General features: G+C 43.6%; 4 protein-coding genes across 6 annotated transcripts; 1 reads left to right on the plus strand and 3 right to left on the minus strand.

The window, feature by feature from the left end:
• Positions 1–14,243: 14,243 nt before the first annotated feature.
• DAPP1 (dual adaptor of phosphotyrosine and 3-phosphoinositides 1) lies at positions 14,244–35,046 on the plus strand. Its single transcript, XM_080343347.1, has 9 exons — positions 14,244–14,369; positions 22,183–22,305; positions 25,642–25,775; positions 29,339–29,469; positions 30,945–30,992; positions 31,217–31,279; positions 33,045–33,130; positions 33,699–33,786; positions 34,195–35,046. Exons 1-9 carry the CDS (start codon positions 14,308–14,310, stop codon positions 34,243–34,245), a joined length of 786 nt encoding a protein of 261 aa, XP_080199473.1. The 5' UTR covers positions 14,244–14,307; the 3' UTR covers positions 34,246–35,046.
• Positions 35,047–36,339: 1,293 nt separating this feature from the next.
• On the minus strand, positions 36,340–41,480 carry LAMTOR3 (late endosomal/lysosomal adaptor, MAPK and MTOR activator 3). The gene is made up of 6 exons (XM_080343786.1): positions 41,197–41,480; positions 41,050–41,084; positions 40,391–40,449; positions 39,374–39,507; positions 38,310–38,373; positions 36,340–37,193 (listed from the first exon to the last, which is right to left on the minus strand). Exons 1-6 carry the CDS (start codon positions 41,203–41,205, stop codon positions 37,120–37,122), a joined length of 375 nt encoding a protein of 124 aa, XP_080199912.1. The 5' UTR covers positions 41,206–41,480; the 3' UTR covers positions 36,340–37,119.
• Positions 41,481–44,192: 2,712 nt separating this feature from the next.
• DNAJB14 (DnaJ heat shock protein family (Hsp40) member B14) lies at positions 44,193–66,440 on the minus strand. Of its 2 annotated transcripts, XM_080344306.1 has the most exons (9): positions 66,176–66,297; positions 61,722–61,861; positions 60,306–60,480; positions 52,194–52,339; positions 49,620–49,805; positions 49,137–49,231; positions 48,362–48,471; positions 46,927–47,099; positions 44,193–44,749 (listed from the first exon to the last, which is right to left on the minus strand). In XM_080344306.1, exons 2-9 carry the CDS (start codon positions 61,786–61,788, stop codon positions 44,625–44,627), a joined length of 1,077 nt encoding a protein of 358 aa, XP_080200432.1. In that variant the 5' UTR covers positions 61,789–61,861; positions 66,176–66,297; the 3' UTR covers positions 44,193–44,624. The 2 variants fall into 2 exon arrangements, with proteins under 2 accessions (XP_080200432.1, XP_080200431.1); XM_080344305.1 differs by lacking the exon at positions 61,722–61,861 and having other exon boundaries at positions 66,176–66,440.
• A 1,567-nt stretch (positions 66,441–68,007) lies between these two features.
• On the minus strand, positions 68,008–70,777 carry H2AZ1 (H2A.Z variant histone 1). Of its 2 annotated transcripts, XM_080344351.1 has the most exons (5): positions 70,609–70,772; positions 70,153–70,230; positions 69,152–69,265; positions 68,581–68,710; positions 68,008–68,394 (listed from the first exon to the last, which is right to left on the minus strand). In XM_080344351.1, exons 1-5 carry the CDS (start codon positions 70,609–70,611, stop codon positions 68,333–68,335), a joined length of 387 nt encoding a protein of 128 aa, XP_080200477.1. In that variant the 5' UTR covers positions 70,612–70,772; the 3' UTR covers positions 68,008–68,332. The 2 variants fall into 2 exon arrangements, with proteins under 2 accessions (XP_080200477.1, XP_080200478.1); XM_080344352.1 differs by lacking the exon at positions 70,153–70,230 and having other exon boundaries at positions 70,609–70,777.
• Between the last annotated feature and the right edge of the window lie 73,402 nt (positions 70,778–144,179).

Genomic DNA, 144,179 nt, shown 5'->3' on the forward strand with positions numbered 1-144,179 from the left:
CTTTGGCTTCCTATCTACCCTGTAATTACTCTTTTGCCAGCTCATCTGGCTCCTGCTCATTTGCTTGCGAGTTTGACAGTGCATGCACTATGCTGGAAGAAAATACTCAAACTTTCCCTTGCCCTGACGTGCACCCCCAGCTCACAACCTGCCTCCAGCCCCCCAAGCAAACTGGTGCATTGCTTCAGCACTTGAGGCTGCTCTTATTCGTCTTTGCTCTGTTTGCCTTACAGAAACACATCTCCAGAGCATCATTTCTCCCTCTCACCTCAGACAGTTTTTTCCCAGTGGTATCTAAATGCACAAATCAATCACACATAGTTTTTTCTACCCAACAGTTTCACAATCAGATATGTTTTATCTATTCTAATGTAGCAAGGAACAAAGTACTTTTCTGATGCTTAGTTAAAAAAAGTATGCCATTGCTTGCATTGTTCTTTCAACAATTTTTCTCCTTCACTACTACTTCAAGTGGTCACGGTAAAAGCATTTAAAATACAGTGAAAGAGTTAATTAAGACATTAAAAAAGGAGTATGTTCAGAAGAGTATTTTCTGCCCTCACCTCCTGCAATTCCTCTGATGTGACTGTTTTCTTAGTGCCACGGAAATACTCAAAGGCTTTGATTTTGTTTTCTTATGCTGTGAATCCACACAAGTGGTGGAGAACACCTTAAGCTTGGTTCCAAAAGACCTGGGCTCTGCTAGGAGCTCAAAGCACGGCTGGTTTTTAAGGTAGTAGCCGTACCTGCAAGCCAGCGAGGCTGGAGATGTTTGCAGGGTTTCGGCAAGGTGTAAACCTGCAGGGAATGCAACAGAACCAGCAGGAGGACATTTGGAAGAAAATACTTCAATGCGAAAAAAAATGCCCTCTGTGTAGGGGAAATGACTGATTTTTGAAGCTAAAATCAGAAGCTAGAAGAGGTAAAAACATTTTAAAAAAAAATGTATTTTACTGTAAAACTGTGACTGAGGTGAAAAGTCTTTTGATTCCAGTTCTTTCTTCTCTTTCTCTCCAAACACATCCTCCTTCAGCCAGCCTGACCCCGCGGGGCTGCAGGAGTGAAGCCTCCTGTAGATGCCAACATGTGCAACCTTTATTGGGGAGCAAGACAAAGACAGAGGCTCCTGCAAGCCCTGCTGACCAGTGGGATTCAACGGGGAAAATCCCACTCTGGCAACCACTCGCTGCTCTGGAAGCACCTGTCAGGTAGTTTCTTCTAAGAAAACTCGTGTGCGAGAGCAAGAGAGTAATGTATTTCCCCTTCCTCGGCAGAGCTGGTGACTTAGGGTGGCTTGACCTAATAGGGACACTTTATTCTGCCTTCAGAGAGAAGGTAGAGGTGCAGCCCAGTGCAAACAGGGCTGCTCACCCTTCATTAAAAAGGCAAACCAGAAGTCCCTGGCTAATCCCCATGGATGCGACACCCTGAGCGTCTCATTCTTTCTGCTCACCTCCCGCAGGCTGAAGCAAAGGCAGCTCTGAGGTCTGGATGCAAAGTCACGAACAGCATCAGCCACACTCCCTATGTTCAATCTGCAGTATGTGTCCTTTATTTTCTGTTCCTGCTCATAAGGTGCTGGGATGAGGCGAAGATGCTACAGTATGACAACTGCACGAAGAGCACAACTGCCAGCTGAAATCCCATCTGTGTTTCTCTCCTCATTAAGAAATAAAAAACCCACCCCAGATTAGGTGATGAGAAAAACTGGGAAACTCCACAGCTGTCAGACAAAGCTGTGTCAAGAAGGATAATTCATTTTTCCACTCCTCTGGGTCGAGATATCCTGTGTTAACCACACCTGCAGAAATTTCAATCTCTTCTTTAAATTTAGGTGACAGGCCACCTTCATTATCTCATGGCTCATGGCTTCATGGCTCATCTGGGCAGCTGCAAGGCAATCCCAATTGGAAAGGAGGGAGGTCAGAGCAATCGCTTAGTAGGTGAGACTTTAGGTACTGCCTGGAAGAGCTTCAGGTCCCTTTCATACCCTTTGCAGAAATTACAAACTGTCTTTGCTGCCTCTACTCTTTATTTTATTCCATATAACTATATTAAAACTATACTCAGGATTACTCACAAAACAGTGTCTTAATTTGTGCATGCAGTATTTACCTTTCTGATTAAAGCCCCCCAAAAGAAGCTCAGAGAACAGAAGTTAAAATACCATACTCCAGCTTGCCCCCACAGATGCCCCAGTGCAAAACCAAATGGATTATTTACCCCTGCGCTTTTGCATTTGGCTTAATAATTGAAGCACCAGAAGAAATTTTAGTTTCTTCAACAAATAATTATCCTCACTAAAAATAGCCTCCCTTCCTTGCTTGTACTGTGTAATAGCTCAACTAAATTAACAGAACCAATTGGAGAAACTCAGTGATCTTGGAGGGGAGAGTGTCAGACCTTTAGTTGATGAAGGAAGAACCAACACCCTGAATTCTTCCGTTTGACAGGTCTGATGTTGAAACTTTCCTCCAAAATAAACCCAGTGTTTTATATTCACTTCCCTTGGGGATATTTCTGGAGATTTAAAGCAGAACTCTGTATTATTTTTTCTCCTCTAACTATAAGTTTTACATGTTTTCCTATGTAGAGACTCCTAAAGTAGCCCAAGCATTTTGATAAAGCTATTCCAAGTTGTATACGTATATCATAATGGAAAAAAAATGGTGGTTTTTTTTTTCCTGGAAAATGAAACCAAATAAGATGAGAAGCTCAGCACATGTGCAATGTGCACCTTAGACTTATTTAAACTTTCCTGTGCTACCAATCCCTCCATACCCTGAACCCACCAAGTGTGAAAACCAATGGCTCTGCAGCTAAAAGCAGGGTACCCTCTGCTGAACCCCCTTGTCCTGACCATGACCACCACCACCATCCCTCCAGCAGCCTGTTATCAGTAAGAAACGCGGTTTGCCACAAGTTTTTCCCAACTCCTCTCAATGTACATGCAGGCATACGGTCCTAAAGAAGTAGCTCTGTGATGGAAGAAGTCGCAACGTCAGAAAGCAGCCCCAAACCCTCCCGTCCACCACAGAAACCCATTGCAAAATCGTATTTGTGCCGCTCTCAGTGACAAGAGTGATATATAGCCGTCTAGCAGTATTTATACCACAGCGGCCACTGCAGTATCTGGGGAGCGCAGTATAAATACAGACCGAGCCACAGCCAGGGAAGCCCGAAGGGTGGGCGAGGAGGGCGAGTGGCCAAAGCAGCTGAGAGACGTGCTGATTCAGTGCATCTCCTTCAGCTGTCCTCAGCACCGGGTTGCTGCACAACGGAGGTCGGGGAGGTTAAAAGAACTGATTTTTATCCCCCTCCTCTTGCCCCTTTTACAGCCTGTTTCTCATGCTTTCCTTGAGCCCACGAGGTTCTTCATTTGAGTATCCGATCGCTGCATTTTGCATTGTTATATAGAGTGTAACAAACACATAATTATTTCTTCTAAAGTTTCTGCAGCACTCAGCAGATGAGGTTGGCGTTGTCATCCCTGTCTTACAGATGGGGAAATGCCACACACAGGGAAACTGCCCTGCCCCAGCAGGCCTGGGGCTGGGACAGAAATAGGGGAGACTTCTGTGTTCTCACCCCAAAATCCACCCACGGGGCTTTTAAGATGGCATCTCGAAACATATTCCTGTTTAAGTGCGAGAGAAATGGAAATGCTTCCTTCAGAAAAACTCCTGGATGTGCATCTCTCAGCTCTATGTTTATTATTTTTGACTGAAAAGGGACTTTCAGCAGTGAAATCATGGAGAATTTGAAATATAAGCTTTGCACGTTGACTTCTTTCTTCTCTATAGATAAATTACAATTCTCTGTTCCCAAATGAGACCTTCGAAATAAAATCCAAGCAGGGAAGAACGTCTCATGCAAACAGGGGTTTTGCAAGCACGTAGCTGGTTTAGGAGAGCTTCTTCCCATCTGCTCTGGCAACACTTAGGCACCTCTCCTTGCTAGGGGAGAAAGGCTACTTAGTTCTATATTTTTCAGCAGAAATGTGAGGACACATCAGCCTACCTACAGCTCTCAAGGGTGAGGTGGGATTTGGAAAGGTAAGGTCAGATTTGGAAGCCCCTTTTCGCCTGCAGCAGTGGAAATGGAGGAGTGCGTGCTACCGCACTTACAGTGCAAAACTTACCTGTGGTTTACAGAATTATTATCATTTGGCTAATTTGGGCTGTTTCTGCTCTTACAAAAGAAACATTCAGTTGGGGTACTGTTGGAAAGCACCATAATTACTACTCATCTCTGCACAGCCACTCATTCAGAAGGGCACATGGACACTGCTTGTGAACAGCGTTTTTCAAGCTGTGCCTCCTGGCTTGATTCACTTAAGGGCCTGGCAAAGGGCATTTGGTACTCCAAGCTCTTTAGGAGGTGACCAAGGTAGGCAAAATCAAGTCCAGCTTTACATGAGGCCCTTGTTTCTCTGCGTATGGATGATTCCCTTACAGTCAGTAAGCTGCCACAGCGCCAGCTTTGCCATGGTTTCATGGCAATGTGTGCTCAATAATACTCCACAAGTACAGGTTATCTTTCAAAAATATCTCCATTCTAGTCATCTTCTCCCCATTTTTGCAACAGGCTTCAAAGGCCGTTTTCACAGCAACTTTGCTGTGGACTATTTATTCACAAGGGAAAAAACTGCAATAAGAAAAATCTATCAGCCTGGTAATACAGGGCTTCCCGAACCCATGGGTTTTGATCCTGAATGATGTGATGCAGCCTTTACTTTCCTTGCAGTTTTCCTTGTGTACAAGGCTCAGTGTCAGTCTGAAGGACCTCACAGTACCCACTGTAACAGGAATGTGCCAGCTCCTGGATAAGATTTCCTCTTTCCTCCCCTACTGCAGTGTATGCGTTTGTGCTTGGACATCCCCGAGACAGCTCTGCTTCCACGTGTTGTATTTCTATACATTTCTAATGCTGAAGAAAAACAGAATTTAAGAGCAAAACAGAAAAATTGAATGTAAGAGCAGGGCAGAAAAATGAAGTGTTTTCTGGTGTCAGGCTGTTTAATTTGCAAAGAGGACGATTTATACTCCCTGTGCTTTAAATCCTAAAGGAGGCTGGTAGCACAGAGCAGCCAGTCGAGCCTGCTCCCCGCAGTGCAGAGCAGCACAAAAATGTGAGCAGAACCTATCGCTTTTAACCCCAAAAAGCAGTTTTCACCTTGAATCCCAAACAAGCAAAAGCTTGTTTTTCAACGTGCTCACCGGCTGCTGCTGCTACTGAGGTTATTTCTTGTAACCATGATAGCAGACAAAGAATCAAAGTGACATTTTCCTTCTTGGCATCAACAAAACTGCCCCCACCGCCATCCCCACATCTGACTCCACAGGTTTTTTTCTGGAGATGCTGAGTGTGATCCCTATTTGCGCACTGGTGAGACATCTCCAAGGTATGCTGGATGTGCAGCTCTCCCTTGACAAACGTGATTACGAACATGCATCTGTTATTAAAATGGATTTTTATCACTTGCAAAATATGCCACAGATTAAATGCTCTGCAGCTTCTCAGGGCTCTACTTTGCTGTGATTTCTTTCTCTGCAGCTTTGCCAGGAACACTCTGACATGACTTTCAACCAATACAGAAGTCAAAATAATTCTCACTACCTGAAGCAGATAAATATCTCGCTCTGTTCTGTAATGTCTACATAGATTCTGCATTTTTTTAATAGATAATTGTTTTGTTCAATGGACTTTTCACGTACAGAGCTTCAATTTATTTCTGTCTGTTAAACCTGCACTAAAACAACTATGAATTTCAGGAACATTTCCTAAACAACTGACCTTGACTCTTGCAGTTTAAAAATAGTTTCATTCTCATTAATACTTGCCATTACCACACCATTTCCTTCCAAGACGCCAGCAATTTGCTTGGCTTCACCAAACCACACAGCTCATCCAGATTTCTGACCGTGTGTCTTCAATAATTTGGTGTAATTTTGTGTGCAGTTTTGAACCCCACCACAAGCACAACCCTCTATATTTTTACACTATTTAGTAAAATGCTTTCTATGGGTACAACATATTTACTGTGGCCAGCACTGGCTGAAGTGACAATCTGTGGTTCTTTTAAAGCTGCAAAGATCTGGGTTGTTATAGACAAGACATGTCGTTTAAATAACAAAAAGTTGCTGGATATAGAGGTTTTTTGCCTTTATGCATGATTACACTTTTCAGTACATTACAGACCACAGGCTTTTGTTTTCGTTGCACCTCTGGCAAACAGACTCCTGAACTGTCAAATGCTTTCAAAGCAATTAAGTTAATTAAATTTTCACATTCATAAGAATAGTGATGTTGAGAGCGAGCACCTCAAGAACTTCTTGTCTCAAATTTAGGATCTCCTGGGAGCACCCACATAATCCACTCCCCTCTAATTCGTGTCATAGACTAAGTGCAAAAACTGGAGAAATGCCAAGAAATTGGCCAACAAGAGGTCCCAAATTCTGGTTCTAGGTGTGATGATCTTAGAGTCTGTCAGCACTGAGAAAGCTAGCAGGCTTCTTGATTGAATACATGTGCAAAGTGAATTTCTGAGTTCAAAAGAGGAGATTCTTAACTCCCTGAAATCAAACTAGGCCATAATAACAACACAACCCCCACTTTTCTAGGAGTCTCCTCCGTTTTCTGTACAATATCAGCTCCCTGTCTCAAATCTCAATTTCCTTAATTCTTTCTCTTCAACCAGAAAAATCCTCACTGGTTTATTCTCAGGTCACAGGCAAATTCTCTCTTTGTTCAATCACAGCTTCTGTTTCAGTCATCTGTCTTGTGGGATACAACTGTCTTTTAATTAGTTTTGCCTATCTGCAGTGAAATTAGATCGGGGGCTACACTTGGAGCACATCCACAGCATTGACAAGGTCTGAGCTATACCAACTTTGCAAGAGATAAACAGGAATGAGACCTATTCTGCTGTAATGTAACATAATCAAATACAACAACCACTGCTCTGCAAATATACCACATGATATTCTCTTCTTGCACAGCTAATCGTCTTCAGTTTAACCAAGGGGTTAAGTGAAAAGTGCTGCAAAGTGAAATCACTACATGAAAGTTGTATTGCCTTCAAAACAGAGCTGGACCACTACGCCAAAGTCATGCTGGCAAGGACACATCAAACCCAAACTCCTCAGCTCCCCACTACCTTACTTGTTTATGTCAATCAGTTTGGGGATTTTTAACATTTGAGTTATGTTTATCTGAACTGGTTTTCAAGGTCTAATTATAACATGTGAAGCAGGGTGAGATTGCTGCTATGAAAGTCGCAATATAAATAAGAGGACTTGACGAGCTGACTGATATGTTGGCACAGACCAGACATGTATGTCACGTGGGGGCCCAGCGCAGCTGTTGTAGCCTGTGGTACAATAAATAGCTATGGGGAAGCGACGCGGTCGTGCGGGATTTTTTAATACCACCTACTGTGCTACTTGGCCGAATGCACTTGCCTGCAATGGGCAGCATCTGCAGTTTAAACACAGCAAAAACAACACAGCAAGGCTGGTGCAATTCGAGGGCTTTGTAGAAGAACATGGCATGGTTGTCTACCTTCCCTACCCATCCTCCTTTCACACAGTCCTCCAAAGATGAGCCAAGCACAGCATCCCGCTCAGCAAAACCAACTGAGCACGTGCTCTCGGCTCTTTGAGCTGGGAGAGCGTGCTGAGCACAATAACGTTGTAGGAAAGATCCACCGTGACCATGGGCACGCAAGGATCGCGTCTGGCGGCGCTTGCGGATGGGTGTCCCAGGTACGACTCGGCTTCTGGAGAGGATCCCTATTTATAACCCAGACCTCGGCTGGTCTCGGGTGTTAATGTGACAAAGTGTTGGTTTTTAGAGTCGCTGAAATGCCTCAACACAAATGGAAGATGAAACCGCAGCTGGCTGGCAAATGGTCATTCATACCATGTGCTGGTAAGAGAAGAAGCCATCAATACCAGGCATTTAAAGTGCAGTGGAAACCGATTAAACCAACTAAGGCCCATTAAATATTAATTATAAAGCACCTGCACCGTTTCTAAGGTTTGGTTCTTATCCTTTTCAGAAAAGATCGTCCTGCCGTGGGGCATATATAGCTTTAAATTGGCAACTGACAATGAACTGACAAGGCTCTGGAAAATGCCTGGCATCCATAATTCCAGCAAGATGCCTTCTGAGTCTCTGTTACATGGATGTGAGCAGCGTATTAACCCATGTTTCCCCAGCAAGGAAAAGGCATGATGATCACAATCATTGTCCTCAGAATGTAATTTACAACCCGTTTTTGACCCAGATTCTCAGTATCCTGCTTATGCAGCAATAGCACCATAAAACACAAAATGATGCAACATTCAAAGGTTTTCGGAGCTACTGACATAACATTTTATTGGACTAAATAGTTTTTTCTCCCTAGCTCCTTTCTGCTCGGTTCTTAGTGTTACTCCTAAAATTTATCCCTGTATCCATAAATAGTTGCACAAAGTGACGGGGCTATCGAGTTTGATAGTGCACGCAGGCATTTCAGATGCTATTTGAACCTAGACTTTGAAGCTACAAAAAGCCAAGGTGGCAAATTTCCAAATGAAAAGGAAAAAAAAGAAAGGAAAATACAAAGCTTAAGTAAATGAGCTATATTAAGATCACAAGATAAACCAAGTTTCACCAAACAGCAAGTAGAACTATTCTCCTCCACCTCCCCACGCGTGCTGCTGCTAACACCCACTGAAACACATGTATTTTCATTTAAAGATAATTCCTAGATGTTTGGGTTTATTTCTTGAGGTTTGGCGGGATAGAAAAAAAGCATTTGCAACACACATCATCTATTTAGACTGAACAACACTGCTCTAAGGTGGGAAGTTTTAAAGACACTTTGTGTCTGAGGAGACCTGAAGATGATGTTGAAGGCTTTGAGCACACCCATGCACTGAACAGTGGACTGAGAAAGTTTTCCTTGTAGAACTAAACCAGGGAACGCACAATCTTTACATTGTTATTCACAATTAAATGTGTGAAAACCAAACCAGGTGAAACAACACAGATGGCCTAACTAGAAGTATTTAATCTCCCACTATCACCCCAAAATATAGGTGCTCCAGCTCTTGGTTGTGCACACAGCGAGCAAGAAGTAGAAAAAATGAACAAGCACCAAGCGAGATTTCCTGTACTAATTTCTATGTCTTTGTTTAAGCTCACAAATCAGAAAAAAAAACAATCTTCTTTTATTTGCCCCTAAAGGGGCAGCTGAATTCCCTAGGGCTGAACAAATGAGGAGAAAGCGTTACATGGCTAGAAATGCTAACTGTGTCTGGTCCCAAATGTTGCATCTTTCAGAGTCTGGGGAATATGAAGTTTCCTACTAAGAGCAGAGTTAAGAGGCTTTAAAAGCTGAATTCTTAAATACACAGAATCAACTGGGTTGGAAGAGACCTCAGAGATCATCCAGTCCAACCCTTGGTCCAACTCCAGTCCATTGACTAGATCATGGCACTAAGTGCCATGTCCAGTCTCAGTTTAGAAACCTCCAGGGATGGTGAGTCCAGCACCTCCCTGGGCAGCCATTCCAATGCCTGACCACTCTCTCTGCACAGAATTTCTTCCAAATCTCCAGCCTCAGTTTCCCCTGGCAGAGTTGAAGCCCATGGCCCCTTGTCCTATTGCTGACCGCCTGGAGAAGAGCCCAATCCCCACCTGGCTAGAACTGCCCTTCAGGTAGTTCTAGAGAGTGCTGAGCTCAGCTCTGAGCCTCCTCTTCTCCAGACTAAACAAGCCCAGCTCCCTCAGCCTCTCCCCATAGCTCTTGTGTTCAAGTCCCTTCACCAGTCTTGTTGCTTAAATACATATCTCCAGGATCCCACACATAATTGTATTTGCATGTGGCATGGCTGTGCCCATCTTGTTTGGCAGGAAACCCTACAAAGGTTTGTGAGGACACAGCTACTGCATCTCTTGCCGTACCCCGGTGAAGATGTGGTCCTAACCCAAGTCTGGGGAACGGGAGCAACACAACCACTGTGATCTCCAGGTACGGAGGCACTGCCCAGCCCGAACCAGAGGAGAAAGTGAGGGAGGAACAACCCTTCCTTTTGCCCAGCTTATCTTCAAGCTGCTTTTCCATAACAACCTGGGTAATTTCACATCCCTTTTCTCACCTCTGTTGTGTGTTTCCTGTCTGAATAGATTGCAGACAACACAGGGTTAGCTGTTGTGCTTTGAAAGCGCGTTGACAACAGAGATTTGGAGTGCACCAAATAAACATGCCTCAGACACCTCGAAATCTGCAAAGAAAACTTATATTTTTCAGCATAGTGCTGATACCCAGAGTGTCAAGTGTTTGCCAACAACAACAAATTGTTTTCAATAAACACTCCAATCTGTGACACATTCAGAAGTGATGAATAAGGCTTTAATTGCAGAAGATTATATTAGTGTGTATACCATGTGTGAACAAAGTGGAAGGATTTCTGTGGTTGTTTTAGTGGGTTTCATGGTATCCCCTTGGATCACACCTGAGTGTAACAGAGAGTAGACCTGTTTCATTTGGATGAAACCACTCCCTTTGGGTTTGGTTTGGTTGGTTCACAGCTACCTCTAATCTATTCAGACTATCAAAAGGTGAGGTGAAACAGGAAAAAGAAAGAAATTAAAGTTTAAATTATTTCCTGCCAAGTAACTGGAGTTATTTAATCACATTTTTGAGGCAATCGTGCCTCTTTACCAGCTTTACTAGCCACACAGCTATCTAAGCCAAATTCTCCCTTATTACATTAGTGTATCTCGAAACCCAAGTACCAAATTACACCTATCTGAAAAAAACCTGAATTTTTCAAATAGTTTTAAGCAGTTGCTCTGTAAAAACTTGAAAATCTATAAGAACCATTGTGATCCTGGGGTATGACCACTTGCAGGACACGCGATATAACCTGCCTAGCGATCCCACAATTTCTGCCCAAAGACAAGCGCATCACTGTCCTAAAAGAAAATACCTGCTAGTCTGAGGGACCTGGTGGCTGCAAGGTAAAGCATTTATGGGAGTTTGGCAGTCAGGGAGAGCACAATTAGAAGCTAAACCAGTCTGATGTGACATATGGAAACTCTGTGCAGCTTTTCCCATTTGGGAAGTTTGAAAAGCTCTTCCAAAATTGATTTTCAGGCTTTTTATGAGACTCTTCCAAATTACTCTTAGCTCCACATTGAGCTTGCTGGTAATTACAGCATTCTGTAATAACCTTGCATGACACACAAGACAAGGGATAATTACATATATATTGATCATTATTGGCCCTGCCTTTCTGTTTATTAATGATCTGTGAAGTTAAAACAGAAGGGTTTGGTGTTTGATTTTGTTTTTCATGAGATGGGGCAGTTATTCAAGCAAGACTTCAAGGCTTTTTTTTTTGGTCAAATCACACTTTGGTTCATAATGACTGACAGATGTGAGGACACGAGCAGAAACCCAAACTATCCACTGATCCTCAAAAAGGCGCCTTATTCTGCTGTTTCTTTCCATGCTGTGCTGTGCTCAGCAGCGCTGGGGCTGAGCGGCAAGCGCAAGAGCACTGCTGCTATCTACAGGTCTGCTCCGCACAGTGCTCAACCCAGACGTGAAACACGGTCCTGAGATGGGGATGTTCGCTCTTGGAAATGTGAAATGGAAAAAGCAACTTAGCAGCAGAGGCAATTATACTGCTAAGTGGTGTTCTTCTATTGACAGTGCTGGGAAAGATCTTCTATAAAGTGCTCCAAAGACTGGATGCTCTTGCGTTGCTTATATTCATATAATTATTACAATTTTTGAAAATTTTGACATACATCTATACTAAGATGTTAGTTGTAGTTGTTCAGTTTCTTACGATACATCTATTAATTATTAGTTAAATACAAACTAAGCATTCTGTTTCTAAACAATATATGACTTAATCTTCCGTCTCTCGCTTGTCACGTAGAAGTATCTAAAACTTGAAAAACATCCCCTTGTTTTACTGCTGGTCAGAAAGCGTTTGTCATGTTAACTGGTTAATGATGGGTATGTCTTTTGTAACTTAATCACAGCGCACATTAATTTAGCAGCTTCTCTTCAAAAGGAATCAAAACCCTGGCACTAAAGTATGTTGGGTTTGGGGAAACGTGAGCTGGAAATCTGCAGCCTTTTTGTCCTGTGGCTAATGTATGTAAAAAACAACAAAAAAACCCACACAAAATCAAGCAGAATTGGTCAAAAGGAAGGCTGAGCTGTGCTGCACGAGAGTACAATTTCTGCTTTTGTTTCTTTTTTCTGCGAACAAAGAGGAAATGTTGTGCTCTCAGGTGCAGAGTAAGAGGAACTGGGAACCCTCCCATTGCAACACACTGGTGCACAAAACACAGTGCGGTACCCAAGGGCTGGAAATCCCCTTTGAGCCTGCAATGCTGAGCATTTAAGGCAATTTGTGATGTCATTAAGATTCATTACAATTTAGTTGTGGCTATTCATCGCTTGGAATTTGCTTGATTTTTCTTTCTCTGCTTTTTCCCAGGAATGCTGATAACCGCTTTTCTGTGTCTTTCAGTAAAGCAGACAAACCTAGAATAGGTTCAGCGCTGCTGAGAACAAACAAAGCAGCTTTCAGAAGACGAGAACAATAATACATAAATCTATCCAGCAAATACAAGCAAACTGTGGAGATGTCAAAAGCACCTATTTAACCAAAGATGTGGATTTGGGGATCAGCTTACCAAAGACAATATGAGACCACACGCTTCCAGTAAGCAGCAGAGGAAGAGACAAACTCAGAAAGATGATTTTGTTTTTCCTAACCAAAAACAAGTAGTTTTTTTGAGATGAACAGTCAGGTACAGGGTCAGAGCACCTGGTGGTCAGGGAGAGCACAATTAGAAGCTAAACCAGTAGGACAGGCTGATGTGACATATGGAAACTCTATGCAGCTTTTCCCATTTGGGAGGTTAGAAAAGCTCTTCCAAAATTGATTTTCAGGCTTTTCATGAGACTCTTCCAAATTACTCTTAGCTCCACATTGAGCCTGCTGTTCATATGATTGCTTATGAGAAAATAATAGCCATTCTGGCCTCTTTAAAGATCAATTATTCTGGAAACAACTTATTTCCAATACCAGATACCTGGTGAAAACTTCAGTGTCAGTGCAGGGCCAGTGGCTTCCATGGCAAAGCCATCCCCAGCGATGGTACCACACCTGGGAGACCTGCGCTGCACACCCCATGGGTCACTTGGCTTTGGGGATGTGCAGTATTTAACACCTGACACTCACAGAATAAACACAGATTTCACATAGACAAGGTCCTTAGGGACATGGTTTAGTGCTAGAGTTAGGTTATTGTTGAACTCTATGATCTTTAGGATCTCTTCCAACCAAAATGATTCTGTGATTCACCTTAATCCAGAAACCTCCACGGATTTCCTCAGTGAGTACTCTGGCTGACACAGAAGGGTTGAGGCACATCCATTGCAAGAGAAAAAGGAATATACATGAAAAGCTGCAGAATATGAACTTCTGGGACACGCAGATTAAAGTAATAAGAAATATTAGTGCCAGGAGAGGTTTACATTGGATATTAGGAAACATGTTACGCCTTGGCTGAACACTTGCTTCTTGACATATGTCTGATGAGGAGCGGAATGAGGGAGCTGGGGCTGTTCAGCCTGAGAACAGGAGCTGAGGGGAGACCTGATCGCTGTCTGCTACTGCCTGAAAGGAGGTTGGAGCATGGAGGGGTTGGGCTCTTCTCCCAGGTAACAAGTGATGGGACAAGAGGAAATGGCCTCGGGTTGTGCCAGGAGAGGTTTAGATTGGATATTAAGAGAAAATTCTTCATGGAAAGGGTTGTCAGCATTGGAACAGGCTGCTCAGGGCAGTGGTGGAGTCACCATCCCTGGCGGGGTGTAAAAGGCGTTTAGATGAGGTTCTTAGGGACACGGGTTAGTGCTGGAGTTGGGTTGGGTTATGGTTGGACTGGATGACCCTGAGGGTCTCTTCCAACCCAAATGATTCTATCATTAAGTGTTCAGGGAATAATGGATTCCAGTACGGGAGACACACACGGCACACACCGGGCACCCCCAGCTTCCTCGGGGGGGCTCTGGCCAGCGCTGCTGAGTGGCCCCGAGGATCCCTCGGGTCAGTTCCCTTCCTCCCCCCGGCAGCGATGCGGGGCGGCCCCTCCCGGGGCGGTGCGGTCGGTCCCGCTGCCACCGCCCCGTCCGCTCCCTCACTTCCTCAGCGGCCCGCGGGGGCGGCCGCCGGCAGCCGGCGTCCCTCGGCGGGGCGAGGGCCGGGACGAGAACCGGGGGGGACCATGAGCCAGCGCCAGGAGCCGCGTCCCGCCGAGCCGCCGGGAGAGGAGCTGGAGGCGCTCGGGTAAGGGGCGGTCGGGGGTCATAACCCCGGGGGGTCCCTGCGCGAAGTAGCCGGGCTGACCGACGGGGCAGGAGATGCTAGTTCTTGATGATTCTATGAAATGAAACGAGGTGTAAGAAACTGGGGTTTGTTTTAACGAGGCCACTGAAGGGCTCTGTGAGCCCAGGACAGGGTGCAGCCCCTCGGGGAAGCCCAGCGACTCGCCCCTGGGGTGTGTTTGAGAGGCCGGCAGGCTCCTGTGCACAGAGGATGCTGCGGATGGGTTGGAGAAATATATTCTTCCCGAAAAGGGCTGTCAGGCATTGGAACAGGTTGCACAGGGCAGTGGTGGAGTCACCATCCCTGGAGGGGCTTAAAAGCCATTTAGACAAGGTCTTTAAGGACATGGCTTAGTGCTAGAGTTCGGTTATGGTTGGACTCTATGATCCCAAGTTTCTATTCCAACTGAAATGGCTCTGTGATTCTATGAAATTAGAGCTCAGGCAGGCGTTTCAAATGTAGTGGACCATGAGAGGGCTACAGCTTCCCCCAGAGAAGCTCTGCCATGTTGAAACCTCCTGAGTTGTGTGTCCCGGGTTGTGCCATGTTGTTTACCTGCCTCTCAGGGCATCACCAAACCCAGAGCTTGTCCTCAGAGCTGCACTGTCCCCTTGGCCATCTCCCTACAGAGATCTCCCACATCCCAGCTGTGATAAGGGTATCGCCCTCACTCAAAAGCAAAACCCGAGGAGCGAAAGAAGGAAGGCCGAAGGTTTCAGCAGAACTGGTTCCCCATCCAGTGTGACTTGTGTGTTGCCTGCCAGTTAGCTTTGGGTTTTACAGGAGGAAGGTTTGGGTTGTGTTCTTGCCGGCAGCATTGCCATGGATGAGGAGAAACACAGGCTGGAAGAGCAGCAGAGGTGGCACTGGGAGGCCAGGGAGGGAAGGGTCGGTGGCAGCAAAGCAAAGGGAAGACAAAGCATAAGAAGGGACAGTGAAGATACTGGAAAAGCAAAATGTCCCTGATGTAATTTCTGCATTCAAAAAGAATAAATAGAAAATTAAATGTTTATTGGTTCCTGAGTACTTACAGATAAGGACCAAATCATGGGGGGTGAAGGGGGGTTGTGATTAATTCACTTAGTGAAGAAATTGGAGTGTAACAAACAGACTTGGAATTAGTATCTCCACACTGCTGATATTTCCCCATATTGAGAAGAACCTGTTATTTAAGTGCCTGTTTCTGAAGCATATAACAAATATGAAATGGAAGTAATTTTGCAATGGCACCCAGTGGCCATTATATACTTTTATTTTACATCTGTAAGATAACACTCATCCTAAAAAACTATCTATGGGGAGGGAAAAAAAAAGAGCTGCAGCTGCTGTAGGAAGGATGATTCCTAATTGCCAGACTTTTATTCATTTAGACTATAGAGTCTGAGTTGATTTATGCCAGTAACCTGTGCTTATGAACAGCCTCCCTGGTTGGCAAGGAGTTCAGCCTCATAGATAATCTTGTAGGACTGCAGCTTGACGTGGTGCCTGGTGTGGTACCAGTATGGATGAGAAGGCTACAAACATGCATTTTTTAAAGCTGTCACTTCTTTATTTTAATTACACTTGTATTGAAAACCCAGACTTTTCACCCTGCCACAAAATACTAAGCATCTCCGTCAGTTGAGTTAAGCGCACTAAAGAAGAATAAGCAATGCCAAGCACAGATTTCCTTCAGATTATTAAACAATTATTTTTGGCTAATACTAAAGCCACTTTTTTTGTTTTTCAAATAGAAGTCCTGACACACCAAACATCCTGGTAGCAGAGTCTAAAAGATCTCTTAATGTAAATACTTCCTTGGCTGTGAGAAGTCAGTGTGTCACTCTCCTGACCATAACATTCAATTCTTAGCCACCACAATGTTGTTTTTACCCTAAACTTAGTCCCTGGTGCTATCACAGTGCTGAGTTCCCCTTAGACCTGACACAGTGTCTAGCACAACTGAGACCAATTCTGGTGAGGAATATATGTCATTGCCACAGTAAAGACCAACAGACAAGTATAATTCAAATGAGCAGCTTTGACATTCACATTCCTTTAGGGAGGAATCCGAAACAGGTTATTTTAGAGCTTCTGCTTTACTGCTCAAAAATTAAAGTAGCTAAAGGTTTGAAGAAGTGTAAAATAGGAAGTGCTGCTTTACTTTTAAGAGAAAGGAGAGTGGGTAGCAGGATATCCTTGTAGTTTACTCAGAAAACTGATCATCAAAACAAAGTTGGCTGCAATGTAGATGGGCATAGAGCATAAAAAACTCCCCTCTGGGTACCTGACCTGGTATTTGCTGGGCTGTTCTAGATTAATACTCCTATAATTAGACTGAGAATATCAGAGCTGGAGGAAGGGAGAAGAGGAAAAGAAAGTCAATGGATACAAACTGCAGCTTTATTTTACCCCGCTCTAGAGATATCCCATGTGTCACAGGAAAAACAATCAAGAAATAAGATTTGAGCATCCCACTTATCATTGGGATTACACAGTCACTGAAAGATCTAGACATATCCACAGCTGTTTCTCAGATTGGATTGTTTTTCTCCAGAGCCTCAGTATTTGTAAGGATGGACTTTTTACATCACAACAAAGGAAATCGAGAGTGATGGGTTTGGCATTGCTTAAAAAAACCCAAGCAAACAACAAAAAACCCCAACAAAACACAGAAAACAAACCAAACACAACCAAGCCAAACAAACACAACCAAGCCAAACAAACACAACCAAGCCAAACAAACACAACCAAGCCAAACAAACACAACCAAGCCAAACAAACACAACCAAGCCAAACAAACACAACCAAGCCCCAATCAACTCACCCCCCCCAAACCAAACCGCAACCAAAAAACCCAAACTATTTTTTTAAGTCTGAAGTGGCTTATATTTATTTGGAGAGTTTGGGTGGTCAATCAAGAGTTCAAAGTGGAAATTCACATTCTCTCAGCTTCCTTGTCAATGTGTTTATAGGTGGAACTAACGGCAAGCAAAAAGCTAGATTAAAATCAGAGCACGTTGTTAAAAACGTGTTACCTCATTCATTAACTTCTTCCCTAAATCTACCCCAATACTTAAAAAGGGGGCACTGAAGTTTCTCAAGGAGATACAAGCATCTTAGCCTAAAGGAAAAGGACATTGTGAATCTTCTTTGAGGGTCTCTCTGGCTATTTCTGAAGCCAATTATTTTCCCAATCACATTATTGCTGTTACCGCTCTAAGGACACCCTGCCCGCTGCAGTGGCTGGTCACACATAACCTGAGTTTGGGGAATTCCAGACTGCAATTCACTCTATTTGCACAAGAGACGAGAATGTGGAATATCCCGTCATACAAGTGGTTACGGGCTGGTCTGGTAACACAGCTTCTGTCCCAACATCGGTGACGCTGTTTGTCTTTTGGAGGTGAGAGCGATGGGGCAAGAGGAAACAAGTTTTTGTAACCTCTTTCCTTTCGCAGTTGAAGTGGGTTTTGTCATCCCTTGCAGCACAGTTTTTACCTTCCTCCAGCTCCAGGTTTGACAATACACTGACAGCTGGTATTTGGTAAGACTGGACGATACACATTATGTTTAGTTTTAGCAAGAGAAGAGAAATTAGACCACAGGCCTAGACCAGATGGTGATAAAACTGGAGAACTGAGGAAATGATGTGACTGGGATAGGGCAAATTATCCTAAGAATGTTTTTCTTTCATCTATATTTCTCATGGCAACAAGGGCAAAGTTACAACAGCTAGAAAGCGGGCAAAAGAAATGGGTGGAAATCAGAACAAAGGCAGCTGAAAGAAGGGAGTGAGAAAATGGAAGTGAAAAGCAGAAGCTGAACTAGTGAAAGCCAACAGTTAGAAGACATGAAATTTGAGACTGGATACACCGATGTTACTTCCTCATAGTTCTATTTTTAAATTATTTTTCCTGTGAAATGACACCCTTGTATTCCAACAAAGTACTTTGCATAGGTGTATGCTTAAGCGTTCAGTGTGACACATTGATAGGACGTCTGATAAACACCAATGTCGGTTGCATCTTGGCATTCTCACCCTTTTGTTGGTTCTCTCGACCTCTGTCGGGTTGTGTGCCATTAAAAATGTTGCTAAAACTTCATTTTTCCTAATGAAAAAGAGCCCTTTGTGACTTCCAGATGATAGGTAACACTTCCAGGGTTTGATATTAGGAAAAAAGTCAAAATGAAGTAAAACAAACAAACAAAACACCCACCAGAAGCCTTGACAGATCTGATCCAAGATCCAGCACGCTGAGAACAGAGAACTAGGAAGGCTATTTTGTAGAGTCAGTTTTGGAATAAAGCACATGAAAATCATTGTGTCCAGCCAAATGAAATAAGTCAGTGCTTTGTTGGTCACTCCATCAAACAGTGCAGTGTATTTCTCCTTCAAATTAAGATGTGAATACATCCTTGAGGCTCAGTGTTATTCAGAGCAGTTATTTACCCTGGGTGGTTTTCTTATGGTGGTAGATATTGGCAAGTTTTGCATCTTTTTTTTTTTAATATTAAAAAAAAAATCTACCACAATGAGTTTAATTTTCTTACACTTTGAAACTATATATCACTCAACATTCATCCTGTTGTTAACCATAGATGAGTGTTTGTGTTCCTTGTGCATTCGGATACTTTTAAAAGTTAATCCACCTGATGCCAACTGCAGGTTTATTCACCAGCTCCTATTTACATAGGCAGAAATGTTTTGCAAAATATCTGTATGGTTTCTTTGTCAACAGCATTAGCAGGAACAGTTGCCATACCTAAGGGCTGTCTGATCTGCAGACGACATGGAAATGAAGTTTCGTTACCGTTTTTCTTTGAAGGATCTTGAATTGTTAAAGAAAAGAACAAATGAACACTCCGAAAAGCAGGAAAAATAGTGTGGTCCTTCCACAACACAAACACGCTTACAAGTACGGGACAGAGAGATCTAATGTAACTCAGGACAAAGTCAAAGCACCAAGAATGGATGGCAGCAATTATAAACTCTGAAACTGAGATTGCTAGTCAAATCAGCTATAAGGAACCAAAAAAGGGGAGCGTGTGGGGTTTTTTAATAGGAGAAATGAAATAATTAGAAAAGAAAAGCCTCCCAGAAGTACGTATGTGTGCAAGACAGGAGGATGTGCAAGGCCAAGGGCAGCCAGCAGAAGTAGCTCTGAAGCAGGGAAGGACTTTCCTCTTTCTCCTTGTGATTCTTCAGAGAAATTTGAATCAGGAGCCCCAGGCAATTTCTACAGTGCTGGTGGTTTTCAGTCTGGTTTTTGTAATGAATACAAGACTCTGTAAGTTGGGTCAAATGAAGTTGAGTTTTGGAAGTACCTTCAGAAAGATATGCAAGATATCTTCTCCCAGGCAGTCAGCAATAGGACAAGGGGCCATGGGCTTCGACTCTGCCAGGGGAAATTGAGGCTGGAGATGAGAAAGCAATTCTGTGCAGAGAGAGTGGTCAGGCATTGGAAGGGCTGCCCAGGGAGGTGCTGGAATCACCGGCCCTGAAGGTTCTTAAACTGAGATTGGACATGGCACTTAGTGCCATGATCTAGTCAATGGACTGGAGCTGGACCAAGGGTTGGACTGGATATCTCTGAGGTCTTTTCCAACCCAGTCGATTCTGTGATATGCACAGTGGTTCAGAATGAAAGAGTTAAGATAATTCAGCTTTTTGAAGGACTTGCCAGGGGCTTCAAACAGATGCATGTTTGTAACACCTTTTGATTTTATAAATTTCTTGTTTTAAGAAGGCAAGAAGATATAGTACGATGTTTTCTATCAACAGCTTCCTCCACCTCCACACAGAAGATAACCAAAGCTAAAGGTGCCGGCCCTTTACAGCATCTTGCTGAATGAGCTGTATCTCTCACCTTGATTTGCCTGCAAATTTCAAAAGAACTGCCTAAAAGATCTTTTTCTAAACAAGATAAATAAATATAAACCCTCTGGCAAACACTTAAATTCAACTGAAGTGTATGGAGTAGTGTTCTAGTCGGTTTCTTTTTAGTCCTGTTCACTGCTATTTGTGCCATCGGGCAGGCTTGATTGGGAGAGCAGCCTGTTTGCGTATTGATTTACCTTCCTGGTAGTCAAACGCTATATTTTCCAAAACATTCTTAAATTTTACCTGTGTTTGTGCAATTGGAACAAAGTTTGGGGGACCATTTTCACAGCGGAATATCCAAGTAACCTGACAGTTGTTACTGATTGAACCATCTGTGACAGTCCGGAGGAGAATAAAATAGATAGATATATATATAGATATATATATATAACACAGTGACTTGGGCACCAACATCTGTATTATTGTCTCACATCCACTTCTACTTTTTAAGCTGAGCAAGAGGAACACGGTAAAATTTGAGGCATTTTTGCCTGAGACAACATATTTAGGCAAGAAGAACGAATGGTACAGCCTGGTCAGCAAAGATTTAAAACTGCACTTTGAAACGTTATTCTCCCAATTAAGTTGGAATGCGTTTTTTTTGTATAGCAGTAAAATTTTATTAGTCACTGGAATTTTATGTGTAAAGCAAGAGTTTAAACAGAACATTTTTTAAGCTTAATTGACTTCTATTTTAAAATCTCAATAAAAGGCTTTTTGGAGATAAGGTGTGTGCCGATACGATCCTCATCGCATCAGGACTCATCTGACCTTTGCCTGTTACTTACTTGGGCAGTTAATCCCAAAGCGGATTTTGGCTGACAGGTGTTTCAGAGGATGACACGTTGATCTTTAAACATTCATTATTTTATTCTAGTGTGTAGATGGTCCCTGAAGCACGTTCTGGAGCCAAAGCAGCAACATGCTGCCCGTATTGAGTTTCACGTGGGGCTTGTCTTCCACAGGGTTAACAGCCTGGAGTCTCTTATATAGCAATTTATCAGCCAGCTGGCCTTTCAAATAGGCAGCTCAGAGTTAAAACTTTGTGGGAGATGCCAAGTTTAGTGGCGATTTGCAATGAACAGATAAGGAGAAAGAGGGTACAATTGCACCTCCTCGCAGTTTGAAGATTGTCATGATACAAGGGGCAGGAAGAGCTGCGATCACACTATAGCTTTCGGTCAAACAGCATCCCCTCCTGCACCAGAGCTTCTGGAGCATGTATATAATTATCCTTAATATCTGCACGCAGCATCTCCAGCAGGATTTACCATATTAAAATAAATAAATGAAGCTAGTTTTAACAGAAGTTAAATGAAGCAGGTGTTTAGATGTTCCACTGCATAGTTCAGACCACCTATAGCCAAGTGGGAACAATGGCAAGATTTCCTAAATTTTCACTTCAAATTCCATCAGTTAAACTTACTCTATTGCTTCTTGCAAAAAGATTATTTTGCACATGAAATTTTTAAGCTTAGGCAAAAAAACCCCGTGTTTGAGTGCAGATCTTAACAGTGCACGTGAACTGAGCTCGGGAAACACAGAGTTTGGGAGGAGTTTGCCCCAAAAGAGGAAACGTAGCAAAGCGTGTAGATATGTCAGGAAGCAAAGATTCTGAAAATAGGCAAAAGATCCTGTATACCCCCCCAAATTGCTTTCACCTTATCAGCAGAGACCTGGGTAAATTGTTGCTTTTGCAAGGGTTTTTTTTAGATAAAGCAAAACGTCAGCTGTTTGCACACAACTTCATAGTTAAAACCAATATGTCAAAAGGAGTGTGCTGAACGGGGTAGAGTTCTGTGCAATGTGCCTGTAAGAAGGATGGTAACTCAAAATCACAGCAACGTTAGCAGCAGAAACCGCCGGTCAAGAGCTGAGCTAATGATGCTTTAACACCTTGTGTCTTCCCAGCTGGTACCACGGTAACCTCACTCGACACGCAGCAGAAGCGCTGCTGCTTTCCAATGGGCAGGATGGAAGCTATCTCTTGAGGAAGAGCAATGAAAGAGAAGACTTGTACTCCCTCTCTGTACGGTACGATGTGCACACAAGTCAGTTTATCTAACAGTTTTAAACTCTTCACTTACTCTCAGTTTGTCTCATGCATTGAGATGACGTGCAGATTTCTTACTAGGGCTTGAACTGTTTTAAAACATGTTCCTAATGATATAACACAGCTGAATTTTTTTTGTTAGAAGAGAAATACAATTGATTTGATTTAGAAATTGCTCTCATTTTTGCAAACTATGAGTTAATGTTATTGGCAAAAACCATAACTCAATGGGTCTCCTGTAGATGTCCAGTCTGCATGGTAAAAACCTCTAAGTCAGTTACAAGGGTTTAAGAAACAGCTGATGGGAATAGAGAAGTTTTATGATGAGTGTTGTAGTAAATATACCAGTTAATAGGCAAAAACTTCACCAGTTTCTGGATCACTGTATAGGAACCATCATCTGAGGGACAATACGATGTTTTCCTGGGTTATTTTACTTCTCAGTTTTGAGCTAAGACTCGGTTTTAGCCAGTAACACACAACTAGTTCAAACAATATCTCCCAAGATATCAGGCCCTTGAAGTAATCAGTAATTTACATCCTATCAGGATGCAGACATTTTAGAGCACACGTAGCCTATAGGCCTGGGCACTCACCACTCAATCACATTCAAGGAATCTCCCAAGAAGCCACAATATTTTAGAGAGACCATACGAAAGGTGCTTGTATTAGACACACAAGGTAGTTGCTGCACATCAGCTGGATTGAGGTGACCAGCCCTAAGTACATTTTCAGCCTTTGGTAACTGTATGAGATATTAAGCCTTTAACAATGAAAGTTAAAGCTAGTGCCTTTAAGCCCATTTTTGCCTCAAACTGAACAATTAGTGACCACAGCTCAGCTGAATCCCCGTAACTTCTTCAGCTAAAGTCACTTTGATCAATATAATGGTGGTAGTTATTCAATACCTTAATAGATGGTAACACAGCATACGCCCTTGAAATTGTGACTTTCTGCATGGTCGGTACCGGGAGCTGTTATAATTTGGAAGTTTAGTCACTTGGAAACTGAGGAAAATGCAATTTGCATGTACCCTGTTATAAAAGGCAAATATGACTCACTTCACTCATCTCTGATAGAAGACCCAGGAGCAAGTGTGCCCGTACATACACTGCTGAAATTATTGCTGCTATAGATAGCCGTTCATACAAGGAGCTTGGGGGGTGCCTGGTAGATCTGTAGGTGGTGTTACAAAATAAGTATTCAGAGTAGCAATCAATGAATTGAATGCAAGTCTTGGGAAAGAGAGTAGTCGCATTTATAAGTAATAGCATTCTGTTAAAAAAATATATGTATTTAAAATGAATCATTGTTTTTCTGGTTAATATTTTTGACTGTAAAATGTAACTGAATATTATTTAATCTACCTCTAACAATTAAAAAAAATACTGTCTTGAAGGCAGTTGCCAAAGGCACTCAGGAAACAATCTATTGTAATAAAATGTGAAGAGCTGTTCTCTTAATAGGAAACAAAAGCTAAAGTGTTAATTAATGAGAATAAATTTGCTGCTTTAACAAATTCTAGCCTTAGAAGACCTGGCAAAGACCTACAGGCCAATTCCAGTCTTTAGTTTGGCTCCCCATGTAGTAACAAGAGCCACTTTCTGCATTACCATGTGAACTGAACGTCCCAAGCTGGAGTTTGATCTTTTATTCTCTTACAGGAATTTCTGGTGAAGCTGCTCCCTTGAAATACTGAATTAGATTTTAAAATGTTGTAATAATTTGCTACTGTTCTCTTAAGTTTTCCTTTCCATTTTTTTTGTGACTAATATTGAAACTTCATTTTGGAATAAGTCACTCAGTTTTGTTCTGATACTTTTTTGTGTAAAGCCTAATTTTAGCAATTTTAGCAGTCATTTTCTTTCCTAAAATTCTACAGCTTTACTTTCTGCCTCACAAGGAACTTCAGTCATTACTATAGGGCTTTTTTAAAAGGCAACAGAGCTCAGAGACATCCCTTGAGGGTTTTATTGACAGCTGCAGAGAGATGACACATGGCCTGAAATCCCCTCCCCAGCTGCATTAGCCAACTTTAAAAAGGAACTGGGAAATGAGGTAGAAGTTGCTCTCATTGCAACATGGTGTTTCCCGTGAAATTAAATGAAGAGATGAAAACCCTGCGGCAAAGTCACATCAGCTATTTTGCACCTGGCTTACACATGCGGGAGGTTGATGTTCTATTATACAATATCATGAGTACTACATGATGTATACTTGAGTACTGTTGAAATACGTGTTTGAAATGATAATCTCTTGTGGAAGTGACAATAATCATAGAATTATTTAATTTGGAAGAGACCCTCAAGATCAGAGTCCAACCATAACCCAACCAAACTCCAGCACTAACCTGTGTCCCTAAGAACCTCATCTAAACGCCTTTTAAACCCCTCCAGGGATGGTGACTCCACCACTGCCCTGGGCAGCCTGTTCCAATGCCTGACAACCCTTTCCAGGAAGAATTTTTTCCTAATATCCAATCTAAACCTCCCCTGGAATGAAAAAGACACTATAAACACCTTTATTCACTATATTTTCTACATACACTTTCCCTGAGACAAGGTTTTCTCTGGACTGTTTTGGGTGCTAGTAACATTAACAGAAGTAACGCTTTCACAGGAGAGATACTCGCACTTCACCGACTTCCGAAATCTAAATAATTCCCCGTCCGGGAAGCGAGTCCTCACACACTTCTCTAAATACCATCAGCTCTCACAAACAGGTGCTGCTACTTCCCTGACAGAAGAAGAACCAAAAAGGACCTTGGTTCATATTGGACAGTGCCCACCATAGAGGAACCATTCGCCTGAGTACAGAGACGAGCAGACAAATCCTAAAGCCTTACGTATCTAAACTTAGGTTATTAAATCTCCATTTGTGTGCAAAAAGGAGGCAGCCTATTTTTGAACGAGAAACAGAAGACATTTTTAATGAGAAGAAAAGACACATACAGAGTAATACAGCTACACTATCAAGACTAAGGGCTAGTAAGCAAGGGGATATCATCCTGCTTAGAGGGCTGCAAACCTCATTTGTAAGCCTTTTTACTGATAGCTGCAAGAGTTAAGTTAAATTGACCTTTCTAGGCTTTCATCATCTCGTATCTGTAAAGCAACAATTAGATTTTTCTTAATAAACCCAAGTCTCAGATGTGTTGAGTATTAGTAAAGGGCAGTAATAGCAGCAGTATTTCTGCTAGGACAGAGATTTTCAGCCTGTGATCTGGGCCAGATTTGCCATAGTGGAAGCTGCTATTTAAGGACTATACATGCCAAATGCCTTGACAAATTTTCCTTTTTTGTGTGTGTGTGTTTTAGGGGAAAAGATTCCGTGAAACACTTCCACGTTGAACACATAGGAACCTCATTCAAATTTGGATTTAATGAATTTTCTAGCTTGAAGGAATTAGTCATGCATTTTGCAAATCAGCCTTTAATTGGCAGCGAAACAGGTAAGGAGAGCCATATGTTTGTATGAACATATTTGTAGTCGTGCTTCACACAGGTCTAAGGATCTTCCCATGTGTTATCAGGTAGATTTGCCACTGAAGCGTTCATCCTCAGAAATTCACATTTGTATTAAACTCAATTATCTAAGATGTTCCTCTTCAAAAACTCTTTTGAGTATTCTGAAGATGAACTACGTGTAAGCTTACTGGGTTTTTGCTAATTGGGGCATGAGCTCCTTTTGATTTCTCAGGGTGAGAGAAGGAAGCATTTCAAAATACACATGTACTGGGAGGAGTGCAACCTTCTCAACAAGGGCAAAACCAAAGCAGGGCGTTCAGTGAGGAAATACACGTTCAGCTATGAAGCTGAAATCCCCTCAATGCGATAAATGGAAAAGAGACTTGAAATGGTTTAGCTCCACTATTCTTCATCCAAGGAAGAAATCTACAGTGGTAGGGGATGTGCCCTGTATTACCTCTCCCTTTCTGTCTACAGTAGATCAAGCTACTGGTACCATCTGCCATCACAGGGATTTGTCTTGTTTTTAAGAAAAAGGAAAGCACAGGCTTCTTTAGCAGTCAATGTGCTACCTGAATTAAGAGTCAAAAGGTTAAACTTGGTTTGCACAAATATGTTGAACACCACCAGACCGGAATCCCCAAATATAACCATGACAACACCAGTTTCAGGTTTAGCTTCAAATGTTAAGAGTTGAAGATGCATCTGCACAAGTTAGCACCAAAAACTTCAGTATCCTGTGTAGAGAGTATACGCAAATAACTCACAGACTAATGGTAATTATATATGCAAGTGACCAGTTAAAGAATAGCTGGTACATGCAATAACTAATATGTCACACACTAAATACGCACCAGTGCTCTTGTAACGCAAGCATTAAATTCAAGGTTTGCTTCACGATGTTTTTCCCCCTCAAGAAAAACACAGAGACACACTCAATATGGCACTTGTATCTTTCAAATCATTCTCTTTTTAAGTTGCTTTTAAGAGCGTTTCAAACACAGAGCTGCTTACATGCTTTTTTTGCACAGTAAGCTATTTTTCCTGTGAAATCAGACATGCACCCCCAGGCCTAACACTGTGAAGATTACGGTTGACATATAAAACCCGTATTTCCCCATTCCTTCACTGCATGTGTTGCAGACATTAGTACTCAAGGCATTGGTGTTATGTGACCTCTGCGGACAGGATCAACACCGCTGAATGATGGGCTCACTTGTCGCCTTAAAGCTCCCTAATCAGATTCTGCTGGCTCTGTGAAACCTCTTCAAGTTGGACGTGGTACAGAACAAGAAAAGCCATTTGAACATCACATCAAGAAACCTCCTGCCCTCCCTTACCGTGGATAGCAGTAGAGAGGAAGACACAGAGACCCACAAGACACAATATATAATGGTTTCCACTATTTTCCATTTAAGTTCTGTCTCACTGGAGCCAGTTTTGTGTCTGAAGAGACACACCAGATTTGGATCAGCGCTTGAACACACAGGAAACTGGTCTATGGGGCACAGCGGTTCCTTCTTGCTGGGACAGCTGCAGGCTTGGGCTTCAAGCCCAACAAACCGTGTCTCACTACAGCTTCATTTAACACTCCAAATGGCTACATGGCCTTGCATCTATTTTTCTGCAGAGTAATACGCACGCTTCCTTCTGAAACACAGATAATTTAAAGGAAATTGTGGCTACTATGTTCTGCGAGATACACCAGCTTATTGAGCAGCCAAGCTGAATCTAGTCAGTAACAAGGTTGAAGCAATATACTATCATATTTCTATATTTCTATCTTTTTTCAAAGTGACACAGCCAACGTGTCATTTTTACATGTTTGCTTTGTTGGTTTTTACCTAAAATATTTTGAAAATGTATAAAAACTTTAAGTCATTACCCAGACCAAAAAAGCCAAAGTCACTTGAAGCTAACATTTCCAGCAACGGGACTGACTGTCGTTCTTCCTTAAAAATAGATATCACACACAAATGTGCAAGAATAATATTGCTACAGTGCAGCTTTTACTAGTTCTTTTTTTACAGTAATCAAGTGATTCTGTACAAGTATCTTTTGTGGAGAAAAAACACGGAGAACTTGCTAGGAAACAAATATTGTACAAAATGTTGAACTAGTCCTAGTTCTGCAACAGGGCTCTTCGTGCACGGTGTACAGATGATGCTACCCTGATTCTTTGCAACAGCTTGAGAGTAGTTTGTGTAGAGTGGTGACGGGAGTGTTCTCAGTTTCATTCTAAAGGATGAAGCATTTTTGTCTGCAAGGCCAGAGAGAATTAAACTGATTTTGACTTCTCAATGGCTGCCAGTTGAATAGATCACCTTTGCATACACCCCCAGTGCCTGCAAACAGATTTCAATTGGGTACTTCAAACACCATTTTTCCACTTCCCTTTGTCCCTCTTGCCATTACAAACTATACTTTAAACGTTATTTCGCTTTTAAATTACTCAGTCAGCTGCAGGTTTCAAATCCAAGTTCTTACCAATTCTATCATCCCTTCTCTTTGAAGAGCTGACAATATCAGCATAAAATGCAAATGGAGCCGTGTCTGGTGTGGCGTGACTTTATTTTTAAAGAGTGACATTAGATGCTGTAGCAATTACTGTTTTAAGAAGGTTCTCCACTATTGTGAATAGCGTAATAGATTCACTATTGAGAATCATGCAGAGAATGTGCAATGAACACGATCTTTTTTTGGAGAAGAAGGAAAAGCTATAATCAAAATGTTATTAACTGGAAAGAGCTACGGTAAAACAGTTAAAGGTGGTGGCAATGTGGGAAGCCTGCATCCGAAGCTCTGACAGATTAAGTGATTTACACAGCAAACAGTGGGTTGTTGGTCTGCATTTCAGCTCTAACTGTGAAACCCGTGGTTGAATTTGTTCTGCATTACCCACTTACTCCCAACTGGAAAGCAGGTTCAAGCAGGACACGACACTTGCCTTTAAGGGTTGTCTGATGGTCCTGTTCTGTTGTCGTCTTGATTTTTCACCACTTGCCATGCATTGCAGAAGGGGTTTAATTAGGCACTGCTTAGAAGCAGTGAAGAGGGTTTTCAGTCTTGTTTTCAGAGACGTAAGAACGAATTGACCCCCTCTGTACAGGGATAAGGGAATTAGGCAAGGTGCAAGTGTCCCAGACATTGAGGATGCTGAGCAACACAACAGAGCCAAGAAAGTGAGACTGGGCAAATGAATCCAACTCTGCGGTTTGTGTGATGGATTTTTGTAGAATATACCCTTCAAAAAGCGTAACCTATTAATATGATACATGTTAGAAATATTCGTCTAGTTTTATCAGGATGGCAGAGTAATTTAGAGCATCTGATTGTTTTCTGGGATGGATGTGGCCCAAGTCCTGCCCCTTTCCAAGGAAAACCCCTTACAGGGAGCGTCACAGAGATCCTGAGGAGTTTAATACCTTTCCCTAGAATTAAAAAGGTACAAGAGCTAAAGCTAATCCTTTAGAAACAGGCAACTACTCCCAGTTATTTTCTAAGACTGCCTTGCCAGATGACTCAACCCTGCTCCTTTTCTCTCCAGGAACCTTAATTGTATTGAAGCATCCCTACCCACGGAAAGTGGAAGAACCTTCTATTTACGAGTCCGTCCGAGTTCACACGGCGATGCAGACGGGAAGGACAGAAAGCGATCTTGTTCCAAACGCTCCCTCAGTAAGTTGCGTTCTGATGTGAGAGGTGCTTCTCCAGGCCCAAGTTTAGTGTGATTATTGGAATAACAGCAGTAATTCATCCCTTTATGTGTTCGTAAACACACAGAGTGTTGCACACCAAGCCCTTGTTTTGCCAAGCATCCTTTACAGCCAGTGGGAAACCTCTCCCTTGCCCCCCACAGGTAAGGGTTACACTAAATAGCAAAATCAAAGCTACGGAGTTTGCCACACTTTGTCTCACTCAGTGAATATGAGGATTAGTTGACAGGAAACGGACAGTAGTCTTGACAGACAAACTCATTATTTATTAGGGGTTTTTTTTGTAGTCTTTTTGGTTTGGTGAAATTGTTGTGCCCAGATAGCAAAATACAGCATCCTTCCTAACTGCAAGGAAAGAAGGAAAGTGCATCTGAATTTTAAGTCAGTTTAAAATCTTTTGGAAAAAAATAAAATTAAATAAAAAAATATATATACATACATACACATATATATTAAAAGATGTGCAAGACAGGCAGAGATGCATTTGGCATAAGAAACTCCAACTGAAGCATGGTACAACCAAGTTAATGACAGTACCTATATCCCAATAGATACATTACTCAAAACGGTTTTTTGGGCATTTTGACATTTGGTCTTTATTACTTCAGACTCACCTCAAAGCTGGAGGTGGCATTGCTGTATTCCGACACAGACTTACACCCACAACAGAGCAAAATGACAGAGAAGACCCTCCAACCTTTCAGCCCTAGTGGTTCTGAGCCCAGTGAAAAGCCGTGTCATGTTAAACGCTACACCGGACTGGTGCGAGAAACAAGAGAACATCTTCATATCCATTTGGGCCACCTGCTCTGACATCTGTGACTCACTCAGACAGTAATCAGAGACTTTAAATCCCCAGTAATTCATATCTAAGCGAGGCAGGTGGTTTGTCCAGAACAGAAAGTTTTAATGACATACTCTATTTTTAGAGAAAAAGAGGAAGAGTTACATTAATACGGGTTAATGAAGTTGATAAAAGAACATCCTCAATGTCTCTCTTCATGGCCAAGTTCCACTTCAATTTCCAAAGGAACTCTGCTCCCACATACAGCCAACAAAAAGGCAATAGTTTATCAAGAGCAAGTAGCAATTAACTTGGGAAGAATTTGGTTTTCAGAGGTCAGCAGCCTCACAATTAAGTCTTTACACAGAGCTTCAGCGAGCATCTGAAAAGTCATAAGGCCACTCATAGGGCAGAGAAACAGTTCAAAACCCAATTTCTCAATATTCAGGCCAGCAGCTTGCCGGGGAGGCTTGGTCTGAGAGACTGACTTCAGTGCTGGACCCATCCACGCCAAGTGACGACAAGGCACGGGGCCACAAGAAGGTTCCCCCAGAACAGGCTGCTCTTCCATCTTAGGGGTGTGGGCAAAGGGGGGGACGTGGGAAATAGAAGCAGAACTCAGTCTCTAACCCGCATCCCTTGTTACTTCACAGCTTGGGACGAAAGAAGGATATTTGATAAAACAAGGCAAAATAGTCAAGGTAAGGAAAACTCTTGCTCCTTCCACTTTTCCATCACCCACAGAAGACACAGACAGTGCAGAGCTGAAGTAGCTCCACCTGCAGAGGGGAACAGCGTGTGTTTGGGCAACAACAAAGCACAACTGTAAACCAGAACAAGTCAACAGCTTTAGAGGTTTTTCTTTCCTCAGAGACATTACACTAAATTCCAACAGGACAGTTAACATCTGTTCTTGCTTTTTCAGAACTGGAAGACGAGGTGGTTTACACTGCATAGGAATGAACTTAAGTATTTCAAAGACCAGACAGTAAGTAGCAAACATCAGTTCTACTCTTAAAACCTCTACTAAGGCAGCTGCAGCCTCCTCATATCTCTGGCTTCTTGCAGCCACGTCACAGCTTCCCAAGCTAAAGCTCCCACTCTGTCAGAGGGTTGTACCTTTCCAATAAAGTCAGGGCTTTGCTGATGACTTCAACAAGAGGAAGTTTTACAGTTGGAAAACATTTACTGTACTCTGTCAGCCTCACCTACTTGATACAGTTGTTGTTAACAGTGTGGTTTTGGTTGCTTTGTTCCACTTTCTTTGCCAGCTTTCAGCGGCAGCTTTGACACACGACCTAACAAGACAGCAGCGCTACTAAAACATTGCAAAATATACTATAGTATTTGCAGAATTACTTGATTGCATCCTTTTATTCCAAGTGATCACACAGCATACATGGAAAACCATTCAATTAAAAACAGCTGCCATCCTGGCACTCTGTCATAGATTAACCTGCTGCATTGGGGGAAAACAGCGTGTCCTTGCAGTTGCTGTTCCATTTCTCTCTTAAACTTAAACAAATAAATACCTCTAGAGTTTCTCCACCCTTGCAATACCTCCAGTTCAGGTTCCTTTATAAACACAGCCAAACTGTTTACCTCTGCCAAACCCTCTTTCAAGTCTCTAACACATTTTAATACAGCAACATACACAACTGCCCTCTTTCACCAAATATCACCGTTTATAAACAGTATTTACAGGCTCTTCCATCAGTTTTCATTTCATTTCAAGCCAACTCGCATTAAGTTTCTGGGATAACGTTTCAAAGGGCAGCTATCAAAACATTTGGGCAGCATTTGTGACTTACCAGGCAAGAAGGTGTCTTTGTTGGGAACACAGCCGCCTCCTCTGGTGTTTCCTGGCACTCCAGTTGTTGCTGTGGGGTTGCAGATACCAACAGTGGTGGCCATGAGATGGCATTTGTTAGCACACCCCAGCACAAGTGGCTTTCCTGTGGTGTGGTGGCTGTGAGTTATACACTACACCAGAGGAAAACATTAGGAGAGGGGAGAAAACACCAGGTGCCTCCAAACACCTGATGAAGGGCCATGGGAACAGCTGAGAGTGTTTGGGCAGAAAACGAGCTGTTCTGCTTCAGCTGCCTCCTGTGAGGTGCTCAAGAGTGCAACGCTGAGAGGAACAAATCAAAGGAGGACCCTCACACTTCAGGGAAAAGCAACATTTTAAGGGAGAGTTGTAGTCAAACACAGTTTACATCCCTGCACCTGAGCACTCTTGGACCTGTCCCAAGAGTGAGATGAATACACACCACTCATACAGCCAAGCTCATCACTCCTACTTCTGCCCCATTTGCCACTACCCAGCTTCATCCTTTTAAAGCACTTGGGCATTAATTAAATGTCCAACAGCTGGCTAGACCTCATAAGACCTATAACCATCCCCTTGTCTCCTCAACACAATACCAGATTTGCTGCTGGGTCAGTTACATTTGAATGTATTGACCAAACCCTCAACAGTCTGCATCCAGCTCCAACTTCCCTGCAGTGGAGATCTCCTCTGTTGTTTGTCCAGATCTGAACTGACTGTCCTTTTTCTTTTGTATATATTTAGCTCAATTCATCTCATGTCAGGACTGATGTTACGTTTGCTAGTTTGGATTTATGTCATTAACAGCTATTGTGCCTACCTATGCCTGGAAAAACCTAGTGTGCCTCTAGAAGCGTTGAACTGAACCAGCCTTATCTTCTATTTTCATTTGTTCCCGTGTTAAAACTGTTTTATTTCCAAGGCCACAGAACCGATTCGAGCACTCGACTTAACTGAATGCTCAGCCGTGCAATTCGACTATTCCCAGGAAAGAGTCAATTGTTTCTGGTGAGTCGCTGAGCTTTTTCCACCTCACTGGAAAGGTCAGAATAGCCAGGGAAGTTTGCAGTGTAATGACTGGACACTTCCGAAAGCTGCCCTGCAACCCTGATGTTCCTCTAAATCACAAGTCTCTTTCTGTCAACCAGCCTCTGTCATTTCTGCGTGGCTTTGCCAAATTACTGCTGCCAAACGAGTGTTTTCTTGGCAGGGAAGGTGTAGGTCTATATGTAGCGGGCATTTCTTTTCCTAATTCTGTAAGCACGTATAATCATCCCCTAGACCCGTGGAACTTAGGTACGGTCCAGTTCCCAGTTCAAACATGGCTACAGGTCACACAGTAACCACTTCTGTGCCCAAATGTGGGTCTTCTGTCCATATGGGACTCGGGCAGCACATCCCTGAGCTGTGAGTGACTGTAAACCATTCTTGCCCATAAACCTGGTGACTGAACAGGAGCGCAGCCTCCCTGCCCCGTCCCAACAACTGTTGGTGCAGGCCAGCTGCATTGAGCTTTAGGAAGAGCTACTGTTTTCTTCTAGCAATATAATGAATATTTTTAATGGTTTACTTACAGTTTAGTGTTCCCGCTAAGGACATACTACCTGTGCGCGAAAACTGGAATAGAAGCTGATGAGTGGATTAAAATATTGCGATGGAAACTGGTGAGTGACGTGCACCCTCGGTGCGGCCATCATCAACCCCCCAACACTGCAGCTCCCAAGCGCTACAGTTCTCCTTGTCTGCAAGAAGGGAAAAATTGTTCTGGAACATGTAGATTTGCTTAATGTATAAACCGGCAAACGCACTTGAGCATTTTTAGGATGCACTTTTAGCATATATTCATCATGAAGAAGAATTGGCTTCCATCTTTAAGGATGTCATTGTGTAGATGGTAAACAAGGTGGAACGTCAGCACAGACCACGTGTCAGGTCACGGAGGAGACAATGAGAAGACGATGTAAAGGCTTGAAAGCATTGCTTCCTTAAAAATACCGGTATTTGGGTTGGTCGTACTTGCCCACATCCACATGCCTGCAGACAAACAGTAACGGATTGTCTTTCTGTTCTAGGCACAAATACGGAAGCAAGCGGAGCAGCGTAACTCCGCCGTCAGTTCCTAGCTGTGCCCGCAGCGCCTCTGCTCCTCTTTGCCAAGGGGAGGGCATTGCTTACAAGAGGACGGTTTCCAATGTCCCCAGTACTCCTGGTGGGCACACGCGTGCGTGGATACTGCACACGGACACTTGCTTGCAGCTCTGCACACAAAGGATTCGTACAGCTGAGCGCTCTCGGGCTGTCGAGTCACACATGGAGACGGTTGCAAAATCAGCGTTGGTTTGATGTGCGTGGTCTATGTCTGCAGTGCACTCTTGATTCAAACAGCTGTTCACTCATCACAGAAGTAGTCACTGTTTAAAACTTCTGTGGTTATTCAGAGCACTGTTGATAACTTAGTGCAGGCTCCATCACAACTAACCATTAGCAGAGTAGTCTGTAACCTTGACCCTGTTGTTTAAAACCAGTCTTTTCTGGAAACATTAAATATTCCTTTTGTACTACCTGTTTAGGCTCCAAACCCAAAGAAAAATGACAGCAGTAATTACATCTTTGTAAACAGTATCTATGTTACAATCCAGAGAGTATTTCAAGGCCCTTTTCAAGGTGATGGATGAGTAACGGTTCTGGTCACGTACGTTTTTTACAGTTCAGAATTATACCGCAGTGATGGCTACAAATGAACAGTTGTTTCAAACAGCATCTATAGGTAACGGTGAGCGGCACCACATGAGCACAGTTGCTTACAAACTAGGAACAGGCGCCTGCTTCCCAGCACACGTGTGACAGAGCTGCCACGGGACTCCAAGGGTGGGTGACAGGGCTCTGCAGAAGCCTTTGCCTGTGGCAGCCACCAGCGTTGTTCACAGCTTTACAATCCCCCTTGAAAATGGGCTGAATTTTGTACTCTTTTGCCACGCAGAGAACTCAAAATGAGGTTTTGTCCAGAACTATGTTCCAGAATTAAGCGCTGCTTGCTTTATATTAAACGAGTAACAGAAAAGCACCACATAAAGACGTGGCAGGGCAGTGTCCAAGAGATGCCTTTACTGTGAGAACGCTGAAGAGGAGAAAGGGTAAAACATACTGGAAGAAAAACACAGATTTGAACATAAGAATAGCATTTTATTTCAACTTCAAAATATTTGTAAATATTTTTTTTATACAGACTGTTTTCTGAATAAAATGTCATTATAAAACTACCTAATGTGTTCGATATTCCTGTTAAAGCTTTGTCCTCCTTTCTCCCTTAAAGAAGTGGTTTAACAAACTGGCATCTCATTTAATTAAAAAGCTTTGATGAGTTTGTGTGAGAGAGAGGCAAGATAAAGGGAAGAGAGAGACTATATTCTCCAACAGCATCACTCTTCTATGAAAACGGCTTGGAAATGGAGCTCCAAGTGTAACCACAAAAGCAGCCTTCCCTTTTTCACAAGAACAGGCTGTGCTACAAAATATTAGAAGCAAGTTCAGCACATGGTGTCAGGAACTGAAGTGATCAATAGAAAGCGTGTTTGGCTGCCCTAGGAGGCAGAGTCAGACCAAGGCGTTGAACGGAGGCTCAGCAAGAGCAGGCCTTAGCTGGAACATGAACGCGTTTTACACACAGAAGCTCCTTGGGGCTCAGTTTCCAGCTGCTTCTGTAGTGACCAACAACAAAACTCAACCCAGGAGCTTATTTAAAGGAATACAGGTTGACTTTTTGATTTTAATCTCTGAGAGAGCTTTTGAGCCAAGAATTCCCAGTCCTTATTTTCAGCACCACCTTCTCCCCTCATCCTGCCCGATGCTGAAGGTGGTCAAGGTGTAAGCAAGGGAGGATGATGCCCTCTTTCCCAGCCTGAGGCAGAAACCTCTTCCTTCCACCAGCAGTGCTTGGTTTTAGCGTTGGGTGTCTACACTGGAGGCATCACGAGGGGAATGTGGAAGGGAATGAGGTGGGGCAGGCAAGGAACAGTGGATCGCAGTCAGCACTCACCTCTCTGCACCAACACGGGACTCTGTGTCCGTGTCACCCAACCGAGGGACACGCTGGTTGGTTTTCAGCCTGCGAACTCCTGGATTTTGTACATTTACAAACATTGACGCCTGTTCTCGCCACAGAAAAGCTGAAGTGCAGCAGAGTACTACAGTGCAACAGAAGACTGAACCAGGATCTGTCATTTAAAAATACTGCATTTTATTTATATTTATTTACTTAGGAAAACCTAAGGGTAAATGAGCTGAGAGTGTCACCAGTGATGAACCCACACAAGGACTATGAGACATGAGATCTTCACAACCGTATTACGCAAAAAACCCATGAAGAAGTGAGACATTTATTGGGTGCTTTTTTCTGGGCATCAGGAAAACCCCTAAAGCAACAGCTTTCATAGAAATAGTTTTCTTCTTAATGGAAGCAGGATGCAGCTAGCATCCAGAGTAGTAGCGTTCCCTTGCCAAACTATCACCCACGTAAGAAAGCTGAGATATTTATTGATTGTACCAACACATCACTGCTTGTAAACTTGCTCTCACAATACTCCTTCAACCACATCTTTCAGAACACCATACAACCCATCTGCTTTCCGACATGTAGTGGTAGCTGGGGCCTGAGGATAAAGCCCACGCGTGCCTGGTTCCCTGTAAAGCAAGAGATCTGTGGGTTGCTCGTGTGAGCATCATGCACATCTGGCTCAGCTGACTGAGCTAAACTCCATGGGAGCTATTCCGGTGGTCTCTCCAGTACTGCACAATACAAGAAGCATGGCCTAAAGTAACATCCACCTACAACACACTAGTAGATCATTTCAGATTCAGTACTATGTACAATTTACTCTTACTTAGTATACTAAGGAGCTGTGGTATTTCTTCCGAGACGTGTTATTTGACTGAGGATTATTGAATCTTTCTGTCCACTGGGCTGCAGAGGGATGCTGCACTCCGGCTAGACCATCACGTTAAGAAACTTCAACAACCTGCCTCAGCTCTTCAAACAGGGGTGTGAGCTCCTTTTCCAAACTCACAATCAGCCCTGGAAAGAGAGAAGAGACAACATCCCATGAAACGACATGACCGAGAAGCTTCTCTCCAAACCACACTGCTCCGCCTCCTTCCAAGTCATGGGCAGAGCTCTCCAAGACACAAAGTCTTTCACTTGAGCTTCTCACCCTCCACGGGAGGAGCAGCTGAGGCTGCTCAGCCTGAGAACAGGAGCTGAGGGGAGACGTGATCGCTGTCTGCTACTGCCTGAAAGGAGGTTGGAGCATGGAGGGGGTTGGGCTCTTCTCCCAAGTGACGGGACAAAAGGAAATGGCCTCAAGTTGCGGCAGGGAAGGTTTAGATTGGGTATTAGGAAAAACTCTTCATGGAAAAGGTTGTCAGGCATTGGAACAGGCTGCCCAGGGCAGCAGTGGAGTCACCATCCCTGGAGGGGTTTAAAAGGCGTTTAGAAGAGGTTCTTGGGGACATGGGTTAGTGCTGAGTTCAGTTACATTATGGTTGGACTCGCTGATCCTGAGGGTCTCTTCCAACCGAAATGATTCTGTGATTCTATGAATGGTGGGCAGCACCCTGAGGGAAGGTGCTTGCAGCCCCCAGCGCCAACACAGGCACAGCCCTGTAACGCAGTTCCCCTCCACGCTGCTGCTTGCTTCCACTATTGCTCCGCTGCTTCCTGCAGCTGCTGAGGCCCTCACAGCTGTGTGAGAATCAAATCCTTTTTGCTCCAACTCTCATTAACCAACACCCTCAACCAGCAAGCCCAGGTGCCCTGGTGAAGGATTTCCCCACCCCACAGAACTGAGAAGCTGCATGTTACTGCAGAACATAACTTGGAACTGACAGAAGAGACCAAACAACTGGTTTGTACAGTACAATAACTGCTGGTGCAGTGAACACTCACACAGCAAAGGGTAAGTTTAAACACAGGAGAAATATACTTCTAACAGAACAACTTCAGCAAGTCACCTAAAAATATGTATGAATTTTCACTCACACTTTCCCTTCTCCCCTTCACAATACACTGACAAAATTCATAGCAGGAGCAAAGTTAACATTCCTTGATGTAAATTTGGGCAATTGATTTTCAATTATTTAAACACCCGGGCATTAAAATACTGCACTATTTAAAATATGCATTAACACATACCAGTATTGGCGTTGCTGCTGGCAATGAAGCTTACTACCAAAGGTAAGCGATTGAACTGCACCACCTGCAAGGAGAGAGAACAGTGTTCAGTATTACACGTTGGATGTCAGAGCTCCAGCACACAAATTCATCCCTTCCAATCCCTAACATTCTGTGGTTCTGTGACTTCTCTGTGTTATCGACTTCATAAAGTCCACAGTTAAAAACACCAGCAAGAACTCACACCACAGTACAGGGAGCTGCATGTGGAAAGCCTGGTGTTTCCCTTTGCCCTGTGTCCTGCAGCATCATTCACCTGCAATCACTCCAGAACACCCTGTGGAGAGCATAGTAACGAGAGGGCAGGCAGGTTTTGTCGTTTTAAAATGCTATTCTATGTACAGCAGTACCTCTTCTTCCATTAACAGGAAACTGGAACCTCGAGCATGACAGTAAGCTGCTAACACCAAGAGAAGCAAAGTAATGTACTCAATGTGTGTCAAACTAACTCATTCACCCATTTGTTTCCCAAACAAAGCTAGATACTGTGGACTAAACAGTTGGCCAGTTTACTGCAGGCATAATAAAAAGATCTCAAGACCCCTAGAACTTGATAAGGAGAAGAAACTTAGTAGACGGTGGATTTCGGGACACAAATAACCAGCTTGTAAAAAATGTGAGTGGTATTTCAAAGCTTTCTTACCTCAAAGTCAGACTAACAGCAAGAGGAGCAATGAAGTAGGCTGCATGTACTTATTTAAATTTAGATGTCACTAATTATAAACAATATTGTTTGTAAGAGAACATAAACCCTTTGTAACATCCTGAAGACCACATGAGCAGTACCTGCTGCAAATTCTGATTACTACCTGTTCAGAAAAAGTTCACCCTTTTCAACCAGTACATCTCAGTTTGGAGAAATGTAAGAGATGCTTGACAAATAGTGCAAAAGTCTAGCTTGGCCATGTAAGCAATATAAGAACTAGAACAAAAATACTTCAATAGCAGTGAAGTGGAAATCCACCAGAGTTTAAGTCACCTCTCCCTTGCTCAGGAACAGCTCAGGCCACATGGAAGTTACTCACCTGGTATGTATTGTAATAGCAGATGATGCTTTTGTTTTTAGAAAGTCCTAGTTTACTGCCCTGATCTGTGGCAAGGGCAAAGGTGGACAGAAAGCCAGGTCGCAGTGCATGTTCTGGAGCGTTATCATTGGCAACTGGAATAAAACAAGAAAGTATTTTTACATGATATGCCTGGCTGTATCACAGCTCCTTATCCAGCTCAGTGCTGGTGTCGGGGAACCATAACACATCTTAAATGCTTCCACAAGTACAGGACAATCTTCATGAGCTATACATCACTTAATATTTTGTACACGACTAGTGCTCATTATCCCAGCGTTCTCCCTAGCACACGTAAGAAACAGGCTTTTCTTTTACGATATTCAGCCTGTGCTGAAGGCACTTTGGTTCTGTGGCCTTTGCTCTTCATACAAGCTCCAGCTTTTGAATTCGTTGCTGTCACCAAGTCCCCTGAATGAAAACAGGTGAGGATGTGCAAGTTCTGCTACGTGTTTAAATACTTTGGGGCATTAAAAAACAAACCCTCCAGGACTTGAACCAGTAGTCTTCAATACTCTTAAACTAGTTTACCCACAACGTTAAAACATCTTAAACAAAGAGCGCAGAGATAGGATAAAAATTACAGTACCAAAAAGGAAAAAAAAAACCCCAAAATATAAAAGTTGGATGCAATTGCTTCTGAGTACGGACCAGCCAAGTCAACACAAAACCTATAAGCTCTCTCTAGGACTTTGTATCAGGCTGCAAGTGACCTGAAGATGCAACCAGTCCAACACTATTCACCAAGGAAAACTTGTCACCTGCAATTATTGAGGACACTGCATACACACAAATACAAGGATAAATTCAAAGAGATACACAGCCAACTATTGAACTTAAAATAGAAATCTAAGTTTATTCCTCAACTTCGGATATTCAGGTATTGGGCGTGACCAGAGAAGATTCTGTTGTACTTGTCCACCCTCTGCTGTTCAATCAGGATTTCGGTCGCAGGGCACAGTAAGCAATTGAAGTTACCTTTGATAACAGGGACGCCGTCCCTATCTGAGACCACAATAGCGTGAAGACCTTCAACACTGCGAAAAAACGGGGAGAACGTTTTAAAACCAGAATAACTCGTAGCAAAGATTATTTTGAACAGGTAATTAAAGGCAGGGGGGGAATATGGAAAAACGTGATGTGTTCACTGAATTAATATTTTACTGAAATGGACTTGTACTGTTTGGTACAGGTGGTTTCTTGGAGCAGTAGAAAAATATACAATAAGAGTATAGAAAAATAGATAGAAACATAGAAGAGATATACAGAAATATAGAAGAAATATATAGAAATATAGAAGAGATATAGAAAAACACACGGAACTTTCCACTTCAGAAAGAACTGCTAATCAAATGTAATTTCTCAAGGAAGAGCCTTTGAAGGCTGTTCTCCCTCAACAAGCGCCCTGCTGGGGGTATTCACACACCAGCCCAGCCCGTGGCTGTTTGAGGGGATGATCCCGGATGTTCTGAGGGATGTTTTGCTCACTCCCCACGGCGGAACTCCAGTTCTTCCCAAAGGAGCCCCTGCCAGGCCGAGCTGCCTTCACCCCCAGCTCGTTTAATCAACAAAAAGAGCCGCCCCCCCCCCAAAAAGCCCGCCGCGCCGGGCAGGCCCCGCCGCCCCGCACCACTGACCTCGGCAGCTTCTTGTACAGAAACCTCTTCAGGTCCTGCGGGCAGAGACGGCGGCTCGTTACGCGTTCCCACAGCGGGCGGCTCCCCCTTCCCGCCGCCCCGGCCTCCCCGCAGGCCTCCGCCCGCGCCCCAAGCCCCCGCACTTACATCGGCCATGGCTGGGGCCCTGCCGGCGCTCCGCCACCTCCGCGGGCCTGCGAGACGAGAGGGCGCCCGCTCAGCGGCCCCTCGAAGGAGGGGAAAGGCGTACTGTGGGGGGGCGCCTCCCCCCGCCTAGCCGCGGTGGTACAAGCCACCCCCGCCCGGCCCGGGAAGGGAGAACGGTTGGGGCGAGACCACCGTCGTACCTGGGGGGGGGTTAGGGGGAGGGAGTCGCTACCCAGAGCCCGCAACCCTGAGCACCCACCCGCACGGCTCCGCCGCTTCCCCTTTAAGGCTCTGTCACATGACAGCGCAGCCCGGCCGGACCCGGAAGCGCTTCCCCGCCCCGCCCGCTTGGTCACTGGGCCGGTTTTAAACCCGGTTTAAAAACCTGATTCTGGAGAGCCCGTCACGGCGCTTTTTGTCTAAACACATGCCGAGCAGCTGAAAGTTTTGCTTAATAAGCAGTCTGAGGGGCAACCTTGGCCGATTTATTAAAATACTCCCTACCACGCAGACAAAAAATGTTTAAAAATGCAACTTTAAAAGCAAAAAACTTGTAGGTGTGATGCTCAGTGATGGATTTTACTTGTTTCCCTGCGACACTGGCTAAAAGACATGCAGAAGTATCTGTGAGGTGGCTCCTGTATTGCTGATATTAAAGGGAATTTTGTCTCCGGTTCCATGATGGATAAAAACATAATTAAATGTATTTTATTATTTCCTAAAAATACAGAGAAATCTGACTATTACATTTTCCTTCTCTCTTTGACAGAGCAAAGAACAACTGGTTAGGGGATCAATGACATTTCTGCAACAACCAACCTTAAGAACTCTATTCGCGCCCTCTCATTTTAAGCCTTTTACAGCGTTCATTGCAAAATTATATTTAAAATGTATATAATTTAATGTATAATGTATATAAAATGTATATAATTTAACCTTGTCGCTGCTGCCTATTTAAATGCATCTGCAACATTTTAGTGATTATGATGTTCAGCCTTTTCTTGGAAACTTGTAGAAGAATCAAGACCGTTTAATACAAATTGAATCGTGTTTAACATAAGCATAAACTTATTCTAATGATAACTTCACCTTCTGAAGAAAGGTCATCCGAGAAGATTCAAGTGCTCCAACCTCTTCAATTAGCATCTTCCTCACAAGAATATTTGCACTGGACTTCCCAGCAGATTCTTTCAACGAAACCAGGGGAAACAATGACATTTTTGAAGAAAAAAACCTTCAGACTATCCCAAGTACCAAACCCAAGGAGAGAAAAGCCCACGTGGAACATTAAAACAATGTTTTCAGGCCATATTTGGAGCAGGTTAATCTTTATACTACAGGAAATAATAACATTCTGCATCTCACTTTTAAACTCCTGGGATGTCTGTGTTGCCACAGGATGCAGCTATAACTGCGTTATTTGTTTGTAGAGATCCTGACAGCAGTTGAACCAACAGCTCCATTATACATTATACATCCATTTTCTTCTTAACTAAAAGATCGCCTGCAAGCTCAGACTCATTTCTGAATGAGAAGGTCTTGTGAAAGCCTTGCAATAATTTTCTTCTATCAAGAAGACACAGGAGTACCAATATGTACTTTGATAGTTTGCTTTCATTAGTATAATTACAATACATTCTGGACAGTTACAAAATCCAGGGAATCACGTTTTCTCCATAAATTTCTATTGCGAACTTCAAACAATTGGGTGCCTTTCCATCACTTCTTCACATTTTTCCCCGTGAGCTTTGTAAGGACATCCAGGACAGCAACCTGGTTTGGTTTGTTTTGTTTCAACAGCTTTTAGCTCTGCATCACTCACCAGGCTCTGATGTCCACCCTGAACGGTGGTTTAGCTGCTCGACTCTCAATTCAATCGAGGACAGTTCAGAAAAGGTACGAATGCAAAATGATTTCTGGGTCACTTAAAGCATTTAGTGCATTTCTAAAGTCAAACCCTGCTCTAAATCAGAAGCAATTCCAATGAAGTCAGTCAAGTATTTAAAATTGCAATTCATGAGGAGAATTTGGCTTCACATAAACCGATAGTGTTGTTCAAAGACAAAGCAAAAAACCACCGCTCGTATTACAAGCCGCCCGGCATTCTCAAACACAAGAAACATTCTCCTGTTAAAATGTAAAAACATCAGAACCTAAAAACATTTTTAACCCACTTTTGATTGAGTACATTGTACTCAGCCGCTTCAGAGCACCTTTGCACCGGCAGGCATGGCTACGTACCAGTTACGTGACTACGTACCAGTTACGTGACTACGTACCAGTTACGTGACCGTGCAGGTGCATTTGCTCCTTCCTCGGAGATCAGTGCAGCAAAGTCCTGGTCCAGAGAAGCGCACACCCCCCAGTACCGGACTGTGATACCGGAGGAGCGCACTGCAAACTAGCAAAGCATCCAAACAGTTGGCAAAAAGGCACATAGTCCTTAGCAATATCTCCCTGTTCCGCTTATGGTGCCCATTGATTGGGACTTAGCTTGAAATAAGAAGAGTATGAAAATGGAAGCCTCTCAGGAAAACAAAAAATTAGGCTGCCTTTTCTTTGTTAAGCTTTAAGATTTTACTATTGCATGTTTTCCTCTACCTTTCCAGCGAAAATTAAGGAAGCTATGGATGCATGTCAGCCATACGTATGGACTTGCTACTACTGGAATACCAAACAGTAGAGCTGCTGTAAACTGTTTCAAGTACTAAAAGCAATGCATATAATGGTCTGTACAGCGTGTGCAAATATTTACTTTGAAAAGAGATCAGTGTAGTTCTTAGTCTTCTCAGCATTGCTTAGAAACGCTAAAAACTACAACAGCAAACTGCTACTCTACACCAGATCAATATACCCAAACAAATATTTAGGAATATATGCCGTTATATTTAAAAATACCAAATTCCTCTAAGCTGGTAAACCTAGAAGATTTTACATAGAGATAAAATATTAAAAATTCTTATTCCAACTCCACACACTTGACATCTGAATAGGAGTGATGTAATCATACTATTTATTCCATCAGTGAGACAAAATGTTGTATGGAACTAAATTTCTGAGATTTTAAATAGAAAGTAATTTAACTCATATATACACAGTGTTCTTTCCACAGATATTTACATGGCAAATATGTTAGAGGAGAACCACTATGACTAAGTCTCTACAAGTATAGCATCCTTTCTGAGCTATTCTCTCTGCTGAAAGAATTCACAGAAGCTTTGAAGTAAAATCTAGACAATTAAAGTACCTATATTTCACAGTAGGTAAAGAAGCCATTAAATGATATTTCAGCATAAGGTTTCTGGAAACAGCTACACAGTAGAGTTTTACATCCACCCCTCTTCTCCAGCATTCATGGTGAAACTAAATCTCTTCTTAATTTACAAGAGATAAGGGCATATGTAAAGATATATGTCTATAATTGTAGTTCATCCTCCTCGATAGAGGCTGGTCAGCCGTTCTAGTTCTTTGCAGTTGTCCATGGTCATGGAGTCTGCTTTCTTTCGGAGACGGTCATCTCGATATACTTTTGCTGTATAAAGTAACTCTGATTCTTTAACGAACAAAAGAGAAAAGAGATTTTTCAGGTTAGAAACGCGATACTCTGCACACGATACATTCCTGCTCAGAGCTGTCCAAAACACCTCCGGCTTAATCCTCACCCTTTTTTCCTTCTGCTTATTCTAAGTACCCACAGACAGCACCTAAACAGCACTGCTACAGCTTCCCCGTGCTGGATCTTCACTCTTTTTGAAGAGTAAAAGTGGTTACAGCTTTCCAGCACCCTCCTATTTCATACAGCAGTATCGGATTAAAAAAAACCCCAATCAAACAAAAAAACTTGTGCCAGACCTCATTACCAATACAAACATAGGCCACGCTCAGTGATTGTGCGTGTTATTGACGGCTCCAGCGCCTTGTTTGCGCCCAAAAATCCACTCTGAATGTTAAGCCCATTACTTGGACTCATGCTGCTTCAGTCGGCCGCTGCTCAGAGGCATTAATAAAAGAGCTCTCTGTATTATACTGGAGCTCAACAGCTTGACATCGCCAAACGTTTTAATTCTGTGAAATATTTGTCAGCCCTTCAACTCAAAATGGATTAGCAAGGCATGCTTAAATGTCAATCAACACTAGAAAGATTGTAACTGTCGAGGAGATCAAACACACAACAGGTATTTTGAATCCTTAAACCCACAAAATCAGCTGTTTCTATAAACAGAGAAAAATCTATTAGGGGCCGCTTTCTCAAAATCAATTTGGGTAGTTTTCGCAACCTGATAAATTGCAAATAGCAAACAACACGGCAGTCACCACCTTTGGGTTGTTGTTTTGCTTTATATTGGGGTGACATGTTTCTCTAGTCATCACATTTTTCCCACTAAACATCTACATATGGAAACGTGGGCCTCTCTACGTTGTCCAGGACTCTGATCAGGCTTAAAGTAGTTCTATCAGGAATAAATGCTGAAAAATGGGAAGCATGTTCTTGCTCCTCTTTTCATCCCCGGGTAGAAATTACATATCAACTAAAAATTTTCAAAGGTATTTACACAGTAAATATGTTACAGGAGACACAAACATAACATGTTGGTAAATCCAAGTGTAACCACTCAGTCAAAAAAGGCAAAATATCCTTTCAGATCTACACTCTGCTGAAAAAAATGTATAAAGAATATGTGCTGTTTTATTGTGCTGGATTATATCTTGTCTTTCATTTTTTGTTAACAAGCACAATCATTTTTGTAAACCGTTTTATTATAAGATTACTGATGATTCATCTTGTAGCTGAAAAATTAGGTATTGATTTCATTTATAGTAAAAATAAATATTCAAACATTTCAAGAGGATCAAAGAACAACCTGGCTGGAAAAATAGAAGGTTTTGTATATTTGCTTATGAATTATACCCAAAAATTCTCTGATGCTTTTGCTCTATTTGAATAATCTGGGGAAAATTGTCCTGATAAATCTAGTACTCTTGGCAATAACCTCATAGTTGTCTCCCAATGTACCGGTGTTTCTCTTGTGTATGTGTGACCAGCAGCACACGTTTCTGCCCACAGGTCTTTCCTGACACTATTCAGCACTCTTGTGCTTTCACACTGAATTTTAGGCTTCTGAAATAAAATAGCTCCTTGTATAATATTCAATTAAACAGATGGTAAGCTAAAAAAAACCCCAACAAACCTGTTTCTGAGGTCTGATAGAGCCAAAGTACCAAGCCCAGGGAGAACAATGATTCAGCATTAGCAAAAGATTAAGCACTGATTTACAGCTTATGCAGTTTTACAGGACACGCTGTGGAAAAGCGGTATTTGTATGTACAGTGGTCCAAGGCAGATCAGTTTTTTTCCTTCTCCAGAAACACCTATGTAAGCTTTTTATTTATCTACATAAAAGCACTTAGAGAAATGAAGTATTGCCATGAGAAAATAATGTAGAAGAGATTAGAATTCATAGCTTTCATCCTTAACTTAAAGCAATTTCTTTCTCATTACCAATTCACTGTAGTGTTCAATTTTCTGAGAAGCAGGTTAAAATTGCTGATGATTTGCAGATGGTTTTTAGGTCACTGAGTAAACCACAGAAATTAAGTGACACTGGGGACACTTTTAGAAGTGAGAAACAGTAGGGAACCCTACACTTGCTGTCTTATTCGGGTATTTGAATAATACAAGCACTTTGTTCTTTCCTGAATGAATGAAATTACATGTATTACCAAACTTACTTTGTTGCCTCTCCTTCCAACAATTATTACGTATGTTGGACACATAATCCTCTTCCACACTCTTTTCCACCTTCTGTAACGAGGCTCCTTTGTATTCATTTCTAAAGTCTTTGTTGACATAATAAACGACATGCAAGTTTTCTGTCTGCATTTTTATGGTCTGCCCTGTACTTCTGCAAAAAACAAGAGAGAGGGGAAAGAGCAACTAAATATTTATTTCATTTTATTTTTACACTACAAATACACTTTTAAAAACATTGCTATTCCACAAGAATGGCATATCACTGAATTTGCCATTTCAAGGCAAGTAATACAATGAATGGCTATATAATCTGACAGAAAATAGAATTACTACATTTACCTAAACGTTCAACTACTGCTGCTTAAACCTTTGATCTTGCAAAAAACCAACGAAAACCAAAAAACCAAACCAACACTTCTGTAAAACACTTGACTTGTTTCATACCTCTTTAGTTAAATATAAGCTTTGTTAATAGAAAATTACACTCAAACTCAACAGAAAGAAAAAGAGGTCACTATTCTGTAGCAACCCAATACTGGCATCTCCATTCTGAAGTGTTTTCTACCAGCCCTGACAAATCCGTTTTCCTGCTGGCATTCTGTGGATTGAATATCAAAGATTGTGTGCAAACATTTTGGCAGAGAAGCGTTTATAAGCATCGTAACAGCTTAGTTGCAGAAGGGAAAACCATCACACTCTGGAAATAAAGAGCTCTGAAAAATAAGAGAGGAGAAAAGAAACCTTTCTGTTGTGGGGCTGAGAGCTCTGTAAGGAACTAAGGCCTTTTAAAGCAGTTGTGGTGAGTTGGTTAAGTCTACTTGCTAGTTGCATGCTTGATTAAAGTTATGTATTTCTCTCAAGAAAATAAGGTCTATACATCCTACTGTACAAACCAGGTGAGTTTCCCTAGTAGAAATCCGTGCTGAAAAATGAAGATAAACTATTTTACCATCACCTGGAAAGAAGCAAAGAACAGACAATTTCCGCAGCCCTCAGCTAGTTCAAAACTTAAATAAGGATGAGAAAGTTGCTTTCAAATGCTTCACTTCCTCCAAGCACAGATGACTCCTAAAAGAATAATGAGCCTTATCAGGTTTGAGGATTTTATTAAATATGCTGGAGATGCAAACACTTTTACATTGCATGGACCTACTCCCTTGTATTAGAAGACCTTCCGAACTCCAGGTATCGCTGACCTCTTTTCTCCACGACATTCTCACAGGATGCTCTTAGTACATAACTTTGAAGTTTTGTTATGCTTCATTTCTGCTCCATCTATACCTTTGCTCGCTTCCCTCGCTGTGGGAAATCAAGGACCAACTAATGGAAGCCTCTCTAAATGCTTCGAAGTGGGAGAGGGTGATTCCAATATCCTGCCTTGGTTTGAAGCTGATGTAATTGAGCATTACTTACGATCTTGGGTATAAGGCGTAAGGAGGGTTCGATACCATCAACTGGCTCAACAAGGAGACGAGGATCAACACAATAATAGGCATCAGCTGAATGAACATAGAGAAGCCCCCCTAAGGAACAAAACAGATTCAGGTATCTCTTAAAGAGCATCAGTAAACAGGTAAATTTAACAAGATTTAATGCTTAGCATGACTTTCTGCTTTAAGTGTCAAAAGCTGTTAGGAAAACTAAAGCCAGAAAACTGCCAACACTGTGATGTTATCTTAACTTTCCAACGCATACACAATATTCACAGAGTGCTCAGACTGCAGGAGTTGACAGGCTGGCACGTACCACAATCACATTAATAGCTGGATTCAGTTACATTGTATGCCGTGATTTGGCCTCATCTATGGAGCGATACATAATTATGCACAACTATATATAATTCATATATATGAATACTGAGCCTTAAGTACCATTTTTTCCGCAGCCCAAATGATTTTTAAAGGCAGACAAGGATTAGTGACAAGAACCAGTTGTCTATTTAGGCTAATACTACCAGTCACTGGTAAGCTAGTGATATACAACAATAGATTAACAAAACCCGGCTATTATAGTTTTGAATGTGCACGTCTATTTACCATCAGTAAGACCCGCCAAAGTTTAAAAATACGTAACTGGCAGGTACAAATCCTCCTCTACAGCACAGAGCTCCTGGACAATCACATCACTGAAAGCGACTACCAGCAAATTTCACAATCCACAGTTTAAAGACAGTGGTGCTTAAACATACATCACCCCTCTCTTCTTCCCGCTCGTGCCCGCTCTGATGGTGCTGATTAGGGTGACTGTAGCCAGCACGACCGTTAGAAAATGAATGTACACTACCTAAGGAAAGAAATATCCACATTTAAGTAATGTAAAAAAATATATTTAGAGGTCACTGTGGAAGCAATGACGTAAAGCATTTAACATTACTGCACAATGACACATAAAGTAACTCCACTTTATGATATCTTACAATTTCAAAGTTGGTTAAACAAAATATTTAAGCTCCAAGACAACTGGTTTGTTGTTTCACATACTGCAGAATCACCACTCAAAGAACTGAGTTCACATTTTTGAGGTTTAGCAACACTTGGGGCAAAATGAACTGTGATGCAGCCTGAAGAGTTGAGGCCCGAGGCAGGTTGCAGTAATTTTACTGTTTTATAATGTCACAAACTCTGATGTTGCTCTGTGCGGCCCCACCGTATCCCGATGGTTATACCAATACCTGTTGGAAAGGCCCCTCCAAAAAACATGTTGAATAGATCCTCTGGAGTGATATCTGCCTCGCAGCCTCTGTGGAAGTTGAATCTGCCGTTGCTTGGGTGGCTGCAGGTCTGCTCTTCGCTGCCCGTCAGGTCGTACTGCTTTCGCTTTTCTGGGTTACTCAACACAGCATATGCGTGTCCGATCTCTGGAGCAAGGGATAAAATACAGCTCCCATAAATGTATGAATGATATGAATTCCAGTATGAAAATTGCAATTTCAAAGTCAAGAATAGGCAGCAAATTGTGTCCTTTACTGTTACATTACAGTAGTAACACTTGCTCTAGCAGCCTAGCTTAAAGACATCGTAAGACTCAGTAGGTTTTCTCTGGTTTCATTTACTAAGTGGTGACTTCAAATACATCAGCTTTATTGTCTAAAGGAGCATGAACAATCCTCACTCAGTCAGTTCTTCATTAAACCTGTCCAGGTTTCCTCTTCTTCTCTCTCCTCCAGGCCCCTCCAACAAAAAGCTTCTTCAGCAGCCAACGCAAGGCACGGGGATCGTGTTTTTCAGTGTCGAAAAGCCATCAGTCATCAAAACGTTGGGAAAAGTGCAACAGTATAAGCTCAACACGGGCAAATTAGGCTATGACTTTGCATAATTAATGTTTTCGACATTACCCAATCTAAGAAAAAAAGGTCAAGCCTTAGCTTTGTGCCTTTTAAGATGCCCTTAGAAATAATCATTAGCGATCTGAGTGGAGAAGAAAACACAAACGAAGCCTGGTAATTTGCACTGAGAGCACGATGTACACTACTGACACCAATTATTGCTAAAAAACCCTCCGTTACTCAGCACGAGGATAAAATTAGTAGTAAAAATTGAGATTTTTCCCAACAATTAAGAATTTAGAGAGACATACATCAGGTGAATGCGCATAAAGTGAAGACATCACACTGGTATGGTACGGTCAGCAATCTTTTTTGACTATCTGCTTTGGATTATGTGATGCCAATTCAAACCAGATTTGATTCAAACATAATTTTCTTTAAAGAAAGGACATAGAGAATGAAAAAACCCACAAACTTCCCCAAAGTTTCAAATGAAAGATTTCTGATGAAGTTGGTCAAAGAGATTTCAAGAGATTAACAGTTATTATATTTGCACAAACTTTTAAATCCAAAAATATCACTTCTGGGAGACAACTTAATACAACGGAAGAGTCCAAGGTAGCTTGAGATCTATGTAAGTACCTTGCCTAACATCAAACTCAATTCTGTCTTCTAATGGGACCTTTCCTTAAAATAAAAATCATTGTTATGAAATACTATTATTATGAACCTCCTTTTCTCAGCTGGATGTTAGAAACTCAAAAGACACCGTTAAAGGCAAACTAAATCATAAAATAAATTTAAAAAATAGAAAAATTCAATCATTTCAAGGCAAGAAAAATGCTGGAGTTCATTAATTTTTAGCCAACAAGATTCCCCTCCCAAATGTTCTGTTCCTTTACCCATCTGGTCAAGAGCCAGAAAATGAAATTAAGCTGAAGAAATCAAACTTGTACAAAGTGCTTGTGCTAAATAAAACATTAAATAATAAGAAATGGACTTCTTACATGTTCAAGATTATTTAAAATGCTATTAACAAAGAAGAATTATTCATAGCGCTGGAAATAATTTTGTAAGACTATCTTTTTTAGATAAAGCCATCACATAGCTGTGTTAAAACAATCATTAGCAATCAACTTCCCTGCTGTGTTCTATCTACTTTTCATATGGAATTAGTCATATATTATTACAATTACCCCTTAACATCTCTATCAACAGACTTGCTCAGGACTTTTTTTCCCCCCCCCCCGCTTTTTCCCCTTACCCAATTTAAGAGTTTTATCTGATTCATTTATGCATGAACACTTCTTTATTTATGCATGATCATTTCTTGCAGATTCATGTCTTAATTCATCTGTATCTGAGATAAAGGGGCGGTTTTCTTTAAAAAGCTTTTCCTCAACGATTTTCCTTATGCAGGGCTAAGCTGAGCAGCCTTAGACCAGGTCAAATCAGGCTGTAAATTCTACCTAAGAAATGGTCAAAGGCAACTATTAATAAGGCCAGGTTTGAAACCAAGTGGTTTTGTATGGAAAAAGTATTAAAGCCACACACATACAAGGAATTCTAAGGAAAAGGTAACGTAGCGTGGCACGTGATTCAGTAAAAACTGCATTCTGCTATCAAGTATTACTCTGGTTTTCTCAAGCTCAAGATAGTAAGATTCAATTGGCTACATGAAGTCAACAACAGTAATAAAATGCAGTTTGGTTTCACAGATTAAGTATTTGCTCCCTGTACCCGAAAATTACAGTCGATCCTCTGAAACTGAACCCTACTGCAAAACCCCGCATTATTTATACTTCTAGGTATATGTTAAGATAATAAAGGTCAAATATTCTATTGGATAAAATGTCAGTTTAAGATTAGCTACAAAGCACCACGTTGTTGTAAAAAAACAAGTGATCAATGCGGATGAATTTCTTTTAATCTGACAAAGTTTAACTATAAAAGAAATTGTAAGTAAAACTAGTATTTTACTTTTAAAAGCCTCTGTTGCTCCAGGTGCGTGGTTTTTGTCTGGGTGGAATTTCAAAGCAAGTTTCCTATAGGCCTTCTTGAGGTCTTCTTCACCTGCATCCTTTGACACCCCAAGGACTTCGTAAAAGTTTTTACATTTCTTTATACTGCAAAAGAAAATGAAGCAAAATATTGTCAACAAGACGATGTAAAAGTAGCACATTAGAAAACAGCTGCAGATGAGGTAATACATTGTGCGGATGCAACACGTTACATCTCTTGCTTTCAATATAAAATATATTTAAATTGCACTCTAGAAACAAAGAATGCAATTTTTCATAATAAACTCGCTATTAAGCACAATAAACTATTGTACTCAAAATTAGTTACTATATACATTTATTATATTTCTTCTACAGTAGAACTACTACAGTTGCAATAAAAGGCGTCAGTTTATGATTACTGTAGCATTTCCTCAGCCCCAATTCTATGAATATTGCTGTTAATAATACATAAAATGAAGATTCCAAATTTACTTCACAAATGCATCTTAGTATGCACGATACAAACCAAACAACACCTCCCCTTCTCCATTAACACCATTTAAACATTCACTTTTTAGGGAAATAAGGCAGGTGAGAACACCTCTGCTGCTGGGAGCACACCTGGAGCTTAACAAACCTTCTGTCAGCGTTTAGATAAATCCAGAGGAACAATAACAGCTCCAGCAATTACAGATTCACCTCAAATGTTCAATGTAGCAATTTTAAAAAGTCAGAAATATTCTTCCTCTCATCAGTCTCAGACAGGAAAACCAAAATCTGGAAGTGAGGTAATAGTTGGGTAAGTTGTTCAATACTCAGAAGAGAGAAAGAGCAGTTACAGGGGTGGAAAGAACATTAATTTTATGTGTGCAGGAATGCTGACCAAACCAATAAATACACCTTAAAAAGAATTCAGAAACTTAGAAAAATAAGGCTGAATCACAACCTTGCGTTGCAGAAATGAGGCACACTGACACTGGCTGCATCCCAAAAGAAAAAGGCGGGTTTCAGCAAGAAATGGAATTACACCCATAAATACTTCAAAAGCTTTCTGTGAGTTTATTCACATGGCTGTAACTGCGTCCACATTCTCTGAAATGCACAGATTTCTATGTAAATATGAGTTTAATGTTACAAAAACTATACACAGGGCAGCCAAGTGTCAAAAATTAAAAGGGGTAAGCGAGCTTTTGGCATTTTCATGAAAGAAGAATTGGGTACCCTGTAATTAGGGCAATGCTAACATGAAAAATACAACCCCACCATCGCCTGTGGTCCTTCACAGTTCACAGATTGATCAAATCCACTTGCATTTGAGGGATCCCTTTTCCTGTGTTCAAATAACACGAGCTTTTATGGAAGTCTCGGTGTAATGCTGAAGTGAATGTATGCAGACAGCTGTCAACGCAAACATCCTGTGAAATAAATATAGCTCATTACATTGAAGCAACATTTAATAAGCTCCAGTTAGGAAACTGAGAGAGCTAATTAAAAAGAACACAGTGAATCCATCATCAAGACAGAACGGAAAGAAAATACATTAAATACACTCTGAATACTGGAAAATTTTGTTTGTTAATTTGTACAATAAGAAATATAATTTGATAGTGTAAAAACCCCTTCATCCTTACCCTCAAGCACTGGATTAGTTATGAACTATGTCAAGAACAGATAGCTGTGTTTAAAAGTGTAACAGTATCAAACTAAGCTTTTATTTCAAGAAATTGCTATCTAAGGTCATCATCAATAATTCAGCATCTGAATTATCTGTTTGTGGACCAGACTGTTCAGAACTTGAGTTGATATAAAATTAGGTAGTGAGTCATCCATGTTTAGCAAAGTTGTTATATTTTGTTAGCATTAGAACCGTAGTGTTAAATGTTTGTTCAAGTGTTTTTAAGCACTTTGCGTCCTCAACAACTTTTTTCCCCCAATAGCATATGGTCATTTCTCATGGAAGTAACAAACATGAAAAAAACGTTTACTTCTTTGCAGACCTGATATGCATTTATTTACAACCCTAAGATGCAGAATGGAAAATAAAAAAAAAGAAAGAAAAAAGAACAAGCCAAGAAATGCCAGTCTCTTCTTCTAACCCTCAAAAACTCACCCCAGAATTTGTTCCCATTGGCAATCAGTGAAAATCCCGCACTGGGAAGCCCTCATGGGAGAAGCGGGAGTGGTGGGTATCAAGCAGAAGACATCCAAGTCAGCACATGACCCACCAGCTGGTGACACTCAGAGACAGCACATCAAATTAAAGCCATGTCCTGGTGGGGACACGCAGGGAGAAACCTGCCTGGTGGGTGCACAGCTCCTGTCCTCCAAAGGGATGAACGTCACCACACATCAGCTCTCCTGGACCTGGGCCACAAACAAGCTCTTGCTGTTTCATAGAATCATTTCAGATGGAAGAGACCCTCGGTATCAGCAAGTCCAACCATATCCCAACCGAACTCCAGCACTAAACCATGTCCCTAAGAACCTCGTCTAAACGCCTTTTAAGCCCCTCCAGGGATGGTGACTCCACCACTGCCCTGGGCAGCCTGTTCCAATGCCCCATAGCCCTTTCCATTAAGAATTTTTTCCTAATATCCAATCTAAACCTCCCCTGGCGCAACTTGAGGCCATTTCCTCTTGTCCCATCACTTGTTACTTGGGAGAAGGGCCCAACCCCTCCATGCTCCAACCTCCTTTCAGGCAGTAGCAGACAGCGATCAGGTCTCCCCTCAGCTCCTGTTCTCAGGCTGAACAGCCCCAGCTCCCTCAGCCGCTCCTCATCAGACATTTGTCAAGAAACAAGCGTTCAGCCAAGGTGTAACACATTTCTACTTAAGTCTGTGCTAGCAATCGCTTTGATAAACAAAATATTGTACAAACATACATTGCTGACTCTGTACGAAGCTGGGATTCAATATTCCAACCCCCCTCATACCCTGACCTGCTGCCCTAGGCTGAACGGCCAGTCTCTAACACAGAAGCCCCTGTGAATTTATGACGGTCACCCCTGGCTTCTACTCTCCCTCGCGTGTTCTTGTCAGGATGGGCAAGCTCAGGGCTCGCTGCCTGCAGACCTGTAACCGATCCTTCAGATCATTTACACTGCCCTCCTTTCTTCTGCACAGGATCAACATCGAGACACACAACCCCTGCTCGGTGTTCAGCCTTGTTGGCGTCTTCAGATCTCAACCCAAAGCAATGACTGAGCAGCAATGTGAACGTTAGTGACAAAGAGCTGAGCAGGAGGAACCTATGCTGGCTTCTGATCCTAGAGCCGAGCAGAAAAACACACTAAAACGCGCATCAATTTCTACATAGGCTCAAGTTTCCAATGATGCCAAATGGCATCTTGCAGGTGAACTGGGAAACGTGCCAGTCACAGTTTGGATCACCTAAACGTGTTCTGCAAAAAGTGCTCTAGATTGGGAAGTTACAGTATTGTTGAAGAACTCAAGCTGGTACCAGCATACCCACAGTTTCCGAAACAAATGCACCAGAAATGTCAGGTCTCTGTTTTACGGATAGATTCAACAACACATTAGGGATCTTGGTGTGGTACCTGGCTCTTGGGTGTACCTGGTCAGTTTGTTTCTCCTGTGTGTATTGTATGAATTATTCATGGCTGTGTTTACATCAGCATACTGAAGCTTTCATTTTAGCTGTAAGAAGTGTGGATTAAAGACAGGAGCTTTCTGACTAAGTCCACTGTATCTTTTGTGCCACTTTGCCATGACAGGCGCTATGACTGTGATTTCCACCTTGACTTTCTCAAGCATTCAACTGAATATTTCAACAATTCACAGCAGTTCTATCAGCCTAATTAAAGGCACGTCCCCATTTCTTTGCCCCTTTTTTTTCCTCCGTTTTAGCACATGTGGATTGCTCTTAGTAGTCTACTTCCAGTTATTTATCTTCTTGAGACAGGGTTAAAGTAACGATATAACTTCTTCTGCTGAATTTGCAGAAGTCTCAGTAGAGTAGGAGGTCTGGAAAAATTAATGCAACTGACATTGCTTCTAGTTTGATCCATGAAATGTGTAGAGGCAAATTCTTGGTTTACTCCATCAATTCAAATCAAGGGGCTGATTATTCTTGACCACTACTGGACGACATTTAATCCTGCCTTGCAAGGTTGCTACAGACTTCATGCCTCTATTGGTTTGGTTCTAGCTCAGAGGCCTGAACACAACATTCCATTCTTGTGGTCCCTTCCTTGGGGCAGGCCCTGGAAAAGCAGTATTACACCACAGCGTTCACAAGGCAGCAATCTAAATCCAGCCTGCTACCCACGATGGTGGTTATCTTTCAGATATCCAAAAGGTTATATAGAATTTATGCTATGCTTTATTTACTAAAGAGGGACATCAGACACCACATGAATTTTAAGATCATTTAAAGGGAGTCCATGTAAAGTGTACAACCTATATCTCCAAAACGATTTTGTTTAATCATGCAGTAAATAACAGATAATACAGCCTTGACAGCATGAAAAGAAGTGGGAAAGATTAATACAAAGCAGGTAATTGATCCTTTTTTAATTTTAATTTCATGCCAGTCCACAAAACCTTTCCAAAAGGTCTGCACACTTGGTACGAGAAGGCAGATATGACAAATAGAATTTGTTGGAAATTAAGAACTCTTTAACTATGATACTGATCAGCACTTCTTCAGTTATTTTAAGTGAACTAGAATAATAAAAAAAAAAGTTTAAATTTCCTTTCTTATACAAATACTTCATTTATCTAGCAAGAAAATGCCAATAACCTACATCAAACAGTGAAGGAATTGCTTTAAAGCAAAGACCACAGAATCCCAAAAGCAAATTCACCCTTTTTGTCATGTATATGATTCTTGTGCACTTATCTTAAGCTGACATTGCTCAAACAGCATTCAATTGCCTACAGACTACGAGGGCACTTGCTCTGAAGAGACCTAAGTCTACCATGGGTCCTAACATAGATTTCTGCTGGTCTCCTGTCAATATCTGTGACACACAGGTCACCTGAAGCATTAAGGCAACTTGATCCAGCCCTTGGTGGAAAGATAAGCATCATTAAGAACAGGATGTATGCGCTACAGGTGGTATTTTCAAAGCATTTCAATTCAAAACTAACAAAGTGGTTTTTGATCTCTCAAGCTTCAAAGTGCCACACTGAAATAGCGCTGGTTCCCACAAAGCATCACCCAGCACTTATGCAATCAGTGGAAAGATATTGCATCTCCCACTTCTCCCTGTCGAGCAACCTGTTTGCAAGCTCATGTAATGCTCAACAGAAGTGTTATGGTAGCTTGCTAGTGATCACTGTCCCCTGTGTACGCAGAAAAAATAAACAGCACAGAGGTGTTGTTTGTACTCAGACCTACCCGCATTACTAGAGTAACCTCGATGAAATTAATGCGGTTAAATTAGTTGTAGTGCTCCAAGTGTGTCTTCACTACACTTCTTAAATCTGTGGTCAGAAGCAAATTCAAGACAGCTGGACAACTCCAGGAATACTCATGAGTGATCCAAGTCAGAGATCTCCGAGTCAGCCCGACCGCTCACTAGAGCTTATAAAAAAGGGTTGGAAATGGCATGTGTAGTTAGATCAGGAATGTTTTCTCTCTGTCTATATTCAATTACTAATATAGAACCAAAAACTCCTAGAGGGAAGAATACCTGAGGATAATGACCACCTTTCAAATCATAAGCATACAAAGCAACTTCTTCATTGTAAGGCTCAGAATGCATTAAAAGCTGTCACTTTTGCTGCCTTGCCATCTAGAAATTTCTTCTCTGATAGGAAAAGAAATCTATTTAAAACCACCGCTTTTCACACAGTATTTCCTTAACCAACTGAAAACCATTCCAGTGTGGTATGGCAGAAGCATATGGTGGTGACAAGCTCTACTCTCTGAAGAATTCCCTCCCCAGAGGGTGCGTTTCATTTAATTGGAAAAGCCTGAAGCAGTAACACATGCAGCCCGTCGTATTTCCAACTACAAAGCTCATTCTCGCTGTGGTTTAAACACGAACTTTCCCTCAGCTATCATCACTGAGTATGTAATATTTTTCCATTAAGTTTTAGCCCACTGTTTGTATTATATTTAATCCTGTTCTCCTTGGCAAGGCGCATGTGCTTTTAATTCCGAACTGTAGCGTGTTGCTGTCACTGACTGACATCATGACAAACTTCACAAAAGTTCCAATAAGAACTGGGGACTTGTGTTGATTACTGCACATCTAACTCAAAATTCAGTCTCTCCAAAGGTTTATAAACTGATATACCAAAGGACTGTAGCATCACTCAAGCTAAAGTCAAGATATTAACAGCTGGTTTTCTAAATGGTGTGTAAATTACAAACAAATAAGCAATTGTAATAGCCTGCATAACAATCCATATTTGCAAAAATGTGGGGACTTTTTAAAAACTCAAATTTTATACCCATAAAGCAGATCATTGAAATAGGTACTAAGAAGCACTGTCGCATTGAGATTATCCTTAATATGCAACTTCCATGAATAACCCTAATTCTGTTTCTGATCTCAACAAACTGGATTAATTTTGTAATATCTGGTATCTAGTGAATTCCTTCAAGGAAGCAACGCCTCATACCAGGAAAGCGTACCATGGAGAGAAGTTGGCTCTACAACATCGTTTTACTCATGAGAAAAGTAGGTAACACGACTTTCTGGTACAAGAAAAACAACAACAAAGAACTTGCAGGGAGCCTGATGTGAAAGCAGACTGCAGCTCGGAATGGCACGGCACGGGCGACTGAACACTGGCACTGATACAAACCTGCCTTATATAGCAACTTTCTGGGAATGCATTACATGTCTTAATTCGATCTAAGCCTCGTTTTACAGAGGACTTCTTTCTGGATATTTTGTCTCACACAAGCGTGCAGACACATTTTGCGTTCGCTTTAACAGCTAATATTTCAAGGTGGCGAAACAATGTACACGCTTATTCAGGTTTTACTTTAGATATATCACGAAGGGCAATAACATTAAGCAGAGATGATGGTAAATGAAAAGCTCTACTAAATAACAACATGGAAAGGATAACGGTGTCAGAGATGCTGCTGTCTACCTGCCTGAATGCAGAGCTGCTGTATCAACAAAGAAAAGCTGCTTTTTCCTCACTGTTAGCACAGATGAACAGATTACTCAAGTTCAGGAAAGGATCCCAAGATAATATGAACAGTAACGAATATTTCACACAAGAAAAACCCCACACAATTTTCTGTTTGGCACAACAGTTCACCCATGCTACACAACCGAGGAGACGAGGATCTCTTGAGCTCACTTCTTTGAGCTCCCTTGAAAATATTTGGGCTAGGTTTATCTGAAGATACAGGCAGATTTTGAGGTGTGCAGTTTTAAAGTGGCTGTATTCGTATTTCTTTAGCAGAAATCAGTGCACATACCAAACAATATTTTTCTCACTCCTTCAGCCCAATAGTCTGTAATGATAACATAAGAGTTACTCGCCTCAAAAGGACATTTTTATCCATCTTTGTTTCTTTTTGCACATCCTCCTTTTCCTGATATTACCCCAGCTTAATACTATCATGCTGCACGAAGTCCAGACAGAGTTTATAACGCAACTTAGACTATGTGCTTCGGTGCTTCTCAGATACCTGTATGTCTAGAATGAAATAATTTTAACGTTGGTCTAAGACCAGCCTGTACAGCAAAATTAGCTTGAAAATAACTTCAGGAGTTAAGCATGTAAACTCAGATTTCACAAATACAAAAATATTTCAGAAAAGAAACACTGTCCTGCAAGTTGTGCTGCAGAATTTTCACCACTTCTTCTATTTAAAAGAAGATCTACTTAATAATTATTTTGAGTGCTTTATTTTTAAACCATCGAGGTTACTTTATATAAAGCCGAGTATCCTTGTTCTAGCAGAAGGCAACAGTCTCATACTGTGCTTAAACACAGCAAAACTCTCCTCCTCCTTGCAGTCACAGCTCAGTACAAGTAAGCCCTCTCAGCTAACCTTGAATTTTCCGTTGCTTCTTTAGTTGCTAGAGCTGAAAGCATAAGCACATGATACACAGAACAAAAAGCAGTGATGTATTTAAGCAAGTCCATACCTGAATACTCCTTCCATTTGGTCTTTGGTGTAGCCTTTTCCACTTTCACCTGCAGCAGATGCATTGCTCTCCTTCGTGCTATTGGGCTTACTTTGATCATTGCTACTGGCTGGTTTTCGGCAGTAAGCGCCTCCCCCAGCAGTACTTCCATTCTTCATAATAGCTTCCAACAAAACTATAAAACAACAGTATATCATAGTATCATTATAGGCATTAGCGATTAAGTCGGGGCTCGCAAGTGTCTTAAGTGGGAGCACCACATTGGAAAAGACTATCTGCTACCTTCTCCTTCCCTGTTGGCCGCCGCTTTGTAACACAAATGTTTCTGAAGCCAGCCTAGAAACTCCTTCTCGTGGCAAAACAATGGAAAAACGTTTCAAAATTAGTGGCTGGACTCCCCTCCATCTCTGCCAACGTCATTTAATACTGGAGAGAATTTGTCCAGGTCTTTCATTTCTACATAATTTTTAGAGGCACTGAATCCATTCTTCGGGGTGAAAACATCAGAACACCCGAATAAGTAACTGTAAATAGAAAATAAGAACCGAACTAACACTCTAAAGAACCTACAAATTATTCCATACGGAGACTAAGCACTTTTAGGTTGCTACAGTACATCACTATTTGTAACCTGAGCCATTAGTGGACACAAACTGATGCTCTATACCCCTTGCAGGCAAAACCAGTTGAAATTCAAACTACTGTTAAACGTCACAGATAAGTCAGGACCAGCCAACTACACCCAACTCTTGAGACTTGGATATTGAAAACCAGCAGGCATTCGCTAGATCTTGAAAGCATCTTTCCTTCCACGTTCCAACAAATCTCAAAGTTAGCAGTTTTAATACATCATCAAACACTCATTTGTATTTTTCTTTGGGGATATAGGCCTGTATTTTGGGGTATGTGTCTTACTGATAAATAAGAAACAGTATCGTTCTATCTTAAGAGACTGCACACGAAGCATAATGTGGATCAAAGATTATTAAATGGTCTATCCTTCCTGAAGAGAGATCCCTCTGGAGCAAGGTGGCAAACTACACAGGCCAAATTTGCTTCATAAACAACTGAGAGTTACCATCTGCATTAAAAAAAGCCTGAATAAGGACTCCCAAAGAAAAATGTCCCACTCACTGTGAAAGCATGTTACAGTTTACTGATAAAAAAACCACATTTTATTCTAGAAGTTAGTGAGATGCAGCCTGAAAGTTCTTCTCCTAAATCTAATTTTAAAATGTCTCCTCTGACTATTGTGGTTTCCTGCAGAGCAGCAGAAAACCAGGATCCTACACATCACAGCTCCATGGGCAAGAAAAGAAAGCGGAGCTTTGTTTAAGAGGAGAAGAACCACTTCCCTAAGATGCGCTTCTTAAAAACCCTCCAGTATTTGCTTTTACTTATTAATTCACTTATTACCCGTCGACCACAGCAGTCTGAAGTGCTGCAGATGAAAAGCCACACTCAGGCTGAACAAGAAAGTCATGAGACTTCAGTGCTGGTCCTGTGCTCGCGCCTGCCTCGGCAACATTCCCCAGTTGATCAGACCAGGCTTTTTACTGCAGAAACAAAGAAAAGGCTAACGTTTAGTTACTGGGATGGACACCGAGGGGATGTTTTCACCACAAATGAAGCTCCTGAAAACAGGAGAGCTTCTAGTTGCATTATAGGTTACAGCTGAAACACATCCAAGTATTTGCAACAGTTTATTCTGATGTTCTCCACTATGGCATTTAAAGTTCTGAGGTAAATGAAGTATTAGCTCCAACAAGGGGACTGTGTGTGCAGGCTAAGAACTGAGCAAGAACAGAGATATGAACAGACAGTGCCCTCAGAATGAAGCATTTTCAGTCTGAATGTGCTCCAGACAAGTGATAACAGAAACCAAAATTACTCCTTTTCTGTTCTGTGACATTAGATATTTAACCACAGTATCATGTGGGATCCTATCAAACATATGACTCTGACTTCTCCTCTAGAAATGCTTACTTGACAGTTTTGCAAATCCTGCTCTAGAAATTCCACATCCCTGCACTAAAGCTTGTGCAAAATCAGTAGTAGCAATAATGGTAGAAACACAGGTATAGGCAACAATTCACATTTTTACCACCCAGTGTCTCGTTTACAGCAAGCTTAGCTGGGATGTCTTTTAATGAATTGGTTTGGCTGCACTATACTGTTAAATTACTACTTCCTAATCACCTTCTGAAACCTCCTGTCCCCGTAACGAAGCTGCACTGCTGAGAAGACAGGGCAGGATGCTTGTAAAAAATATATTCAAATCCGTAAGTGTTAACTTCTTAAGACAGCAAGACACAGCACATACAAACGTCCTATCGTTCTGTGTTGAAAAAGAAAACCATATAAAGGCTCAGGGGCCATTGCTTTTTTTTTTTTCAAATAAAAGATCCAGTTCAGGTATTCAGAAAGAACTCTGACTCTTCCATGAACTGCTGGTGCTAAAACCAGCTGTTAGAACTGTAGTAAAGAAAACTTTAACTGTACATCTAGGTATTTAAAATAGCACATACAGGAACCAAAGACTAATTTTGTTAGGAGGTAAGACAATGGATGTTATCTCCAAATGTGTGCGAAGGCTCTCTTGTGTGCATTGTTAACCTGCTGATGAATGAAAGATCCTTGCAGTGCATTTAATTCCATTATGCATTGAACATGACCCCGCTTTCACTAATGGAAGAACTGCTGAATTCGGAATTCACACCGACATGACACCCTAAAAACTAAGCTCATGTACTACTGAAAAGCTTGGTTTTACAGGCAGCATCAGAAATAATGCAAGAAATTCTTAAGAAACACTGAAAAATAAAGTTGTCCTTCACGTCATTTTCTGCCTTCAACGTCACAAAGAACAGCACCTAATTTTTAAACTGAGATCTTGGTCATTTGTTATCTTTAGATCCACACTTACAAATCCTTTCCAGACAAGCAATTAGCTTCCATTCAGTCGCAAGACGAATCATTAGGAGAAATCACAATCAAACGATATATTTTGAACAGCTGAATTGCAAAGCTATCTTCTAGCAAAGAATGACGTCAGCATGAACGCTGCTGCTATGAAGTCATTAGCCAAGTATCATTAAATAAGCACCGACCTCACATTTCACACTAGTAAAGCCTTAAAATAGCAATGATGCAGTCAGCGTATTTCAGGCTGAAGCTTTGTTTAGCAAAACTAAACTTCACTGATGACTGAACTAGTACTGAATGCACTTCAAATGCAAATATCACCAACACCAAACCACACATAGTATTGTGTTCGAGACAATAGTTAAAACCTGCTCGCAATCCGCTATAACATCAGGAGGAAGAAGCTCCCATCAGTAAAAGACTGAGCGCTACTGTTCTCATTGCTTTTATCACTGATGGAACATCATTTGTGAAACGGTGGGCAATTGTTCCCAAAATGATAACAAAGATACAACCTATGAAGCATCCCTGACTTCAGTGACAAATAGATACAAACTACCTTCTAATCCATGCCCTGAAGAGAAAAATAAGCAAGCACAATGACAACTAGGGCTGCACCACATTGTCCTACCGCCATATAAAACAAACACATTACGGCTGTAAAATAAGAATTTGTGTCGGAACCAAGAGAGCTCACAAAACCTTAACTGTTTCCTTCTCTTGGGTATGTGCTATGGACATATTTTTAATTATCTAATGAATTACTGTTGTGTGGGTTTGTTTTTTTTCTCAAGTGTACCCCTCACTTTCGATCTAAAAGACTACAATGACATGATGAAGCAGTCATTTCATTTGTTCTTCAGTGTAAAATTCCAGTTCTAATTTATCGCACACCTTACAGTTCCTGTCCTGGAAACAGGACATTCTGTGTCCTTGCAGCTTACTACACTTTTAATGGGGCTATTTAAGTGGCTCAAACTTAAAGAAAAAATAATCAGTAAGTTGGTGTTGTTTTGGGAGGAAATGGGAAGAATTAAAAAGAATTACCAACCTCCACAGCGATAAAACTGAAGTACGGAAACATTACGAGTTACCTGAGTCTCCTAATTTCTAAGTACCTAGTTCAAATCAGGCCTAGGGCCTGATTTTTTTCAGTGGTACTAGGGCATCTCCAATTCTCCTTAGCTTCAGATGGAGCTTTAACTGCCCACCAGTTCCACAAATCAGGCCCTTGTTTCAAGCTGAACACCTGAAAAATGAAGCACAAACTATTAGCCGCCACTGACAGAAACCAAGCGAAGTGACTTATTTAACATCACAGAGAAATTCTGTGAAGGATTTAGTTTCAGTACACAATTCCCCAGATCACAGTCCACTACCACGCCACCGTTTTTTTCGTGGTATCTGTACCTCATTTGTGACATACTTTGCTAATTTCCACAGTGAATAAAACAAGTGTCCTACAGACAATAGCCTAATTAGCCATCTATTTCTTGCACTGAGCTCTTCACAATGGTGGTTATGTAGTAGCAGTCCTACTTAAGAAGAAAAAAACAAAACAAAACCACTCAAAACATAAATCAGATGGAGACTTTTTTCCTGAGAGCTACTATAACTTATTCTCGAGATGTAAGACTAATAAGTTATGTGAAGCAGACAAAACTATTCACTGTCTTTGGTGGAAGAAGGTAAATTTAAACCCTCACCTTTCCTGCCTATTGATCGACACAGCTTCCAAAAAGCTGAAAGTATTTTCATTCATGTCATCTTCTTAAGCCAGAAAAATTTAGAGGGATATGGCAAATTTCTGCTTGTTTTTACTTCAGAAAGGTATGCAGCATGGCAAGAAAACAAACAGTGCCACATTCTTGATCCAAAGCAGTGGTTATTTTCCAGGTGATTTACCAGCAACATCCATCCTGTCTTGCAGAAGGAAAAACTAAAGCCACCCAAAAAGCTATAAAGAAAAGCACTGATGAGGCCTTTGCTTATTGTTTGCATATAAAGTCAGGAAATAAGAGAGGGCAGAAAACGTTCACCGAATCAGCTCACCTGACGTAAAGGCTTCACTATAGAATAAAATGGAGCAGAGAGCACTTCCAGTCAGGATTTCACCCCAAAGTCACGTTCCCGAAATGGTAAACAAGTCACTGATGCGTCCAAAGGTATTTTGAGATGCCTTGTGACACAGACTCCAAGACGGGTAACAGCTCTACATTCACTCAAACCTTACTATTGTTTCTTTTAAAAAAATCACTTGTAAACACCTTATGCTACAAAGATGCTAATTATTTTTCAAGTCTTAATACAGAAGTGTCCGCAGAGCTGATTAAGTCATAAGAGGAGCCACCAATCCCATTTTCTCCAGGCAACTTAAACCTGTGTGCAATTCTTACATAGCTACTGTACAACCAAATGGGGAACGAAGCTGAATAAACCCACACCATAAGAAAGTCAGAGGATCAAGGTGCTGCCCAGTTTGAAGCAGCTCTTACCACAAGCTGTGAGCGAGAGGTAATTCGGAGTGACAGAAAAGAAGCCAAAACAGCATGGCGTGTGCTGCTGTTAATCGGGTCTAAGCCTAGTCTGTTAGGCTACGCTTACAGTGATGGCTAAAGGGGGGGAATTGAGGCGAGGAGCTGGGCTGGCCTCAGGGAAACCCTCTGGTAAGGCAGGACACAATCCCCACTCCAATGCCATGGCCACGGCCACCAGTGACACTGAGCTCCCCGTACCCTCCTCGCTCCTCCCGGGCCTTCCTTCCCCGCCGAGCCCCGCACGGCGCCGGGGGCCCCGGGCCGGGGGCAGCGCGGAGGACGCGCCGCTGGGTCCCGTCAGCGCCTCGTCTCGCGGGGCCGCGCCGGGTAACGGCCGCTCCGGGGGGACACCCCGGCGAGAAGGGGAGGAGGGGCGGCCGCGGGGAGCGGGAGGGGGCCGGGCTTCACCTCGGGCTGTGTCGGTCGGGTAGAGCTTCTGGGCCTTGCCGAGGAAGCGCAGGGCACGGTCGCGGTTCCCGGCCTCCAGCGCCTCCCGCGCGATGCCGATGCACTTCTCGGCCTCGTCCCGGTTCCCCTCCATGGGCTTCTCCTTCCGCCGCCTCCGCCCGCCGCAGCGCAGGGAGAAGGGGCCCGAAGCCAGAGCGGAGCCGGGCGGAGAGCGGAGAGGAGCGGGCAGGAGGGCGGGCGGGGGCTCCGCTCACTCCGCAGGGCTCATCCCGCTCCGCTCCGCGCCGCCGGTACCGCAGCGCCGGCAGCCAGCCCGGCCCGCCGCCTGCTTCCGGGCGCCGCCGCGCATGCGCCGCCGCCCGCCCCCGGGGCTCCGGCGGCTGCCCCGGAAAGGGGCCGTGCCGGGCTGGTCCCGGCCCGCAGCCGCCGCGGGGAGCCGGTGCGGTGGAAAAGTACCGGGCGAGCGGGCGCCGCCGTGGGCGAGCGCTGCACTGCGGGCCGGGGAGCGCCGCCTGGCCTCCCTGCGGCCCGGGCACGGGGGGAGAAGCCCACGCGTTGTCACTTGCGACTGTGCTTTGAGGTATTTGTCAGCACCTTTTAACCACTCACTGTAATTAGCAACATCGGGCAAAGAAGGCGTTGCTGGGAGGAAAGCGCGCAGGTGCTGCCCCAGTGCAGTTAATACGGGTCTAACTGACACCTCTGATCTAGGTTCCCTGCATCAATCCCCCCTTTTCTAAGAAGTTAGTAAATTCTTTCACTAATATGATGATTCTTTATTTAGTGCCTTTGCAAAATACTTACTAGATTCTAACTTCTGATGCTTCTTCAAGTTGCTATAAGTATCACCACTACTCTGGCAACACCTTGTCATTATACAGACCAGTATCCCTAAAACTAATATTCCCACTAAGCTGCAAATAAACATTGCAGCCAAGCTAGGTTGGGAAGCCAGGAAGTGGGCCTTTCCCATATATTTGAGAATCGCCATGATGTAGTATCTTGAGTAACTAGATGAAGTATCTGAGATGGTTCCCGTATCTTTTGAATGCCTGTTTGTACCTGTTTCTCTGATCTAGGTCAACACCTTCCAGCCAGAGTGGTGCAGCAGAGATTATCACCTGAAAGAGGCTTTAGGAACACATCAGCCTATTCAATGCAGCAGCTTTATTGGAAGCATTTCACCGCTGGAGGGGCAGTTCTGGATGTTGCTGCTTTACCTGCTGTTATAAAGCAAAAGTTCAAACTATAACACCCCATTCTTAAATTTTACTTGCGTAGCTGGGCTCCTCATCACTAACAGAAAGCAAGTTCAGATCCCTGCAGCCAACAGAAGTAAAGCCCACCCATGAAAAACCTCACCAAGACAGAGCCATTTGTCTACAACCTTGGAAGCAGTTTTAGATTCTTCTTTAAAGTTCATAACCTACAAGTCAGCAGAGGCTGCTGCAGTTCAGCCTGTTTTTTTAATGTGTGTCTCTGATATTTCCTAAGAAAAAACAGCAAGGAATCAGGCTCTGCCACAAAGAAAATCAAAGTTTTGGCTCTTCAACATCTACTCTTTCATAACAGACACCTTCCCTCTGTGAAGGCTGACATCAAGTAAAACTGGCTTTAAATAGCATATCCGCCATTAAAGACAACTGTCACACAACTGCAGGATAAAAGCCCCATACCATTGCACTTGGTGGCAGTTACCAAGTACAATATTCTAGGACTGTGTTTCCAGACAGTCCAAGGACAGCTGGTAGGATTTTTCAAGTTGCATGTTCCTGGAACAACTCCGAGCTGCACAGTCAAGACATTTTTCAGTTAGTGGACAAGAGACCATCAGTCTTGATATAACATTTATTGAATATTTCCACTCTAGTGGATGAAAAGTCTGTACAAAACCAAACATTTCCTTTATTTAAGCCAATCCAAAAGCAGTCAGCTCAACCAAAACCCACTACAAATACAATAGCTTCTCTGAAGCCATGGTAACACTTAAATACAGTTAAGACTTCAATGCAGAAATTTGGTTTGTTAGAAAGCTCAAAGCTTCTCAAAGTTACAAAAAGGCAAAATTGTGTTTCACAGATACAGTCCACTGGAAATCACCAACACTGGACAATTAAGTACTTAGAGTCCTGAGATCACAAGGAATCCTGGTATCCTTTAGACAGTTTTCTGTTGTCCTTTCTTCCCAATGAGAGACTTGTGGATATGCGGTATTACACCTAAGAAAGAACAACAATTAAGACCATGTTAATTCTCTTTAACAATTTTTCTAAACTTTGCACTGCAAACAAATGACAGTATTAAGCGACCTGTGCCTTGTCAGAGTTCTTACTGCTCAGCTCTAACAGTTAGAGAACAATTGACATACCACCACCACCAATTGTTTTAGAGGGCAATTTACATACCACCACCAGCAATTGTTGCCTTAATGAGAGAGTCCAATTCTTCATCTCCTCTAATTGCAAGCTGCAGGTGACGGGGAGTGATGCGTTTCACCTTCAAGTCTTTGGATGCATTTCCTGCCAGCTCAAGAACCTGAGGACAAGATAATTTTTGAATTGAGTTATAAAAGTCAAGTGAGACCAACTGCATGGCCTTAAGCTATTCTATTCTCTGTGATAAATACACTATTAGCGAAACCAAGTCAGCAAACTGCCTCTTTTGAAAGGGTTCTTCCCTTTCATTTAGTCTTCCCAAAGAGTGTTTACAACAAATATGACATGCTGTAATACCACATTTCATAAAACACTTTACACCGCCCATCTCTCCTGCATGTCACAGCTACCTGATCTGCCCAAAATGCAAAGCAAAACGTCTCACGTGCTTCACAGTCTCCTGATGATGCACAACTTAAAACTAGCTCAAAGGAAGTGAATGGTTCATAGCCTAGTCCACATTGGCAAAATACAGCAGGCTCTGGTCATGATGCCATTTCAGAGTTAACCAACTTGTTTGCACCACTTGCAGGAGCGTTACCTCAGCTGTCAAATACTCCAGGATTGCAGCACTGTACACAGCAGCGGTGGCTCCTACACGCCCATGGCTGGTAGTCCTAGACTTCAGATGCCTATGGATGCGGCCAACAGGGAACTGGAAAATAACAGAAGTATGAACAGGCTGTGACAGAGAGAGAAAAAGAAAGGCACTACTCTAAACCTCACACCAGGCAAGAGAAGCCCAGTGGCAGAAGTACAACTAGAACTAGACCACATTTAAACACTTAGGAGTCCAGCTAAGAACACTGTATGCCAATTTGTGTCCAGTTCTGGGCCCCTCAGTTCAAGGACAGGGAACTGCTTGAGAGAGCCCAGGGCAGAGCAACAAAGATGCTGAAAGGAGTGGAGCATCTCCTGTATGAGGAAAGGCTGAGGAAGTTGGGTCTCTTCAGCTTGAAGAGGAGAATGAGGGTCAACCTCATTAATGTTTTTAAATATGTAAAGAGTGAGTGTCACGAGGATGGAGCCAGGCTCTTCTTGGTGACAACCAATGATAGGACGAGGGGCAATGGGACAAACTGTAGCACAGAACTTTCACTTCAATATTAGAAGAAACTTCTCAATGAGGATAACAGACACTGGAACAGGCTGCCCAGGGAGGTTGTGGAGTCTCCCTTTCTGGAGACATTCAAAACCCACCTGGACACAGCCCTGTGTAACAGCATCTGGGTGTTCCTCCTCCAGTGGGGGACTGGAGGGGATTCTGAGGTCCCTTCCAATCCCTGACATTCTGTGATACTGTGATTCACATCAGCAGCTCCACAGTTCTAACCACCAGCAACAGCCACAAGGGAATTCTCTTCCCTCCCAGCCAGAAGGTCTAAAAATACTCAAAGCAGACATTAACACACTCGAGGGTCAAACAGATCCTTACAACACTCTGCACAACAGACAAAAGGCAGACTGTGCAGGTTCCACACGGTACAACCAACGAAGAGATGGAAGGCCAACATGACTTCTCTTTACCCACACCCCGCTCACCTGCAATCCAGCCCGCTGAGAACGGGACACCGCTTTGGTCTTGGTCTTCCCAGAGTCCTTCCCAGCTTTACCCCCGGCCTGGCAGAGAGTTGTGTCAGAGCCGAGGCCCCGGGGGGCAGCGCCGCTCCCGCGCATGCGCCCGCTCCGCCCCGCCCTCCCCTTCCACCGCCCTAGCGCATGCGCGCTACCCGCTGCACCCAGCGCCACATGCGCATGCGCGCCCGCCACTCCCTCTCCCGGCTGCGCTAGTGCGCGTGCGACTCACCCCCCTCCCCCCCCACCCTTCCCTCTCCCCGCCAGCCGGCAGGTAACGTGCCTACCGGCGCGCGCTGCCCTCTCCCGCGCTCCCGCCTCACCCCAACGGCCGCCATCACCTCAGCCCCTGACACTCCCCGGCGGCGCGGCCGGCCGCCCCCCCCACCCCGAGCCGAACCCCGGGCCCCAGACGCTCCTCACCATCGCGAACCGCAGTGCAGCGCCGCACAGGTGCAGAGAGAAGAAAACGAGCGTCCCACACGCACGGCGCCCCTGCGGCAACGCCGACCTGCCCCGACCCGCCGCGATTCAAACTGCGCCCGCTCCCGCCTTCCCCCGGCGCTTTATAACCGCCGAGCGCGCCTGCATCCGGGAACTCCGGCCTCGCCTCCAGCCAATGGCTGCGGGCGGGGGCGGGCCGCTCTTCCCCAGCGACAACCAATGGCAGGGCGGGGCGGTGCCGGCCTCACGATGCGCAGTGCGGGAGAGGCCACGCCCACATTTAAAGGGACAGGCGCCTGGGCGGGGGGGGAGTCAGTGTGACGGCCCAGGAGAGGAAGGGGGGCTGGGGTCCCTGAGTCCCGGGCGGCGGCGGCCCCAGCGCGGGGAGTGTTGACCACGGGCTGCCCCAGTGCGGCGGGCAGCGCCCGCGCTCCGCTTGGCGTTCGCTGGTGGAGCCGCCCGGCCCGGAGCGCCCCCGACAGCCCTCGGCCAATACTTCGGTGTCAGAGGTGTTGGCACCAGTCACCAAGCGCCCCGACTCATTCATAAAGGGTTATCAATTGCCAGGGCCCATTCCTGCACCGAGCTGAGCTCTGCCTCGCCTTTTACTCCAGTTGCTTTAGGTCCACCATGCTGCCGGTTGAAGCTTTCTCCAATAAAGTTAATTGACTTAGCGTACAAAGCACCTCAGAACCAGCCTGAAGGAGATTATGGGATCAGGAACTATTAGACCGTATTAGCCAAGATGGGAGTCTGCCCAGTGCTGTTTGAATGAGGATGATGTGGCATCTGCTCCTCCTGGCGCTGGGTGTGGGGCCAACAACTCCACACACGTGCTCTGGCTTTTATTTTTACCTCCGTCTTACGCAAGAGATGCGTGATTACCAAGGGCAACCCTGCCTCAGACCCATTTCTCTCACTGGATGTATCACAAACCGTGGTTAAAAACTGCCCGTCATGAATTCAATTCTGCATGTAACGTTTGGTTAGTGCGGTGTAGATGTCCTCAGCTTGAGCACTTCAAATCACTGCCTATATTTCCCTGAAATGAAGCCTTATCCCCGTGGTTTTTTTAGGTGCCATTTTCAGTACAGCGTTGTTATTTCTACTTCAGAAAAAATTAAAAAAAGTCAGGCTATCTATTTAACCTCAGAGCTCAGTGAATCTACCTCTTTTATCTCCAAAAAAGTAACAATTCATTGTGCTATTCCAGAACTCCATAGATTGTGAGAGATACCCAAGCCATCTGTGAGTATGGAACAAGCTCGGGGGAAACCTTGGCCCTTCTAAGGCTGAATAGCTCTTCAGAGGGAAGACTAGCTCAATCTGTCATGTGTTTTACCAATCTAATCATAAAACCACCACTTTAGTAGGTGTTAATGTATGTGTTTATATTGAAGGGTACCCAGCATGATGACTACTCTTACAGACAGACGTTTAATGGGCGATAAAGTCGTTGTGAGGAGACTCTCCTTGCTGTAACGTTTTTACTTTCTTCAGGTCTACAACAAGCAAAACGCTCAGAGCTCTAAGATAGGAGGGTACATGCTGATCCCTAGAGCTCCTCTTCAAGGTTTTTTCAGCTGTTTACTAAAACAGTACAAATGTAAAGCTTTGTGGCTCTTCCACTCCCACGGCTGACCCCAAATCCTTGATCCCCTGGTTACAAAGGACCCTTTGCTTGAGCCCCCAGACAACCCAAGGCCATGTCCTCCAAGCCTTCAACACCCAAGTTCTAGTTCAGGCATTTCGTGGGAGACCCATTTCCAGACACAGGCACCAAATTGAGCGCACACACTCCTACATGCAGGAATCTAGCGGTTTGTTTTTATGTAACTGTCTGGTGCCTCTGTCTGTTTGAAGCATTAGCTGTTTATGCTCTCCTCAGCAAGAAAGAAGAGGGTTTATGGTTTGGGTTTTTTTTTTTACGGTTTAAAAACAAACCTCTAGATTTTACAGAACCCCACAGAAGATAAGATTACATTCAACCTGCTATTTTAAAAATTATTTCTGGCCGAAGTGTCTGCATTTGCCATTTTCCTTACAGGCAAGAGAAACCCAGTTGCAGGCCATGGAGCCCTTTGGGAACAGTATTCAAGATGTAGGAGGAGATAAAGTTATTTCCACCACCCCTTTATTTTGGCCACAGGAGTGCTAGAAGTGGAACAAAAAGGCCTCCTAACAGATGGAGTGAATCCCAGACACAGATGTTCCCTGATGCCCACGTGAGCTTCGGCTGCACGCTTCCAGCTGCTCGGGGCTCCTTAGGCCTGGGATTAGGCGGGCAAGGCAGCCTAACACCAAAGGTTGAACTAATGCAAGGGTGTGTGTTTACCAAATAGATCTGGTTAGGGACGTGGCAGGTAGAGACCACAGAACTAGTGCCAGGTCACCCTATGCTGGTGAACAACCCTCTCTAACAGCTACAACCTGGACTGGCCCCCTGATATTTAAAGAGAGACATTTCGGCTGATTTAGGTACAGCAGGAAAAACCCCAAAGCAACTTCAGCCTCAGCCGTGAGCACAAATAACCTCAATCCCACATACATTTTCACCTCTATCTTTCTAATGAAACCAGTACCCCAAGCCTACCACCTCAATGTATTAACCAGTTTTTATAACGTAACGACCTCATGGGGAAGATGGAAGATATGCTTCAGGGGGACAGAGCACAGGCTTTTATCGGTACAATTAACATTGGTATCTACCTTTAAGGAGGTGAAAAAATCCCTCTAAAAGGAAAGGTTATGGAGAACCTAGTGAGGAAAGGTGCAGTCATTCAATGCGTCTGAAAAGGGAATTGCTGATAGCTGGGCTTGTATAATGGTTTTCACACCCTGTTGTCTCAGTGGCAAAGTGTGCTAGGGTATATTTTTATTATCTCAAAGGCCACAGTGATGAAGGACTAAGCATCATTTACCCAGCCCTTGTGCCACTGCTTTATTACGCTTTTCTGATGCTTCTCATTGCAAGATGCTGTATTTGTACTAAACCATCATCTGCGTTAGGAATCTTGTGACTGACCTCCTTTCATTGTAGCACAAAACAGGCAATCCTGATGTGCTGAGAATTGGGCTGTGGTGCTGTTTTTCCTTTCTGCTCTGTCTACTACTTAATATGATTTCATTGGAGACTGACACTCATTTTTACTTGCCTCCAAAATACGGACACATTCTCCAAAGCAGAGACCACTTCTTACCCTTCACTAACTCACAAAACTGGCATTATTTGGACTCTCTTGAATTTGTTTCCTGCAGGGTTTTATTTTCTGCAGAAATGGTGGAGATCATCTCCATTAATAGACCAATGTATGAAGCGCTCCCAAAAAGCTTTTTCTAACACATTCCTCAGGGAACATTCTGGATCCTGGACAAGTTTGTATGGGGGATACACACCTAGCTGCTCAGCCCTGCCGTGGTATTCCTGGGATACAAACTTGAGTATCTGGGGACCTTCAAAGCCACACAGGGGAAGTCATTTGGGAAATTAACTTTTTTTAGGTGACAGCTAAGCAGAGACAGCTTGGTTTTTAGTATACAGGTTTTAGGATGCCTGGCTTTGGCCTAACCCCCCCTTAGGTGAATAATGTAGGTGGGTTTGTTTGTGTTTATTTATTTATTTGCTTGCTTATTTATGTATTTTAAAAAATCTGTAACCGCTGCTTGCATTCGTTTAGACTCTATTTTTATGGTGAGATCAATTACAGTACAGGCTTGTATTTGCCCCTGGGGTCCTGCCCCCCTGCTGAGGGCTTCCCTGCTGCCCTTTTGCAGAACCTCTATCAAATAACAGGGTTCTGCTCGGTTGGGTTTCCCTGCCGGCTGCTGTATTTGGGTTCAGGAAGATCACGTCCTCTCCGGTTGCGCTGTTGTGCTGCGCGTAGTGATGAATGGATGCAAGTGTTGGGTTTAACAGACACATTTGTTAATCTGGTATCTGGAAACAGCTTTGCACGTCTGTGTAATAGATCTGTGGTTAACACTTGCATACTGATCTCAGAGAGACTTGGGCTGCCCGTATATCTACGCTGGTGTCCATTGTACACTCTTGTATCCGCTATTAAGGGTGTCATAAGGACTAGTCTGAGTGGATTTTTATTTTGCTCTTGTTTAGCCAGCTGTGAAATGAATCTATAGCCAGTTAGGCAAAAAGAAACAAAGGTCTGTCAGAGGCCAGAAAGCCATACCCTCATCCTTCCCACTGTCTCATGCAGAAACTCATCTTCCCCCTCTCTCTTGTTGCTGCTTCAGGCCTCATTCCTCCCTGCTACCCATATTTGAGCTCTGTTCAGTATGGTAACTGAACTAATATTTATGTAATATTTAGTGTTGCGCTATAAAGCCATATGCAAGGATCTGCTCCAAGATGGGGAATTCTCAAGGTGGATCTAATTTGCCCTGTGATACGTATGCCCAGAGGACATTGTGATTAAATAGACTTGCACCAGTTGTAGCAATTTGGTTATGCCGATTTCTTTTCTTCATAAAGCAACCTGGAAAAACTTTTTTGGGCCAATCGCTTTCTGTTTAATCCAGCACAAGTCCCAGACTAAGCCTACATTGTAAACAGCGTGTCTGAGGTGGTGAAGTCACCACGTTTGGTTTGGATAGGCAGCGTGCTATGAGCCTGTCCTATTTTGGTTCATTCTTTCAACAATATATACTATATGGTGCTTTCAATAATTATGTTTCTTCAATCAGTCTGCTCACTAGAAGATACCAGTTAATTTGGAACAAAGAGTAGCAAAAGTGAAGAACCAAATAGGACTACGGCAGTGTTTCGCATCTGGTTTTCAGTGCAATCCTTAGAAAAGAAAATCCTTTCTTTCCTCTATGGGACTTCAGTCTAATCACCATCTCTCCCAAACAGCAGCTTTGTCCTATTAACTCTTTACATTCTTTTTCCAGCACTTGTCATCCACTTTTCCACTGAGGTGGAGTATCTGGGCGCCTCTAGCCCTGACCACACCAATGCAGGAGGGAAAGAGAAAGTGTGCGATTCGAGAAACTGAAAGAAATATGTGTTCTCCTGAAAGTGGCTTGTTCCAGGTTTTCAGTGAAAATGCCCCTTTGCAGGAGCTGGAAATGGTTCTTCACAACTTGTTCTGCAAAGCTGAAGGAAAAGCAGAAATGCCACGTGCCCCTTAGAAGAGCAGAGAGAAAATTCACTGGGGAGCTTGTCCTTGTCTTGCAGGTGGAAGGGATCGAATTCTTCTTTGTTGGTAGGAGACAGTTACTACAGCCATCATTTGTCTCTAGATTGACAACCTGGTTTACTTTTTACTTGTGGTGTAAGTTGATTTTTGTGGAGAAGCTGGAAGGGGGCCCTGTACTGCAACCCAGCTTGTAACACAGACAGCATAGCCATCACTGAATAATGCATAATTAATAATAACACTCTCATTTTTAGTCACCTGCAACAAAGAACTGCAAGCCCCAGGGTTTGTTTTATGCTGAGAAAAGTACCGATTTCACAGAGCTAGGCGAGGTGTTGGTATGAATATAACTATTACCAATATGCCTTTACAAACCATGATAAGAATAACTCAGGAGCTCACTTCTGCCAAAATTTGGGATTGCAGATATAGGGTGGTTCATTCCCCAGAAGAAGGACTCACTGAGAGGTTGGTTGTTTTGTATGAGCGTTTTTGTTTGTTTGTTTTTTCCCATTTAAATTCTAATGATTGTAGCTAAAAAAATGAAAGGTAAGTGAGTATTAGAGTCCTCACCTTCCTTCATCTCTTCTTTGGTCTTTGCTGCAGTGAAGATCCTTCTGCTTTGGACTAGTTTTAAAGATTTCTGAGTTATTTTAGTTTCCTTAATGCAGAGATTGGCACTTGGAAGCAATTGGTCCTGTAATGTAGGAGCAATTAAATATGATACACTGTGAAAACGGTTCGCACTTTGACCAGGGGCATGAAGATGGATCTCTTAAATGATAACGGGGCTGCGACTGAGAGAATGAAATAGGTCCAATGGTGGCAGCAGAACATAAGAAATAAAAACCTTATCTGAAAGATGAAAGGTTTTCTCTTCAGTGTGGCTTTTAGGCTGAGTCATCACTGCCAAAGAGATATCCTTGTTCTAGGGGGGTGGTGGTGTCTTGCCTTTAAAACCAAAGCACAGCACTTATCTTGCTGTAAAATTGGAAAGGAAACAAAAAAGGCATTTTATGTTTTACTGTCAGGCAACCAGGCAGGGTCAGACTTTTGCACAAGATAGACCCTGAGTGACAGGCATCTGGTTGAGATCCTCTGCTAGGCCTTCAGAGCAGGAAAAACAACGTGCATTAGGGATCCTGTGCTAAAAACAGATGTTTTCCCAGATGTGAAGGCAAAATAGAATTTAGTGTCTCAAAGTCACTAGATGGAGTTACTGCAGATTAATAGAGGAATAATTATAGAGCTATAAAATGACTGCCTTTAACAAGTAAGCTCTTTTCTAGCTTAAAAAAACAAATAATCCCATCCTGTAATATTTTGTGGGGGTTTTATATGTTCTGATAATTTCCTGGTTAAACATCATTGCACCTTTTCTAATTTTCTCCCCTTGCGTTTGTCCAAAATCCAACACATCAGATCCCATGTGCCTGTGGAGGCCACACAATTGAAATATCAAGATCCTGAACACTTGCAGAGGTGAGCAGAATTATCATAGCTTGCGAAGCACTTTCCTTCTTATGCGAAAAGCAGAAATGAAAAAACTTCATCAAATTTGTCAAATACAACGATTTGCTGGTGGGGCCTTGCAGCACCTGGGAGCAGCCTCAAGGAAAATAAATATTCAGCACGGAGAGAGTTAAACATTGATGGTTTGAAAGGGCTTCAGCAGGAGCATCTTTTCTGTGACCGCCAGAGGATGAGTATCCATCCCTTTTATCTCAGTGAAGCAGCTGGGCTGCTGCTACAATAAATCAGGAGCAAAACTAAGGGACGGTGATGAGAAAGACTTATGGCAGGGTGGTGGCACTGCCTGGCGAGACAGAGAGCAGACCGGGTTAAAACGAGGTGCCCAGAGCTCCTGTGGGAGGGAGAGATGGGGGACGTGAAGCTTGCAGCACGGCGGCGACGGGAGGGAAGGGGCAGCGCCGATACCTGCCGGGCAAATCCTTCTCCAGGGGGTGGGAATCCCCCCGGCTTGGCATGGAGCAGGTGGGAGGTAAGTGTGGGGCTTGGGGAGGGAGCTCTGGTGTTTGACGATGCCCTGGACCCCTCACAGCCGTCCGGGAAGCAATGCCAGCTCCTGAAACCCACGGGTACCAGGTGGGGTGAAGCCGCAGGGAGCTCCTTGCAAGCAACAGCCTCTCCAATGTGAGCCTTACGGTGTCTTTCTCAGCCCCACAGCCTTGCCCAGACCTGATGGCAACGCCACCGAAGCCTCTGCAGCTTCTCTGGGGCTTTCTGCTCACCAGCACAGAGAACACAGGGCAGGACTTGTCAATGTGGCATCTTCCAGCGCAGTCATTACAGGCAGGACTTTTAGGCATTCCTCTTGATCACTTTTAAACCCATCTCCTGGCTTTGGCACACGGGCAATGGTGCAGGTAAGACGGCCAAAGCTGCAGTAGGAACCGGGTTGCTTAAATACACCTGCACAGCCTGGCTTGGCTCCCTCACTGCCTGGCTTGCCAGCATAGTCCTGATGCATCTGAGCTTCCTCTCGCTTTAGAGCAGCCACAACCATGCAAGGTCAATGTGCAAAGTAGTTTCCAAATGAGTCACCATGGAAGAAAAGGGTGGGGATGAGCAACTGAGAGTTCTCCCCCAAGATTATGAATGTGGTTTCAGGCAAGTCATCCACTTCACACCGCTGCTTGGGGTGATACAACGAGCTCCCCACATTCTTTTGTTTGAGGTAGACTAATGCTCGTTGCCTGATTGGGGCCTCTTCTTGAGAAACATCATTATCTTTCCCCTCTCTTCTGGTCTTGCAGACATTTCAAACAGCACAACATTTACCTGAACACAGGTGTAGCCATGGGAGAGGGCAAAGGGGTATTTTTGCTAACCAATGATGAAAACGTGTGCTAATGTCTCAGCTTGCTGCGGGACTGGTTGTGTGCTTTAAGATGCCTCTTCCAATGCTGATGTGCAGCCAAGCAAGGACCACTCACGGTGCCACCTCCCAGAACTGGCATCAGTGCGCTCCAGCACTCCATGCACCTGCCTTTTGCTGTGCATAAGGGTTTGCTGTTATGTGTGATGGATGTACCAGACCACTCCTGAGACTTCAGGCAGCCCCGTGTGGATCACGAAGGAGACACCACACCCCTGAGCATCTTGCAGCCCCCTAGTCTTCACCCACAAAAGCACTGTCACCACCTCTTGCAGCGTTGTGCGCTCTGTCTCCTGCAACCCCCCGAAACATTCCCTGACGTATTCCAGCCTCAGCAAAAGTGACAAAATAGCACAGTGACAGCATTAAGCAGCACACGGTCACTGTGTAAAACCAGCCTCTTACTCAGCTCTTCAGAAACACTTCACCAGAGATCTATGCTCAGCTTTGCCTCAGCTGGACCCTTAACATCAGCCATGTCTCCAGCAAGGAGCACTTCTTACTGTATTTCCAGCCATCATAGTTTTTTTCAGAAGTAGCATTTCCTCCTCTTAAATAAAAACAAAAGTGCTCAGCAGCAGCTGGATCGATCTATGACTTACATTTCCCCTTAGACTTGAGACTGGCTTACATAGATTTACGTACCCATCAGTGCTTTCAGTCCCCACAGGTCCTTGCTGTGTTACAGGAGGGGGTTTTTCTGTGTGTCGAAAGGACTAGGAATCACCCCATCTGAATGGTGGCATCACATGGACTGAATAGGAGTTCCTCAAACAAAACATTTCCTACATCCCTAAGCTCATCAGCCAGGAAATCAAATGTTGGGGCATTTGCATGTCATTATTGGCTACCTATTTTATCTAGTTAGCCTAATTAGCTAACTAGGCTCATTGAATCCTCAGTGTTCACTAATCACAATTAGAGATGGGCCTGAATCAAGACCTGGGTCCAAATTAGGAGATAACAAGCTCTTGACAGCCCGCTATCTCCAGCATTCACTGTAGCTGATCACGGGAGTGCGGGATCCCCCAGAAAACAACAAGGAGGTGCCAGACCCACACCATTTCTGCCCTCAAAGTCTCCAGGCAGCTGAGAAGCAGATCAGGAGCTAAATGAACCATTTTCTTTGCAATGCTCTGCATATACCCCATGTGCCATACCCCCAAAAGTGAGGGGGAGGTTTTTTTTGCACCCGTCTGTATCAGTTGCATCAAACCATCCACAGTGGCCAGAGGAGCCCCTGGGTGCTAAAGCTCTTACATCTCATCATCCTTTCTTGTTCTCTTGGCACATTTTGAGCATGACATGGTGACAAAGCCATATCCGTGCTGCAGTCTCTATTCACAAGTGTCTGTAGCAATAACTTATGCACAGTTGAAAAAGTCCGCTTGTCCTGCCAGGGACCTCTGACCCCAGCAAAGTGTGGTTGCTCAAGCAGCCAGCTCCTTCTCACTGAAAACAAATAGGTACCTCACTGAACAAAGAAAATCCAATTTGGTGTCAAAAAGCAACAAGCCAAATCCTGGGCTCTCATTTTTTCTTCCTGCTGCTGCAGCACATCAGGCTTTTCGCTGATTTATACCTTGGATGCAAGAAGAGTTTCAGACCCAAGGTTATTCTCCTGTCAGGTGTGTGATGTGTCCTCACTGTAACACGGGATGAAAGGCTCTATGAACCAGGGACCGTCTGTACCGCAGCACTGAGGTTGGTGGTGGGCAGCAGTGGGCCAAGGACTAGAATGGGGCTCCTTCTGGCAAACCCCCTTGATGAATTGGTCATAAAAACCTGATGCTGCTCTATGATAATTTTTTTCTTCAAGAGGACGACTAGAAAACGAAATTAATGTAGTTTGCTGTAGCAGAGCTTAAGGGGGATATTAACTCAGAAGCCGATCCACTGCTCACCCAAGTTGGCGGTGCCTTTTCTGCCGGCTTCAGTGGGTGCTGGAGCTGGCTCTGTATCAAAGGTGACTTTGATTTTCTGTGCTTGTGTGAGCCTCTCCTCCCATTTCTCTTTGGGGAATAGCTTTGCGAGTCTTCAGAGCTCAGATGAAATATTTGCTGTGGCTGGTCCTCAGCTTTTTCTCCTTGCACCATGGTTGCTCCTCTCTTTTACAGCTGGCAGCCGTAATCACCGCTGGCCTCTTCCTGCTGTACATCCCACTGTGCTACGAGGACTTCCATTTCCATGTGGCTCACGTGTATGCTCGCCTGGGCTACCCCAGCGCCCAGCACATCCTGGGACAGAGGTATTTGCAAGGTAACGTGTCTTCCAAGCTAACTTGCTGCCGGAGTATATATGGGTATGAGCCAGAAGCACAAACGTGGCTGTGCACTATGTAGTACACCACTGCACTGCTAGATTTTGGACACCGTATTTTATATCTTAATAATTACTTTGCTACCTTGTCTCACATCCAGGAGCCGGAGTGGAAAAAAGTGAGGACATGGCCATGCACTGGTTCAGGTGAGGTGCAAAAAAGCACAAACCCCAACTTCTGCTGTGAGAAATCACCCATTTCTGGGGAAAATCTACTGCGGTGTGGGAGGAGGATAAAGGAAAAAGAGCCAGCAGTGATTTTTGGGGGGGAATCACTCTGAACCGTCCTGTGCTGGCAGGGGGGAGATGCATGGGGTGGCAGTGGGGACACCAGGAGCTCCCAACTTCTGGCTGTTGGTCGGATGCTTCTCTCCACTTTCCCCACCTGCTGTTGTTATTATTTAAATCACTGGGAGGGATGTAAGTATCTCGACAGCGAGAGCGCAGAGCGATGCTAGCACTGATGTACAGGATTTTGGGGAGGTTTGAGCTGCAGGTGGGCAGCGGGAAGAAAGCACAGGAGGAGAGGAGAGGGCCAGGAACTGCAGAGGCAAGCGAAAATCAAGTTACAGCAGTGTATTAATTTCCTGCGCTCAGCACACGCTCCCATGAGGTTTCTGCCACGTAAGCCGGGCAGCTGTGCCTGGTGTGTGGATTTGCTGTGGTACCTGCTGTGGTTACACACGCAGCTGTGTCCCCCAAAACCCTCCCACTCCTACTGAGAAACGGGAAGGATGAGGGATGGGGAAATTTACTGTGCTACCCAAAAAAAGTGTGGGGAGAGAGGGCATATGTTGGATGTTTTCTGTGTGCTTGCTCAAGGCATAGAGCAGCACCACGCTGCAGGATTTCTGGAGTTAAAATAACTTCGCGTGTGACAGCAGGGGTTGTAAACCAAGAAGGCATCTGTGAGGACATCTGTACTTGAACACTGCAGCCTTGGCACCTCTCTGAATAAGGATGTTTCCCAAATCAGAGCCTGAAAATTTTAAAGGGGTCACATTTCAGGACGCCGATTTATAAGTACTTTTGTCCTCCTTTGCTCTTACCTCACTTTAAAACATTCAAACTCAGGTTTTTCTTCTGTACTTTCTCTTACCACTTCCTTTGGTTGTCCCTCCCCCTGTAGGCAGGCTGCGGGGCAGGGCCATCCCCACTCCTCCTTCAACCTGGCGCTGGGGGCACTCAGAAACATGACGGTGGCACTTGAAGAAGGGTAACCTGAGCTATTCCTTTCCATCACAGTATCACAGAATCACAGTATGTTTGGGATTGGAAGGGGCCTCAAAAGATCATCTAGTCCAATCCTCCTGCTGGAGCAGGAACGCCCAGGTGAGGTCGCACAGGAACATGTCCAGGTGGGTTTTGAATGTCTCCAGTGAAGGAGACTCCACAACCCCCTGGGCAGCCTGTTCCAGGCTCTGCCACCCTCACTGAGAAGAAGTTTTTTCTCAAATTTAAGTGGAACCTCTTGTGTTCCAGCTTGATCCCATTACCCCTTGTCCTATCATAGTTCGCCACCGAGAAGAGCCTGGCTCCATCCTCATGGCACTCACCCTTTATATATTTATAAACATTAATAAGGTCACCCCTCAGTCTCCTCTTCTCCAAACTAAAGAGACCCAGCTCTCTCAGCCTTTCCTCATAAGGGAAATGCTCCACTCCCTTAATCATCTTTGTTGCCCTACGCTGGACCATCTCCAGCAGTTCCCTGTCCTGCTGGAACTGAGGGGCCCAGAACTGGACACAATATTCCAGATGTGGTCTCTCCAGGGCGGAGTAGAGGGGAAGGAGAACCTCTCTCGATCTACTAACCACTCCCCTTGTAATACACCCCAGGATGCCATTGGCCTTCCTGGCCACAAGGGCACAGTGCTGGCTCATGGTCATCCTGTTGTCCACCAGGACCCCCAGGTCCCTTTCCCCTACACTGCTCTCTAATATGTAATTTCCCAACCTATACTGGAACCTGGGGTTGTTCCTGCCCAGATGCAGGACTCTACACTTTCCCTTGTTAAATTTCATTAGGTTATTCCCCACCCAACTCTCCAGCCTGTCCAGGTCCCGCTGGATGGCAGCACAGCTGCATTCCTAGCTGCTCCTGGGGTGGATGGGGACCCGATGCTGTAGATACTCCATGCATGAAGCTACTCCAACTTTTCTAATACCCTCTCCTTGCATGGTCAGTAATGCAGCCCAAACTGTGGCAAAAAAACTGGAAAACTCAGCCCAACAAGATTATAAAAATTGGGTGACACAGTACCTAAAATGCCTGTGGTCTGATTACGTACGTATTTCCATCAGCGATTTCCCTATCAAGGCAAGAGACACACACTGGTACAGTAAGAGCTATTGAAGTGACATTAATTTTCTACCAGAAAGACCTGTCTTCCTCTTTTGGGGAGCCCCCTTTTCTCTTTCCTTCCCATCCAGTGACGTCAATGAGAAGGTTCCTGTTGACCACCCAGAGGTTGGGTTGAAACCATTCGGAACATGTTTCTGTCCCTGATGTTCTCGCACACACTACACACCAGTGTTCCCAGCAAGACCCACAGCCAAAGAAAACTTGCCTTGTTTACATTTGCTCCAAGTCTGAAAAATAATTGAGGCTGGGGAGATCAGTCATGAAACTAAAAAAAACAATGTTTGGGCAAATCCTGTGAGATGAAAACAGCGTGTTTCATTTTGATCTCCACTGTATAATCAACTTAACTAAGACAAGAAGGTCACCAAACCAAACTCATAGGTGCTCAGGCTACAGGGGAAAGCAAAAGAAAATCAGATCGTTTTCTGACAGAGGAGAGGTGACTTTACAGACGCTTTCAGATCCAGTATTTGTGGTCCTCTTATAAAAGTTTGGGTAAATAATGGTCAGCTAGGAACAAATCAAACCTCCTAGATTTTCTTGATGAAGACTTCATGTCCCTTTAGGGAAGTGGAAAAACTCCTTGGTGTGGCTGCAGCCCATGGGCTCCGAGAAGCTCAGCAACTTCTGGAAAACATCCTCAAGAGCAGAAACCTTCCCTGAATGACCGCTGCAACACTGATGCTTCTCCAGCTTTCCTTGCTGAGTGCTTAGTCTTTAAGCGTTTGAAATATTAATCAGAAATTATGTTTGCTTCTCACTGGATCGCCACAGATCTATGGTAGTGATGTGTTGCTGCTCCTTCTCCTCTTGCTTCCAAACAGCCCTGGAAAGGTGGAGCAGACAAAGAGCCTTCAGGGTTACACCAACAACAACCATATGGCCATTCTTAAAAAAGCCCTGGTAGTGTTGTAACAAGGGAGCAAACCAATCCTCCATCAAGAATTAATTGCCAGCTGGTGGTCACACCTTGCACCAGCTGATCTGTGAATACTAAGTTAGATCCAGATATTGATCTGGGCTTGATGTGGTGTTGCTTTTGCATTTGTGCTGTGTGTATTTTGTGCTGTGTGTATTTTATGCTGTGTGTATTTTATGCTCTGCTTAGGCATTGCAATACATGATCAAGACTGAGGCTTTGTCACTGTAAATCAGCATGACATGCATACATGAAGTCATTTGTAGTAGAAATTATAGTGATTTAATAGAAAATATAAATAATGCCCTAACTTAATAGCTATTGTTTCTTATCAACTTTACCATTGCCATGCCAGTTTCAGGGAAAAATAATTAAATTTAATGGAAACCGCCTTCACTTTCAGGGTGGTCTCGGTTTAAAACCACAGTAGGAGCAATTGCATTTCACGGGAAGTGCACTCACTAAACAATGATCCACAGCGCTTTGCTACCAATAAAACTGTCTCCCAGGGCTGCCTTTGTCGGTGTGCAGTCTTTCCTTTTTTCCTGCTGTGATTATCCATCTCACTTGTTGTGTTACACAAGGCCCGAGGCCACGCTGGCGAGCCCAAGGCATGGGTGCTGCAACCAAGGAGCAAACGGGACGCTAAGCCCGTGGTGTAGGCCAGGCTTTGGTTTCTGAGAATTACTTTTGCACTGTGGCTTGTAGGCGAAGGCGTGAAGGATTTTGCCCAGGCTCTGGTTTCCCTGTCCCCTCTCGGGTGTGAGCCTCAATATTTTCCTGGAGCGATGCTGATGGCACTTGGGGGACATCCCGCAGACACAATGTGTTGGCACCTGGCGCGGCGGGCGCTGGTGGCCACAAATTAGGCAGGGATAGCCAAGCATTGCCTCTTCTCCACCTGCCTGTCCCCAGGGGCTCCTGGGGGCCAGCTCTGGCTGTCCCTTGGCCTCCCGTTTGTCCCCACCACCCCCTTTCAGACCCAGGCTCTGCTCACAGCGCAACCGCCCGCTCCCCCCGCACGCTCTTCTCCTTTCTCTTTCCCTTCTGCGCTCCCTCCCACGCATCCCTCTATTAAATCTGGTGCCACAGCAGTGCAGAGCACCAGGCGGGTTTCTCTCTTCCCTCCCCCTCAAGTAGAAAAGCAAGACAGCGTTTACCAGCTCAAAAAGGAGCTTGTTTCCGTGGCCTCTGCAGCGGCTATGGACTGGGGCCCCAAGCCAGGACAGGGGGATATTTCCCTTGGCATGCGACTTGCACTGCGCCATGTCTCATATCCACTTCATTGTTTTATTCCTCATACAGTAAACATGCATGAGCTGTAGCTCCTGCTTTGAAATCTAGACCTATGCTATATGTCTCATATATAGAGAAGCGCACTATTTAAGCACAGCAGGCATCCTTTACAGGCCTGTGGTACCCTCCTTTTTGTGCCCACAAGAAGGAAAACCTCCTATTTCACAGGACTGAAGAAATTGCCTTTTTCTGCACCCTGCCAAAGCAAACGATTGGTTTTTTGTACGCTGATCAGTTTTCCCACCTGAACTGTGTCACTGCCCAGCACCTAAATGGGCATTAACACCAACCAGGAGGCTCTGCAGCTACCGGGTGACAAGTCAGCCTTGAGGTTCATGCTGCCTTCACTTTGGTGGCAATGTGTAAAATCAGCACCTTACTCATTTGCTGGTTATTTTGTTCGCTGTCTCAAAAAAAGCTGTTTTGGAATATGACATTTTTCCTTTATCTCAGCTGTAGTTTCCTCACTGGCACACGTGGCCTCATACAATGGGCGAGTGACTTATCATCCAACACTTTCCAGGTGGCCTCTTTCTTAACAAGGAGTAGTAAGAATGGAAAAATAAATCACGAGGAACCTCGCACATCAAACAGCAGTGGGAAAGAGCCACTGCGACTCAGCGCCATGCTGAGACTTCACCAAGAAAAGGTGTCCACCACTTTAACACAATTTGCAGAATTAGCGCTTGCATTTCTACCCTCGCACCACCTCCCCTGAGACACGAGTGTCTCCCACCCTAACTGCTGCCAGCACGATTTCCCACACATTCTCTTTCAGTCCAATCCCACAAAAAGCGGTTTAGCAGCTGATGGCCAAATGTGCACAGTCACATTCCTCCTACCTTCTTTTTCTCCGTCAACCTGCCTTTCTGGGTCTGTGCTGGTTCCCAGTGGGTACAGGCACCTTGTGTCCCCCCCCGGATTAAAAATCCCTGGTCATGGGGTGCTTGTCCCGCATGGTGCCGGCTGGACCTTCCCAGCAGCTGCCAGCCCTCTCCTCCTTGGCACTGCCTGTGCACAGGCAATTAGGAGGATTTTCTTTCCCAAAACACAGCTCTAATTATAATCTAATTCAGCTTATTTGAAGTGCATTTTGGTAGCATTTCCATTATGCAAATATCAATTTATTATCCTCACATTATGTTTTGACTACAGTTGTGTTGCTAATTAGAGGCAATTTAACCGCTTTAAAAAACCCCATCCTTTCCTCTCCGTGCACCCTTACTTCCTCGCAAACCACACAGAACAGACATTTAGCACAGAGTCAGTGATGAAAACCTGCAGTTATCAGCTCCATTTTCATCACTTTAATTGACTTTCATCGTGTTAGAAGCCACTTAGAAAGTACAGATTTTCTAATTTACTTGGGTTTGGGGACAGAGGGACGAGAGAGAAGAGGGCGACTTACTCCAGATGTGTTTCTAACACTTTCCTGCCCAAACCTTTGGGTGAGTTTGTGGCTGCCTACTCCCAGTACCTGGACACACTGTTGCCTTTGGTTTGGGGGGGAATGATAATGATGCTCATCTGGAAAAGATGATATATTTCAGGGGTAAGAAGGAGGAAAGCTGACCCTGGGGCTCTGGGTTAAAAAGCCCCTAAAAAGGGTTATGGCAAAGAGGTGAGGCACTGCGAAAATGTGGCAAAACCCCATGAAAGCAGCAATTCCAATCTGCTCTGGCTGAGCGCAACAAGAGGACTGTAGGTTTTGGTTGTGGGGGTTGCCCAGCTCAGTGTGGGACTTATAATATGGGCAATGGAGATTTTTTTGGGGAGGGGAGAGTGAGGCAGCCACAGGGAGGTGCGTGGGAATAGAGACTAAGCAGTGGGAGTTTATGAAGGGCTGAGCACTCATCTGTCACCGATGCTATTAAAAAAACCCACTGTATATTCCTCCCAACACCTTTTATGGTGACCGTGACTTCTGATTGCTTTTCTAAACAGACTTTTCTGTTGGGGACATTAGATGTCCTTGGGGCAGGAAGGGATCCTCTGTGTTACGGGGGCAGCAGGAAAGGTTCTGCCTCCCAAAGCATCTCCAGGGACACCCCTGTTTGATGCTGCTGGTGTGTTTTCTGACTGTAGAAACGCTGTTTCGCCAAACTTCCCGAGGAGCTCTCAGAGCTTCCCAGAAAGATGACTTCTGGTGGGGGGAGGAAGCGTTATTGCCCATAATAAAAGCCCATCAAAATAACCAAACCTGTAGATGGTTGAAGAAGCTGTGCAGCCCTGGCTTTGAAGTGTGTGCTTCAGCGGCAGCTGAACATTAGGGGTCCCCAGTGGACTTCGAAAAGCTTTGTAGGAGGAAGAAAAAGAAACAAGAAAAAAACTCGAAGCCTGCCTGAATTTCTCTACAATATAAATCCCAATACCCCACCCACCTACCAGGCAAACTCTATTGATACCAGGGGCGAAACAACAGCATTAATGCTCTGATGTAAAGCAAAGACAGCAGCCACCGCACTGTGCCTACAGAAACCGGGGTCTCTCAGGGAGGGCCTTTTCTTCCTGCCCAAAGTCAAGCTTCAGAGCTTTCTACCCCATTTTGTTCTTAATTGTACGTGCTACTGCAGCACCAAGGGTTCTTTTTGATTTGCTGCTTTCCACACACCCCCTCCTCCCCGCGCCTTTTAATTTCTTTTCCTCAGGAGACATTATCTGTCATTCGTGGAGCGAATTCAGTGTTCCCATAATGAAGATGTAATGGCTGTGGCGGGGGAAGCGGCACCAAACCTCCTCCGGCCGGTGAGCAGCTGGGCTTCTCCTGGTGGAGAGGAGTTGGTGGTGAGATTGGGCAGCGTGTTTGCGCTGGTTGCATCCATCAGATGCGCTAATTGCACGGGACACCCTGGCCATCCCCCTGTCCCGTTCTCCTGCCATGTGGAACACCATAGGGACTTCGCTAGCACTGCAAGGGGAGCACGGTGCAAGGAGAGGCCAAACGTTGGTGTCTGTGTCTGGATGGGAGCAAGCTAGAGGTTTGGGGAGCTAGTGAAACTCTTCCCAGCCCAGCTCAGCACTGGTGGTACTGGAGACGGTGCCCCTTGTTATCACACTGGTGAGCATCCCAGGCCAACACATTGCCAAGCTCCGCAAGGTCTGAGCACAGTTTGGTGCTGGCGCAGGCAGGGGAGCAGTGGGCTTTGGCTGCCAGGAGGGACATGCAGACCCACCAGGCAGAATCCTAGAATAATGTAGGTTGGAAAAGATCTTTGGGATCATGGAGTCCAGCCATAAACACAACGCTACCAAGTCCACCACTAAACCATGTCCCTAAGCACCACATCTACACATCTTTGAAACCCCTCCAGGGATGGTGACTCCACCACTGCCCTGGGCAGCCTGTTCCAATGCTTGATAACCCTTTTTGGTGAAGAATTTTTTCCTAATATCCAATCTAAACCTCCCCTGCCGCAATTTGAGGCCATTTCCTCCCATCCTGTCACCTGTAACTTGGGAGAAGAGACCAGCCCCCTCCATGCTCCAACCTCCTTTCAGGCAGTTTCAGTTTCAGGTCTCAGGCAAGCACCATGCAACTGCAGAGCATCACACGCACATTCCCCAAGATCGGCATTTTGTGGAGCGTGCAAGACCTGCAAAAGGCCTTAGTTTCTTGGGACCCCTGCGTAAAGCCCCTGGGTAGGGGGTTGATGTGTCCATGGCCACCGGGAGAGGAGGAAACTTTACCCACATCACAGTCAGTTTAAAGAAAGCCATTTCATTATGTATCCCACTACTGAACAGCAGTCCTTTAAATTAAGTTGCTCCCCAGAAAGGGAAGACACGACAAATTTGACTTCCTGAGGCTAAAATGAGTGTTTTGATACAAGTGTCCAACAAGAAGCTGACAGCACTTTAAAGGGCTGTCATTTCAGTGTCCCGCGGCTGACAGCTCTGTAATTCAGCTCTCAGAGATTATCACACATGATAACCCGCATCGCTTCCCCTCATAGATTATAAAGGGACAAATACTGCAGTGTTGTATCTTTAGCGCGTTAAGAAACTCTTAAGACACAGGCAAGATGAACGCTGCATTTCTGCTTGGCCAGCGTTCTGCGTGGGGCGCTTTCCGGCAGCTGCTGCCAGCAGGATTTAGGACCTTTTGCAAATACCGTCTCTGCTAGAACAAGGCTTAACAGCCCCTTGTTTCCATTCACAAACCCATTTTTTAACACGAGAAGTGGCAAAGTGGGCATCACATCCCTACAGGCTGTGCAAGATGGGCTGCTGCTGAGGCAATTTCAAACCCCTGCATTTTCCGTTCATTTCAGACCTTGCTCAGCTCCCTCAGAAGAAACAGGCTGCAGCTGAAGTACCAGACGTTATTAAAAGGCTATATGGGGCAGTATTAATTAAGGTTATTCAAAGGCTAGATGGGCCAGTATTAATTAAAGTCGGGTATCAACTCTCACGGTCTCCCTGGGAATAGCCCCTTGGCATGAGGCTGAGCAGTGCAGGGATGCTGCAGGTCACGGGGCTGATGAGAGCCCTGGTGCAGTTTGCATCCCTGGTGAGAGCCCTGGGGCAGTTTGCATCCCTGGTGGGAGCCCTGGGGCAGCACTGCATCCCTGGTGAGAGCCCTGGGGCAGCACTGCATCCCTGGTGAGAGCCCTGGGGCAGCACTGCATCCCTGGTGAGAGCCCTGGGGCAGCACTGCATCCCTGGTGGGAGCCCTGGGGCAGCACTGCATCCCTGGTGGGAGCCCTGGGGCAGCACTGCATCCCTGATGAGAGCCCTGGGGCAGCACTGCATCCCTGGTGAGAGCCCTGGGGCAGTTTGCATCCCTGGTGAGAGCCCTGGGGCAGCCATTGCATCCCTGGTGAGAGCTCTGGGGCAGCACTGCATCCCTGGTGGGAGCCCTGGGGCAGCACTGCATCCCTGGTGGGAGCCCTGGGGCAGCCATTGCATCCCTGCAACACAAGCCCAGCCTTAGAGGGGGCCAGCAATGTCTGCCCAGTCTTTGTACCCTGCCCTGCACATAGATGGAAGAAAAACAGTGCGATGCAAAAGCCAAGCTGCATGGATATCTCCATCCTAAAATAAACTCCAAGTATTCTCAGGTTGTTTCAGTTTCCCTAATGCTATCAAGATGCCTCTGGGGGAATTTTTCTTCTGCCTCCCTTTTGCAGAAGATTTCAGCTCTTCCCCAGGATATATTGCCTCATGTGCAGCATGGAGCCCACCAGCTCTGAAGGCTGAACTGTCTTTATATTGCTATTGGGCTGCAGTTCTGCCTCGCCAGAAAAAAGATGTGGACCCACACCTGGGGGGGTGAAAGAATTTGCCACTGGACAGTAAAATAAATGATGGATATTAAAGTCAAATGCAATTATCCCTGAGGAACTCCCAAAGGCAATAAAGCATCTGTGATTCCCCAGCTCTGTGAACTTTATCACTATCAAGTACGTCAATACATACTCCTGAGCATTCAAAGACAAAACCTGTTTGGGAAATGGCTTAAGTTCAGGCAGAAAAAGCATCTTCCAGTGCTACATAGCTTACCAAAAACCTGAAATATGACATCATCAAGCTTGAAGTTTTGAACATGGCAATGCCTTTTCAAACCCATTTCTGAGCAGCTGCTTCCCTCAGGGCACCCTCACTAGCTGCGAGCTTTACCTCGTCCTACTAAACAAGGATTCACTACTCCTTTTTCCATGCTTGAGGCATTGGGAAGGAAAGACAAGGCACCTTCCCACCCAAGCCTCCCTTAACACCGTAGATAATTGCAATCTATTTTCCAGTTTGCTCGTGGTTAAGCAGGGAGGTTGGATAAAAACCCACGGCATGCCACACAAACTGGCTAGAAAACACCTACCTGCAACAGGTCACTGATACTAATCACCTGTGATCTACTCCCTCCTTTCCACCTGTGGACCCCTCATCCTGTGGCTGGGGGGCAATGGCATTGGGAATAAACAAGCTGCAGCACAGAAAAAGGTTTCAAAGGGATTTTCAGGAGTTTTTGGGAAAATCTCTTGCACTTTTGGGAAGTCCAGACCCTCTCCGGGGGATTTCTGGGGCTTGCTTTGGGCACAGAGTGCCAGGGAAGATAGATGGCCATGGCTAGAGAATCTTAGGGATAGCCACAGCTTAGAAGAAATGTGGTGATGGATCCACAGCGGGTTGTACAGTCAGCAGCACCCCTTAAAAAACAGCCAATGCTAGCACCTATTTTGCTGTCATCTGCCATCCAAACATCCATAAATCCCTGCCCAGAGGTGGTTTGAGGCTGTGAAGAGGTGAGATGGGCAGGAGGGAATGAAAGGAGGTGGAGGGAGCCCTGGCAAGAGCTGTGTGGTGGGAGCAGCCCCAGCCTTGGCATGGGACCACGGCCCTTCACCCGGCTGTCTGTGTGGATGAGCTGAGGGTGACCCGATCACAAAAACCCAAGGAAAATCCTCAACAAGCCACAAAGATGGGACCCACGCAAGCTATTAGGAGTGGGAGCAAAGCAAAGATCAGATGCAGAGGAGGGGGACGGGCTGCAGATGTAGAAGTGACTTCCCAAGAGTGACACACCACTGAGGTTTTCTGTAAAATGATCTCTAGATTTGTACGATGCAAAGTTCTGAGTGCTGTAATGACCCAATCATTATAAAGGTGGTACCCTAAATTTTTGTCTGTTTTCAGCGGTGTTGATTTTCCATACTTCAGTCAATCAGAACTTACTATGGAAAACAAGATTGTGTCCCTGTAGTAGCTTCTAATTCCTGTGAAAACATCCCCAATTATCCAAAACCATAATCAGGAACATACTCCATATACATACAAGTCATTACTCAAATGCATGTGATCCTGTCCCTGGTCCTCCAATGAAATGCAGCCAAAGCTCCACCAATTTCACTGTCCAGGGAAGAACCAAGGAGATACAACATGCACCAGCTTAGGAGGTGACCTGCAACTTGCGAAGTGTCTCGTGGATTGATCCAAACATGTCTCTATCCTGCTTTTCAGGAAACTATGACAGCATTTCATGGTATATAAATGTAAATCCTTACAGAAAGCCGTGATGCTTCTTATCATTTTGCTGCCTCAAGCCCAACAAAAAAAAGAGGTGGGAGCAGTAAGAGACCCTATGAGATCCATGCAGCAGCAAGGCATGGCTGTAAAGCTGGGTCCTGCAGCCAGAGCCTCCGTTTTATGGTGTGAGACATCACAGAACAAAGGCACAACCACAAGCGTGGAAAATAAGAGGGATACAAAACACGACGGCCAGGAGAAGTGACTTGCTTTGCGCGTCAGATCAATCATTGGTTTGGCAAGAGGGCTCCAAGCAAGAGCGTGCGTTATCGGTAACGGAGCAGAAGATAAATGATCCTTTTAATACCTCATTGTGCCGAGGGTTAACAGCGTAGTAAAACATCAAGGCTATGTTATTACCTCCAAGACATAACCGTGTATGGCGTTGTGCAGCACCTGCTGAGGATTAAGTGTTTTTGCTGCAAGAAGTTTTTGTTTTCCTTGAGTTGCCCCAACAGCTCAAGACCAGAGTCCACAACACTTTGGAAACCCTCAAGACAAAATAAAAGTCCATCCTTAGGGGATGATGTTATAACATCATATTAAGCCAGACGTATGGAGTGAGGGGCCGGCAGCACCGGTCTCAAACAGCAGGGAGGCAGCTTGTGGGGAAGGACATTATGGCATTTGGGGTGCTTGAAGCCAGTCAGCCCATTGCAGATCAGCCATGGGTGCTGGTTGGACAGAAATCCCTCCAAACTCACCAAAAAACAACACCAGCTGCACAGGGGTCAATAGCAGACAAAGAGAGCGTACTTTATGGTCTTTCTGGATGTGGTATCCACCGCATAATATTATACATCAGCCGTTTTGGCCAGGAGTAATGTGGCAACATGGAGCCTCGGGCTGAGGAGATCCTATTTTATAGAAATTAATCTCCTCTGTTGAGCCTGGGTAACTTGCCAAGGGCAGATGATGCTTTAGCTCATGGGGCCTAGAAATAACAGGTCCAGTTCTTCCAGGCTTGGGCGATTTTTCTTCCCCTGACTATGGATTATTGAATGAAACAAGCCCCGTACAAGGCACATGGCTCGTCCCAGGGAGCTGAGCCTTCCTTGGCTGGGTGCCTGTTGCAATGAAGACATATTTAATTTGTTTTAAGACAGAAGCCAAACGTGAGATCCAGAATAGCTGTGAGCACTGAGTGCTCACATGTCACTGTCAACCCACCGTCCCTGCAGGTGTCCCCCCAGCTCCAGCACCAGCTGGACCTGCCATGGACCTTCTTGCAAATCTGGTTTTCCTTCCCCAAAATTGCTGTACATCACCCAGATGTCAGCGAGAGGCCTCGGTTGTGCAAAGACATGAACAACTGTATTTATCGTAAATCTGAGGTTCATATTAATCCATTTGGAAGAGATGGAGGGGCATCTGGGTTGAGAAAAAGAGAGAGCCCTGGGCATAGGGAGAAGGAAACAAGACTTTCAGCAAGGAAAAAAGTAAACTGTAGCTCTTTTTCCACATCTTAACCATGCTTGCCTTGATATGGAGTTAATAAAAGGCACTGAAATATAGCCAAGTAATAGCCTAAAATAAATCCTGGAAAGGAATTGAGTTGTCTCTGAGTTGACCCTCATCTTCTTGCCGTGGCTGCCTGGGTGGATTTTGGGAGCAGAGCCTCTCAGAGGTGGAAAATGTCTTCTCAACATTCAGGAAAAATAGGCGAATTGGGATGACATCCTCCACCTTTTGCTACTGCACAGCTGATGCTTCTCCTGCTCCCCGTAAAGCGACTGTTTAATTAAGGAGTCAGCTCAACAAAATTAGAATAAACGCTGCCAGAGCTTAATGTTGACCAGATCCCTCTTACTGCCAATTTTCCTTCAAAATGAATAGCCAGCCATCACAGCCTCTGCCGCCGCTGGCTCTCGCCCGGCTCCCCTCCTTTTGCCGCTTGCATCAGCATGGCTGACTGCCTTAAAAAACAGCAAAATCAGCTAATTTCCCTGCTTTCCCATATGGTTTATCCAGCACAATGCTGGATGATCCTCATTTGTTTCCCAAATGCCTGTGCACTGGTGTCCGAGTTATCGCCAACGGTATCTCTGTTAAACGCTTTAAGTGAAATGTCAGTGGCTCTGCCCAAGCTCTGATAAATATCTGCTTAAGATGAACTGAACCTAGCAGGTTCTGCCCCAAAGTCCCAATGTTGTTAAGTCTGTGCTTAAATTATTTTATATTATATTATTTTATAAAGCAGGATGAACAACTGAGTTGGGGTCTTGAGTCTGTCTATGTGGCACATTCAGCAGTTACTAAGCTGTTTGCCCAAAACTTGTTCACAAAACAGCAATAACAGCTGCACTGCCACTCAGTTTTTCAGAGGTGGAGAGAAAAACCCAGGCACAGACATTTTCCTTCTTATATGAGGTAGGAGCCAGCCAGTAAGTGCTTTCCCAAAACCATTTGTAAGACATGATTTAGGATTTATACATATATATATATGACGACTGAAAAGCTATAGAAGGAAAAGCCCCTTGCTCCAGCATTTAGAAAAAGCTAACTAAATTATATTCCTATCACCCAAAGGACTAAAGAAGTCTAAAGAAGAAGCGATGAGGAGGAAGGAGAAGAGAAGAACACACTGGGGTTTTCTTGCACACATGCACATATCCCACTGAAGTCACGTTAATCACTTAAATTTGAGAAGAAGCCTCTTCTCAGTGAGGGCAACAGACACTGGCCCAGGCTGCCCAGGGGGTTGTGGAGTCTCCTTCTCCGCAGACATTCCAACCCGTCTGGACACCTTCCTGTGTAACCTCATCTGGGTGTTCCTGCTCCATGGGGGGATTGCACTGGATGAGCTTTCCAGGTCCCTTCCAACCCCTGACATTCTGTGATTCTGTGATTTAGACAGTACCTAAAACCCCCTGAAGTCATGTCAAGCTTTCTGTTGTCTCACATTAGGTTCCTGACCCATGAGGTGGGGCTAAGACCTGCCTTGAGACTGCAAGAGTACGATGGCACTGAAATATCTCTGGGAGCAATATTTAGAGATTAGAGAACAAGAAAACCCTTCAGTAGCTGCTACTGGCTGAAGCTCAGCAGAGACACGGGGAGGTGGCCTCATTTCTGGGGGCAGAGACCTTGTTTGCTTCATGGGGAGAAATGTCCCCCGTGGTGTGTCTGCCTCTTTCCTACTCATCCCTCTTGCTCTCCTCCATACAAATCAGGATGCCAAGCAGTGCATGCAAATCCCTCCTTACACTCCTTTGTCTTCCTCACAAATAGCTTTTGGGGAGTTTCTTGTTCCACTTTCAAACCTAGATAATCACCCCCCAATTTGCACTGCAGGGGGGGAATGCCAAATTCCTGCTGCTCCCCTGTGGAACTGAGGGGTGGATGCCAAGGATGAAGCCACAGGTGTGCATCAAGGCCAGAGGGTTTATTTCCCCTGCTTCAGGAGCTGCCTTGCACTTAGTCCTGCACTTAGGGCATCCCTCTAACACTGTCCCATCAACACCAGGTCCCTCTGCTCCTGGAGATATCCCATATAGATACTGTTGAGATGGATGGGCAGCTGGAATGACTCCACAAGGACAAAAAATATCAGTCTGTGGCTCATTAACTTGACTGATTACTGCTCATCTGGAGCATAGGAGTCTGCTCCCCCAGGCCAGGAAGAAAAAGAAAGATCCTCATTCTAGGCACCAAAAAGCCTTTCCACAGCATCCTGCTGGAATAACTGTGGCCACCGAGCAGAAAATCCACTTCCAGGAGAGAACGCTCAGGATTCCACAGGGATTCACAGCTGTATTATGGAGAAATGAGCCTAAAACCCACACCAATGATGTTGAAAGCTGCAGGTTTTTAGGAAAATAAACAGTTGTTCTGCCTGCCTTTTGGAAAACATGGAAAAAAATAAATGTTTATGCAAATAATTCTATTATGTTTTTAAAGGCAGCCACGGTGGTTTACCTGCAAACATCCACCATGTCCCAGCGGTCTGCCAAAGGTTCCATGTGTGACTCCGGTCCTGGGAACAGAAGTGATGGGCAAAAATAGATGCCCAAGGAAGAAAAGCTGAGAGGTTCGGATGTTTAGATGTGCGTGTGTTGTGGTGGTGGGGTTTTGTTTGTTTGTTTGTTTCGTTTATCTTACACTTTCCCTTCTATAAGAACAAAAAGCGTTCCTGGTGTTTCACTGGAGTCTGTTGAAGTATTTAAGAGGTTGAAGCGATCAACCAAAATTTCTGACAGTACATTCAAGGCAGGTTAAGGTCTCTCTCTCTCTATGAAGTGTTGGCTTAGTGAATTATAACAAATGCTGATGCCTCTGGGGGCAATAAAAATAACTCCTGTATGTGACAGAAAATGAATTATAATTCAGAATAATTCTTGGTAAAAAGCATACACTTTTTTAATTAGAATCATAACCGTTTTTTGATTCTGAGATAAGAAGTGGTTACCATAGTGACCCAATCCTTAAAGAAAATTTTTGCCCAGCACTGTATAAAATACTATATGATACCTGCCTTCACAGAGAGCAATTTGAGAAGATGAGTTTTTCAAATATTAGGCTATGAGTATGAAAAAGCAACATATGCTATATCGAAAAATAATACCCTTTTGGTTACCATCTGAAGAGCTGTACACACACATTTCCCTGCAAGTACAATTATAGATGTTGTCTTAGATTTGCTGCAAGCTACAGATCTTGCTTGGCTTTCAAGCCCATGTAGATTCTGTAGGAGAATTTGAAACCCCTGTGGAAATTCAGAAAAATGAAGAGGAGAAATCAGGGATGTGTTTGTCCCACAGAACAAACCACCCACTGTTGCCTACCATCAGAGGAGTTTAAAACATGTTTTTTCTTACTTTGAACAGTCTTAATCTGTATTTCTCTAACAGCACATCTACCAGCACTTCCCTATGAAGATTTCGGGAAACATATTCTGAAGTCACAGCCATTGCTATAGTCAGACAAAGGCATGTTTTGACGTACAAAGGGACGTGCAATTCTTGGCAAGACTAATACAAATTATTATTAGGCTTCTGTTTGCAACCCTTGCCTACCTGGTGCCTGCATCCTTTGTGTCATTGCAGTTCCTCATCACCAGTGATAGCCCTGCAGCAGGCTGCTTCGGTATACAACATCCTACATTAAATTTACCCTGCTTAAATCACTTTATGACACTCGCTCTGATCCCCAGGGTACCCCTGATTTGGGACAGTACAGAGGTGACAACCCCTGGCTGGTGAACTGTGGGTTTCTCACTTTGAGGTGTCTGCTCCTGCCAACCTTAGTCACCCTGTGAAAATCCTGATGCTGTAGCTCCAGCTGAATATTACACCAAGTCAGCTCAACTGGGGCTTAGTTTAGGTTGTTGGCTTTAATTAACCTTTTATTTTTGGAAGTTAATAGATGCAAACTTCTTCCTTCCTGAAATGGCAAGGGGAGGATGGTGTTTCAGAGGTGCTACCACCACCTTGCTTCAAAGCTGGCCCACGTGGGAGGAGATAAAACAGGTATGTGGCCTTTTCAGCTTCCCTGTGGCATGCATAGAAGATGCAGGAAGGTTTCTCTCCCTCCTACCACTGGGTGATGAATATTTTCAATAGCGGCTTTTTAATTAAAAAGTGTGGAGCCTTAGAATAAATGTCTCCCCGTCCCCTGCTGCGATCATCTAGCAGCAAGGAGGAAGGTCAAGCCTGATTGCCTTGGAACGCCTGACTTCTTAAAAGCTGCCCCTCGTTTTCCTCAGTGCTCCCTCCTCTCTCATCCCCCATAAACCCTCCTGCTAAAAACCATCCAGCCCTGCCCCAAAATACAAGGGGAATCGAGTCTACCTGGCCAACCTCAGCTGTCCCTGGAGTGTATGTGGATGGGGTTCTTGCCAGGCTTTTAAACCCATGGGACAATCCAAACTCGGGTAAACCCTCCTGTGCTTCCTCTCAGCTTAAATACTTTCGCTTTCCAAAAATGTTGGGTGCAAAGGGCAGAGGTTTTGATGAGAAAAGAGATTTAACTTGTGACATAAAAATGCTAAGGTGCTAGAGCAATTCCAAATACACATTGATAATAACATATGAATAATTAAGCATCTCATACCAGACAGCTTCCAGGCACTGAATATGAGAAATGAAGGATGTAGATACAACAGCTGAAATGAGCCTTTGCTTCAGTTCCCAGACACAGGACTGGGCAAAACAGGAGAGTCCTCCCCACCCATCCTTAAGCACTCAATACTTTGCCAATTAGCTAAAAGCAATGGTAGTAATAGGGGAGAAATTTGCAAGAAACCATCCTCCTCACGTAGAGCATGAACTGAAAATATCCTTGTGGAAACTGAATTTTAGCTTCAATTTTTATTTGATTCACACCCGATTTGGTAGCAGAGCAGGGGCTCAGGAGGAAGGAAAGGTGGCAGAGCAAACCCCCTCCCAACCCCGCCCTGAAACACAGGCAGAATAACAGCCAAACAGCTGGGAACCTCGAGCCTTCAGAGGCTCAAAATAAGCGTATAAATTGTTACTTTTTCACTAGTTAGGAAAAAAAAAAAATTAAATCCTTTTATTTCCGTTTAATTGCTATTTACTAGGGTCAAAATTAAAACAGTCTCATGAAAGTTTTCAGCAACAGACTCTAATAAATATTCAGGAGGAGGGACAAGGAAGGGTTAAATTTTCGTTTTTTTTTTGGGGGGGGGATTAGTGTTTATTTTATTTTTATTTATTTTTTTTAAGCTACCAAACTTCATGTTTATAAAGCACAAGCCCTTCTAGAAGCCAAATCCTTACATTGAGACCAGCACTGTCAGCTCCTGTGAAGCTCTTCCCCTTCTAACAAGCCCATAAGCTTAAGGGCAGTCACAAGAATATAGTGCTATAAACTGGTGTGTTCAACATTTAGGCTGCAAAACAGAGGAAGTTTTAATTAGTGAAGACCTTAATCAACCCGTGGGGGAGCTCACCATCACCATGGTCATTACCATCGCTATCATCTTCATCACCATCTCCCTTTCCCGCTGAAAACCCAAGTTGTCTCCGGAGGGAAGGAGAAACCAGGAGCAGCTTTTAGACCCAGGGGTGGCCAGGAGAGGAGAAACAAGAATGGAAGGTGGTTGCATGATTACTCTGACATTTCTGGTCTATTTGTGTTAAAAGATAGAAATACGCTGCACGTTCTATACAAAAAGCACTGCTTTCTTCTGTAAAACAACTTCTTAATGGGTACTTTTAAGATCCTAGATGATCTTTTGAGGTCCCTTCCAATCCCAAACATACTGTGATACAGCTTAGTATTCTATTGCTGTTAATGGACTTCATAGTTTGGATATTTGGTGAATTATACATTTAGTTCTTCTGAGAGGTCTCACAGAAGTTCAACCCAAACCGCTGCTTTGACTTTTGTTTGCTTGTCTTACATTTGCTCCATCAGCAGCTGCCATGCACAGGGGCCTTTGCCAAGCCCGTTAAACCAAACATAAAGCTGATGTGAATAAAGTCACTTAGGTGGGCAGGGGCTAGCAAAACAAACCCAAACAAAACATTTTCAAGCAAGAGCCCAGCAAACACTCCAGCTAAAGAGACAAAATAACCGTAAGAAATCGCACCCATGAGACAGCTGTGTTGTGAAACACAGATTGATGGATGCTCCCCAGAGCATCTCCCAGGTGAAACGACAACAAGGAAAAAACACCCGAACCTCACCCACAAACAGTGGGGTGGAAACAAGACACCCAACTGCCTTAGGCAAGGAGAGCGAGAGCTGAAAGCATTATGGTTTAGGTTGGCGTGTTATCGTGAATACAAATAGCTATTACCTAGCTCGTTTCACATCTGTGTTACGAGGTAACTACGGTAAAATGGATGGATGTAACGTTTTAGTCAAGCCCAGTTGTCTTTGGGAAGATTTTCTGCATGGCAGTAGGTTTATAACTGGCTGTTAGGGAACAGCAATAGTTTCTTTGTGTACCCAAAAGCTCTGCGTGCCTGCTCACAACTCCCAGTTAAGGGAGTTCAGCTCTTACAATCACGCATCTGCTTCCTCCGTCTCTGCCCCAGGGCTGAGCTCTATTTATGCTTTGGGCTGTTTCCCTTTTCCCATGTCAAGACAACAAATCCCTCTAGAAAAAGAGGCATCTTGATGAGTCTCTTTGCCATCGTGTTCGTATCCAGAACTAACTCGAAGCAAATCCAAAGCGCTCCCTCTCCTCCACCGCACCTGCCAAACAAATGACCTGAAAAGACAATATCTCCAAGCTGCTTCAGCAGCATTTTTCGGGCAGGTATGGGCTTTGTGCCGAGGGGGCTGGAGGAGCACAGTGGCAGCTTTGCCTGCAGAGCCTTGTTTTCCGAGCACCGACACGCAGCTCAGGAACCAGCTATAGACCTGGGATGGATATCTCTTCTGACAGGAGTGATACACAGGGACCTAGCGACATCTCTTAAGGGAGCACATCCAGGATACCATTGTTATTTCTGATTGCAAACCCAAAGCAAAGCACCTGCTTGCAAATAGCGCACCGAGCAATATGCTAACACTGGAGTTTTGCTGTACATCATGCTAGAAGAAACTTTTCATCCCTTCACAGCTGTGCTGGTGTCTGCATAAACTTGAGGCTTTGACACAAGTGAATGTGGATAAGGAAAAATGACAACCAATGGTAGGACAAGGGGCAATGGTTGCAAACTGGAACACAGGAGGTTCCACTTAAATTTGAGAAGAAACTACTTCTCAGTGCGGGTGGCAGAGCCTGGCCCAGGCTGCCCAGGGGGGTTGTGGAGTCTCCTTCTCCGCAGACATTCCAACCCGCCTGGACACCTTCCTGTGTAACCTCATCTGGGTGTTCCTGCTCCATGGGGGGATTGCACTGGATGAGCTTTCCAGGTCCCTTCCAACCCCTGACATTCTGCAGTTCTGTGTGCAGCTTCCCTGAAGTGCCTTCAAGGCATGGATGGTAGCTGAACCGCTTCAGTGATCCCACATCCTCCTTGTTTTATTACTCTGATAGATCTGGGGACATGTTTTGCCCATGCAAGTGCACAGAGGCTGTCAGGGATGGTTTCATACTATCTCTCTGGAAGGAGAGGGAGGATTTGCACCAGAAGGTTTCACTGTTTCTCTGCCACTTCATTATGTTGTGCTGGAAACTGCAAGTCAGCTTAACTAAAAATAGACCAGTATGAATTAGTATGAGAGATGAATGCAAACGGCACAGGACCTTCATGGTGTTGGTCCCATCTCATACTGGCTATTGCCCCAGCAAATGGGGCAGTGATGCTCGGAGGTGGCAAGAGGCAGTTTGGGAGGGCGATGCAACAAGTTTGGCTGCCAGATGTTTCAGTAAGACAGCTGGTGGCAAATAGCACCAGGTGAGCTGCAAACGTCGCTTGGGGGGAACAATTTGGAGGGGAAAAAATAAAATAAAAGGAAAGCAGTTAACATTGTCCTTGTATTATCCTTTAAAAAATATGACCAGCAGTTGTAATTTCCCTTTCAATTAGACAACACAGACTCTAAGTATTGATGTACTCCTTGTGAAGAGAATCTCTGAAAGCCTGGAGATTATTTTATCTATGATAGTTAGGATTTCTTCTTCTTTTTCCCTGAATGCCACCTTGAGCACCTGGAACTCTCGCTCCAGTAATTATGTGCATTAACTTTTCCTTATTTTGCTCCATCAGATGTCCTGTTTATAGTTTACACTAATTCCTGCTGCTTCCAACACACCTGGGCAAGATAACTAATTCTAGATGTCAGACTCAGCTATGGAAAAGAAAACACATATGTGCCTAATGACCGAGGCTCAGCTAAAGTTAGTGCACTGCCTTTGCATCGCAGCTCAAGCCTAATGATTGTGTTCCTAAAACTGGCACAGCAAACCAGCTGGTTAGGTGCCCTCATTTAATGAAATATATATATATATATATATATAGCCTGGAATATTTTTAATCAATTATTTCTGGATCTAGAAGTCGCCTTCATTCTGCGATCCTTTGCAAGCCTCTGAAAGCTGCAGTTTTTCAGACAAGATTTTTTGCAAGTGCAAGAAAACAAAGATCCTTCCCTCTGCTTTCCAAATCCTTGCAATTCTATCTGCCCTTCTGTCCCTCAGAGAGCACTGTCATATTTTCAGATCATCTGGTATAGTCCAAGAAAATATATAAGACCACGCACTTGAATTTTATCCTGTTGGCGGATGCATGGGTACATAAACACACATCTGCTTGCCCCAAAGCAGCTGCAACCCCACTGACTTTTCCAGTGTCAGGATTTCTCCTCCTTATAGTTTGGGTTTAATTTATGACCTGTGTGGGGACAGAAAACTGACCGTGTGGACAAACTGGCTGTGTCGAGATGGCCAGCAGCGAGCAAAGCCACCTGGAGAAAGGCAGGGCTGCGTTTTCCAGCCTACAAACGGCTCCAGGATGGCTTCAGTGCACGTTCCTGCATCCTCCAGAGTATGGTCCTACTCCTTCAGACCAGCAAAGTTGCTAAGAACTGCTGAAATGCTTTTAAAAATAAGTTTAATAAACAATAATGAGCTGTTTGTACAGGGCAGGTATAATTCCAGATCACATCTTTTATAGGTTGTGAGGTTGTGCACAGCAAGCAGAGAGTTTTGAGTCGTAGAAAAGTAGTAGAATTGTCTGAACATGATTGGATGATGTGAACTTATGGTGTGTGCTTGGAAAAGGAGGAGAGACTGTTTTTTTGGAATACCCTTTGATTGCATGTAGTATAAAGAGTTACTTCCTTACTGTTGATTTATATATTAAAACTGAGTCGTGTTTATTTTCCCTCCTTGTTCCTCAGATCATTGTGATTTATTTGCAAGTCTTAGAATGTGAACTGCCTGGAGAACTTTAATGCTAAGTTTAAACCAGAGATTTTAAGTGTATTTTTTTTAGGTACAGTGGCTGTGCAGAGAGGACCAGGTGGTGCCCATCCCTGATAGCTCTTCTTGGTACACAGATGCTTTCATGGCTTTGTGAGGGCAGGGGGCACAGCCTGCAGAGACACAGGTGCCTCCCCCCTTGTAAACCATGAGTTTGCAGAAGAGGGCAAAAGCAGCAGCTCTCAAAAGGAGAAGAAACACAGCTATAAGATAATAACATGTTTTTCACTCACCTGCTATAGTTATCCAGCGAGACGCCCCATTGCCACACTCCAGGGAACTGAGAGCTACTCAAATACTGCACAGACCCCCAGCAAACCCCTCTTGCCAGTGCTCAGCCTTCCTGCTTGGAACCACAAAGGGCTTGAGCACCTCCAGGTTTTTGGTGGATGGAAGATGCCCCAGAGTCTCCATCCTTCACAAACAGCAGCACTTATTGCTATGGATGAGGGTACAAAGCAGCCCCAGCAATAAGAAACCTGCCTGGGAGGGAGGTGGGTGTGTGGGGCTAAATTTCCCTGGTGATCACAAAGTGGTGGCACCTGGAGGAAATGATGGAGGACACATGTTCCTCAGGACCAGCTGCTCTCTGGGCTGAGTGCCTCAACATCTCTCCAGCCCCTTGGGTTAGCACAGTGTGGCACAAGAGCACAGAAGCTTGTAAAGCACCCCGCTTAATTGGTACAAAAGCACGGCCTGGTTTTATGCCCCTCTTTCAGACGTCCAGGCTAAATGCCTGTGCAGAGCATTGAGCAAAGGTTAAATCACTGTAGTGCAATAAGATTAAGTCATTGCTGTTTGCATCTGCAGCGAATGCCCACAGATTTTGGGATGTGGGGGCTGAAGGTCAGAGATGCTTTTGCCTCCCCTGTGGGTTTTTCTTGGGGATGGACGCAAATAGCAGAGTTCAGCTCTGGCTCTGAACTCCCCCCAGTTAGCTGGGGTGTTTGTCAGGCTTTTCCTCACCCTTCCTCCCTCGCTCCGCCAGCTAAATTCAGACGAGGCGCTCGTATGCATAGGAGCTGTCAAAAGAATAACTTAAAAGTACAGGAGCTAGAAAAGGCTTGAAGTGTAAATCTGGCAGCCCCCGAAGAGCTGCAGGGACTATCCAATCCATCTGGTGCTCCTGGGTGCACAGCAAACAGCCTTTTGACTAGTTCAGAACTGTGGCACACACGAAAGGCTCAATTATTGCTTCTTAGAAGAAACAAATTATCTCCTGGAGTCGGAGACTGACAGCCACACGCTCTCCACAGCATTATGCATGGCTGAATTTCTGCCGTCTTATTCTCTGCTCTTCTATACTGCCTGTAATTGCGTTGGAATTTAATTGTTTAGCATCGTCAGAACTTCAGCCCCGTGGGCAGCGGAGGTGGTGAGAGCTCAACACATCAAATTACTACCCAAAGAGCAGCCAGATAAAAAGTGGAGCGGGGAGGGAGGAACGAAGGCAAATGAGCCACGTTCATTAGAAGAACAGAAGCCCTGACCGGGTAAGTGCCCTACTGTTGCAATAGGAAAGCTGAAAGTTGTTAATAATAATAAAGAGCACAATAACACAGTTGCTTTTCTAAAAGGAAGCACCACATCTAGAAGAAACTAATTCACTGTGGAAAGCAGAGATGAAAGAGGAGGGGAAAGAGGCAGAAACCAAGGAGGATGGATGTGACATGGCCCCCTGTGCTTGCGCAAGTTGGGCAGAAAGTGTGTATTTTATTTTCCCTCCTCTAAAGTCTGCCCATGGGGACCAAAGGGAGTGGATGAAGAAGATGGATTATGTGGTGTTGACGAAAGAAATGAATTTTGCCACGTGTGAGTGTCCTGAAGCGCATCAGAGGCCACACTGGGGCCGCCTTGCTCAAATAACAGAATGAACTCCGTGCGGCACCTGGAGCTGCTTAACACCCCGGAGTTACAGGAGATCCTCCAGGGAACGGGGCAGCACAACGTGGCAGCCACAGGGCGAAGGGTTGGTTGCCTGCTCGTGAGTCTTTCCCCTGGCTACCTGCAACGCCATGGGTGGACCAGATCAAAGAATCACAGAATGGTTTGGGTTGCTATGGACCTATAGAGGTCATCTAGTGCAGCCATTGAGATGAAGGCGAACAGATGGGCACACCAACAGATGTAGCTGGCACTTGGAGATGCTGGGGTAGCAGGGAGGTTTCTGCCCCTGGTCCTGGTGCAGCTCAGGGGGGGAAGTGTCTCTGCCACGGCTCTTCACCCAGGGTGGAAAAGAAGGAGCTGAGAAGACTCTTCAGCTGCCTGTTCACCGGGGTTAATTAAAGCCTGTGTTGTATAGATTGCCCTTGGCCATAAACTGAAAAGCTGCCTCAGTCGAGAATCAATAGAGTAATCTTTAAGCTCATTTATTTTATTAGATACAGAGTTCTAATTTGAAGAAACTGAGGACCCATAATTAGTGGTGCCAGAGAGGTCTTGATATATATGTCTAAAGCTTCCTGAGGAGAGCGCTTTGTCCGGAGGCGCCGTGTGTTGGATGCACGAGTCCCGGGGAGTGCTCCAGCACCCCCAAAATCCAACAGCAGTGCCATAGCCAGCACGCCGTGCTGCTCCCTCACCCCAAAATTGGAAGCCAAGCAGCAATCAGCAGTGTTGCCACCACAGATCCTGGGGTGCCAGGGGCCAGAATGATTCCTGCCATCCAATAAGCAGAATAACAAACAAAAGACCGACCCGTTCATGAGCAGCTCAATGAGGCCTTTGGTCAAACATGTAGAAATAAATACTGAAGTACTTAGAAGGTTAATAAGCTCCTTGTGGGGTTTCTAAGAGCACCTACTGCCTACCTCTTCAGCTCCTACTTTTCACGACTTCTTAGAAATAATTATTTTCATTTATCCATGCTGTTTTCTCATTTCTGTAGCTTTTTTCCTGTAAATAATGATCAAAATCCTTTTCTTTCTGGTATTTTCTCTCTTATGCAAGTCAAATAAGTTGCTTGACACAGCATTTTAGAGTAGGAAGCCAATAGCCAATACACTGTACAACATCTTTTTTTGTTCCTTTAGTGCCTGCCTGTTTTGTTTGGGACTGGGTCCAAATCCCAGTGTCCAAATCCCAGTTGGTTACTCCCAAAATATTACTCCCATAATATTACTGCACAGAGTTAGGTCTCTGGGAAGGGCTCAGGGAAACTTTTCTGTCCTTGAAGACAGTGACTTGTCTTCCCAAGTTGAGCCTGAAATGAACAGGGCTGAAAACGCCTTTCTCCTGGCAAACCTGAGCCCAAGAGGCTTTACTGACTGTGACTAACAACACCCCAACTAAGTCTTTGGCAGCCAGTTCTTTGGTCTTGGATTCTAACAGATGGATCAGAATCATACGCTTGACCTAAAAACTTGTTTAACTAGTAACTTGTGAGCTGAACTAATTTGAAAGCAGATCTGTTTCAATTGTATTTGCGTGGACATGCTCACTCCACACTCAAGTGGGCTTCATTTCTGTAGCACATTTTGGCACGGAAGCTCAGGAACACTCCATTTAAGTGGGACTGTCCACAGAAATTTAGTCAAACTTCAGTAGGAAGTGTCTTACAAATGTAGATCCACTTCCCTTGGTATCCTCATATAGACAAACCATGCATGTGGAGGACCAGCTTTTACTTCTCTTGGATTTTTTTTCTTTTTTGTACACTAGTGACCACAAAAACTCGAGTGGATCTTTTAGAAATGAGTTACACTGGAGCTGCTAAGCCAGGCAACTGGATTTTTCATTTCTTTTTAATGTGCCTGAGCCATTGCATGCAACTTCTTTAACAACCGAGATCTCTCTGCGGTCAGCTCATCACCTCCCATTAAAGCCATTTTCAGCATCTCCAGCTTTGCAGAAGAGCCCCAAATATTCTTCCAAATGCTTTCTGTACTTCACAGATATCCCTCAAGCAAATTCGTATTCTCCATATAAGCATCAGTTCCCTCCTGACCCTTCACAGAATCACAGAATTGACTGGGTTGGGAAAGACCTCAGAGATCATCCAGTCCAAGCCTTGGTCCAACTCCAGTCCATTGACTAGATCATGGCACCAAGTGCCATATCCAATCTCGGTTTACAAACCTCCAGGGCCGGTGAGTCCAGCACCTCCCTGGGCAGCCATTCCAATGCCTGACCACTCTCTCTGCACAGAATTGCTTTCTAATCTCCAGCCTCAATTTCCCCTGGCGGAGTTGAAGCCCATGGCCCCTTGTCCTATTGCTGATGCCTGGGAGAAGAGACCAATCCCCACCTGGCTAGAACTGCCCTTCAGGTGGTTATAGAGAGTGCTGAGCTCAGCTCTGAGCCTCCTCTTCTCCAGACTAAACAAGCCCAGCTCCCTCAGCCTCTCCCCATAGGGCTTGTGTTCAAGTCCCTTCCCCAGTCGTGTTGCTCTTCTCTGGACCCGCTCCAGCACTTCAATCTCTTTCCTGACCTGAGGGCCCCAGAACTGAACACAACACTCCAGGTGTGGCCTCCCCAGCGCAGAGCACAGGGGAAGGATCCTGATCCTTCACAAGGATGGAAGTTCATGTTTCCATTTACCACAAGCTCAGAGGTTAAGAGGAGCACAGGTTCTCCATTTCTGTTCCCCACTAAACCCACCTCTTCTGCTTCACACACCCACAACCATGCCCAGAGTATCTAACGCCTGCCCTCCAGGCTCACCAGAAAGAGTTCACCTCACTCTGAGCTATAGGAACACAGAATAACGAACAACAGTTGTATCAGGAATGGGTAATGAATTGCATTTCTGCAATGAGAAAAATAAGAGCCGCTTAATAAAGAGAATAACTTTTAATAAGCAGTTAATTTTTTTTTCTTGACACACCATGGTATTTTGTGAACAATTTTTGTGCAAACACATATATATGTATTTCACAATCTTTCTCTGCTTTTTTCTAGTGCACTTTCAGTATGACGCAACATGCTACAAAATGTATTTTTTTAAATCAATATGAAAATACACAATGATTGCTTTTTTACACAGGAAACTTCAGCAATCAGGAATCTGAGTAGCTGCAGATGCCAACTAGTGTATTTTAGATGGCCTGACCTTTCCAAAGTAGGTATCCAAGACTCCTCTGCTCCTGAGCGACCCAAGTGATCCAGGAATACCTGAATGAACCACCTAAGTTCAGCTGCAGCATTGAGGACACTTGTTGGTTCCCCATCTTTTACAGAGCTTCATCAGAAGTTTCTCTCGGTGTCGCTTAGACAGAGGATTATTAGTCCCATCAAAGTGGAAATAAGAGCAACGGTCAAGCACAGGGCAATGAACACATTTCAGCATCCTGTGCAAACATGGACTAGCAGATCTGCTCAATCTCTTACCACATTGCTGGTTAAGTTTTACTGTTTCAGAGAGAGAAGTTCCTCAAAAGCATGGTATCAATAAGTATGAAAACTTAGATCATTGCCCTGGCTCCTGGTCCTGCACTTACAGCACCAGTTGTCATTGTTCCATTCACCAATAAAACAATGGAGGTTCTTGGCACTCTACCCGAGCCAGTGGATTGAGACCGAGCAGATGCTCACAGTAAAATAATTTTCAAACATTTATAGCTCTAGAAAAGTAGGATACATGCAGGTAGAAGCACTACTTGATATTTTTGAATTGCCAGCTCTGTACAAATTAAGAGAGTCTGTAATTAGCACTTGAAACACTCTTTAAACTTCTAGAGTTATTCAACAACCCACAGGAATCCCGTGCATTGCTCAGAACAGAGGGAAAAAGGTTCATCTGTAAAATTGCTTATCTTGCTGGCCCCCACTGTGCGCTCCAGGCTATATAGGAGACATTTATAGCGTGTGTAATGCAATTAGCCAAGGAACAGGTGAAAATCAACTATGTTGCCTGCTACATTACAAAGATCATATCCAGTAATTTACAGAACTTCAAAGAGCCTCAGTGCAAGGTATATTCCTCCCTTCACAGGAAAAAGCGCACGCTTCAGCATTTCACCCAGGCATCCCATGCTGTAAACATTTATGACAAGTGAAGTGTGTGCTACAGTGAGGAGTCTCGTGGAAATCACTGAATTCATTTTCATAGTGGCAATTTGCCCAGTACTGTTTCAAGGGTCTGGCCCTGTTTGTATTTTGCTACATACAATTAAAAGAACCCTATCTACCATAAGTTCAACAAAATCTGTTAACATATTCCTTCCTGTATGTACAGAAAATGCTTTCAGTAACTAATATGCAAACATCACTTGATTTTTACATTCTCTTCAACCTTCTTGAAAGTTTTTCTGCTCTTACTATATGTGAAAATAATAAATACATACGATATACCAGTTATTAAGCCATCAAAAATGACATGTCATTCCAGAAGGGACAGGAGACACCTGAGATTCAGAAGTTAAGAGCTGGTCATGAATGCAAGTGTCCTGCCTGGTAAAGAGCTTCAGCTGCTCCACGTTTCCTGTGGAACCGCGACTTTGGTGGGAAGTTTGTGCGTCTTGTGATAAAACAGGCTGATTCACGTCTGAAATAACAACAACAGCATCTCAAGATTATTACTTCACATAAGGTTGTTCAGCAACATAAGAGTAATTTGAAATGGATGACATAGAGTAAATCAAATATGGGATATACAATAAGGAGTAAACCCATTGTACATTGTCCCGCATCTGCACAAAGAGAATCACCTCTGGGTTTTTGATAATGGAGGTAAAGTTGCATTCTGCTGCTCTAATTCAAGGGGTGAATGTCATTTTGTCCTCATTGTTGGCATCAGGAAAGCCCAGTTTGTATATCCTGGTGGAAATGAGAATGGCCCCAAAACATCAAAGATGTTTTGCAAAAGGGTCTCTCCACATTTCTGGTCAACCAGATCTCAGTGGAGTGCGAAGGGACATGTTCTAGAGGGGCTTCATCCTGCAACGATGGTTGAAGTCTGGGTTTTGTCTGGGCCAAAACCCTTGTCTTGTCCATCCCACACATGCTGTGACACTTGGTTCCTCAGGCCAACGTGCTTCTCTACCTCCCATCAGCACCCTGGTCACACAGGGTCCTCCCCTCACGTTTCCTCACAACTCCATGGGAAATGGAGATCGTGGTGCCTGAGAAAGCTTCGTGCATGAAGGAAAATGCAGCGCCCACATCACAAACAGTGGGTTTTGGGGGTGCCTTGACAGTCTCTGCCCTCACACACATAAAAATGCTGTCCAACACCTGCCAGTTTTACACCTTAGCCACCAAGGATTTCAAGCTAAAATAAACCACCTCAACGAAAGTATGATGTGGAATGGGCACAGATTTTTCATGAAACCAAAGGAGCTGAACGCTTCTAGGTACCAAGTTCCATTTTTTATAGGTAACTGCCTTTAAGAATCTCTTTCTTCTTACACAAACAGGAAGAAAATTCACCTATGGAATTACAGCCAGGAGATGCCAAACAGTTAAAGCCAAATGCTATGACTAGAGAGGTCTGCAGCTTCTTCAGCCCCTCAGTTTGCCTGGGACTCTCGTGATGGTCTGCTCAAGCTGAGCTTTGTTTAAACCACTGCTCCTTGAGGCTTCCACCAACTGAAGTCATTGGTCTTTATGTTTTGCATTTTTAACCCTTTTGTTTAGTTACACGGCACAATACTGAGACTAACAAGTATCAACAAGACTAACAAACACTAATATTACAGGACATGACAAAAGCAATAAACTTACATATTTATTGCTGAGGTGTGAAGAGTTGTCGAGTTTTATTCTTCCCCTGAGATGGGTGCTCTCCTAAGAAACAGAAAATATATATATTCGCATCAGTTAAACATGCAGAGACAAAACGACAAAGGGGTCTAGAGGGAACACATCACTGCCCACCATACAAACCAGCCAGTCTCCTTGTCAGACTTAATGAGCAAAAGCTGTCCACACAATAGGTTTTTACTATTTTTCTGTGTTTTATAGCTTATTTCCCCTGTGATTTGCTCTCAAACGGTGGGTCGCTACCACAAAGTATTTCCAAGGCAGTTCTCAAGGGGTTAGAAAAGGCGTAAGATTTCAATTAATTTTTAACTATGATTAGAACATTAAATTATATATATAAAAAAAGAGATATAACTATAAAATTATGTTTTTGCCGATATCACTGAGAGCAGCTCAGTTCCTCCAAAGCAGGAAAATGAACATCAAACAACTTCAGCCAGGGATTACAGACAGTTCTCACTCCTCTTTCCCTGGAGAAGCGGAGCTGCTGCCAGCAATTCGAGGCAGACAAATAAGCCTCCAGATGAGGATGTATTCACAGCCATCCTGTTTCCAAACACGTGTTCCAGGAACGCCGGTGAGATTTCTTTGCATCAGAGATTCCTACATGGAGATGAAGAGGGAATGGCATCCCCAGACTGGATGGAACCCCATGGAAATCCAAATAGCTCCAGGGAACCACCTTCTGTGTCTCTGCTCACCTGCTGGAGACAATTTAATGTCTGACACGTACACGAGAGGCAAGAAAGGGAGGAGATGTACTGCATTCTAGCAAAAGTGAATATGCATTAAAAATCTCATGTGCGATATATAGCCTGGGGTTGGAAATTGTAATACAAATTGGGATTATAACAAATTCACTGATTAGGAATTTAAATAATTAGCAGTCAAATTAAATAGTTGCACTCCTGAAGAAGATGAAAAAGGCTCATCAGTGGTTTTCAGATGGCTTTTCTCGGCAGCAAAAAGGGCTCTTTAATTTAGTGCAGCCTTTTGGAGATGATGGAAAACTTGGTATCTAATGGGGTGAGAAGAGAAACACTGAAAATTCTTCAATAATAGAACGGTGTTCACTTCTCAAGTGTTCAATTTTGGAGAAAATAATTTCAAAAAACATCATAAAGTGTTGTTACGTTGGAGTGTCAGAAGTTCTGATGATGTTAAATTTCAGCTAAAAAGGCCTTCAGGAACCACTTCCATAATTCATAATGTAAGTTTTTAGGGAAAAGGAAAGCCTAAGCTTCTGGTAGAAAAAATGAAACGTTTCAAGAAGATTGATACATTTGTGGCAGGTGAAAAGTTTTTGTTAGATAAAAACATTGCTTCAAAAAGTTGGAATAAAGTGGATCAGCTCAAATACTTCGTAGTTTTGTGCTAGCAAAGGAATGAGTTTTTCAACAACTCTAATTTCTTAATTTGTCTGATGAGGGTTCCACGCAGGTAGTTGCATTGCTTTGCCACTGCACTCCCGAGAGGGCAGGAGCCTGCAAGAATTCCAAACCAAAACCAAGTTATTGCTGCTCCATGGCGGCAAATGTGTCTGAAGATGTTTACATTACAGGGTATATAATCATTAGTGCCAATTAACAATCCAGTGATGAAGACAGAATGATGATATACGGGAGGAGAAACGGTCACACAGACGCTCTCTGTTGAAGAGTAAGAAGGGTAACACACGGTTTTAGACCCGGGGCTGCAGGACACCTAAAGTCTGCACAGAGAGGTGCCTACAACAATTTTGGAGTCTAATGGCTCAGCAGTTTGATAATGTGCCAAAGGTTCAGCTGCAGCACAAAGAGCAGGTGAGTTGCAAGCGGGAAGACAATTTTATGGATCTCAAAACAACCTTAACTGACTAAATTCCAAGACCGCAACAAACCAAACTTGCCCGCAAACCATCACCCACTAAATACAATGGATTAGACATTGCTTCCCATAAGGGAAATGAGAAAAAAAACCACCTTGTGTTTAGTATTTTGTTAGAACAGATGATATTTTAGTTGAATGAAGAAATGATTTCACACCAAACTGGCTGATGGAGAAAATACGCAGTGAAGTGGCGATGCTCAACCAGTCTAGACAGCTTACCTCTGTGAAATGAAGGCTGCTGTCAACTGAGAAAGGATAGAGCTATGCAAAATATACCAACAAGAGCGGATTTGCTGAACAACATCAGAGAAAATTTGGCTTTTGTTGATTCTGGATTATGAGTTTAGGGAAGGATGACACACTCAACCTCTTGCTGCACGCTAGGAGATGGAAAGTATCAAGAGAGACTTGAACCATCAGCTTCTCACAATACAGTTATACAGCGTCTTGCATAAAGTTATCGGTTGATCCAATTTAATAGGTACCGTGGCAACGATTTCTTGCTAATGGGTTGAAAATTCATCGTGTGTTTGTCTACTTTGGGAAGTGAATGAGTGGACTGTGAAAAATGGGAGATGAAGGGAACTGGAAGGAAGTATTTGGTGCAGCTAAAAAGGTTCTGTCAGCTGCAAGTGCAACGTGACCCCCTTTGCATGGGTCCTACCTCGAAAGAAAAGATGCACAGCTCGAGAAAGAGGCCTTAGGCAGAATGTTTGGAAAATGAAATGAAAACGACATGGAAATTTTAGCTGACAAATAAACTCTTCCACTAAACCCTTTATTCTCCCTCTCAGCCTCCTGTGTTGCACCTCTTTGGTGATTTTTGTCTGAAATTGGATTGTAAACACAAAGACAGTGACACCTTGAAGTCTCTAAACATTACTGTCATATAATACAGATAGATCTGCAGTTAAACTGTCTATCTTATTGCCGCAGGAGGCTGCAGGTGCCTCAGGGGATAAGGCAAATTCATGGAAGTAAAAGACTCCAAGAACTATGAACCATCAAAGACACAACCTCTGATTCGGGGCATCTCCAAGACTCTCGGACCCTTCTGCTGGAACCCCCATCGTCCAGTCACCCCAGTAAATTGGCAATATGCACCAATGCACGCTGCTTTAAAAGGATGAGAATACGGAAGATGTAATAGGAAAAATGCTGTATTCATAACTCCTGATCCTTCAGCATATTTGTTTGAAGGGCATGGGAAGCAGACTGAGTACACAGATACTGAGGGCTCTGCAAAGTTAAACGTTTAACTGGGGAAATAATAGCACTTCAGTGAAAATGCCAAGCTTTTCTTCCTAATTAAATTTTCACTTGTGTGGTATTTAATTTGATTTTTCGCTCTCACAAATATAGTCATTTCTGACTATTAATGTTGCATCCTGGTGTCGGTATATGTGAATAAGTAATGGACACATAATCAGCTGAAATTATCGATTGTATAAAATCAGTTTTGAAACTCTGAAACAAACATTTCTTGTCTCTTTTTTGGGGGGGAGGATGTTGTATTAATCTCACTGTCATTTCCTCCCCCCAATTTGATTCGGAATCTGAATATATTATTCAGAATACACATACACTGCAGAACATGGTGATATAAAGGAGAGTTAACAGGTCATATCATTATGAGTACAAAAAATCTTTGACTTGGGCAAATCCCTCTTTGATGTTATTGTAAAAGCCGGAAGAAAACCAATATAAAAAATAGTCTTTGACATAAAAATAGGTTGTACTGCATCTCAGACTACATTGTCTGTAAGAAAAAATCACTTTCGCTGTTATTTCGCTGTAATATCCACTGCTGAGAAATTGCTTGTAAGTGGCAATCTGGTTTGGAGCAAAGAATTAAAGCAAGTTTTTCATAAAATACTATTGCAGAAAAGTATTTTTTTATACAAGTATAGAACTACTTCTGCAGGCACAGGAATCCAAATGTCTATTTCTACCATGCTGAACTGCCCTGCCACCCACTGCACCTGTGCCCCTGCAAACCACTCCTCGCCCCCATCAGCCGGACAGAGGGATCTGCGCAATTCCCCGCTCTTACAAATATAAACAGCTCACAAACAGGATCAGAAATATAGAAGGAAGCATGTGCTATTTGATGTTTTTTGACTACAGCTTTGCCCAACAGTCTCAGCTGGGAAGTGTGTGCAGTGAGATCTTTGTGGCGCAAGTAAACACGGACAGAATCCAGCCACAAGCTGCAAAAAAGCTGAGGAAGTTTATTCTTCAGTTCCCGTAAACAAAGAAAACACAACTTCAGGCTGTTATACAATACAAAGTTGTAAAAAAAAAAAATACAGTATCAGTAAATGAGAAAGAGAAGGAAAAAGAAGCAGGTACTTGATCTGTCTCACTGTTGCACGGGGATCATTTTCTATGAAGCAGCTTCTAGATTTTCTCCCTGCAGGGAAAATAAGAAATACTTGATTTTATCTCCTCACATGAGCAGGAACACCAGATCTTACTGCTCCTAAGCACACAGCATGCCAACAGACCGCTCCCCGCTGACCTGCATTGCTTATCTCACAAGTGAGAGGAGGAGGGAAGGGAATTTTGAGTGCCAGAGTGAGTCACCTATAGACCCAGCTCCCCTCCTCTTAAAGGCATCCACCTGGGTCCTACACAAAATGAGAGAGAGATGAAACTACCGGTGTATGTTGAGAAACCCCACAGCCCGCTATGGAACCCAATGGCAGGGGTAAATTTCTCTGGGCTGGGCTCCCAATGAGATAAAGCCAAATATTTCTTACCTCCTTAAATGCCATGGTCCATACTCAGATGTGCTCCGCATCATAGAAACCAAGGAGAAAGAATACTCTGCCCCAGCTCCTGATTTGTCCCGCTGTACCACAGCTACATCTGTGGTTTGGTGTGTGAGCAGAACAGTTAAACAGTCTCAGCATTTGGAGATTTGTGGGAAGCTGTGAAGAAGGTATTGTCACTCAACCACGTCATTTCAGAAGACCACAGGGTTTTCCAGGTCCAGACCCTGGGCTGTCTCATCAGGTGCTGAACTTTAGGCATATTCCAACGACTGAGGCAAGTTTCTGCGCTGAACGAGAAAAAGGGTTTTTCCTTTGTTCTGGGATGATTTTGGTGGTCGGTCACTATGTGTAGTGCAGTCACCAGCCTCTGATATCAAAGACCAGGAATCCTGAGAGCCTTTACACAGAAGGCTTTGGAAATTCAGGAAGTCCAGAAAAATGCTGCAAGCATAAACTAGGATCATCTCCAAAGTGATTGAAGTTATGGGGTTCAGTTAATCTATGCCATGAAATCCCACATATCTTCAAGGTAGGTAGCCCATCTTGTGCAAGGGATGCACCCAAGAAATGTTACGAACATCTACAGGCAGGAGGCACATCCAGCTGAAGCAGCAGATAACAGTCCTGAGGTTGTTATTACTGTTAACCAACAGTAGCTTTTGGAAGAGATGTAGAGGATATGGGGAATGCTGGTTGTTCTATGTCCTCGGTTCGCACTATTTTGTACTGTCTGAGAGCACCTCGAGATATTGAGTGGTCCCTTTCTCCAGCGTGAATACAATAAGTTAAGGTTGTTTCACATGAGACAGGTCAGGTCTCTCCTGAAATATCCACGTCGGCCTGGTACATTTTCCCAGCTTTGTTTAGTAGCAATGCTTGAATTTTCATTTGCGTCCACAGTGGGCGCCTCGGGAAGCCCCAGTGCAGATGGACATCTCCCATTCCAAGTGCCTCAACAAAACCTGAGCCCCATCAGCTTTGACACATTTAATACCCTTCCAGCAAATCCAATGCAGAACAAGCAATACCCCTACAAGCCGAGTAAGCCACATCCTGCTCTATCATCTCAAAAGAGCACACACGGGTTAGAAAACATGCCCTAATGAATCAGCTTCTGCTTAGGTGCCAGGATTGTACCTAAAAACTCTGAAATATTACGTCACCTGCCACATTCCTATGAGACTTTATATTGAATATTGAACTAGTGTGCTGCCGCTATAAAGGCTCCTCATACATTTTACCTGCTCCGGAATGGGTACTTCAGGCAAGGGCCATAAAAGAAAATTTTCAAGTCATTACTTAGGCATCAATTTTTCCATAAAAAGTCATTAATCTGTATGGAGTAGCCTTACTCCAATTTCTATTCCTCAACTTTTCTGTTACTGAGGCATTTCCATCCCTCAACATTTTTCATGAGTCCTAAAAGATGATCAATACCTTCGCTGTTTTTCAGCGAAATATGGAAGAACCCTCACAGCAAAACTTAGGTATGTTTTCGAGACAGAAAATACTTTATCATTAACACCACTGATGATGGTATTGACCTCTTAGAAAACCCTCCATCTTATATTCTCGGGAAATGTATCTACCACTGACAAATCAATCATGCAGTTCTGTGAGCTATATTGAATCCCAAATAAGAAATATTTTTGCAGGTAGATTTTCTGGAGCTCTGTGCCACAGAAAATCATCTTTTCTCCCTAGGAAGAGCCACCCTAAATTTGTCCATATAGTCAACACGGAACAGCTGAGGTAAGTCCTGCATTTCCACATTAGTGTAAAACTTCTGCAATGATTCAGTAACCTGAGCATTTTTATCCAGGCTGTGTTTTCAGATAAGATGCAAGTACAGGCACTTACCTTGTGTTGGGCATTGCAGTTCACTGCCAAATGTGCATGAAAATTTAAAGGTGTTTAGTTTTGTCTGGGTTTTTTTTGCTTTACATCAATTCTCAACCATCAGTGACCCCATCTTTCTAAGAAGAGTTTTAAAACACGGCAATATTAAAGCTCAGTTTTACCTAGTGCCCCGATGATACCGCTCCATTAAAAAATATTTATTTAGTCCAGGCTTAATGTTTTCCTGTATTCTTTCACATTAATTGTAGGTATTTGAAATAATGTCTTTGATTAAACTTAATTCAGCTATGCTTCTGAAAAAGGAGTGTTTGTTTTCTTTCAATTTACAGTCAGATCCTAATTTTAGAAGTCCTAAAACAGGATCCTTCTGTAGTCAATGGACCTCCATAGGTCAACACATTCCAGTTCAAGATACATGCCCGAAACAGATGGCATAAATAGCCCTCTGGACACATACATCTCTTTCAACTGGCCATGTGCAGCTGGCTTGGTTTTTACATAGATAAAATAAGGCAAGATTAAACTCACCATAACCTTTGATCAAGATATATCACGCACAACACTGAAACACGGCTTTTCTAGGTTGCCTGCTTGAGCAGTTTGTGGCTCCTATCCTTATTTGTTTTGTATATATGTTTTTACACGTTTTTAACACAGTTATATAATCTCAAAATCTTCCCTTTGGAATAAAGAGTAAAAAAAAATAATTAATGCTCTTCAGAACTTTCTAGTTTCAGTCAAAATCTTTCGTAGCTTTGTTGGTGTGTACAGAGGTAGCTACAACACACACTTTCTAAATGGCTGAACAATTAATTCACCTTTTAATTGAGCTGGATTTCATGTGTCTAAAAAGGAAAAAAGCAGAAAACATGTAAAGAAGTTTTATGCAGTGCAATTGTTTTCAGTAGTTGTAAGACGGACCACAAGTCAGACATTTCTCAGGTTTCTATCTGCACTATAAGAAGCGCCTAAATTTTCATGTAGCCAGTAAATCTTATTCAAATGGGCAGGCGTCCTAACATATTTGAAAATACCTGTATGACTGACAAACATTTCTGTAAGAAAACAGGCCCTTCTTTCAGGCTGCTTTTAATTTAAGAAGCAAAGTGTGCCTGAAAACCTATGGAAAAGCAGGACTTCCATTTCTGTGAAAGCACGTTTAATTTTGAAACATATAAAGATGCAAGAATTCAAGAAAAAAATGCTAGCTAGTTTAAATATGAATTGTATTAATGAGAAGAGGACAAGAATCTTGTCTTCTAAGTGGTTATGACTCATACTTTCCAATTATAGCACACATACATCATACTTCAGTAGAAAAGCATCTTTGGATATTTGGATGCTTGGTGAACTAGTAGCTGATTAACAGGCACGAGATCTCATCTTGTGAAAAAAACAGTGAGCCCAAGTCATTCTCATTTACCCTAAAAAAGCATCAAGAGGCTGTTTTTCCTGGAGGATTTCTGCAGATGAGGTGAGAGAAAAGGTGGGACCTACAAGGTTGAGGAAACAAACTGCAATGGGTGAAGGGAAGAAGTTTCACCATGAGTCGCTCTCCCATCAGAGATTTCTTTCTTTGGTTTTGCTGTTGTTGAATAGCTGGGAATCAGATTATTCAGAATTTTGTTCTACCTCAGTGTCATTTTGTGGTACTCTGTTTCTTGTAGAACCTGTAAGTGCATCCATCTCTTCACTTATATTGATGAGATTTTGCTTTCTTTTGTGCATGTTACCTATAACCTCTGTTCCTTTGGGGTTTATCACCACTTTTTTTTTTTTTTGGTAAGAAACTGGATCAGTGAAGCAACAGGACAGAGCAATTTGCAATAAGAGTAGGATTTTCAGTGAAAAAGGTGGCTGGGTACAAGGTTGACAGAACGCTGCCAACACCAGCTCCAGCACAGCCCTGTTTACATACAGCACTGACTTCCAAACCTTCTGGTCCCTGGGATGTTACCAGTCCTCAAACTTCCTTGTATAGCCAGATCTAGCTGATAAATCCCATAATCACCATTACACAAGAACACACCTACCTGTAGATCACTTAACATCAGCGATTTATAAAAATTATATTCCCAGTCATACTTCTCACTCCCAAATACCGATAGCACACACAGTGCAGCTGCTCTACAGATGCACAGGCTCCCAATGTGGGGATTTGCACTCTAGATAAATTGTTTGCACTGACTTTGACCTGAGAGGAGCTGAAGATGGTTTTGCTATTGGAAATGACATCTGAAAACTGCTCTTCTCTGGACCCAGAGAGGGAGACAGACACACACACACAGAGGAAACGCTCACCAGTCTCAGCAGAAGTTGTCTTCACAGAAAGAAGTTTGACTCCTTCCTTATCTGACTGGGCCCTGTTGAAGTCAGAAAACATTTAATCAGACGATCAGCATGTGTATTGGTCAGCTAAACAAAACTCTGATGTTATGACTTGAAGGAGGCAGCACCTATGCTAGCCTACACCAGCGGGCTTGAAATGGGCTTTGCATGGGATCATGTGTAACTCTTGGTTGTGGAAAACACCATATACCAATATCCTTGAAAACAGCTTTCATTTAAAATATATAATAAATCAAGTTGCATGACTCTAGGTTCAATCTAGGGCTCCATAGAAGAAGTACATCTATGGGAAAAGACGGAGTGATCATTTTTCTCTGTCAAAACAAGGCTTTTAGCCATGTTGAATTGCAAGAGGGATTGCGCTTCAGATGTCCAGGGAGTCAGGGCTAGCAAGTAAATCAGCAGCACAAGTGTTGCTTTTGGCCATACAAAACACAGAGGCCACAGCCAGACTGAGTGGTCTCCAGTACATATCTTCTAATGGATCTTTCTCAGTTTCACTCTCCTCAAATTCCTTACGCCAATACTGTTCTAAATGAGCCTCTGCAAATGGACTAGTGGAGAGAAGATGGCATAGAGGAACATGAAATAATGAGGGACACGAGAAAACTAATCCAGACTAAAAAACATTGAGAAGAAAGCAAACATGAACAAAAAAAGGGGAGTAGGAAAGGATAAGGGAAAAAAAAATCAATGGGGCAAAAATTGGTAAAAGAGAGAAAAAAGGACTGGGCCAATAGACCCTGTGGCACAGCACAAGTTGTTTATCCATTCCAAAAGGATTCTCTGGAAAACACTTGAGAGCCATCACATTTCTATGCATGCTGGCACAGCTGCTTATCATGCATACAGGTATGCAGTGACTGCAAGTGCATCTCTTTCAACAGGATATTTCTCTTTGGGGTGCAACCACTTATTATGTTTAACCAGGGAAAGACCAAATAAAATTTCACGCAGAATCTGCCACATTCACAAGTGCTCCATGATAGATCTCAAAGCAATGAAAAGACAGGATTCAACCTACTGTTCAGTGCCGTTCTCTTGTCTCTCTGGAAGAAAGAACAATATTAATACCATTTTGAGTGCTGGAACTCACTTCAGCAAACATTTAGACATAGCTATTGCAGTGTTACGTATCTCTTGCCTCTGAATATTCAGTAATTTCCTCACACCTTCCTCTGTTTATCCGAGTCTGGTTTTCCATGTCGTTGGCTAAATTGGTTGTGACACACCATTTGCCTTGGTCTACAGCTTCACCACTCTGGTTTATATTGCCAAGGCCCAGTGATTTCACAGCTGAAGGTTTGCACAGGTCTCCTAATTCATGCCAGTTCACAGGGAGAGGAAAACTACAGTCTGGATTCAGATCAGGTTTTCACGCTTGCCTGTGGCCAACTTAGGCAACTCGCTGAAGCATTTGGCAAATGGAATTGAATGGAATTATAGCTTGTTGTCTTCAGTATTTAACAGACAGCAGCAAAACAGATACTGGCTTTAGCTGCTCTGTCAAAATGACTGTTTCTGAAAACACCGTTTGCTCAGGGATTTTGTTCCCATGTACATTATGCTGTAACTGGAAAATTTTACTTATATATAATGTATATATGTATGCATATATCAGGTATTTCCTGAAAGAAAGAAGTGGTATTTCTTTGCCCATGTCTAGAACAAAGATAAAATAAATATAGTGATGTTGTTAAACAAGATCTCCAAACTCAGTTTTCACTGTCTTTTTCACCTGATTGACTGAGTGCTGTTGCACAGCTGTTTGTTAGCAATTAGTAGCTGCAAAAGCATGAACAAAAAGCTTTATGGCATTATATAATCTCCAAAAATCAGAGACATTTTTGCTCCCTCTGTTCTTCTTACTGATTTTGAAAATGAAGTGTTACTTTCCTACTTTAGGCAAAATACTTTGAAATACAAGAAGCTTTCCTATCAGTCTACTGCAACATCTGTGATTAAAGTAATCTAAAAAGGCTTCAGAGATCTTTTAATAATAAAAAGCACATCGATATATATATTTTTTCCCTTCTCAGAGAAAGCGAACCAAATACCTGGAGTTTTCTTCTGGCACATTCTGTACAAAGCCACCAGCGAGAAGGCAGCGAGGGTGATGACTATCAAGGTGATGACAATTGGCAAGATAACACCTGTAAAAGAGGGAGAACAAAAGAGGGCAACAAAGATGCTGAAGGGAGTGGAGCATCTCCCGTGTGAGGAAAGGCTGAGGGAGCTGGGGCTCTGGAGCTTGGAGGAGACTGAGGGGCAACCTCATTAATGGTTATAAATATGTAAAGGGTGAGTGTCAGGAGGATGGAGCCAGGCTCTTCTCGGTGACAACCAGTGATAGGACAAGGGGTAATGGGTACAAACTGGAACACAAGAAGTTCCACTTAAATTTGAGAAGAAACTTCTTCTCAGTGAGGGTGGCAGAGCCTGGCCCAGGCTGCCCAGGGGGTTGTGGAGTCTCCTTCTCTGCAGACATTCAAACCCGTCTGGACACCTTCCTGTGTAACCTCATCTGGGTGTTCCTGCTCCATGGGGGGATTGCACTGGATGAGCTTTCGAGGTCCGTTCCAACCCCTGACATTCTGTGACTGTGAGAACATGATTTTTGCCACTGCCCTTGGCTTGCATCGCCTCCATGTGCCGGCACTCGCGGACACAAAGGCGAGAGGCTCCTCCAGCTCCACTTCACCAAACATGACCTGTTTCTCCGGAGCAGGCAACCTGCTGCTCCTGTTATTCCTCCCCGTGAGCCTCAGGCTCGCAGGGTTTGGGGAGGGAGGATTTAGGCACCTTCCTTCCCCCACCCTTAGTCCTTCCCTGGCACTTGTGCTGCCTTCTAGACCTGGTTTCACCCATTATTTTTGTTGGAGAGTGAGGTTCTACCACCTGCCCCACTGGGACCACCATAATCTCAATGGAAATATTCACAATTCACACCCAGCGTTGATGGCCCCCAAAGGCTTTGCAAAATAGTCATCTTTCAGGAATAAATTTTTGATACATGCGATTTATTTTTTCCTCTTTTTTTTTGAAAATAAGGCTCATCTGAAATTCAGCAACTGAAGCAATTATTTCTCTTTTAACATTGTACACCCAGAAAGGCACCGAGGAGTTACATAATGCAGTAACATTCCCCACAGCGCTTACAACCAGGGACAGAAAAACGCAAGATCTCCTTTTTAAACGAGGACATTTCTTTCCTTTTACTATTTCCCACCATCTGCCGTTTCCTGACAGGTGTTTCCCAGCCAAGAAGCAAAAAGGAAAGAATTATGTAATGAAGAGAAGCTTTCCCAGGGAAATATATAAGCCTGGTTTCTCCCCAGTTATCTTTTTTATTAGTATTATTATTATTTTTCTGGCAGTAATCAGCTACATTCAAATTTAGCACTTTCTGGCCTGCTGGCCTAAGCCCTGTGTCCAGGGAGGCTGTGGCCACATTCCTCAGCACCAGCCGTCATGCCTGCCTGATATTTAGAAACAGCATATTCAATGGCTCTTGATGCAATTAATATTTAATATTCATATACATATGTGTGCGTATGTATCTATGGAACCAGAGGGAGAACTTGGAGACAACTTTACAGTGGAAAAACATCAAACAAATGTTACTAAGTCAGTATTTTGGGTGGGAAGTAGCAGAGCTGCAGCAACACTCTTTGCCTAGAGATGCGTATTATTAAAATATAAGATTAAGTAACATGCATCATGCAAGATGGAAGTGCTTGAAGAGGCTGCAGAAGGCTCCCTCCTTGTCCTTCGCTCCCATGACAATATGAACAATATATTCATATAATACATCCATAACAATATATTAATAGAATATATACTCATAATGGCACATGAACAACATTTTCATATGTTTCCTTGTGTCTTCTGTCTCAGGGGATGACTGTTCACTTTTTAAAATTCAGTTTTATCACTTTAAATCAGGCCTTGGGAATAATTGTGCTGCTCTCCAATGAGAGTGGTGCCAACTTATTAAGCTCTGTTTCTCTTTGAGAGGAGTTTTTTAACAGGCAGTTAAATTGGGTTTGTAATAGGGTCTGTGTCTGGTAAGGCTAGAAATAAAACTGACAGTTTCATTTCTCTGCTACTTCGATCACTCATTGGAAGCCAAACTGATCAACTGACAACTCAAAAGCTGGACAATGAAGCGGGAATACTCACTGGAATAGTGGATAGCATTCTCTGGCACGTTCTTGTTTCCAGAGTTGCTTGCAGGACTGCCAAGAGCTAAATTTGCAAAAGAAATATTGCCTTTCAGGTTAACGTGTAATTCCCAGAACTCCCCAAACAACCCTCCCCAAAAATTTACCCTCCCCCCCCCCGAACAATTTCTGTGTCCCCAGTTCTCGAGCCATTTCACGGCTGTAGCTCTTCTCAATAATACCTGGATAATTTGGCAAGAAGGGTGAAAAGGTTTATCTGGTATGGCATAGAAGAAACACACATGTTGCATGGGTACAGTCTCCCCAAGGATCAGCTACGTGTCCACTTACAGGTTATGAGCTACAAACTTTTTCGCTTTTAGGAAGTTCAACATTAGAAGAGACCTCTTGACAAGCAAATAAACAACCAAGAGTGTGAAAATTAGACCTGTCTCCAAAAGAAGAAAGACCAAAATTTTTCACTGCTAATTAAAAAAAAAGTGCTAATAGTAGATGAAGAAGTCTGAAGAGGTGCAGTATCAATAGCCAGCAATTTTCTTGAGAGTTGAGTGTTATATACAGTAGAAACTTTTGGGTGTTATATACATTAGAAACTTTTGGGAGTCTCTGGATGTTATTTAGGGGAAGATTCAAAGGAATGCATTTCTACCTTCAGGTGCTAATCTGATTTTGAGTCAGTTATCAACAACCCAAGACATTCATTACCTTGTTGCATACAGTCTGTGGAAAAACAATCACTGAACTTCGGGAGAGAAAACAGAAAAAGCGAACATTTCCTATGGCCATTTTTAGCAGAACAAGACTGTATTCTGGCCCTTGGTTTCTGAATGACAGGTCCATCTCTTTTACGGATTGATTTTTTAGTTTCTATAGGCAGTACATGTAATTCTAGTTCGCCGAATTACAGTAACAAACAAGGTTTGTTTGTCCCAACCCTGTAGGGGCTCCTTGCTGCACTGATTTTAAAAACTCAGGACCACTATTGATAAATGTTTTGGTAACAATTTTTTCCTCCACTATTCTCCCTTTGCCCATATTCCCACTCTCACAACATACTGGCCTGTTCAGATATGTAATAAAATGTTGTCTCCTGATGCAAGAGGAGCAAAGCAGAGAACAGCCATGGGCAAATTTCTCCACAGGTTTGCTGGATAGACCAGTATACTGCATTTTCCCAGTAACTAAGAGCCATGTGGTCCTACTTAAAAATTTATGTGGATTCATGGTAGCGCAAAGGGAAAGATTTGAGAGAGCTGTGTTTTCATTTTTATTCTGCTATCGTGTAGCTGTGTGAATTTCGGGCAGATTGTTTAGCTTCTGTTTCCTTCCCCTTCATTCTCTGGCCAGAGACTGAAACCTTCTGGGGAAAAATGATCAGTTACTATGTGCTTGTGTGGTGCCTAAACAATACAGCTGAGATATTCTGATGCTATAGTATAGGAAGCAATCATTGTCTGAGACCCTTAGCTCTGAAAAATCACTGTCTTCCTTTAAAGCAGAAGCTGTCTCTCCATGGTGCCTGTCTGCCGAGGGGTGATAATGTAAGGATGGAAACTGTGAGCCATCATCAAGTGACTGAAATCATTCTTATGAATTTGTAATTCCATGTGATTGCTTCAGATTTCCCAGGGAACTACTACTGCCCTTTTCACTACCGCACCTGATATACTGCATGATATCCAGGGCAAGGAGGCAATTATCACCGCAATGAGCTACCCTGCATGCCGGCTGGAAATGTCAACAGAAACAAATGACACTGAACAATGTGAATGTGTATCCCTGCATTTGTGCAGCGTCTCCTCATGAGAAAAGCTGAGGATTCAAATTCACTGGTTATTTGTTCTAGTTCTCTGTTAAATGACAAAAACGTGAGTAATGCAGGAAAGACAAATCCATAGCTTAGAGTTTTAACTGTTTGAGACCATCGATGAGAAATACAACAGCTACAAAGAAGCACTCCTGAATGAATAAAATGGCTTAAGGAATTAAAACCTTTAACTCAGTTATTCGCTTGATTCACTGAAGCTTCTCACAAGCCAGCCCACCCTGTCTACTTTCCGTGGATCTGGAAAGTGAATATGGAAGGTATTTTCCAGCTATGGAATGATCTGGGATCAGAATAACCATTGGAGTAACACATCCATCATGGTAACAGGAGGGACAAACATTTGCTGGCAACAGGAGGGACCAGTAGAGAAGAGACCATTTCCTGATAAGCCCAGAGAAAGGAAAATAGGACAATACAGGTTCTCTAGCACAGGAAACTCTTGCCTTACTCTGGGACCTGCTGCTTCTAACCACAGGACAAGGAATGAGAGCCCCCAACAAGAACAAGCTCCTTGCTAAGTACTCTATTTATATCAAATTTCCATTGCATCATGCAATACACCAGGCCTGAATTTTTGTGCTCCCATCCTGACTTCTTTCCAGTATCTGCTAGTCCAACATGGCATTCAGCTGAAATCACAGCGAAGCTACTCATTGCTACAACTTGAGCATCACTCCTCTGCTTCTCTGTACTGTTCTCCCGGTTCATTTTTCCCCCAGAGCCTCCTGTTTCGTGAGCTTTTCCTTTCCCCAGGCTGCCCCCTCCCACCCCACACCTGCCCTTTTCACCAGTGTGACCGGGGATCTTACTCATCAGTCCTGTCGGGGAGCTCACATGAAGGCCTGCAATAAAACAGAAGAAACAGGTTCGTTAGTCGCTGTTTTAAGGTTAGATGTCCAGAGTCTTCACATCACGCAAACTGTCACACTCTGGCAATGTGCTTAGAAACCTCACAAGAAATGCAGACCCAGAACTGACACTCTGATGCTTTTCCCAAGCCCAGAAAGCCTGACATGCAAAAATCTGCAGGCTTCCCATATAGATGGGAGCAGAATCCAAAGCGCAGCCTACACTGGGTTGTTATTCTGCATAAGAGAAGAAAATCCTGAATTAATTGATACATTCCTAAAAAATTCCTCCTGCCAAAACCAAATAAGTGCCTGGGAGTGAATAGCTGGTGTTTAACTGGCAAATAAGTGTTTTAATAAAAGAAGCTCAAACGCCTAACTCAGACATGTCTTCAAGTGTCAGAAAACCCTTTAAAAACGAATCTTCATTAATTATCTTTGTGCTTTTTGTCTAGCAGACTGCCGAGCAGCAGGAGTAAGAGGCATTGGTAATGAAGAAGAAATGGACCTTGCATAGCGCTGTGAACACGGATTGGCCCCCTGCTGTCAGCTTCCCCCAACCACTTCACAAGCTTTTGGTGCGGAGCGCTAATTTTTTGTTAGCTTTTTGTTAGTATGCTGCTGCTTTTGTGTGTCTAGACTGTAGCATGCTTGGAAATTAAGGCGGCTGAGTACTTGGCATTTGGAGGCTAGCCACGGACAATCATCGCTCCTACCGTGGCTTTTATTACGTTGCATTAAATCTCTTCTCCGATGACTGTGAAGTCAGAGGGAGCGCGTATCTAACTTGTCCGTGGCTTTGAGAATATTCACCTGTGTGAACTGGCAGCACAACATTTATCTGTTTGTACAAGACAGAGCGTCTCTTGCCAGGGGCGAGTGACTGGCACTCTGCCTGCTTGGTGAGGCCTCTCACACCGGATTACTGGGGCTACCATGGAAAAAATCCCCCAGGCACTATACCTAAGCAGCCGCTTGCTATTTTGAGGCATAAATCACAGCGTTTGGTCACCCTCCGCTAGGCTGGAGGGCACTAGAGAAGTCCCCTCATTGAGTGTCTTTGGGGTTCACTGCTGCCACAGCATCTATGGGCTCCAGCACAGGTAAAACATGTTATTCTGCTGCTGGAGACCAGAACGGCTGCTCATGTTTTCCCTCCTCTCTACACCCAATTAAAAACATTGATCACTTGAACCGCTGGGGTGCAAATAACCACTTTAGCTAGTTATACATCTGACAGAGCTTTAACTGCATTTTAAAATCACAAACGTGCATGAAAAGCACATTCTGGTTGAAAAGGCGAGTATTTAAAAGAGGTCTTCTTGAACATAAGGTATACAGATATCTCACCCTGCCTTCCTAAGATCCAGAGGAGACTTTTTTCCTATCATCTCATCGATCTGTCTGCAAAAAGCAGTGTCACCTTGCTCAGAGAGGATCTCTGTGATGATTCATTAGGCAATGTTTATAGCATGTTTGGGCAACATTAACCACAAGAGCCAAGGAAAGGCTTTCAGGAAGTTAATAACTTGCCTGTCAAGGTTTGGAAAGATACACAGTACAGAAGGCAGCAGGAGATGTACCTGACATTAAGGAAGCATCCAAATGTGATATAAGTGCTCGTTCCCCAAATACTGCCTTTCCTTCTGCTTAGAAAGAGTGGGATCCCATGGAAAAAAATACTGGGTGATCATACAGCAATGGCTGAACAAGCAAATGGTAAAGCCCTGTGAGTGCACACATCTACCCACAATAAAACTACAAGAATTTTCCCCAAAGGTATCTCACTCAGATTCTGCTGGAGCATGAAAAATTAAGCAGGAAAAATCTCATGCCCTTCTCTCTCTCTCCCCCGTCTCCAGTACACAACAAGGTGCCAGCTCGCCCTCTGCTCAAAGATCGCTCAGCCCTGCCACACAAACAACATTCTGCTCATCAGAGCGGTTCAGCAGGCGCTTTCCATTTGCATCTTATAAATAACCACCCAGTGCCCTTTTTGGTGGTGGGGTCATGCGCTGCTGTCCTACAGAAGGATGGGAGGAAAGGCAGCATTTCTCTTGCTGTCATAGTTACTATAGCTGTTCGCCACATCCTTTGGTGCTGCGAGTTAGGGGGCAGATGCTCTGCATAAATAATCTGGGAGGATTTCCAGATTCATCGTAAAAAGTGAGGTGTGCAAGACTGGCTGTGCCGAGCCCTTGTTGGGCAGTAAGGAGGACAAGGATTAAATTTGGCACATGGTGGTGGTTTGATTTGAAAATACCTGCCTGAGTCAGTTCAGCCCTGGTTAGAAGCTTGACAGATGGAGAAGAGACCAGTAACCAACCTCTCCCCGCTCTGCTCTCCAACAGCCGCTACCCAAGCAGCCTGGATACCCTGCCGTTTGCTGCTTCGGTTTTTGGAGAGCGGCCAGGTGAAACTGTGTTCACTGGCAAAACAAACGAATAAATTTGGCTGATTACTCAGAGGGGATGCCGCGATATAAATCAAAGCAAAATAAAGAACTTCAAAAAACCCTCCTTGCTCTGACCATGCCACAGATCTGGAATTGTGTTAACTGAGGCTTTGCTATATTTTCCATCTCCTAGGCCCTTTGATTTTAGTTTCTCTCTGTGAAGAAGCTGAAGATAAGGTGGGTAATTTTTACCTAATATCACTATGCAGAGTTCCTACACAGTTTGCACCCAGAAAGAATCAAACCCTCCGTGTCTTACTCAGAAGAATTTCTCTTAGGGAGATGCCTCCTGTGAATCAAGTGAGTAGGACTTATAATTTGAGGAGTGCAATAAAGATATCAATAGATGCAGCAGGTTGATTCATCTGACAGTTTATTATAATAGATCATTTGATCTTATCGCCCTGCTGGGTGAACTTAAGCTCATACTGTGTTATGGATTTGGTTTTGTTGTTGAGGTCACAGAATAAGATGCTACAGTACTTGCAGTTTCTCAGGTGCATTTAGACTCTGATCCATTAAATCTCCAGTTTTTCATTAATTAAACAAAAGGTGAAAATTAAATATTAACGAGAAATCCTGTTGAGTTGGAGAACGTGTAGGAGGTACATTATACATGACAGCCAAAGTTAAAGAAGCCTATGTGTCTACGGTACGCATGCATGTTCCTCTCCTTGCTAAAAACAGTCCCCATTGCCCTCTCCAGCCTGGTGGCTGGTGGTTTCAAACTCCTTTAATACAGCAATAGCGTTCTCTGATGTTTCTCCAAGTTCTTTCCAAGGCTTCCCCACTCGATTCCATTGCTGTCCAGCTCTCTGTTGTGCTCCTCCCACACCCTGCTCTTTTGATATGGCTGATTGGAAACTTATCTTCCAAATGTGCTTCTGTCCTTTTTCTGCAGCAAGAAAGGAAATTTTCACCCAAACAGCATTTTTGCAAACATGGAATGTGGCCTCAAAAGTAAATATATTCTTTTGCATTGAGGTTAGCCAGCTGAATTATTTTAGTGGAGCGTACCAAATAGAAACATTCAGTTTTGGATCAACTTCACATTAATTTGTCTTTCCTTGACTCCTATGCAGAAGCTGTGTGTTGGGTACCTTCAACTTGTCCCCTATGGGCTGCAGCACCAGCCTCATTGTACATACCAGCCTCTGCTCTGGTCAAAAAAAGGTATCCAGCCCCTATATAAGAAACTTAACATGAAATTTCAAAGAGCTGGGAAGAAATAATCTAATGGCAGTGAAAGAGTCAACATTTCTCCAAGTCTCAGTGCTGATGAAACAACTGGCTTCACACCTGCATGTTATCACGGTGCAGCACACGGCTCCCCTTGGCCCTGAGCAACTGCGTGTAGGAGAATAAGTCTGTTTAGAAAGAACTAAACTGTTCTTTCTTAAAGTCTTTGACGTATACAGAGCATAAGGGAGCAAGGGGGATCTAAAGGTGGGATAAGCTGCCTAACTCAGTGGGGGTGAGCAATGGAGTTTCATGCACGTTTAAGCTGCAAGAAAGAAGCGAGGAGCTGGGGACGTGAGGAGACAGGGAAGGTGTGAGCGTGGAAATCCTGATGCGATTGTGAAATGGCACTTTTATGGGAACTCCGTGTACCGGCTATACCAAGCACCTAGACTGACTCTCCCCCTGGATAGATTGGCCCTTTCATCCTCAGCCAGGCAATTATAGTCCTGGCATCGTGAGGAGTCCCCGAGCTCAAGGAGATTTATTGGTTTTGCAGCAAAGTGAGCCGAGTAAGATGACGACTTTCGCAAACAGACCCAAGGAAGGACGTAAAAATTTCTGGGCAAATTTCAAATGTAAAATGTAAGTCAATGAACAATGTAACAGGTAACTCAGTACTTGTGTCCCGTAGTCAGATATGTATTACAATTTAATTTTAACCTGGAGAGTTTGCCTGTGAGAGAACCTTTAATTAACAACACTGTAACTCACTGCTTTATTGCAGTGTACCAGTGGAAAGGTTTCCACACCATGCACGTGTCTGCTAAAATACACCAAATCTAAGAAGATAATCAAGTAACTGCATCCCACAATAATATGGGGCGTAGGCTTATTGAAATAACTGCAAAGAATCCTCTCTAAATCAATGGTCTTGGATTAAAATATGAAAAAAATCCCAGCTTTCTTAAAATGCTTATAATTATCTTTTTGGATGCTTCTAAGCATTTCAGTGTGTACTGAGCATGTGATGCTTCTCCACTTTTATATCCAATCCTATCATCTATGAGGAAGAAAGTCATACTACATGCACCTGCTTATCTCTGATAAACAATCCGAAGGTTGTAAAAAGAGTCTTGTATTCTTTGGGGGATGTTAAACATTAATAATAACTGGGATACACAAACAAGGTCAGTATCCTGATTGGATTTACACACATATAGCTGAAAGTAAATACTGAGTGAAGTGAAGGCTCAAGAGACCTTAAGAACACTTGAATACGTGATTCTTCAAAAATCTAGGCAAGTTAAGCCAGCTAGAAGCATAATAAATGACTGCTCATATGACCTGGCATCTGTTTTCACCACACTGTTGCTTAGTGGATAAATACACCAAAACACACCCAGAAAAACTAGACTGGAGCTGGTAAGGATTAATAACTTTTTGACATTGCATGTGACCACGTTGTACTTTGAACAATGTCATTTAATTGGTAATATGCATTAACTTGCCCTCCAGATTTATTAATAATTGTAAAAATTATAGCTATTTTCTCCTTTGTCTCCTTTGCTTTGCAGCCGGAGTCTTGATGACCTCCTCTGGCAGTCAGTATTACACAATGACCCCATACAGCACATATAAACATTGCTATTATCTTTTGGGGTTTTTTTATATCCTATAATGACATTGAGTATCTTTTTTTTTCCTTTTTAATTTTTTAAGTTTTGAAGTTCACCCATTACTCATCATAATTTCATAGCCAGATGACATGGACACAGCGCAGTCTGCATGAATAAGACCCTCAATTCCAGGACAACGCACAACAAATTAAGAAGATATTTGAAATTAGCTACATCTTTCTAACTGTATAGGACAGCAGAGCGTATGGTTTCAAGACTTACCTGAGGTTCCAGGAGCAGAAGTGGTTTTTTGTAGGGAGATTGTAGAAGAAACAGACCATGCCTTAGTCGATGAAGCACCCAAACTCACATTTTGTGCCACCTGTGTTGTGCTTGCTTGTGTAGCTGAAAATGAGAGAGAAGTTCGGGTAAGATACACCTATATAAGCATTGCCTTAGATCCTGGACCATCCCTCAGACAAACGCTCCCATGATCATAGAAGAGATTTAAGGTCAGAAAGCACCACAGCTTCTGTCAAGTGACAAACCATCCACATGGAGTTGTTACCGCTGGCATAGCTGAGGCATCTTTAAAGCCCATCCTATACCAGAAACAGCCTCACATCCGTGCCAGGAGACAGCCCAGAGTTCTGCCTTGGGATCCCAGAATAACTACACAGTCTTGCACCAAGAGCAAAGTGAGGAGAGAGGAGCTCACTCACTGCCCTCTAACTTCTAATGTATGAAAAACTAAAGTGAAGTGTCTTATTTCTGTTCTCGCAGAGTCAATAGAGGACCAAGGCCATCTGTGTCACAAGATTTGCAGCCCAAGACGATGGTGCTGAAGGAGATGAAGGTCACTGAATGACAACAAGAGAGAATTTAAGCTGTTCCAGCACAAAGGATAATTCCTACATCTCTGCTCATACCTCAACGTAACAACAGGCAAGACATTACCTACTGAATAAAACATAGAGGTGCCCAAGAGTAACCTTATATTTCCCTTGTGATATAAATCAGAGATGCAACTGTGCTGTAAACTATTTTCAGTGCCTCTTCATATGAATTTCAAACACTGGAACTAAAACAACTTTAAGACACGTTTTAGTGCAACATCATGCATGTGCAACATGTAGATCTTGAGGAATGCTTCATCACGCAGAAACTCTGATTACCAGTTTGGCCACTTAAAGAACCTTTATCTCAGCAAAACCAAACCAACCAACCAAACCTCCAAAGTACCCTATTCTACCACCACACAGCTCTAACTTGACCCTTCTCCTCTTGTTTATTAAGTGCAGTAACTTGGAGATACAACCTTCAAAACTCAATAAGCTAAGAAGGATTGAGTTGAAGCCACTGGAGTCAGGGGATTCATACAACTTTGGGAACTGAGAGGAGCTGGACATCCAGGGACAGTATCTTTGGAGGTTGAGGCACAGAAGGAAACCATACTGAAAACTGTGCAAAACAAACTTAAATGCCTAAAACTTCCACTGGGATTCTAGTGATGAGAAGCACAATTTCACTGTCTCCTCGCTCCAGAAACTTCAGTATTGTACCCCTTTAAAATGCAAGACTAATCTGCAGTAGAATGTAAAAAGCACCTCTACCTCATTTTACATAACACAAGGATCTGAGATCTTCAGTAATTCCTGTATTCTCACCATAGAAGCCTTGAATGAATCTTTAAAAGTAAACTTTTTCCTCTTTTGATTCTTACTGTGGTTGCTTCAGACTCACATTTTAAATGTTGAATTTCAATCTGAGATCAGTTAAAAAAAAAGAAAAGGCTAAAAACCCAAAGGGCCTCTCTCTCCCTTTAAGATGCATGGGCTTCATGAGTAACAGCAACCATCTTGTGGCTCCCTTATCATTAGCAAAAGCTGCATGGGAGAATGAAAAGTAAGGCAGAATAACAGACATTCAAACACAAATACACTTTGTGAACACCGCAAAACAATCAGGTGTGTGGGAGAGATGAGGAGGGAGGCAGGCAGCTGCCTTGTAACCCCCGGGAGAGCTGTTTTCCCATGGGCATCCCATGTTCCAGGCGTCCTATCAGTCCTGGCAGCCGCCCAGCCCCGGGTGCTCCTCTTGTGTTTGGGAGCTGCGAGAACAGATTGTTCTCAGGAACACGGGCTGTGCACTGGAGATGCCTCAGCGGGGGATCGGGAGGGGAGAGATGAGAGCGTTTCCATGCTTTTGCTTTTTTTTAATTCAGCTTGGGTGAGATTCTTCCTGCAACTCAGGTAGCACCAGGTATGACTCACACCCTCACCTAGGGCTTAGCGTGAATCTTGTTGCATTGATTAAGGCAGACTGCACAACAGGCTCGCTGCTCGAGGGGTGAAACAGACGTGCTACAGTGCAAAAGCCTGCCTGGCGGATTTCACCACTCCCAAGCCGAAAAAAGCAACCTGGCAGGGAAGGTTCCCTTAATTCTGCTGTATTACTCTAAGATTAAATCCCAGCACCCCAATTCTCTGCTAACTTGTGGCTTCGGAGCAGCTTTCAAGCAGCATCCAAGCCTTACGCCTAATACACAGCAACACTGAGCAGATCTAATAGCTTCTGTGCCAAAAGCCCACGGGAGCAGGAACATCCATCTCCAGCCACTGCCGCTAGAAACCCGCCTTTTTGATAAATCCCGCAACTCATATCTATGTGCAGTTTAATTTGATCTCGACGGGAGGAGACGGCGCGAAGTCCTCGCCGCGGTGCCCGTGCTCTGCGTGGGCGCACGGTGACTCAGCCCTGCTGTCCCCAGCGAGGCGACACGTCGCTGCAGCCGTTCATCACGCTGCGGCTCCACCAGCTGCCGGGCTCGCAGGAAAGCAGCAGCGAAGGGCGGCCGCATCACTCGCAGCACTCGCATCATCGCTTAATGGGCTGGTTATGAATAAAAATGGTAAAGATTGTAAAACAGCTGTCCGGACGAGGATGATTGCTGCAGAGGCAGGGCTCCCTGGTGGTGATGCAGCTCTCCCTGCTGATATTTTGATAAGATAAATGACTGTGTGTTAACACGTATTTGTCAAAGGGATAATCAACAACGGGGAGCCTAAAGCTGCTCTGCGAAGCTGCTGTCTGGGCCTCTGGTATTTCCTTACTCTTTCTGCCCTGAAAACCCTTCATTTTCTTTAACCAGCTGCAATTTGACACATATTCTCACTTGATCTTAGCATGATTTTCTACTTAACCTACATACAATCCATATATATTTTCACATTTCCCAATAGTACTTCAAATTTTCCTTACAGCAGGATATTACCTCACTAGCTTTGACATCATAAAATACTTCAAGTAAGGAACAAATACTCCACATATACTCTATGCACTGATACCTATACATGTGTAAAAACCTTGCTTGGCTAATCGATGGCTCAAGGAAACACCTTTACAGGGCAGAAAGAACTTCACCCAAACCGCATTATAAACACCAGCACAAGGGCTTTGTTGGACAGAAGACTAAACCTTCTCCCTTTAGCTTGCAGCTTTAGCATAAACACACATACAGGACTTGCCCCTATAATCAGTAACCTGAGAAACCTTTCGCATTAACAAATGCACTCAAAAAAAGCTTCGAAAAATCCCAGTGTAGCAAAATGAATGCAACTTCATGCCTGTTGAGAGGGATGGAAATCGGCTAGGGAGGAAATCAAGCAGATTTCAGTTCTAACATTTACACCTATAGCTGATGTTGTCTGCTGTCTGCCAGCTTTACATTTTCAGGTAAGCAATAAACCCCAAGTATTGGAAAATATATGTTTTGATGCATTTCTTTGCCTAACATGTCTCAGGAGCCAACTACACTCAGTGTTTACCTGTAGCATGTGATAATGACCTGAGGACAACTGAGCAACACATGTTAGCATAACCCTTTTCTGGTAGTTTTACTGAAATAAAGCTTCCTTCTTAATTACCAGCGATTTAATAAAAAGAGAAAAAGTTTTCCTCCACTCTTTCCTTTTCTCAGTTTTTAATATTTCGTTGCACCGCGATGTATCATCATCCAGGAGAGTGACATGAGATAAATCAGAAACACACCAGCTGAAAATCCACTCGTAATTTAATACCTTGAGCACTGACCTTGCATAAGATGCTGCTCCATTTCCAAGGGAGGAAAAACATAATCTTTTGTTGCATTTCATTTCGTATTCTCTTTGATAACTGCAAGTGTCCCAGAATATGAAATCCTGATTGCAGCTGCAATTTGCTGTAGTGTGGCACCATATAAATTCTTGTTTCAGGGCCCAGACTGCACAAGTAACATCACTCTCTAAATGTGAACTATCGGATTTGATCCCTTATATTAACATAAGAAGGTTAAGGAGACAAGTCTTATTCCTGGCTTACAATGTAATAAACAGGACAGGAGGGCAAAGAGGGAGAGAATGTACTTATGGCCTCAGAGGAAAAGAATACTGAAGACTTTCAAAAAAAAATAAGACAATGTCGTTTGCATGATTTCACAGTGTATGGAGCACTGGGGGCTCTTCCTGAATCTGTAATAAAAGGTGACAGCAGCCACAGAAATTGCAGCGGAGACAGGAAGCCCTGTCAAATCTCTGCTGTGTGAACGCGGTCATTTGCTGGAGCTTTTAGCAGGGATTGAAGCAGAGAAAGCAACGGTCTCCATTGCAAAACAACAGAGGCGCCTGCTTTTTCTTAAAAATCAGGTGTAGCAAGGGTAGATTTTGAAGCGTCACAAAGGTACCATCAGTTTCTGCCTTAGTCCCATATGGTCAGCCCAAAAAGGGGGAGAAATGAGTGCTAGTGAAAGAGAGCAGATGACTTCCATCTCCTGTGCATTGTGCTGCTGGGGATGCTGGCCAGGGCTGGGGGATGCGCTGAAGACACCAGCACCTCCCTGTGCCAATGCATGGGGTGGAAAGAGAGAGATGAGAATGAGAGGTAGGTAAGCTCTGCATCTAAGTTCATTTATGAACCGTTTTTATCACATTTTTTTGGAGGGTTCTTAGCTTAAATGGGGAGTTTTAAAAACAAATGACAACCCAAGCAGCTAGGGACTGAACTCTGGCTGGTGGGAAGAGAAGTGAAGAGGAATACAAAGGAAGCACGTTGGTGAAAACTTCACAGCCAGACCCACAATACCTCCAGCACCAGTTTTTTGGGGCATCAGTGCAGCGCTGCACTGGCATTAGCTTTCCTTCCTCTGCTGGGAGCTCTACCTGTCACCAAGGTTTAGTTCCAGGTGGCCGTGCTGCTCTGGTACCCACAAGCCAGGAATCTCCATCAAACCAAAAGGACCAGGAATTGCATCCGTAATGCAATGCGCCATGCAGCGGGCTTTTGGCAGGCCCACAGGGTCACAAAAGCAAGCTTAAAAGGATTCTTTGTGGCCTTCGGTATCACTTCAGCAGCTTGTGCATCGGGCAGACTGTATTCTGTGAGTCACTGATACTGGCATTTAAAAGCTGAGCTAAAAACCAAAAGACTTCTGGCTGACAATCAGGCTGCTCCCTGCACCGACACAGAGGGAAGATGCATCAGCAGCAGATGTAACCCCAGACTAGATGGGTCGGGTCCATGAGGGCTGGCTTTAAAAGGCTTTAAAGGAGAATTTGCACAAAGCAAGCACAGGAGTCCCTTTTTAGGCAAAGAAACCAAGGGAAGGGAAGTCAAGTTCTAATCTTTTGTCACAGTTCAGTATACTCTAAATATCAATTCTGATAACACTGGAGTACCAGTGACTGCTGAGTTAAATAACTGGAGTATTCCTTTTTTATATTTAATTGTCTCAAAATATAAAAAATGGAGTATTTCAAAGCTCCAGTTCAGCAAAAGACTTGAGCAAATATTTACAGTGTAGTTCATGGACAAGAAAAGGAGATTGAATTTCATCTTAAGTTTACTGAGCTCCTTTTGGATGTTATTATGCTTGTTTGAATTAATCCAACTACTTGCTGGATATGTGGATTTTTTTTTTTAATGGTATTTTTCTAGAATCTAATTTAATGCTCTGGGCCAACACACACATTATTCTGAAGATTTATGAGGAGCAAAAGTATTTCCTAAGACTGAAGCAGGGTAATTAGTACCACCTCTCTGCTTTCAGTACTGTGACTCATAATAATATAGAAAGTAATTAACTGTAGCATTGAAACATATATAAAAATAAAAACCAAAGGGGGCTGTTCTGACACCACTCTGATGACAGAATCATTTATTTTTGATGAAATTCTTACTTAAAAACAGAGAAACAAAACCACCACAAAACACTGAAGAAAATAAAATATTAAGAACCTTCCAGATACATCTATCCCAATTATAGCGTGATTAAAATCCTGTGTAATGGCTTCAGATCAACTCCACTACAAATTAAAGGTATAATATTCTTTGTGTAATATTTTAGGGCAAGATTCATTAAAGATATGCAATACGGTAGAATGAATGGCTCTGCTTCCCCAAACCTCTAGATCCAAACCCCAAACTACTCTTCTTGACCTCCTTTAATTGCTCCACGCTGCTTTACAGAAATGTACCATACAGTGAATTGGAAATGGCTCAATTAAATTATCACTTACTGGTTGTTGTGCTGTCATTTTTACTTGCTGCTGTTGCGGTCGCTTTTACCGGTGGTTGCGTTGTTGTACCTTGTGTTATTTGTTGCGTAGGATTAGGTGAAGGCGCCGTGGACTCTAATAAAGGAACAACATTCAAATTGCTTCCTCAATTTTATATACATGCATATGCATACACACAAAACACACCAATTGCCCTGCTTGCTGCTCAGTTTTAAATTATCAATATGGTATTTCATTTAAATTGAACATCAACAGGGACAGGGCTTCCTTCACTGCAGAGGAAGCCACTCCATGTCCCATAGGTGGGTCATCCCACAGAAGATAAGCCTGTGATAATGCATTTACAAGGCCTGGCTTGGACCTGCCTTGATCCTGACCAGGAGGAAGCTCCTGCGCACACCTGCAGGGTTTCACCAAAGAGTTCACTATCTGTAAAACAAATCTCTAGGCCAAGAGGCGCTGCAGCTTAATTTCCTGAAAGACCACTGGAACAGCAACAGCGGTTAGCTCAAATAAGTTTTCACTTACTGTTTGTGGTGGGTTCATCTGTAGCTCTGATTGTAGCTGTTGTCAGCACTGATGCTTGCGGTGTTGCTGCTTGTGGAGTTGTTAGGTTCACAGCTTCCGTTACTGCAAGAAAGGCATTCGCATCTTTTTTGATTTATTTTATCACGCATAAATAAACATCACACACCTCTAGCTGCCTTCTCTCCTCACAAAGGCAGTGAATTTCTGTGTAAAGCCTGGCCCTTACAGAGCTTTCTTACCCACACATTTTTAAAGAGGATTCAAAGTGCATATGGTTGGTGTCAGAGGAAGGTTTGGCCTGTGGACTATCCACAAGATGCCCACAGAAAGTCAGCAGCTGTACCTTCCAGCCATCCCCTAAGGAAGAGGCGGATGCTCTCTTGGAGTTATACAGAGGTACCTGGCACGACTTCCAAGGGAAGAGGTGAGGGGAAAGGAGCCTGGCATGGATGGATGGGTTCACTGCACTGCTGGACTAGACTTCTGACCAGTGTTTTGCTGCATACTCGTTTAATACGAGGAGGGATGTAAACTCCCCAGAAAGAATTGAGTGATACACAGGAACAAAACTTGTATATTATAGGTAATTTACAGTCTCTTCTTCCTGAAGGAGAAGAGACTCTACTAGTCTTTGTGCAATTTTTTCCTCTCCTCTCTGCCATCCACCTCAAGCCCTGGTTGAGTCTTCTTCTCTGGCGAGCTGTCCCACACCTTCTTCCTCTGCATTCAGATTTCTGGGGTAAAAAAAAGCACCTGGCAGGTCTCCCTCTGAGCTGTGCAGCAAAGCTTAGGACGTTGTGGATGAGACCAATAGTATTCTCTAGAAAGTGATGTTCCCTGAACTTGGTGCCCTTTGTAAGGTGACTCCTGGTAGTTCTCTCCTCCAGAGGGGTGACATTCGGAAGCTGAGGGGAGGCGCAAGAGCTCTATCAGGCAGCAGGAATAGTTCCAGTTGCTGCCACTCCAGAAAGAACAGAGCAGAGTTCCCCAGACATCACTAAGGCAATAGCGAGGTTTAAATCAGCGTGTCTTGCTGTGCGTGGATGTCATACGGCAGGTCCTGCGTGCCCCGGCACATGATCAAAGGAGTGGACTGGCCAGATTGCTACCGAGGAATCTGGGCTAAAAAACCCATAACCAGTCATTTTAAGAGCCCAGCTTTCAATTCAGTAATCTAATATGAAAAGAAAGCATTACTGTCAGCTACAGGGGCTCATTTAAATCCCTGACAACAACCCAACATGTGTCCTACTACCTATTCTAGAACTTTTAATGGATGGGATACATGAAAGAACAGGAACAAATCATGACACAATGTCATTTTCTCTCATATGACTTGAGTGCTTCTAAATGCAATGTTCACACCGTAACTCTAAAAATATAACTTATACTCTCTTCTTCTGCTTTCAGTTTGCTGGCTGTTCACCTAGAATAGCAGTGCCTCAAAGAACTGACCCCTTGGGAGCTTGCTCCACACCCACCAAGTGCTTTAATCTCATAGTGGGCTGCTGATGATTTTCTCACAAGTATAAATAACAACACTGTTTTCCCTTCTAGGACAAAAGCTGCAAGAGAAATTTCAATGAAACACTTGAAGAGCTCATTTACTGTGAGGTCTCGGGCCTTTGTGAAATGTCTTTGAAACAGACATGAACATCAGGGGTTTTGAAATATAAAAGAACTGAACACAATTTGGAAAGGACTAATTCTTCTGCTGTAAGAAACACAATATATGCACATGTCACCTTGCTGCATCTTATTCACCTCCATTACTAGACTTTCAAGTATATGCATCATAATCATATCAATGCTTTCAGCTCCAAAACAGACTCATTAGTATCTCTATTTATCAAAAAACAGAATCCCATGTCCAAGTTTTCTTCTCTCACACACATCACTTATTAAGTGCAGCAGTCTTCAATATTCAGACTAATAAAGGAGTTGATATTTAGCTCACATGAATGAAATATGGTCAATATTGATTTTTCGTAACTACAAAGCTACACAATAAGCAGAACCGAGTGTGTCGGTTGAAACTGTAAACCAGAATCACAGTCTTCTACCATCTGAAGCCGTTATTTTCTCTGTTAAGTTTCATAGTTTTAGGACTTTACGACTGATCTAGTTAATAAAAACTATCACAAACAAAAGAGAGAAAGAATGCAGCTTTTGAAACTGAGGGCACTGGTGCCACCCCTTTACCCCCCAAAATTAATCTTGACATCAACAGTTTCAAGAATTTATCAGTAGCATTTTGCAAATGACAGCTTTATGCACATGTATTCTCTCCTATTAACTGGGGCCCAGCATTGACACATATTGTGTAATTCTTCACTGTTAAAGTTCATACCCTCTTCTGTAACCCTACACTCATCAAAGCAGCTACTCCCTGCTGCCATATCCCTTAACTGATGATGTTTCCCAAATCATTTTCAATTTGACAACCTCCTGAACTACGAGTCTTAGCCAATTTGTTAATATCTTATCACATTTGAGCCACTGCTTGAAAGCAGAGGAACTCGCTGAATTTCAGCCTTTTCCACCTGAAACAAAAAGGCAGCCTGCTTAAATTAATCCTCTCCTTAATAAGATCTCTCAATCCTTTCTTCTCAACAGAGTTTTATAAGAGGGCCAGGGACATCGCTCTACAGTCACCTTACATGAAACAATTCACCCAGTTTCTCCCAGAAGCTGGAAGAGCTGAAAGCTGAAAAGGCAATGGGAGCTTCAGAATATCTGATAACAGTGAATCTGAACTCTTACCAGATTTTGATGTTAATGCAGAAACACTTGTAGTGATGGTACTGGTTGGAACAACATCATCTGAAACAAACAGAAAGAATCATATTACTTTAGCCACCTTCCAGATCTATTTAGCGCTACACAGGCACACAAAGCAGAGAGTAGCGAGGACCTTCCTGAAAAACCAAATTCAGAAGCCTGTTAGCAGAAGCAACCAAATAATATAACTCTGCTAGCAATCTTTTCAAGCTGTATCCTAAGTTTTGCCCTCACTGTTGTAATGGGGAGCATCTGCTACAGCCTCCCACCTTTAACTGTGGGTTGTTTTCCAATGGGTATTAGCATCTCTAAGACTAGTTTGGAAAAAGACATGGAGCAATTAAGGCTTTTTTGCTAGCTACTCCTCTCCTTGAGTACAACCACAGCTACTCTGGGTCTCCAGAGCAAAGGATTAACTAAAACTGGCTGCAGGTGTAAGCACCCGTTCTCCTGCCTTGGAGGAACAAAATTGTGCTAGGTCACTGGCTAGTAAAAACGCATCTGGAGGGGTTTGGGTTTTCAGCATCACCCTGATCCTTGTATGTAAGAGGAAGAGGAGAATTCACGGAACATGGCTCAGGAAGCACCAGGCTGAGTAATGAGTGACTTTCCCCATTGCCTTCAAGACAGTGCTCCAGCTGTGGGGAGTTTACTGCAGCAAATGATGCCGGTCTTAAAAATCCTAGGTCAAGTTAGTAGCTCGGCCTCTGACTACCTGAAAGGAGGTTGGAGCGTGGAGGGGTTGGGCTCTGCTCCCAAGTAACAAGTGATGGGACAAGAGGAAATGGCCTCAAATTGCACCAGGGGAGGTTTAGATTGGATATTAGGAAAAAATTCTTCCCAGAAAGGACTGTCAGGCATTGGAACAGGCTGCCCAGGGCAGTGGTGGAGTCACCATCCCTGGAGGGGTTTAAAAGGCGTTTAGACGAGGTTCTTAGGGACATGGGTTAGTGCTGGTGTTCGTTTGGGTTATGGTTGGACTCGATGATCCTGAGGGTCTCTTCCAACTGAAATGATTCTATGAATATTACAAAACAAATAAACCTCCCCCAAAAAAGCCCCAAAACCAAAATAACTTCTGGCTATGCTGAAAGTTTGTAAGAGCATAACTCCACTAGAGTTTTGGCCTCAAATAAGATTTTCAGTTTTATTGCTGTGGTGTTTATATTATTCTACTAAAAGAAGTTTGGGGGGTGATGAAGGGGGCAAAAAAACCTACATTGACTCAGAAACAGTGGCATTTCTTAAGTGTTTTACACCACTGTGAGACAAGGATGAGTACATTTCGGGAGTACAAGATCAGCTGTGTGACTGAATGGGAGAGCAAAATGGTGCAGACTAATCCCCCAGTGCTTTCAGGTTTGGAGCGTGACATCCTGTCGTGCTGCATTAGCATGCTGGAATACAGACATTGCAAAACTGAGTCAGGACACCATGTCACTATTCTTGTGTGACTCCATTCATGGTAATATCTGCTGGCATTCTCTCTTTTTTTCTTGGCTACAGGGCAGAACAGTCAGCTTTGTTCCCTTTGCTCAGCATGCTGTGCGCCGATTAACATTTCACGAGCACCACCCGAGGCCTGCCAGAGTCACAGATCTAACCTGGAAAAAGAAATAACACATAATAAAATTGCAGGAGCTCTGCAGACATATATTAAGGTCTAGTCAGATGAGCTCTTACAATTCATTTTCAAGTAGTGTAAGGGGTTATCTCTTGGCACCTGTGCAATTCTAATGGGTCTCAGCTGGGTTTGTTGCCCCTTCCTAGCGAGCCCCACTTTCTTGGGTATCTTTTCTATGTATGCTGCTGCCTTCATGATGCCTTGTCACAGCATGGTTTGATATGGGCATATCCCATATCAAACTAAATCAGCCCCCATGAGCTTCTGCCCCAGCCCGACTCCCCAGGACACACAAATGCAGTCAGGCTATACACAACCCCTTGCACTCCGCATTTAAAATACTGTTTTTCCTGCTATTTAGTTGCCCAATCAGAATAACGCTTCGTATCCCACAACTGGAATAGTCTGAAAACAAATTTTATCCAAACAGACCAAAAAGCAATCTTTTTTTCCCTAAACAAAGAGCGTTTTTCCATCTCCTAGTTCTCATTACCAGCTGCTGACGAAGCTCCTGTAATTCCACATGCCACAACACTCAAATAGAATGTTTTTTTTCAACAGTGCCTACATTTCATAT

The sequence above is a fragment of the Nesoenas mayeri genome (genome assembly GCF_963082525.1).
Source record: "Nesoenas mayeri genome assembly, chromosome: 4".
Lineage (NCBI taxonomy): Eukaryota > Metazoa > Chordata > Aves > Columbiformes > Columbidae > Nesoenas > Nesoenas mayeri.

Excerpts from the sequence above, each read along its gene's own strand:
- DAPP1 (XM_080343347.1), top strand. The coding sequence starts at position 14,308 with ATGAGCCAGCGCCAGGAGCCGCGTCCCGCCGAGCCGCCGGGAGAGGAG. Across the intron at positions 29,470-30,944 it reads TTGTTCCAAACGCTCCCTCA|CTTGGGACGAAAGAAGGATA; the intron begins GTAAGTTGCGTT and ends GTTACTTCACAG. Across the intron at positions 33,787-34,194 it reads AAATATTGCGATGGAAACTG|GCACAAATACGGAAGCAAGC; the intron begins GTGAGTGACGTG and ends TTTCTGTTCTAG.
- LAMTOR3 (XM_080343786.1), bottom strand. Across the intron at positions 40,450-41,049 it reads CTGTACAAGAAGCTGCCGAG|TGTTGAAGGTCTTCACGCTA; the intron begins GTCAGTGGTGCG and ends GTTTTTTCGCAG. Across the intron at positions 38,374-39,373 it reads GCTATTACAATACATACCAG|GTGGTGCAGTTCAATCGCTT; the intron begins GTGAGTAACTTC and ends CTCTCCTTGCAG.
- DNAJB14 (XM_080344305.1), bottom strand. The coding sequence starts at position 66,308 with ATGGAGGGGAACCGGGACGAGGCCGAGAAGTGCATCGGCATCGCGCGG. Across the intron at positions 49,806-52,193 it reads AGCAACAGAGGCTTTTAAAA|AGATCGGACACGCATATGCT; the intron begins GTAAAATACTAG and ends CCCTTGCTCCAG. Across the intron at positions 49,232-49,619 it reads TGGAGGGGCCTTTCCAACAG|GTAGTGTACATTCATTTTCT; the intron begins GTATTGGTATAA and ends TTCTTTCCTTAG.
- H2AZ1 (XM_080344351.1), bottom strand. Across the intron at positions 68,711-69,151 it reads TGGAGTATTTGACAGCTGAG|GTTCTTGAGCTGGCAGGAAA; the intron begins GTAACGCTCCTG and ends TCTTGTCCTCAG. Across the intron at positions 68,395-68,580 it reads GGCAACAATTGCTGGTGGTG|GTGTAATACCGCATATCCAC; the intron begins GTATGTAAATTG and ends GTTCTTTCTTAG.